The 137413-nt window shown below is 33.7% G+C and overlaps 3 protein-coding genes across 8 annotated transcripts in view; 2 read left to right on the forward strand and 1 right to left on the reverse strand.

The window, feature by feature from the left end:
- The first annotated feature begins 13901 nt into the window (after window positions 1-13901).
- On the forward strand, window positions 13902-84901 carry LOC133173705 (uncharacterized). Of its 6 annotated transcripts, XM_061308718.1 has the most exons (18): window positions 13902-14013; window positions 43030-43095; window positions 55247-55582; window positions 68998-69273; window positions 70153-70434; window positions 70635-70922; window positions 71654-71769; window positions 72763-72922; window positions 73115-73226; window positions 73386-73564; window positions 74026-74058; window positions 76771-76851; window positions 76943-77236; window positions 77558-77632; window positions 79015-79146; window positions 80478-80535; window positions 81040-81078; window positions 81671-84901. In XM_061308718.1, exons 1-18 carry the CDS (start codon window positions 13953-13955, stop codon window positions 83628-83630), a joined length of 4548 nt encoding a protein of 1515 aa, XP_061164702.1. In that variant the 5' UTR covers window positions 13902-13952; the 3' UTR covers window positions 83631-84901. The 6 variants fall into 6 exon arrangements, with proteins under 6 accessions (XP_061164702.1, XP_061164704.1, XP_061164705.1 ...); XM_061308720.1 differs by lacking the exon at window positions 81040-81078; XM_061308721.1 differs by lacking the exon at window positions 77558-77632.
- Window positions 84902-88165: 3264 nt separating this feature from the next.
- On the reverse strand, window positions 88166-108482 carry LOC133172926 (inositol-trisphosphate 3-kinase homolog). Its single transcript, XM_061307777.1, has 8 exons — window positions 107841-108482; window positions 103185-103269; window positions 99866-100018; window positions 99398-99470; window positions 98155-98347; window positions 94450-94623; window positions 92129-92305; window positions 88166-91720 (listed from the first exon to the last, which is right to left on the reverse strand). Exons 1-8 carry the CDS (start codon window positions 108258-108260, stop codon window positions 91652-91654), a joined length of 1344 nt encoding a protein of 447 aa, XP_061163761.1. The 5' UTR covers window positions 108261-108482; the 3' UTR covers window positions 88166-91651.
- A 23329-nt stretch (window positions 108483-131811) lies between these two features.
- LOC133173965 (DNA primase small subunit-like) overlaps window positions 131812-137413 on the forward strand; it is a 21161-nt gene continuing 15559 nt past the window's right edge. Inside the window, exons 1-4 of the mRNA XM_061309024.1 lie at window positions 131812-131948; window positions 134204-134361; window positions 134598-134704; window positions 135147-135220. Of these exons, the coding sequence (XP_061165008.1) occupies window positions 131837-131948; window positions 134204-134361; window positions 134598-134704; window positions 135147-135220 (451 nt within the window). The 5' untranslated portion in view covers window positions 131812-131836. The remainder of the gene's footprint in view (window positions 131949-134203; window positions 134362-134597; window positions 134705-135146; window positions 135221-137413) is intronic.

Here is a 137413-nt window from a genome sequence, read left to right on the forward strand (position 1 = left end):
ATTCTTTAAAATCCATAGTTATGATGATGAGGGTAACTCTTCCAAATTTGTAAATTTCTTGACCCTTGGTCTTGGGTTCTCGTGTTGGGTAAGGCTTTGCTGAATCTGTAGTGAAAATGCATTGTACCTGTGAAATTCTATTCTGCTTCTGGGCATATCGGAAGCAAACTGAGTAAAAGTTTAAATGATATAAGTAAGCATATTTCTACCAGATTTTTGAACATCTGGACCATTTGTCTAAGCATTCTGGTCCTGGGCAGGGCTCTATTAATTTGTATTCTACTGAGAGAAGTTATTCCCCTTTTCTTTTCACCTTTGATAATTAATCACTGTAAATAATGTATTTGAAAGGTTAATAGAATAAGATAATTATGCAAGAATGTTTATTGTATAATTCAAAAAGTACTTTCTTAGTTTTAATAATCAGGTAGACCTGTAAGTAATAGATAAATAAAAATGAGACAAAAATAACTTATCTTATTAAAAGTTCTTCAAAGACCATAAGAGAGGTCAATGCTAGAGGTTTTAATATGGGTTTAAAAATAGTACAGAAGCACTAATAGTTTGTTAATAGTCTGCATGGTGATAGTATTAAGTGGGGGACAGATTAGAACTTAATTTATGAGTTGATACTGAATACTAGACTAATTATTTTGTTGATCCTGATCTTCCTACTTCTCTTGCTTTAGGGCAACAAAGCTTCATCTATCAGTGTATTTAACTTCTAAATTGTTGTATTATACTCAGGTGAACGTTCAGGCCCTTGGGCCTCTTGTTTTTTTTAGAAAGAGAGTTAGGAACAGCTGTTCGATCTGTTCTAGTGGCCTCAGTATCAAACTTTTCCTTTTCATCATATCTTTATTAGAAATAAAATTGTAGAAATGATATTGACTTATGATGTTATTTATTGCCACAGATTGATGAGTTTTCTATTTTAATCTCTCTATTCCTTCATTTTGAAAGAGAAATGGACAATGAGTATACCTTTTTTGTTAATTTCTAAATTTCATTTCTCTGTGTATTTCATATCTACAGTAATTATTCTAGCTATTGAAAAAAAAAACTGCTTTTTTATGACAGCAATGCTGATGACATTGAAGATAAAATCAAGAATTACATAAATCCCTGAAGAGCATTTCATTATCTGGTTCCTGACAAAACTGTGTGAAGACATATTAAAGGGCTGTACTTTGAATAAGTCATAATTAAAAGTATTTTGAAGAATGGTACACCCAGCACCTATTTTTCTCTGCTCAGAAGTAAATGACTGGAGGGTTGAATCCATATAGAACACAATTTACATGAATCCATATAGAACACAATTTTCATGAACCAAAACAAAAAGTATAGGCAAAGGATTTTTTTAAAATTCCTGACTTTGATATAAATGTATTGTTAATTCACCTGTACAGATAACAAGAGACTATATAATGCGATAAATTCAGTGGCATTCATGAGCAGTTGATAACATTACGGAATATATAATTTGGGCTGGGGAAGGAGGTTTGGATGCAGGGGACCACCCTCCCCATCCCCGCAACATTTTTTCTGAACGTAAATTTTTACTTTTAATGTTTATTTAACCCAGCTTTTCTCACTGCATTTAGCTAGGACTTCAGCAAATGTAAATAAGTAAGATGACATGAACTGCTTAATGAATAATGAGTTTGTATCTTTTATAATTATTGAATCATATAATAAAATAATTATTGCTGTTTTTTTCAGCCAGTACGATGATTTAGCCACCTTCGAAGTACAATATCCACCTCGCCCTTCGGGCTCGTGAATATTGTACTCCTCAGGTGGCTAAATCATCGTATTGACTGAAAAAAACAGCAATAATTGTGTAATATCTATTAAGTATGTTTTGTGGGTACCTGAAAAGATTCGAGGTATGTTTTGTTAGAGCCACCTTACCTGGAATGATTTTCATATTTGCCCTGTTGTCCATTACATTTACCTCGTGAAAAGGTCAAATTAATCCACAGGAAACTAACTGAACAAACTGAAAGTGGGGGGGGGGGCATTTATTCAGGTATGTCTATTTGTGCGTAACATTTTCATTATCCAGATGATATCTCCAAAAGCCTTTGGGCTTTTTCATTGAAATTTTATGTCATTACTCGAAGACCCTTTTGATTTTGAGGTCAAAAGGTCGATGTCAAAAATTCTTACCTTGCATAAAATGGTTTCCTGATGATAACTTTTGTTCTCTTTGAGTTTTTGCAACGATTTTTTTACTCTTAGTCTGTACAATCTTAAGAAAGCCCATATTTATTTTGAGGTCAAGGGCCAAGGTCAGAAATTCATATATTGCATACATAGTTTCAGAATATAATTTTAGTTCTCCATAAGCTTTTGCAATGAAACTTAAGGTCATTAAGTTTTTCAACTTTTATAAAGATGACTTTAACTTTATTCTCCTTAGACCTTTCCATCCTTTCCCCCTTAATGCCATGATTTGACGCCTAGCCCTGAACCCTTTATGACGACTTTTGATGCACGTGTTCTGTTGTTGATTTGGCTTGGAATTACCAATGGAACTACATTGTGCAACTAAAAGCTGAAAGATCAAGGCTGATCTTTTTTTATTTATTTTTTTCTTAATCTGCATTTTTAAGTTTTCTACCCTCTTCTTTTTTTCCTGAAGGGGGAGACAAATTCCCTGAATTAGCTTGTTTGGTTTTCATTTTTTAAATTTTCGAACAAGGCTTTCATATATGAAAGGCACCTTTGTTTAGGAATACATGTACCTTTTATATTCAGCACCGAAGTGCATCAGTTGAATAAGGATAAGGTAAATTTACACCTGGAAAACTTTAACTGTTTGGTTGAAGTTTTCTTATGTTTTCTAAATATTTTTGTTTCATGTTCTTCATATTTGGTTTTAATTTCCTTGGTGGAATGCCGTTAAAAAATAGTGAATAGAAAACTGCAGTTTTTGGTTCAAACTATTTAAATGTAGTGAAAGTCTTGATAACTGCAAAATATAATACAATGAACTTCAAGAGAAATGAAAATGACATGAGTTGCTTACTATAAAAAAAATCGGTAACGGTATTTCCATTTCTTTTGATAATGAGAGAAATTTTCTGTGATGAAGACAGCCGTTTTTAAACTTTTCGGTAATGTAATGCAGGCCTTTTTATATTGTCTGAATTGTCTTCATATTGACATAAAAAATAAACGCTCTCACTTCCAAAGGTACATGAGTACAAAATAAATTTAGTTATTGATCTGTTATTTATGTATTTATTACATTTTTATTTTGAAATTCTTTTTTCTCGATTATTTTTGTTTTTAATTGATACAATTTTTTAAGCAAAAATCGTATTTGTTGAAAATTTAATTGTATTTTGATTGATAGGTTTTGTGTAAAGTATGGGCTCTTACTGTATGAACAACACCCCCACCCCCAACTACTACCGCCTAGGCGTGGAAACTGCAAAACATCAATGTTTAGGGTAGGGTTGATCGTTATAACAATGTATCCCCTAAATTTTTCATATATTTTAACTCATACACCTTTTTATAGATTGTGACGAAGAATCCTCTCTTATATTACATGTAACAGGTTTATTTATGTGTCCACATTTCCTTTACTAACATTAATGTTTAAAAACAAAACCAAAAAAATATATATATATATATGAATTAATATAATTAAACAACAGCAAAGTCCTTGACTTTATTTCTAATTTGGAAAGATTGGTAACATCATAAATTTCAGCCAGATTTCGTAGCTTAACGGGAAAATGGTCAGAACTTGAACTTAGAAACCGATCTTTTTTGAAATTGAGAAGAAATGAAAAATTATTTTAAAATTTCCATTGACAAACCATGAGGAATGAACAAAAATAAGTTAAACACACACAACGTTAATCAAAAGAGATCGCATGTTTAAGTAGAACTATAATGAAGTCGAAAACTGTTCCTATACTAGGCTCACAGTCCTATAGGAGTCTGAAGTCTTATAAATCCTGGTGGGGGGGGGGGGGGAACTAGGGAAAATATTGAGCATCCTTGCCTTTAGTAGAGAATCTTATTTTTCCCTTCCCCCCACCTGATTGATTAAACTGCAGAATCCTTTCTAATATATGGTGCAATTAGCCTTAAGGACTCTCTCTATACAATGAATTTTATACTTTTAGAGTTATCTACCTTGGGTATACAGGGACGTAGCATCGTTTTGGGGAAAAAAAGGGGGGGGGGGTCAGCCACAGAAAAAAAACTTCAACTTACCTGAAAAAAAAAAACCAAGTGAAATAAAAAAAGGAAAATTGTCCAAACTCGAAAATCCTATTTCGTGAGGGTGGGTGGGGGTAGATGGGGGAATAAGGTTCCAACTTCTTTCAATACCAAATTTTATTCATACACTACAGTGCAACAAAAAGTGGGGTATAGAGATACACTATTACAGGCAAGTACTATCCCCCATTTTTCTCGAAAGTAATCTTTCTTCTTTTTATTTTGCATGAACATTTTCATTTACAGGCTATTTTTCTGCATTATATCAATTCCTCCCACAAAAGTGAAACTGATACTAGTAAAAAAATTTTCTCTCTCTATTTTTATTTTTTAATCAATCAATTCATTTATTCATTAATTTATTTATTTTGATTGTCAACATTTTCTTATTTATTTTATCAATTACCCCCACCCTTTTAATAACTTTGAAAAACAAGAGGCCCATTGACCATATCGCTCACCTGAGCACTGTGGCTAGGAAAAAAAGCAAAAACCAGTTCAGTATTGAAAAGCTTTAATGCATAAGTTGTCCTGACCTACCCCTAAAAGGGCGGGGGGGGGGGGGGTTATGATTTGAACAAAATTGAATTTACACTAACTAAAGATGCTTGCATATTTCTTTGGCTAACTGTGACTTTTTTCCCTGCAAGTTTGAACTTTCATTATGGTCCCATCCTACTCCCAGGGGTCATGATTTGAACAAGTCTGAATCTACACTATCTGAGGAAGCTTCCATATAAATATGACTGATCATAGCTTTGGTGTTATTGAGAAGATTTTTTAAAAAATTTCCTATGTATTCCTATGCATAATTTTTTTCATCAATTGTGGCCCCACCTTATCCCCAGGGGGTCATGATTTTTATCAAACATGAATCTACACTACCTTTGGAAACTTCCAAATAGTTAATAACCAATCATGCTTTGCTGTTCTTGAGAAGATTTTACCTATATATTCCTATGTAAAACTTTGATTGTCCATTGTGGCCCCACCCTACCCTCGGGGTTCATGTTTTAACAAACTTGAATCTACACTACTTGAGGATGATTCCACATGAGTTTCATTTTTCCTGGCCCGGTGTTTCTTGAGAAGATTTTTAAAGATTTTTCCTATATATTCCTATGTTAAACTTTGACGTCCAATGTGGCCCCGCCCTACCCCTGGGGGGTCATATTTTTAACATACTTGAATCTACACTACTTGAGGATGATATCCACATGCGTTTCATTTTTCCTGGCCCAGTGTTTCTTGAGAAGAAGATTTTTAAAGATTTTTCCTATATATTCCTATGTAAAACTTTGAACGCCCATTGTGGCCCCACGCTACCCCCGGGGCTCATGTTTTTAAGAAACTTGAATCTACACTACTTGAGGAAGATACCACATGAGTTTCATCTTTCGGGCCCAATGATTTTTGAGAAGAAGATTTTTTTAAAGATTTTTCCCTATATATTCCTTTGTAAAACTTTGATCGTCCATTGTTGCCCCAACCTACCCTCGGGGGTTATGATTTGAACAAATCTGAATTTACACTACATGAAGATGCTTCCATATAAATATGACCAATCATGGCATTGCTGTTCTTGAAAAGAACATTTTTAAAGATTTTTCCTATATATCCTTATGTAAAACTTTGATCGTCCTTTGTGGCCCCACCCTATCCCCGGTGGTCATGATTTGAACAAATTTGAATCTAAACTACCTAAGGATGATTCCACATGATTCTGATCTTTCCTGGCCCAGTGGTTCTTGAGAAGAAGATTTTTAAAAGTTGCCATTAATTTTTCACTTATTTGTAATTATCTCCCCTTTGAAGAGGTCATGGCCCTTCATTTGAACAAACTTGAATCCCCTTTACCCAAGGATACTCTGTGCCAGGTTTAGTTGAAATTGGCCCAGTAGTTCTGGAGGAGACGATGAAATTGTGAAAAGTTTACAACGACAACAACGACGACGACAGACAACGGACAAATTTCGATCAGAAAAGCTCACTTGAGCCTTCGGAGCAGGTGAGCTACAAAACGGTGCTACGTGCCGCCTGTATTAAGTGAAATACTAGTAAAATTGTTGTTTTCGAAAGTTTTTAAAGCCCCCCCCCCCGGCCCATGATAGAGATTTTGAGAAAGATTAACTATTTTTTCCCTCTCTTTTTATTTTTTAATTGATTGATTAATTAATCAATTTATTTATTTGTTTGTTTGTTTTGATCGTCAACATTTTCTCATGTATTTAATCAATTACCCCCACCCTTTTAATAATTTGGGAAAAAAACGTTGCTACGTGTCGCCTGTATTGAAACTATCCTACAGCGTGATTTTCGATAGAGCTAGGAATTCCAAAAAGACTTTGTATTTTATTACATTGCATGGTGTAGTGGTATATAACAGCATTAAAGTATTGGCCGAGAACTCGGGGGACAACTGTAAGTTCTATGCTTTACGAGTCTGAGACACGGCGAGAACTATTTGAAATCCTGCGAGGGATCCTAGTTTTCTAACGATTACTTTATCGACACAATGTACTCCACAGACCTTGGATTGATTCTCGGTGGTTACTTTAAGCATACGCACATTTTGACATTCTTGCCTACAAGCGATAACTTGTGTTGACAAATTAATGAAAACAGAAAGAAAACAATATATGAAAAAAACTCATTTTTATACATCTACTTTGACACGTGCGGGGGAGAGTCGGAGCGAATCCTGAAAACCTGTAAAGAAGCCAGGAAAGCCGCGATAGAAGCTGAGTGCGGGAAATTCAAGGTTTTCAGTATTTAGGGGTCCGCTCTGTCTCCTTCTCCAACCTTCCCGGCTTAAAACCCGAGATTTAGAGTCAGAGGAATCTGGGATTACGTCATCCTCACAATGTCAAGGTTTTGTGATTTCGGAACTCCACACAAGCGTTTGTGTAGAGTTCCGAACTCACAAAACCTTGACATTGTGAGGATGGAGGTCGAATTACTAAAATAGTAGTCTAAAGAGGGAGTTTCTATGCACGGATATGCTAACATGGCTAAGGCAATAGTATCGCAGAAAGGGGGAAAAAAGACAAAATTACAAAATAAAATATAAGCAAACAAGAAGAAAAAAATCAAGGATAGTTCATCATCTATGAGTAAAACCTCATTCTGAGTGTTTTTCTGTATGATAGACTGAGTAATTTCAACATGTATCGTTACGTCAATGTGTAGCTACATACCCTGTCGCCCGCAGTGGCGCTGTGGTTAGAGCGTCTGCTCTAGAGTTGCGGAGTAAGGAGATGATCCTCACGTTGCGGGTTCGAATCCCACTGCGGGACGTGGAGACCTGTCTTTCGGATGAGACCGTAAAAACTGAAGTGCTGGCACGAAAAAGATCTCTCTATGCTCAAAGGCCGCAAGTGTCGAATACAGGTCTAAATTTGCAGCCCTCCACCGGTAAGTGGTGGCTTCTGAATATGAGTGAAAAATTCTCGAAGGGACGTTAAACAAATAGACAAACAAACAGAAGTTATATACTCGAAAAACATAGTATCACGACTAGTAGGCTGTTTCACAACATGCAAATAGATCAAATTAAAGTGGCTTTAGCAAAGACCTTGAGTCGAAAAAATAGGTCAGTTGAAGCATACAAAGCATTTCAGGTATGGGGGACGGGGGGTCCTAGATGCCTCATCTGACCAAGCTCGATGCAGCTAGGTTACTTGGGAATTAACGTTAACCTGAGATGCAACGCAAACGACGTGAATGTTCATTTAAATCTCAACTACGTGAACGTTGAGGTAAGCTAATGAAGCTAATTAGCTTGAAGATTAAATCTTTTTATACATTTATAAAAACACATTTAACTCAGCCACAAAAAAAATCTTCATCCTTGGATAAGCTAATGTATTGTTTTCCTCTGTTTAACAACATGAAACACTGGCTTGTTAAAATAAACCACATTTAATTCATTGAGATTGACTACAAAGTATCACATAATTTAGACAACTTTAGATAAGATGGCTTCAAAGATCGGTTTGCCTTAGATCTGGGGAGTACCGCTAGGTGTCACGTTTTCAGTTTAGTTTGGTTGGACTAAAAAAAAAACCGACTTCCTTGTTTTTCAAGCAATGCGTGAAGCACAATGTCCCTGTGCTTGACATTCTGGTAAAGGGAAAATTCGACGGGACGGTTATTAAAGTAATTTGATTCAATGTTACAATACATTCTCTAAATTGTAAAAATCTAACTTTTCAATTTAAAGATGTTGAACTAGAAAGGTTATGTACGTTCGAATCCCTTTGACCTTACTTTGTCCAAACGACCTTGGAACAATTCACAATATATTGTTTACCTTTAACCTACCTTTGTTCAAAATGTGAAGAATTTTTTTTTCTTTACAATGTTATGGTCTGAACAAAATAATTCCAATCTCTTTGATCTTGACCTTGTCTTTAATAAACTTGGAAATGAAGGGACTCATCACATATATGAGCTTGTAACAGTTCTTCAGTACAAAGTTGGGGACGATAAGAATCTACGCTTCAATTCCTACAACCTTAACTCTATCTAAATGACCTATGGTCAAAGTCGAGACACCCCCTCTAATAACATAAAACCATCTTTTTGGTTTGATGCCTCCTTTACGTCAATAGTAGGGTTAAGTTAAGGATAGATGTGCAAAATCGAAATAGTTCAAAGATGAAGAGTCCTGACTGCATACCAAAAAAAAAAAAACATATGCATCCTGAACTTCGAACTCGGGCTCATACTAGTAGTGAAATATGGAGATAACAAACAGTATTCAAGCTCAAAGTCCATTAAAACATTACATATCGGGAGCAGAACAAACATGGACCTCCAAAAACATCAGATGTGGGATCAGGAGCTATGGAGAAGTGAGCATCCCCTGCCGACCGGTCACACCCGCCGTGTGCTCCTTGTCATGATCGGGAAAAACGGAAAAATCCGTCGACAAGTCAGTGTGTAAATAATGACCTAACAATTAGTATGAAAAACGTCATTCAGCATATGACAGGCGCGGATCCAGGAATTTTTTCCAGGGGGGGGGGGTGTTCCACCCCAGTCAAAAAAAGATTTGATTTTCCACCCAAAAAATTCATTACAAGCAGAAAAAAAACTAAATTCCCTTCCTTATCCAGAAAATTACTTGACAAGCAAAAAAAAAAAAAACAAAAAAAAAAACAAAAAAAAAAACAAAAAAAACAAAAAAAAACAAAAAAACAAAACAAAACAAAACAAAACGTAAAATCCAGTTCCCAAAGTAAAAAAACACCTATTTCGTGGTGGTGATGGTGGGGTCAACGTTTACGGGGGGGGGGTGTTCCAAAGTCATTTTTTATTTTCTTCAGTATATAATTTAAATCCTCTGTAAATTCCGGGGGGGGGGGGGTCCGGCCCCCCAACCCTCCTCTAGATCCGCGCATGTATGACTTAACGATAGATTGTATTTGCTGACAAGGTCATTGTATCGACCATAGAACTTACGAAATGATGACTTTTGTCAATACGTTGCCTCGTTTTAGAAATTACAGCATGCTCTTGCGTATCGAATCAACTGAGAGGTATACATCCCATATGTTGGTGATAAGGGTATATTGCTGCATAAGTAAGGGAAGTTGACGATTGAAAAGTTAAAGTCATCACGTTTATCATAAAGCTTTATTGTAAGATTACCATTAACGTCTTTTTCTAGTAAAATATGAAACAGATGGTATCTTTTATTTCAAGCTCATTGGAGTATGTATAATGTCGACATATGAATGGAAATAACTATTGTTAATTGATAATACGTCGTCGATATATCTAAATGTCGAGATGAAGGCCACAGAAAGAGATTTTTTTCTCATGTATAAGTCTGCTTACAACGGGGCGCAATTGGTACCCATGGGCATTCCATCAGATTGTTGGAAGACCTGGTCTCCAAAAACTACATAGGAACTCAAGCATCTTTTTAATGTCAACTCCACAGTACTTGTGTATACAACCCAATTTTTTTTTTTAACAAAAATAATTTTGCAAATGACCAATCATGACAAGGTAAGTGAATTTAAGAGTTCCATTTTAATTGAAGAAGCAGCTGTCAATGATGTCAAAAAGCCTGGAGTTTAATTTATAGTGGGAAATGGTTGTATACAGAGTTGGAAAGTAGGCATATAGGTATCATGTATCGGGTTCTGTGTATGCTATACCGTATATTCTATAGGGTACACAAAAGTGTTAATTTCGTGGAAATAAAATATCAACCTCTTTACAACGGATAATCTATTTCCGGCAAAGATGTTGTAACTACATCGCACAAGATGTCGGTACGAGATACAAGATGTTGTCCCTATCGCTAGCAGGTAACTTGATCGGAGGACAACAGCTGGTGCCATTAAAGCAACCCTAGACAATTCCTGCCAATACTCAATACTTATTTATTCGCTTGATAAAACAAATTATGACATGTTCAAATATAAATTATCAGATTTATGTGCATATACATAAAATAGTATGTCGAGATTGATGAATATTCGTTCAATAGTTGGCTATAGAATATCTGCTTGTCTCGGCTGGGTTTGTTTTAACAGTTGGATCCATCCCCGTATTTATAACACGTTATCAGATGGGGATGGGGGATACCAAAATATACTAACAAACAAGAACAAAATAATAACTAAAAAAAAAACGAACGACATCCATCTACATGCAGTACCCAGTTAATCTATGGATAAGTTTGAACGATGATCTGGTGACATTTTTTTCGATTAGAGGAGAGAAGTCCTGACCTAAACTCTGACACTTGGATCACTTTTATGGATGATTAATTAGTTCTTTTCAAAGTTTCGCATTCGTATATACAGAAAACTCACGAGGAGAAATGTTTTGATCTATTTTATATTTGATTGACATCAGATAATGATATCGTCTCCTGTTGTCTCTGAGGTGTTGTGTTACAAATTGTTTGTACGGACTTACTGGTAGCATCATACTGTCTCCTGCCGGGGACGTGCTAAATTACAGGAATCTTTATCCTTAGACTGGTCTAGGGTACATCCTTACGTCATAGTCGGACAAAGCCGGGGAAAATAAATCAACAAGATTAATTTTGTTTAAAACGGTTGTATTCAGGTGTATCCCGAGATGTCATACTTTTCTACATTTTTTTTAACCTGGTTGATATTTTCATTGCTGTTTTTGTACAGTATTTTGGTATAAATATACTGACTTCTAGGATTCATAAAATTCATATTTTAAAGTGCACTTAACAACACAAGTAACATAACAAGTAACAAAATGCGGATATTCGGACAAACAATGAAAACAGTAATTTTCTGCTGAAATGTAGATACTAGTAGTAAAATCTAAACCACCTTAATTTACGTACCGAATTATACAGGGAGACTTTCCGACAATTTTCTGCAAATTCGGAAATTACATAGCGTTGATAGTCACACGTTTCTCTGGGTAGATAAATTGTTAAGTGATGCTGAGTATGTCAGAATACCTTTTTTTCAATTGTACAAATATTTAAAATAGTCAGATCGTGTTGGTTGATGCAGTAATGACTTTTCGCAAATTCTATCCAATTTGTGTGGTATATGATACATGTATCATATAGAATATATTCCTCTGATTATTATGTTTTTCCTGTGCTTATTCATTTTGAACTATGACCCATACGTTTAAATATATTTAATATAATTCACATGTAGAGGAAAGGCGTGTTAAGATTCTAAGAATTTTGCCTGATCCCATTTGTAAAATTTAAAGGCAATAAGCTACATATATATTCAAACCAAACCAACTGGGTTTTTTTTTCTCTCTCTCCTTTGGTGGGCGTAGCGTACCGAAAAACCATGGCTTGCAATGGACCTCCCCTTAAAAACTGTAGTATTAATAACTTAAGAGTTTACAATCTGCCCCCGGATCGAAAGATTCCGGAGGTATATTGTTTTTGCCCTGTCTGTCTGTTGTCAACTTTAACCTAACCCATAACCATTGCGCTGTCAAGGGTAAGGCTTTAATATTTGACATGACTGTTCATTACGACAAGACCTTTTCATTGGTACAGAAATTTTTGATCATGTGACCTCAACTGTGACCTTTGACCTACATTTGAAAAACTTTAACATTGGCCGTAACTATTGCACTGTAGTCTACGTCCCACTCCAGAATTGTGTTACCATCGGGGGCATAGTGTTTCACAAACACATCTTGTTTCTCACTGTAAATCAGTTTCAACGATTTACTATTTTAAAATGTATGAAAAAGGCGTACAAACGCAAATAAGGCGTAATTACGTCTTTTCAAAAGGCGTTATAACGCCTTTTAATTTTTTTAAAGTTTGATCCTAATAGGTTTTCGTATGTATTTACGTATTATCATATCTACGAAAGAGTTAATCCTATTTTAGCAAGTAAGTATAGTTTGTTTTGGGCTAATGGAGCTTGATTTATTTAGATATTGTGAGTTAACCACTGTGCGTATATTGACAAGCTCTCTTAAATCTACAAGTGATTGTACTCGGAGTGTTGAGGAATTTCTTCTGTTTGGAAATAATTACAAGTTACTGTTAATTTGAATAAACGTAGTCGTGCGTGGGTGCTTTGGTCCAACACTTTTTATGATCAGACGTTTGTTAATCTTGTTAATCTTTTCCACAGATAAAGTCATGTTAAGGTAGTCCGATCCTCAGGTTCTAACAATCAGCTTTTAAGTGCTCAAAAAAATGTCTCTGATTTCACTTAGTAACCTATGCATTTTCTACTTAAAAAATTGATCAACAAATACAATTTAGGATAGAAAAATATAGGTATCCAGGCATTTGAAGAAAATTGCATTTTTTATGCTTGTACAGTATTTTAGTTCTTTTTTTTTTTTTAATTCAGTTGTCATATAATGCATAGTGTAAAAAGCTTGTGAGGTAATTGCTAGACATCACATATCACATCTAATTTCATATCATGCTAATGAGCAGTAGTATCTAATGTTAGACTAAAGGAAATTCGATTTCTGTAAAATTGAATTATTCCCCCCCCCCTTTTTGGGGTACAAAAGTCAACTTTTTACAAGACCTTTTCTAAGACTTCAAAGAACCTTAAATCATATTAAGCATTTCTTTATTTTTAGACTGACAATAAGACATGGTTGTACGTTGTTTAATTGAGGACCCCCACCCTGAAACATTCCATCATATTATCATCATATTCAACTCACTCCAGTGACATAGATATCCCATGCGTATTCTCTATTGAGAAGTTGATGGCTCGTTTTAATACTCCCCCTCAAGGAGAGGGGGGGGTATTAAAACGAGCCATTAACTTCTCAATAAAGAATAATCCTATGCGATGAAAATACAAACATAACACACAGCAAATGATTTCCTTCGATTCAGTGTAATGAAATTGAATAAAGTTGTACTGAAACCTGGACATCTGGTCGGACTTATAGTAATCTCATTGAGCAATGCCTGAGAACTAGGGCACACGCGGAGACGGGTATGAGCGCGACTCTCATTGGCGGAACGACAATTTCATTCCGAATAACGAGTATTGATTGGACAGTGGAGATGCGGGCATTTATTCGCACACCTTGCTTGCGCGGTGACTCTCAGATGTTCGATTCGAAGTGTCTATTGGTCCCACACGCTATGCACAGTGTACACAGATTTTTTCAAACAGCTATTTGACACAAAGTAGTTATTCCATGGATTTTCATTGTGATGTGATGAAGGGTTTGCCATGGTTTCAGTAGCATCATGCTTGCTCCTGATGCATTTCTTGGGGTTCGGAGTCAAACGAGGTAAGCTTAAAAAAATCCCTCACCCCCCATCGAGGAAACACACTAACGATCGGATTTTAAACTGTGGAGTTGATTGTCAAGGCATTCCTTAAGAAAGAGTTAGAAATATTTTAGCAGTAAACTGTCAAGTCGTTGAACTTTTGACATTAAAAGAAAAAAAAGTCGGGCTTATGTGATTTTAACTTTGCTACTACAATGTTATCTCAATACCTGTGTTAATTTCGTTAACAGGTCATTACTTCATCTCATGTACTAATGAAAAGTGATAATAAATTTACAACTTAATTCCGCTGAAAAAGGTTTTAAGGTGAAAATCTACATCCACCTATCATTAATTAGTTAGAACTAACTTGAGAATTGCATTATAACATGAAAAATTAATAGAGTCCGTCTTTCACTTCAATGAAATTTTCATTGATTTTGAATTGACTGTTCAGTGTATACATATTAAAGGAAAAGTGCAGAGTTTCGGAGGTCAATACTTGTAGGCAAACAGTTTACTGAATTTGCTCCTACTGATATCAATTATCATTGAACAGGGCCGAGGCATTTGTTTTGTCAAAATGGGTTTTATGCAAAAATCTTTTTTCCTGGGATTTTCATCAAGATCATACAAAATGATGAGGGGAAAATTGATTAAATATAAGCACAAAAGTATTATAAAGACAATCAGTAAATTTTTTTGACTTTCAAACTTAAATTTTGAATAGAAGGCTAGTATTCCTCTAAGACACCTGAGAGTGGTCCACTAGATATAGTAGCATTGTCTAATGTACTGTGCAATGCACTTGATTTATGTTAGTATTGCCAGTTACAACACATACAAGGGCATAAATGCATTTGTTCAACCAGATGACAGAGTAAGATAGAGACACAGAGCTTATAGTAGTGGGATATTGAAAAATGTCATAAAGCATGATGAACAAGTATATTCACAGGGGGAAAACAAGAGAACCCTCTGAACAAATAAATGAATTACTGGTTGACATAATTTTGAGGTGTAGAAAATTGTGTCACAGTATTTAATTATTAAAAGTCAAAATATGATTATATGAAAGAGGAGAGTTTAATGAATCATATTGATGTCTGGACTAGCCCATTCATCATAATCTCAAAAGGTGTTGAAATGTAGTCCAGTTTGTAACAGGTGTACTAGATGATACCTGTGATTTAGAATTAATTATCACACATCTTCGCAAACTGTTAATAAAGTCAATTCTTACAAACTGTGACCTCCTGCTTGTTACTTTTGATATTTCTATTAGTAGTCTTCATTATTCTTACTTTTAAGTCAAGGCCCTTTCTAACTCTCACCATTTGAGTGTCTTTCTCTACATCCAGGAACTGTCCATAAATATGTTATGCTCCTCAAATATTGACACATCCAAACTTATCTAAGTTTGAAATGTTTGCAGATTTGTATATCTTATGCCTAAAAAGGATGCCAGACTGCAAGGCAGTTTTTGTGAGGGTTATATTTTTGGTGATATTATTATATTATTCAACCTTGGACACATTCTAATCTTCGAACGAAACCTCATACGTACCATAGAAATATTAAAATCAAAATCATACGTAAGGATCAGTCAGGTCAAATGCTGTGTTCATTTGGTTCTCTCTTTGCTTTGACAAACTGTCCTTTAGAAACTTGTACATGTATATGTATTTAAGAAGTTAAGGAAGAAAAAAAATCTATATTAGACAGAGATAAACAAGATAAAGCATTACTTTGCACATTTCCTTGCATTCAGTTTTTATTTAATTCTTTGAGAAAAAGAAATGAAAGAGATACAAGTTTCAACTGGAACAGTAAAGATGTGGGTGAGATATTGCTAACGTGGCACTAGAAGTTGCCTGTAAAAACTTTACAAAGAAGTTATACTTATTCCCACGTGGTGAATAAGTGTGAAATACCTATAAAAAATGAATGGTAAGCGGAAAAGATCAAAATTAGTGTTATGCAGGTAATTGATCAACAGTGGTTCTTGGACTCATTTGCAATCAATTATGAATCATCATTATCTTCATTGTTTCTGGGATATGATGGTACCTTGCTCAACAAAAGATTACATCACTAGATAACCTTGACACGTTGTCCTCATGCATCAAAACATGAATGAAAGAGTTTTTTTTTCTGGTAGGATGGAGAAGCTGCAAACTTTTAATTAATTAAGAAGCTCCTGGGTTCTGCTGTATGACCCACTGACCTGTAAAAGATAACTCAGGCAGTGTTCAATTTAATTTTCTTGTTTCTTTCATTCTCTAGGTGTTTTTGATTCAGTTTACATCCATTTGCATCACTCATAGACAATTTTGTGTCATAAAAAATAAGGAAAATTGTATGTAATTGCATGAAAACCAAGAAAGAGAAAAGCAATTGATGTCTTTTCATTATCACATGGAAGTTACAAAATTTCTTGCTGTTTCAGTGGTCATGCAATTAAGTTTATAGGAATAATTTGGTAATGAAAATAACAATGTTATACAGTTGTTAGTTGTGTATGGTTAATTTGATAACTCTGATATGTTTCTCTTTCTGGTGTTGTGGGCCATTAGAGGGCTCTTCAAGCACGGTTTTGCCATTGTTTTGTTCATTATCGGATGTAGCCATCTTTTGCCATTTCTCTGTCATCATTGAGAAATCTTCTTCTAGTTTCATGGTTGTCAGCAGCATTTTTATTTTGTCAGCAGCCATTTTTTTAGCATGTATTCTGTTTCAATGCTGTCAAGATAATTATTTTGCCTTACTCTAACTATGATTTATATTGCAGTCATTTTAAAATTATTGAATGAAGTCTCAGCAGAAATTTAGCATAACATTTAATATCTTAAATTCTCTCAATTAAGATGCTTAAAAAAGTTGAGAATTCATGGAGATATTGATACAATCAATATTAAGACACTAAGTTAGGAGTCTTGATTATTGTTGGTAGTAGAAGTGATTTAATTTCAAAATATAATTGATGTAGAAAACAATGGTCCCACAAAAACAAAACTTACCAAATAATAAAGCATTTAATGAAAAGTAGCCAGTGAAAATTAACCAACAGGTGCCAAATTTGACTGAAATTGCAAGTTGGCTCATCTTGAGGACCACAGCTATATGGATGTTTTATCTTGGATTCATTGCAAAATTAGATGAGCATTGTTGGTCATTTGTAAAAATTAGTTCCAAAGACAGGGTGGTGTTTTGTATCTTTGGAGTTTGGTACTGAATGGATCAGATATCTTATAACTTAATTTTCTTCCCATCATACCATTGCTCTGGGATAGGTTATTGAAATGTTTATTTGATCATTGATGACCAGGGTGTTGATTGATTGGATTTTGCAATCAAATAGTGTAGGATTAATGTGAAAAGCAATTTCAAAAGAAATCTTTCCTTACTGGGATTAATCCCAAATTTAATGTGGATTAGTCCATCCCAACCAATAAAAAACTCATTTGTCTTAATTGACAAACTGTCTCTTATGAAATATTCATTATGAATTAAAAAAAAGATTAAATTCCACAAAATTTCTGAACATTGGCATTTAGATTAAGTGATACTGGAAAAATTAAAATCATCTTTCACTTGCATGAAAACTAAAAATCTCTTCATATAGGGAGTGTCAGTCCAAAGAAAGATAATGTATGTCACAGATTTATTGAAAGGGTAGAAGAAAAACTCTATAATTATGGCAATATTGCTTTCTATATCAGAAGATCTGTTTTGCTTCGGTGCAAATATTGACAGTTGCGTTAAAGTGATACAGTTCATCAATATCCAGTAAAAGGGACCATTGTGCTCTATAATGATGACGCTGAGCGCTATCTGAAGAAGCTTAAAGACCCCAGATTCTGGCTGTGTATGATATGGGTAGGTGATTAGCATAGACTGCCACATTAGCAGTTGGTCGAAATCAAATTTACAACCAACTTAATCACAGGCTTGCTGCAATGAAGCATTTCTAAATTAATTACACAAATACATTTGCTGTAGCAGACCAGGTTTTATTTCTAAATCCTTGTTAATCCCTTGGTGTTTTATAGAACAATTTCAGTGATATGAAGATTGATTTTTGTCATGTTACAACTGGGTGACATTAAGTGTACAAAAGCTTGCACCTAATCATACCATGGAAAAGTCATCAAAATATGGAGCTTCCAGAACAGGATCCCTATAACCATAAAATGACCAGAACCCCGTTATGTCAGGAAAATGCTCATCTGTATACAATTCAAAGCCAAAACAAGATCATAATCGCTGTACCATGATCAGAATTTCTATGTACTTGTACAATGCTTATTTCCATGTAATTCAAAAGTTTCGAGTCAATTCATTTTCCATGTTCTTTAATTATTTAAGCAGGAAAAGGACACATTCTCTGGAATTTAGATTTCTAGGGAAAGATTACACTGCCTTTAAATTCATACAAATATTGAAAAGAAGTCAATTTCAAAAAACAGAGCAAAGGTCACTACTTTTAGTATGGTAAGCTCTGTAAAGCCACCTTAGAGATTTTGGTTCTCTATGAGGTACACATAATATCTTTTTTTGTTAAAAAAAAAATAACCTTTCAGTATGAACAAAATTGGAAATTTGTATGTGAACAACCAAGAAATGAAGTATTTATTGTAAGTATGCATGCATGCCCATGTTTATCCATGAATAGAATGGCGACAGGAACTAGCTCTAACCCTCTATTTTACAAACTGATCCCAGAGGAAATTAATTTTCACACAGATGCTCAACTGCCACATAGATCACCATCTCTGTTGCATTGTTTTCAGTCTAGGAGAAACTACTAGAGTGGTCCAGCTATCTTTGTTGTGGTATGTGTGATAAAAAGGTTGAAACATTACCAAAAAAAAAGACATAACCCGTATCAGCAGGTTACTGTAAAATCTCTTATTTTCCATGGGGTCAAATTTTCATGGTTTAAGAAAAAAATGTAGGTTTAAGGAGAATTGATTTTATAATTTTTCAAATATGTAGTATTGTCTTCATTTGAAATTTAAACATATAAGCATTTCAAATTCATGGTGGACAGGAATTCATGGGTCTTCATACCATTGTGAAACAATGATAATTACCCCCACACAAAAATAAGTGGTTTCACATTTTTTTTTTTATGCCTTATCATAAATAGTTGCCTGCATGTGCAGTGGTTAGAGTGTTTGCTCTAGAGTCGCGGAGTAAGGAGTTGATCCTTACATTGTGGAGACTGGTGCTTTGGATGAGACCGTATAAACAGAGGTCCCATGTCGCAGTAGGTGCTGGCACAAAAAAGATCCCTCACTGCTCATTGGTCCTGAGTGCCGAGTATATGTCAAAATTTGCAGCTCTCCACCGACAAGTGGTGGCATCTCCATATGAGTGAAAAATTCTCGAGAGGGATGTTAAACAACAAACAAACAAAATTGACAAGGGCATGTAGACAATCACTTTTGACCAGTTAACAATCACTCTCTGAAAGGTTAATTATATGTTGATAGGTACGCATGAGACTTTCACTTCTTGAACATGTACCTGATATGTATTGGTTAAGAAAACAATTTATGTATCAGTGATTTTTTTTTTAGCTCTTCTGAGCCAAAGGCTCAAAGAGCTAATGCTATGGCCAATTGTGCGGTGTGCGTAAACTTTTTAGAATATGGGCCATAACTCAAGAACCCCTTGGCCAATTATTGTCAAATTTTTCACAGGGTATCCTTGGCCCAAGGGCTCTCTTTTGTACTAAAACTAGGGTTGTGACCCTTTAACAAGGGGAGATAATTAGGAAAATAGAAACAAAAGTACTGGTTGCTAAAAAATCTTCTTCTCAAGAACCATAGGGCAGATTATCACCAAACTTACACAAAAGGATGAGGATATGTTGTAGATTAAAATTTGCACGGGAATTTACCCTGGGGCAAAGGGCTTGGTCTCAAGGTCACTTCAAAGTTGACCAAAAATTACATTTTATTAAAATGTTGATATTTTGCTTACTATAAGGATTAGGATCATCAAATCTTGTCAGTTGATGCATCTAAGGACCTCATATCATGTTGACTCAAAGTAGGTCACGGTGACCTACTTTTTAAATTTTGCGGCCATTCTTTTTTAAAATGATTTAGAGGCATATTTTGAACAATTTAAGGCCTATGATCATCAAACTTTGTCAGTTGATGCATCTTGGGTCCTCAAAGTACGTCAACTAAAAAGTAGGTCACCTTGACCTACTTTTTGAATTTTATGGCTTATCTTTTTCAAAACAATTAAGGTCATTAATTCGAATACCGAGAGGTTTAGAATCAAATCTTGTAAGATGATGCATCTTGGGGCCATAAAACATATTTATTAAAAAGTAGGTCACAGTGACCTACTTTTTGAACTTTGCAGGCATTCGATTTCAAAGCGTTTTAGAGGCATAATTTGGACATTTTAAAGCCTATGATCATAAAACTTTGTAAGTTGATGCATCTTGGGTCCTCAAAAAAAGTTAACTAAAAGTAGGTCACCGTGACCTACTTTTGAAAATTTATGACTTTAATTAAATATTTCAGGTACTAATTGGCTTAGAATCATCAAAGTTTGTCAGTTGATGCATCTTGGGTCTTTGGAGTAGGTTGACTGAAAAGTAGGTCACCGTGACCTACTTTTGAAAACTTATGGCTTTAATTAAATATTTCGGGTACTAATTGGCTTAGAATCATCAAACTTTGTCAGTTGATGCATCTTGGGTCTTTGGAGTAGGTTGACTGAAAAGTAGGTCACCATGACTACTTTTGAAAATTTATGGCTTTAATTAAATATTTCAGGTACTAATTGGCTTAGAATCATCAAAGTTTGTCAGTTGATGCATCGTGGGTCTTCGGAGTAGGTCGACTGAAAAGTAGGTCACCGTGAGCTACTTTTGAAAATTTATGGCTTTAATTAAATATTTCGGGTACTAATTGGCTTAGAATCATCAAAGTTTGTCAGTTGATGCATCTTGGGTCCTTGGAGTAGGTTGAATGAAAAGTAGGTCACCATAACCTACTTTTGAAAATTTATGGCATTAATGAAATATTTTTGGTACTAATTGGCTTAGAATCATCAAATTTTGTCAGTTGATGCATCTTGGGTATTTGGATTACAACAACTGAAAAGTAGGTCACTTTGACCTACTTAATAAATTTTATGGTTATAATTTTAAAAAATATTTTAGGTACTAATTGGCTTAGAATCATCAAACTTAGTGATGGGTCCTCAGAGAATGACAAGTGAGTAGGTCACCTGACCAACTCTCAGGTACTAATTGGCTAAGAATCATCTTGGGTTCTCAGAATGTGAATTGGAATTTCAAGGGTTTATCTAAATATACAGGATACTTAGAGGCTTCAGATAGAAGTGATAGGTTGTACAGTTTATCAGAAGAGCGATTCAAGGCCCTTGGGCCTCTTGTTATTTAGTATATAAATTATTTTACTGTCGGAAAACAGTAGTAACATTGGTTTTATTTAGTGCTATTTTATATATATATATATATATATATATATATATATATATATATATATATATATATATATATATATATATATATATATATATATATGACTCTGGAGTTTTAGAATGTTTTTTATGAACAGTATTTTTTATACAAATCAGATTCTAGAAATTGATTACATTTATAAATTACACAATCAGTAATGTCATCTTGCTTTGGATGATTAGCAGCAATTTTCAATCTTTCCAATGGTATGAAAGACCATATAGCTAAAATTAAAGCAATCCAGATATCTGGATGCTTCACCTATCCAGATTTTGACGGAGAACTGAAGCAGCCGGATAAGCAAGGCTCCACAGTGTATTTGAAATTGTAACTTGATAATCTTAAACTAAATATAAATCTTAAACTTAACTATGTAAAATTTGTACCACATCATATTCTCCTTGACTGAAGGTTTTTCCTCTTTTCCTCAATAGAGCAGAAATACACAGAAATGACCCTTACATATTAATTAACTGACAAAGTAGGGCTATAATTACTGCCTTGTCAGTACATCATCAGTGTGTCAGACATCTGAGATAGTACACATGCTGGGGGATGCATTATTAATTGTAGTTTTATAGATTTGTTTACTTTGTGTTGCATGTTGGGAGGCTGTTGATATAAATGTAAAGAAATAAAGTGTATGGGTTATGGACCAAAGTGAAGGAGATGATATAAGAACTTTTTTGTACTTTATTGATGGGACAATGAAGTCAGGGTTTGTTGATGTAATATAGATTGCTAGAACCAGATCAAAAGCATGATTTTATGATCAATTTACAGATGTGAACCTTTTCTGTATATTTGTAACTTTTTCAAACAGAAGGAAACCAAAGAGACTCAGTGGATGGGGCATGTGACATGAAAAGGTTCCCAAAATAAAACAAGATTTCAATTAACAATTTTGTTTCTTCACTCTTATCATAGTCTTGTAGCATATATAATAGCCCTCCCTCCCCTCCCCTCCCCCCCCCCCCCCCAAAAAAAAAGATTATAAATATTGACAGCAGGCTTGTAGATTACCTGTACACAGAGCAATAAAATATCAGTTTTACCTTGAATTTATTACATGTATACTTTATTATCTTCAAAAATTGAAAAAAAATTAATTTAATCAATCAATCTATGTCCATCGTTGGAAACCAAAGGTCAGTCTCATGAAATTGACTGGGGGTTTATGATGATGTCTTATGTCTGGCCTTTATATAAATTTTATTATCTAAAATACATATGTTTAAATGCTTTGTTTGTTACATTTTAACATTTTTATCTTGTCAAAAGTAAATCATTATTTTTTTAAATAAACCACATTTAAGCATAATTTGCAGCATTGATGGAAATATTGTTTAGAACAGAAAGAAGGGGGAAGGAGAGTATTCTCATGTGTCTGATCTATTGCATACAGTAGGTTTTGTTCTGATGAAATATTGACATGTGTGCAATATGAAGATAAAATAACTCATTTTCTTCCTTGTGGTAGATGCAGGTCTATATTAAATAAATTAATATTTCATGTGTTCTTTTTCTAGCTGCTGGCAAATCATGTTTACAATGGTATTGTAAGTACAAACTTAATAGCTATAGTTAGTCATTAATCATTCATAATATAGTGTGAATGGACCTAGGCTGAACCAGCAGATGAATAATGCAGAGAAGTCAGGAAGTAGTGAGCCACTTGGTATCTGTACCTGCAAAATCATCATCTGAAATGTGCCTGCAGTCCATCTTGTCTGATAAATGACCAGGTCACAGCAAGGATTTTCTAGCCCTATTGCTTTTGTCTCCATGACATAATGATTATGTAAAATTTCTGCAACTTCTAACATTTGAACCAGAACCAGGAAGTAAAATTCTTGGCCCTATAGTGAGAAATGTCTCCTGAGCCAAAGACACAAGTGAACTTTATTTGCTCAGTGATTGAAGGGTGTCCAGTGTCTGTCACATTCATCTGTAATCTTTTTATATTTTCTTCTTCTCCAGAACCACTGGACCAATTTCAACCAAGCATCCTTTGATGTAGGCATACATGTTAACCTACTGTGATGAAAAAAGAGAGATTGAGACCTCAAAAAGAGGTAGCTTTGTGCGTGGTACTGGCACTTTATACTTCGATTTTAAGAAGATATGCAAAATGGCCTCAAATGACCACTGCAACAGTTAAAAATATCAACTGCAATGAAGTCGTCAAAAACACCATTTACATAAATTATGCAAATAAATATTTTTCATGCTCACCACAATAGCTTTGAGTAGCTGCTTTAGCCTTTTGAAAAGTGATAATTATTGATATAGCCTGGAAATAATACTTGTCAATGTTCATTTTAATAGTTGTCAACTATAGCAAATGATATCTCATTATATAGTCCAGATCTAAAACTATTTTGTATTCCTTAAAAAAAAAAAGGCCACGGTGACATAAAGAAGATACAAGATACATTTACGGATTATATTATGAATAATGATTCCCTTTCTAACTTTTATCCAGGTTCTAGAATACTGTTTCTCCCTTTTTTGGCAGGGACGATGATGAAATTTATTGTAACTAATGTAATCTTTGAGATGTATGCACCTGTTACGGTCAAACATCTGCTTGAAGTCCGTGTAAATATCAAAACGAAAAAAAGCATTTATATGTTCCAAGTTCAAATCACGCAATGTCTTACAAACCACATCTTCCCATGTCAAGGGTTTTTGATCCACTCTGCTGCACATAAACCCTTGACTGAATCTAGTGAGATTATACATTTTGAACTCTACTGACCTCTGTATTGACCAATCAGAAAGCAAATTAAACAGAGAATGCGATACAATATTGGAAGATGGTAATAAATTCAACATAATAACATAAATTTAACATAACTAAGACCTGAGAAAAGCCTTTAACTGGGTTATTTAATGGTAAAGATGTTTTTGTTGGGACTAAAACTTGTGTGTTTTCTGTTTACGATTTACTTTCAGGTTAAATACAACGTCTTTGATTGGCTCATGCAAACTTGTATGAGACCAGTCAGAGAACGCATTTCTTACCATGTCAAACTTGGCCTATTCGGTCAAAGGTTTTTGTGGAGCGAAGTGGATCAGAAACTGTTGACTTGGGAAGATGTAGAAACCAATGAGATTTTATGAACAAGTGGTTTCAAAAATGGCTACCCTGAAGCAAGCTGTTTACTATTATGAAAATTCCATTTTTGTCCCCAGATTCTGTTTTCTTATTTTTTTGATATGAAAATTAAGGAGATTGACATTTACATTAAGTTGTACAGAAATAAAATGTTTTAACACAGCCAGCAGACAGGCATCAATTGTCACAAATCCCTGAAGCCAAATCTTGCTCTTTTTCCTGTAAAATTCAATGCATTAAATCTTCTTTATTGTTCTTTGTTGAATATTTTTTTCCTGTAAACTGTTTTGAGGACCTTGAAGATATTGTTGTGTTTCCTCTCTAATGGGTTTCGGAGATTGCTGACGGTCTGTAGATACATGGCTTACGTTGACCAATTAATATCATTTAAGTTCTTGTCTGGCTTGCGATATACAAGTCCAGCTCAGATGGTCGGGCAATCACAAGAAATGGTCCAGAGATTAAGTGGTATGTCAATGACGACTGAAGGTTTCTTTTGGCAGGAATTGATCTCCATTGCAGCCTGAGATGATCCTTGTGATCAGCTATTCATGAAATATCAGGCAGTGGCGCGGAATCAATGTGTCATACAATGAGATGGTCATCTGATATCTTACAGTTTATATGTGATGGAACTCAACAAAATCATACAAACTTGTCAGAAATTAGGATTGGTTATCTAAAGTGAATTTCAGAGTGAGGTACAATTTTTGTCATAGGAGTGAACAGACAGATAGTGTTGGAATATTCATGGGACTTTTCCTACACAGATCAATATAAAATATCTGATTGAATATTTAGAAAGCAATATACCTAAATTATGGTTTTGCATTGCTCTACAAAGTAAACTAAGAAGGGACTGAAAAAGTTTTCTAGAATTTTGTATGACTGCCTATAGTTGAACAGAATCTGTGTTACATTTGAATATTTGGGTATAGTTTTGTTACCTTTCTTAAGGTTAACCAAAGTACCATTATATGTACACTTTATTTGATGTTCGTAGATCTTGGGAATGTTTTGGATATTCTCCTAGGTGAATTCATTAAGGCAATTTATAGTTTTGTCTTGTCAAATTAAAAATTCTTGAATTTGTTTTTTTTTTTTTTTTTTTTTTTTTAGTTTACTATGCATCCATTATATATGAAGCAAAACACTGGAGAATAATCTGCAGATAAATGACAATTTCATCAACAATTTGAATAGAAGGGAATTTCATTTTGAATTAATTGATCTGAATTATTTAGGATCAATGCTAGTCATAGAGATAATACATCAATATTCTTGAAATAAAATATGCACTATTCTGGTTTCAGTATTAGTTTATATGGATGTGAAATGGTCTGTGACACATTTATTTTTATTTGGATAATGTGTTTTGATACAAAATGACTGCTAACAAACTGTTTAACTGCATGGATATTGAGATAGTCCACTGTTATTTTGAAAAATAGGTTTTTAGTAGCAGGTAAAAATAAATTACATAACAAAGTGCTTTAAATTGATATTGGTCTTAATGTGTGGCATTTTAATGTGTGACATTTTCACTTTTTAGCTCACCTGAGTAAGCTATTCTGATCACCTGCTGTCTGGCATCCGTCAGTCTGTCTGTCTGTCTACTGTCTGTCTGTCAGTTCTGGCATCCTACCCTCTGTCTACTGTCCGTCTGTCTACTGTGTATTGTCTGTCTGTCCGCCAGTAAACTTTTCACATTTTCAACTTCTCAAAAACCAATGGGCCAATTTTAACCAAGTTGGCACATTTAAGTATCCTTCTGTGAAGAGGATTCTAAATTGTTCAAATGAATTACAGGGCCAAGCACTATTCCAAGGGGAGATAATCAAGATAAAGCAAAAATAGGGTTGGGTCATTAAAAAATCTTGTCAGAAAGAGGTTAAACTTGTGTGAAAACTTCATGAGTTAGTGTAGATTCTAAAATGTTCAGATCATGGCCTCTGGGGGAAGGGTGGGGCTGCAATAGGGAATAGAATTTTTATATTGAAATATATAGTAAAAATTCTTTAAAATTCTTCTCAAGAACCCTGGACCAGAGGAGATGAAACTTACATGAAGGGTTGAAGACCAGAGGTAATGTATATTCTTAATTGTTCAAATCATGGCCCCTGGGGATTGGGTCGGACCACAATAGGGGATCAAAGTTTTACATTAAAATATGTAGGAAAAACTCTTTAAATATCTTCTCAAGAATCACTGGGCTAGAAGATTTGAAACTTAAATGAAAGCTTCCTGAGGTAGTGTAGATTTTAAATTGTTCAAATCATGGCCCTAGGGGACACAATAGGGGATCAAAGTTTTGCATGGGACATTATAGGAAATACATTTTTGAAAATCTTTTCTAGAACCACAATTGCACCATTCATATGCAAACATTTCCAAATTGTGTGGATTAAGTCTTTTTTTTTTTTTTAAATAATGCACCGCATAATGCATTCATACAGGAAAAAGAATTTTCTTCACCATTATTGCATTTGGGCCATGATAGTCTAATTTGATATTGAAGCATCCCCATGTGTGAATTCAGAGAACTTTAGAGTAAGAGTGGGGCTATAATTTTGGGTCACAATTTTTCATTGGAATATAGGAATCTTTTTTGAAATCATCTTATTAAAAGTATATCACTTGTGAAATAAGTTATATCAAGGATTTTTTGAGAAAAATATTTTAGATAAGTACTTGTATAGCATGATCAAAATCGCAAAGAAAATGGGGGGTCAGTGTGCATCTTACTGAGCTACAGTTCAATTAAGTTGATCTTTTTGCACTTAAATTGTAACTCTTTGGTTAATCACTTTAATCTTTATCATATTTTATCAGGTGTAATTATGGCAATAAATATAATCTTATTTTATCTAAAATATAGTTTTAATAATATTTATCATTGAACAAATCTAGCTTCAGGTCTGTAGCTCACTGGTCTGTAAATGTTGGGATGGACGACCAGAGAGCTTAAAGGTGCCACCCATTGAAAAAAGCTTATATTTATTGTGCACAAGAAAAAAAGAGCTGTTTCTTAATTCATTTCTAAGAATTATAACTTACATCATATCGCTTTCCAAATGACACCATATTATGTCTCAAACTAGGATTAGTTTGAATATTTGAGTGCAGCGTAAAATATACCCTGATGTAAACGAAGGACCTGTGTTATAGTCAGTATGTACCTATGTAGAGGATTTTCTGCCATTTCCAGACTTCCCTAAAGATAAAGGACCAGACTGATTTTTTAGGAGAACACATGACTTCAATTAAGGGAAAAATGTACAAACAGCTTGAATAATTGGATCTTTTTATCAGTTGGTGCTGATGCAGGTTTGATTGATGACTTAATGTGTTTATCAGTAGAAAAGCAATTAAAGTCATAAAGATGGCAGTATACACCCTTTTTTGAATTTTATGGACAACAGGAAAGTAGGGACCATAAAATGATTTTTATTTTTATTTTTTTACACAAATAAATTGTGGGAGGATCTTGCTACAGAGAGAGAGAGAGAAAGAGAACAGGACTAAACAAGGATGGATTTTTTTAAATAGTATTTGAAGATTAAGAAATGTAGTAACCAAATAAAGTTTGTAACAAAATTGAAAAATGCTAATTATTCAGACAAAACTTTTTCTTAAATCAGCAGGGAGTTTGCAGCAATTTTTAATTTGTTTGCTTAAATGGTACCAGTATTTTCATAGGAGATAAAATAATATGAATATTATAATAGTATTTACAGAATCAGCTATTTATAACATTAGGATACGATTAGCAGATAAAGGTTCAAGTATCTTAGTTAATTTATGGTGTGTGACACCTTATGAAGAATAAGTCAAGACAAATCATCTCTGATATTTTTTATTGATTGATGAGAATGCCATCATTATCATCGGGTGAATGATAAAATTCTACCTGAATTGGACACAGATTTATTATAGAAACTCTCATTGCTGTACCCTGCAGCCCTCTCCAGGGATCTGAAAGTGTGAACTCTCATAATATTCTCATTTTTTTTTGTAGTCTGAACGGTGGTAGATTCACATTAACTTCTTTGTGCACGATTAATTTTCATAGATTTTGTGTATTCCCAATGTAGCTGCGTTATTTAGGTGTTGGATATGTCGTACTTCTTGTTTACATATCAGGTGTGTTAATGAGAGAACAGAGCATCACTGATTGTTATGAAGCAGGGGGCGAGGCAAAAAACAAATATCATTATCTGATTGGTGATATGTTCTGCATTGTGTATCACGGTTATTGTGGATATAAGTTAAACCACCTATTCTTATTGTATACATGTCTGTTATCTAATAAACTGGTATTATTTTCTGACAGAGATAGAGTATATCACAAGTTTCTTTTTATAAATGTATAATTGCAGTATTATAGGGTTATTGAACTTGTATTGGTGAATATTGGCATGGGTTGGCTGCACAAATGCACAAAGTTGATGGTTTGATACCATGTATGTACATATACTTTCTTACAGAATATAGTTATACTTGGGTTCTTCTTACAGAAGCTCAAAGAAACTGTAGACACACAGGATTATAATGAATGGGTCTTGGAAATACATTTGCTTTGAATTTTCATTGATGAATATATTCTAATGGAAATATATTATTGCAAACAAGTTAAAATTGAAATTTAATGTTATTTAAAGTGTAAAAGGGAATGGGGAAAATGCAGTGAGACAGCTGTTGTTGATTATACTGGTCCTCGAAATACTGGTATCTCTTTAAATGCAGTATTTATGTAACAGTGTTGATAGAGAGTATAGTAGTCTTAAATAAAATAGCCTTCGGTTCTGTCCGATAGTTAGTCAGTAGTATGCATAAATGTTTAAAATTCTAATCGTTAAGGATTTTTAAAAAAAGATTTTTTTTCAGTTTGCTGTGTCTGTTTATTAGATAACACAACCAGGTTTCCTCCAGAACCATTGATTTTCTCATGTACAAGAGCACGCTCTTTTGTCTTGTTTTTTTTCCCTACTTCCAAATTGTTTTTGTTTGAATTGTGTGTTTCAAAAGAATTTTTCATTTAATTCCAGGTATTGATCTGTTAAAAAGAAGGAAAAGCAATTTCTCAGAGACAATTGACAAAACTGCAAGCTTATTAAGAATTTTGTTCCTTAAAAATCTGTAAACAGAAGTTTGTGAGGTTTTACACATAGCCTGAGTGAAGCTCATCTATCATCATAACAATAGGCAGTGTGCTTTATTTTTTTTAGACCAGTCATTTAACAGAAAGATTTGCTGGAGTTTGGGGTATTCTTAACCAAGCTAACAAACTATCTGTTTCACTGCCCTAATAAGTAACACTTTCCTAGATTTATAGAGAGAGTAGCTGCAGGAAATGTCAGTTAATTTTCCCTGGATCTACAGTTTAATGGATCCTGCTTTGGCTTATTGATCAACAGTATATAGTCAGACATTGGATAATTTCTTTGTTAAGAAAATCTAACAGATGTCTCAATTAAAAATCTTCTGTAAAAGTCACAAAATCCTTTAAATAATTTATCATAGAAGTGGGACTGCTATTCTATAGATAGACTTGTGATTAAATATTTAATGCATTTTTTTTTTATATACCGGTAGGTCACCTCATTCAGAGAGATGGCTGTTACTACAGTACTAGGGATTTAACAATAGTTTGATGTGCGTAGTATTCACCTTAATACATTGATGTATTGTGGGAGGGGGTATTTTCTGTGGCAATTAATTTACCCCCCCCCCCCCCTCCTTTTGATTGGCAATAGATGTGGACCATTTCGATCTATAGATATTCTCAATTGCTCTTTAACATTTCTGGATCCTCAAATGGGATGTTGGGAATACACATGATTGGATGTTGTGTCTTTTGAGGAGTGCTTGATGCTGCAGCTTTGAAAACAACTTGTATTTCATTAGTTCTTCTTTACTTGTTCACATATATACATGTTTTACTTGATAGACTTTAGCTAATATGTCATTGTAGACTTGATTTAAAAAAATGCTGTAGTATTTTTTAAATCAAAAGTATTTTGCTTTTGTAATTTAATTCTGGATGGATAACACATTGTCAATTGAAGACCAGTCACCTCTTTCAGTACTTCGATTATGGATGCCTGTTAAGCAGGAATGAAGAGGAAGGCTATGCTAATACATTGACTTGACAGTGATTTACCTATCAAGTTGATGTAGATAGATTGTACATCTTATAACTTTAGGACCCCGTTATATCAACAGGCTGATCATAATTGACCATTTGATGCCTATCTATACAGATGTTTTCCCCAGTGTTCAGACTTTCTTTTGGTCAGATAAAGAGTCTGATATCAGGGTCCCATCTATTGACTGATGGTGGCTAATGTCCCCACAAAGGCATCCTATGGATCAGAAAAACCAGTAAACAGTGGGGGCAGACTAATAGAAGATACCAGTAGTAGATTCCACTGATACTAACAGCAGCTCATTTACTCCATAAATTGGTCATTAAGTTCTGTTTAATTATGATGGCCAAGATAACAGCACACAAAAATAAAATTGTAACTGTCTATTCTGAGGGTATTGAATAATTCATCACTAATTTACTCACAGGCTTGTGTGCAGTTGGGGGATAGAAAATAAGTCACTTTGTTATAGACCCAGGAAAATTCCCCCAGGTGTCTATTGCACTGACAGCAGTAACATTTGGTACAATAAATGGTAAAAACTTGCAGACAAAGTGCAGTGGTCCTCTAATTTGATGGCTGTCGTGTAGTTATTGTATTTAGATGAGGTCCCTTTTCATTAGTAGTACATGTAATGGATTAAAACATTTGCCACAGATCATTGTTTTATCATTCAATGTAAGGGTAACTATTAATGATTTGAAATTTTGTCCTTTCAAGTTCTCGATCTTGAATCTTTGGAGTATGCTGCAATCTCTGTGTCAATCTGACTTTCTGTCTGCTGAGTTTCTGCCAATAGAAGCACATTGTTTAGTTCACTTTCTGGGTTAATTCAAGGGATATAGATGTAACAAATTGACAGATATAGTGTGTCTATTGCTATTTATTATGCTTCCTGTCAGTTTATCTCTATATAGTCAATACCCAACTATTTTTGCATAGTGGTCTAAGGATTTATATAGCGTAAGCATACTATGCCGAAATAGAGCACAGCTTCTTTTTCTGAAGAAAATCCGACAGCGCCCACACCGGGGATCGAACTCACGACCCCGAAATTGTCAGTCCGACACGCTACTGATTATCTATAGCACTGTATTATAATATATATAAACTTAGTTTCAAATATTTTACACTAAAAGAAAAAAAATAAACAAAATAATTTTTATAAAATAGTATCTTGCAATTTTTTTCCCTTCACACAACTAAAATTCTCTGAAACTATCTGTACATGAAAGATTCAAAATTAAAGAAAAAAGATTATGACGTACATGTAGCACAACGTGACATCATAATAGGGGTGTACTAACATGAATGTAAGAGGTGATGAAACATTGGAAATGGAGAAAATATTGTCGTTTTTATACAACAGTCAGCATAATAATAACTATAGTGTTATACTTTGCATGCATTATGCCTAAATAGTAAATAGTAGTCAGGGTTTGACACATAGTGCACTTGCCTCCGGTTCGTGCACCATGTGTCAAACCCTGACTACTATTTAGGCATAGTGCATGCAAAGTACAACACTATTTAATATATAAATATTCTGATGCATGCTCCATGCCCTATATTGTAAGGTCCAGTGACTCTGCTCAAGTTAAGGTGTGTTGAGGCATATTACTAATTCAAACAAACTTGTGGACATACTTCAGATGATGTATCTTACATGCCTTTTAAGAACTATAAACTCTTGTTAGTTTCTATGCCCCCCCCCCCCCCCCCATGAATATGGCAGAGGCATATATTGTTTTTCATGCCCATCTTCTCTGTCCTTCCATCACACTTTCATTTAGCCCAATTTTAAAGAAACTATTCAAGATCTTTTTATCAAACTTCATATGCTGATACATATTGGTGAGAGCTATTCAACTTATTCAACATTTTTTGACTTTCACCTTTTCTTTGTCCTTGACTTCACTTAAAAAGAAATTATCTTTAGCTCAGTTTCAATGAAACTATTCAAGGTTTTTATCAAACCTATTTTGCTGATATACATAGATAAGATCTATTTAACTCCATCAACGTTTTTTGACCTTGACCTTTGTCTTTGACTCTGACCTCACTTTTAAAAAAATTGTGTTTAGCTCAGTTTCAAAGAAACTATTCAAGATATTTTTATCAAACCTTATCTGATGATACATATTGATTAGAGCTATTCAACTCCATCAACAATTTTTGACCTTGACCTTTTTCTTTGACCCTGACTTCACTTTTCAAAAATTTGTGTTTAACTCAGTTTCGAAACTATTCAAGATATTTTTATCAAACTTAATATGCTTATATATATTAATTAGAGCTATTCAATTGCATCAACATTTCTGACCTTGACCTTTCCTTTGACTATGACCTCACTTTTCTCAATTTTGTGATTACCTCAGTTCTAAAGAAACAAATCAAAATATTTTATCAAACTTCATAATCTGATACATTTTGGTGCGTGCTAACGACCTGCATCAAATTGTTTTGACCTTGACCTTCCCTTTGACCTTTTTTAAATTTGCATTCAGTTTAGTTTCAAAGAAACTATTCAAGATATTTTATGTAAGCTTATGCACTGATACATAATTTGATGATAAATTATCAACTGTGTTCAATTTTTTTTAACCTTGACCTTCCCATTGACTTTACTATTTATTTGGTCTAAAACTCAGCTTTAAAGAAACTATTCAAAATATTTTCATCAAACTTCATACACTAAATACCAATTTTAATGTTGTATGAACCCTGGCATTTGTGTCCTATGAACATTTGTATCCTTAACAATCTTGTATAGTGCAGCTTTAGGTGTTCCTTAGTTGCTGAACTGTAGCTCTCTGGTGGAGAATATTGGACAGACAAACCAGAGAGCTACCGATCCATGCATTAAAAAATCCTTCAAATTATGGTGATGCTTTTTTGTCGCACACTTTGGTTGCTGTTTCTTATATGTGTTTCACAGTTTAAAGGATGATAATATTTAATTAACCATATTTTACTTCTAATTACCAACAGCCCTACAAGGCCTTCAAGTGAGCTTTAAGAATTCGCATTCCAACCTCCATATGGTTGGGTATTGCTAAAATAATGTGCCCTAAAGATGAATAAAGTATCAGGAATAGGAGTAAAATATATGGTAAATTAACAGATAACATACTTTTAGCGGGGGAACGCATATAATACAAGAAACAATACCTGATACGAGCGACAAAAAAGTGTCGCTGTAAACCAAAGGATTTTACAATGCTTGGATTTATAGCTCTGGTTTGCCTGTCTGAATTTTCTCAACGAGAGCTACAGTTCTGCAGCTAGGTGTCCCTGTGACCTACATTTGTGTTTCACTGACTCCTCATAGGGTCAGGATTTAGGTCAGTTCCATGCTTGTGGTGTGGCAAATAAAACTTCCACCTATGATTTAAGGATGCTTTGTCTGCTGCCTATATTTAATGCTGTAAACCTGTGGTGAGCTTAATATAGCATTTAGGCCTGTTTTAGCATGTAAAAATGATGTTAGTTAGATACAGTGTTGGGGTATGTTTCTACCTTATCATAAAATATATTACTAAACAATTTTGCACACAGTTCAGCTTTAACCATGTTTGAGATGCTGCATCTGCATCGGTCCAATTTGGAATCTGTAGTAGTGTTTAATTGTCTCTTTGTAGTTATTTTTAAGATGTGTGTTAATAATGACACTGATGCAGATGATAATAAAAATAGAGAGTGGATTATGTAACATTATGGTTTATAACCAATTGCCGCTCTAGAATGCTTGATTTCAATTGAGAATACATGATGGTTCAATTGATTTTTAATTGTTTTCTTTTATAGTTTTGAACAGCAGATGGAAGTTTTGCAGTTAAATATTTATGCTTTTTTTTTAAATGAAGTGAAGAAGGTCTCTATTTGCAGTCAGAAAACATTGCAGAAAAAAGAATTCTGCAGTATTTGATCGGACATTGGTTTGTTAGAGAACAATAAATTGCTTTTCAGTTATTTTTGGTTCTAAAGTCTAGAATGAATAATTCATTGAAATTGGCATTACTTAAAATGGGGTAAAAAACTATTTAAAATCGGAAATGACTAGTTGTTTGGCTAGGATGGGTCCACTTCTGGCAGTCAAAATTTTACCCATGGCTATAGTTGTACACTTTTTCATTTACAAGAAAATACAGTAAAACTTGTTTAGTATGAACACAGATATAATGATTTACGGATATAATCAAGTTTTTTGCAATCCCTGGCAAAATTCTTAACAATTCCTTGAAAAAATTATGGCTTTAATGAACTCAGATATAGCAAATTTATGGTTATAGCGAACTGATTTTGTCCCCTAGAAATTAAAATTAATGAAATATACCGGTATATCTTTTGTGGTGAATTTTCAAAAATCTTGATTTTTATAATATTGAACTGACATTAATTTTGTAAGCATTTACATTTGAAACTCAATTCATCCAAAAACTTTTGAACTCCAAAAGTAAATTTTGTATTTTATACTTCCCAAAATACATCTGATAGTCATTCTTGAAAGAAAAAATCTAAATTGCGAATTTGCTATGTATACTTCAACAAATTCGTTATACATATACAACAAATTACAGATATAGCATAGTAAACTCGCATGTCACCAGAACTTCTCTGCAACCTATTTTTACTGTAAAGGTTTGTGAATTATTAAATATCAATCAAAAACTAAAGTATAGGATAAATTTCTTTAAAACTTTCATTAGGTCACAAGAAAGGTATATTTAGGGTGTCACAAGGAAATTATGCAATTGAGTGTTAATTGGAGTATGTTGGTACTAGTGGGTAATCTTTTTAGATTCTGAGTCCATTTCTTGTGTTGAGCTTTCGTCCTGTTCTGAAGCATTGTCATTTTTAAAACATTAATAGTACCAAATATACAATGGTTGACTGATTGTCTGTTGTCGAGTTACATATATGATTATTGTAATATGTAATAGCAATTAAGAGCAATTAAGGTATTGTAATTGTAATATGTAATATTTTCCAGCAAATGATCTTCCTCTAGGTGGTGTCATTCATTTTAGGTTTTTATAGGTGATGTACTACTCTTGAAGAAACTAATTCTGAAACACAGGGAAATCAATGAATGATCAAAGCAGTCATTAGAACTCTCATGTTTGTTCTTCTCTGATGTCAAGTGGGGACTGAAACAGTTTTGCAGGATCAAAATCCTTAAGACAAATGAATTGGTAGCAGGAATAAATCTCCAAACCTTTTTTTGTGCCAAGTTGGATGATCAATTGAGATGATTATGAATATCATAGATGCTTACAGTAATCGTTGTTCTACCAACAAGGCTTCATTAAGAGGTGAAATCGGGAGCTAATTTAGGTTCCTCGTCAGAGTTTCCCCCTGTTATTACCCTACTGCTTCCTATTAGATTGATGACAATTTGTCAAGCTTGCCTGTGTTTTAATGTGTTGATGATAGATTATGACTGAATGTCCATTCATTTTTATGGAATTAAAGTTTCCATCAAAACCATTTCTGTATTCATCTTGATCAAAGATGGCAGCAGTGGGTGGCTGAATGCTTGAAGTGGGAGTTCTTTTATGTGGGATGTGTGATTCAATAGAAATGGTTATAGTCAAAGACATAAACTTTTGAAAATGCCATACAGTTGTTCTGTATCTCATTCTGGATAAGAAATTCCCAGTTGTTCAAATTAAACATGTATCTAGCTTTCAATCTTTATGGATTGTAATTTGAAATGTTAATTACTAAAAATATTAATTCTGTCCTACGTAAAATACTCAAAATAAAGAAGTATAGCACATCATATATCACATGAAAGTCTGCAAGCAGAGATAATATACCTGGAATTAAATGCTTTATCTTCTAGAAAATTTAAAGTCGATAAAACATGCAGCCAAAAAGTATAAACTATAATACAAAACTGGAGGTCAAAATAAAATTTGTTTCCCCTGCTGTGTGAACCCTGAATTATTGGTTTAGCTGCTGTGGGCATGGTATTGTATGGTTCTTGTATAGATTTGCTTCCATTCTGATGGATTTCCTTACATGTAGGGAGGCCATTATCACAAGCCTGTTCTTAATGACTTGCAAAGTCATATTTAAAGATCCGTAATAATCGGCAGAAATTTAAGGGGGAGATTTTCACATTTTGAAAAATAACTATTTGATTGTGTAATCTGAATAAATCTTTCATTGGAATCTAAAATTAATTTAGTGTTTTGTTTGTTCTTTTAAAATAATAATCATGATGATGATTAAAAAACCAAAAGAAACAACAAAGGAAGAAAAAAAAACAACTAAAAACACCAACAACAAAGTATTACTAATTTATTTGAACTGATCGACAAATATTAATTGCATGTCCATCAAGAGAATTAACAGTTGCAAATTATGATCACAGTTTATTAAAAAAACATTATATACATGTACATTTATTGACTGAGTTCAACAGAAATATGCATTTCGTTGGTCCCTAGAATCAAACTTAATTTGCTTGCATCAATTAAGCTCATTAGATCAAAGGCAACAGTTTGGTTAGAGGTTTGGCAAAACGTATTCTGCTCGTGAACCCAGTCAGTAAATGTTTTCTTATAACTTTAACTTTTTAGTATGACATATCTTGTGTGGGCTTTCATGTTTACAATAAAGATGACCAAATTTTGATGTAAATTTTCTTTATTAAACTGCAGTGCAGAATTATAATTTGGTCAATGCTTGATATTGCAATAACTTAACAGAACTCTTTTGTAGGGGTGAAACGGTTGACCGCAATTTTTTACACAGTACAAAATCTCCATTTTCGGTTTGGTCATTTTTTTGTCGGGATCATTATTCAGTCCGACAGGTTTGGTATAAGTAAAAACACACTACTCGGCATAATTTAATTTTAAAAACGTAATTGTTTTAGGACTGGTAGTTTGTAAAATAATCTTTAACAGTCAAATCATTATAGTCAATTTTCATGTAGATTTAATGACAGGATTTAGTGAAACAAAACATAAAACATTGAATTTGTTTCCTTCTATCAAAATGTAACATATCAAAAATACCCGTACTGAGACAAAATGATACGTATCGTATCGTGAAGGATACTACTCTTTTGCGATGAAGGTAGGAAATGTCTGTTAGCTGTGGATAATGTGCTGTTGAATTTGATGTGAGAGATTTTAAGGGGAGATAAGATAGAAGTCCTGCTGAAATATTTTACTGAACATTCGATTGTCACTAGTGTAAACGATATAAGAAGTCCTGCTGAAATATTTTACTGAACATTCGATTGTCACTAGTGTAAACAATATTATGCCCGAAAATCTTGTGAGATTTAGAGCTTCTTAGACTTCACTGCAAAAGAGCAGCAGTAAGTTAGATAACTATAATGAGCTGAACGTAATACAAAGAATTCCATAATTGTGGAACACCATCTTATGCAAATTAGTTGTAATTGATCCCATCTATGCTGAAGAATAAAGTATGTCGTAAAAAAAAACTGACATAGCGATCCAACATCTCATCAAGAGGTCTTTTTTTTTTTTCTTTTTTTTTGGACTGCACAGTAAAACATTGGATATATATTAGATTTTTTTAGTATAGATTTATGGAGGAAACAATTTTTAATGGCTAAACAATAATAAATGTTGGCACCAGATATAGTACAGAAAAATTAATTAGCAATACCTACTTAGTTTTCAAGCTTTAAATCAAAAAAAGTTTCTTATAAGAATTGGTCAGCATAGAGCAGTACCCATGCTAACAGCATGAGGCCCTATGAAATAAATAGTGAAAAGGATAGAAATTCACTTCCAGTTTAATTACCTGATTAAGATTTTAGCAAACTGTGAAGCTCTTGTACCAATGCACTACATAAAGAGAATGGAGGCATGTTGAGGATGAAGAAAGAAAAACAGTTGGAAAGTATGTTAGAAGAGGTCTATTTGTCTAGAAGCCTTGTAAAATTGTACCATGCATTAATTGAAGCTATACAAATTTAATGAGTCTAGTATTACTGCAGTGTTAATTAAAATTCAATTGTGCACTAAGAGTTTAATTTTGGTGAAGCACCTATTTCATTAGGATAGATTTCTTTGGATGTCAATGATTTGACAATTAAGCACAATAAAGTTAGAATAAAAGCTTTGCTATGAGCTCAGTTTATTTGCATATGCTCGAGGGGTTTTCTTTGAAATTCAGATAATATTTTAATTCTAGGTGAGGCGATGTATTGATCTTGGGGAAGGGTAAATTAATAAGTATAGAAGGTTCATTTAGGACTTGAGGCCATTCTGATGATTTGCAGAAGGTAATCCATATCTGTTTTTATGTATTTTCTTGGACTATACAGATCCTAACATGGATGGTTAATTAAAACTGGCTTAGCTTTTACTAAACTAGGACTCCATTTTTCTTCTAATTACTTCGCTAATCACATCAAGTTTCAGCCCCCCATTAAAGTCAAATCATAATGAACATCAAAGCTAGGATTGATTAATTTAGGTCTTTTAAGTTTGCTTGTATTTTTTTCTCTAGTAGATTTCTATTTCATTTCCTGATGTAAAGGGATTGATTATGAGGGTTGATCTCTAATTTATGATGTTTGAGTTCTCATGATATTTGGAAAGAATATTTATTGCACATTTTATCCTGTATTGTAAGCATGGTAAAAGATGGAATATTTGTTCAACACACACTTATGCATGCCCTTTTATCTGCTGAATTTTATTTAGAAAAGAAGCCCTCTTTCCATGTAACATACTTAATTGTTTAGTTTCACAGCACATGGTACTACAGTATTATACTATTTAAGAAGTCTTACATTTCTAATGTTATACTGAGAAATCCAATAGTATTATATACATATATAAAATGCAGATAGATGTTTAAAAATGTGACAAACCTGCATTATTAATGATTTTTTTTTTTACTGGGATTTCCTGAAAACCTACCCTCCCAGGGATGTAAAACAAAGAATTAATTTATTGTGGCCTTATGTGATCTCTTTTGATCAGCATGATTCATAAATGATGATTGAAGGTTGAGGTATTGACACTTGGTTGTGATGTCATGACATTCGAGCCCTAAGTCAATATATGCAGATGGACTTTTGATAATTTCTTCAAAAATTTCCCCAAAAATAATTTGATATATTGAATAGTTTTTAGGCGATAAATATCAAAACAGACTATAGTATTTTGAGAATCATCAATATGTGTATTTATAAACTTGTTCATTATTTCTAAAGTTCTTATTCTCCTGCTGAGTTTGAAATATTTTATTCCTGTTTCTAATACTATTGGGAAAAATATAGTATTTCCATTCATAAATTAAGCTCTTTTAGAAAATATGGATCATAGTTGATCAAAGAAACTGACAAAATAAATGAAAATTGAAAATAAAAATTGGTAAATACAGCTGAACTTTGAGTGATTTGGAATCTCAAGTACTTTTTAGCTCACCTAGGCCAAAGGCTCAGCTTTTGTGATCCAAGTTGATTGTTACGAGAGGTACACTGTGAGGTAAAATTTTTGTATTTTTCAGCATTTTGGGGTAATTTTTGCATTTTTGGGTTTCGAACTCCACAATAACAAGGTTATTTATGTTGATATGACTGTGCAAGGTTAAAAACCTAAAATGCCTTAACCCCAATAGAATTTCAGACATGATATGGGACTTGTCTGTAGTAGCTATGGACATGAGGAACCCATATTTCTCATATATCTCTCATTTGTATGTTTCTTGTTTGTCTGTCTGTGTAGCTGATTGTCTGTTATTATTTCACATTTTTGACTTCTTCTCTAGGACCACAAAACCAAGTTTCCTTGAGTGATTGGGATTCAAGTTTACTTAAATGAAGGACCTTCTTGAAAAGGAAGATGATGAAAAAAATGAATGGGTGGTTGTCTTTAAAAATCTTCTCAAGAACCACAGGGCCAGAAAAGATGAAATTTAAGTGAAAGCTTTTTGACATAGTGAAGATTCAGTTTTTTTTTTGTTTTTTTTTTTTTTTCAAATCATGTCCTCCCCCCTCCCTGGGGTTAGGGTGGGGCCACAATAGGAGGTGAAAGTTTGAATCTTCTCAAGAACAGCAGGAAAGTGATGAGTGATATTACTGTGCAAGCATCCTAAGATAGTTTAGATACAAATTTTTTACAATACCATATATATTGTTTAAGAAATACTAGAATTCAATAAAAAATGAATTTTATTCTCATTAAACATATAGACCTCACCTTACTGTTTACTAGTATTAGTGAGCTGAGGTCTATTTTTAAACATGGGAACAAGGGAGCTAATCCTGAGGATTGAACCATTAGAATTTATACATTTTGATTATCCAAATGGGTTCTAGGAAATAAATTACCCTCATCAAGATTACATTTCTCTAGAATAAAGATGACCTTGCTGGAGCAAGACCTTCAGTGCACTGAGTGAAGGACCATTGCACAAAGGCCACTGAAGTTTCTCTTTGCATCAGACAGTTAATTGTCTAAATGATTGGCTTCAGGGCATCCAATTATCTTTTGATTGAAATCCTTTAAGCCTGTGCTGAAATTACAGTCATATGTCATATGGTATCTTTCAGAAAATGTTTTTTCATAACTGCAGTATTAAGGTTTCATGGCAATGACAAGTGCTGCATATCTGTTTAAGTGAGTTGACAGCCCGAGATGATAGTGATGCTGAAGGAAATATGTGGGGGATCATGCCTAATTAACTACTGATCCATATTCATCTGTTTCTGGGCCAATAATTGACTGGAGATTAGGGGTTTTATCTGTTCTTTTATGCCTGTTTGTAGAAGTCCAACATCCATTTCAGCTGTAGAAAAGCATCAACAGTACGTCATAAATCGACAGTAATGATATTTGGCTTGTCTACAGATAATGGCTTCTGTTGGGTTCCACTGTACAATGTGCATTTGTCTCTTCTTTCTGGAGACGAAATCAGTAAAGGACTTTTCATGTTATGATATTGTTCATAACACCGATGACAGAGATTTGTAATAAATAATCCGAGAAGTCTGACTGATACAGGGGAATCTTTTTCCCTATGATTTAGACATTTATGGGCATCAGATATGTAGTTTAGAGGTACTCGGTACATTTAACACTTGTCACATTAGCAGAAATTCTGATTCCATGGTTGATTTTTTTCAGTGCATTATCAGTGCACTGTGTACTTTAAGCATTGTGGAATGTTTGTTATAACAGGCAGAGTTAATGATTTTGTGTTTCTGAAGCTCTCATTTTTCTATGAAGACAAATACATGTATTGTCACTCATCAGTTGATTTATTGATTTTATTTGGATTTTTGAATGCATGCTTGTACTAGACTACTTCTCTTGACATCAACCACAGAGCCAATATAAGACCAGCGTTATATTATCAAAACATTATTAATTATGTAGACACTTTAATGCAAAAATTATATGGGGTCCTGCATATTTGGGCGATGTGTATAAGCTAAGCCTAGTATGCATTTTTTCAAGGACCTCATATTTTTCTGTATTACACCTCTCTTAGTGTCTACAAAGATTTTTCAATATTAAAAGTTCATTTTCTCAGAGCGAAGCAAACCATTCCATAACAATTGTTTACATTGTGATGTCATCTGGTGCTTATGTGACCTCCTAGCTAGGTCAAGTGAAAACAGTATATGAAATTTGATGTTTGGTCTGTATGTCACTTTGAAAGGGGGGGGGGGGTGGATTTGATATCTGGTCAGTGGGTGTAACATGAAGGGGGTATATTAACAATATCATGTCAGTATAGGCAGCAATTGATACTGTTGGTTTTTATACAGTGTTCTTCTCGACCAATGAAATGTAAGATTTTGATAAGGGGCTATTGATAAAGTAAAATATGTCCAGCCAAGGCACTGGAGATATCATCCATTGTTTCTGTAGCTCTCGCTTTTCTCCCAACCAGTGTGGTTAATGATTGCATTGTGAACTGTTTTGAAAATAAAATCTTTTGAAATATATTTGTATCTAATCTCGCAATACCAGCCTTGTGCATTGCATGCATAACTCATATTGTGTATATCATGTCCATGAAGTAAAATTGAATACAAATTGCCCTTTCCACTTGACAACTTGATGTAATAGTCAGTATGGTTTGGAATTGGATTTAGGTAGAGTTTATTAAATACTTGAAAAATCAATTGCTAGCTTGCTAAACTTTATTAGACAACAGACAGAAAGTACATGAAATTGTTTTTTTTTTTCATTTATTTTTAATTTGGAAACTGAAAAATACTTATTCTTTTTTTCAGATGATGGTTCTCTTCTATGGATTTTAATCGCTTCTCTTTCTTTCTGGTGGTGTCCAATTACAAAAGGTAAAATTCACATAATCAGCTGTACTGCAAACAGACGTTTGTGCAGGGGATAGGGTAATTTACACTGAATATATAGAAAGAAATGTGTTTAAATGTAATTTTACTGGATTGATATCATCATAAAATTCCAGTAGAAGTGGACAGGCATGGTTTACATGGTGTAATATAGATTTAGACTATATGGCTTCCACTTTTTGAAAGAAAATGCAAATAAGCTATGTATTCACTAGAAATTTCACAATTCATTTGGAAATCAGTACTGGGTAAGAAAATTTGTTGTACCTTTAAAAATTAGTTCCTACATACACTATCCTAAAAAAGACTAACATTTCTAATGTTTTACTGAACGGTCATAAAAAAATCGGTGTTTGACCTTAGAGTGAGATATTGAACCTGTGAGATATTATGTCACAGTAGGTGGGATCATCTAAATCTTATTTGCATTCGTTGGTATGGAAGCCAACAAAAGATACATGTTTAGCCAGAAAACAAAAAAAAAGGTAAAACATTAAAACATTTATTGACCGTGTTCTTTGGCAAAATGCGTTTTGTTTGTTTGGCCTAATGGCCTCAGGCAAACAGGGTCTGACAAAACACATGTTGCCGTTGAACCCAGTCAATAAATGTTTATATTATACTTTCATGTAAATTAGTTGAATCTGATTCGTTGAGAAACATTTGTTAAAAAAAATAATACCCGCCGAATGATGAAGCCACGCCCTAAAGCATAGCAACAGTCAACTTTTCTTGACGATGGGTGTTATTAAAAAAAATAGTGACTGCACAGAATTTATGCGTGCAAGGTTCACTGTTATCTGTTATTGTATAAAACATTCAGTATAATATAATAAATATTGCATGTAGTTGAGTGTAACATTGAAAACTCACCCCTCAAAACCAAGGTTGACAATGATTTTCTTGGGGTGAAAATTTTCAATGTTACACTCAGCTACATGCAATATTTATATAATTGTTACATGCTAGTTTTCAAGGAAAACTAATCTTTTTGCACTGCAGCAGTATCAGCAGACGTAGGTTGACACAACTTTAAATATATTTGCTGTTTATAGCACAATCCATCTTACATCAAGCTGAAGTCTATACAATCTTCTCTCTGTTTTCATTTATGTGTCTCCCTTGGATCATATGAAACACTGAAAGAAAATCACCAGTCAGACTACAGCTTAACATATTGTTTCTTAAGTAGAGACCAGGACTTATAGATACAGGACCCTACAGTCAGAAATCTAATGGTCTGAAAGTATACATGATACTGTTATAGTAAAGTCCATGACTGTCAGATGTATCCTGATCATTTCTGGATAAGCTGATTTATGGAGCATTGTTGATATTTATGGTTTTAATGCAGTGATTTATATTATAGTAACTAAGTGTATAGTGTAGAGTTTGACTTTCATAGTTTTCTTCTTCCTGTTGGTGAGCATTAATAAAAACATCTCGAGTCGAGTGAGATATGTAGAATCTGGAATCACTGGCTGTAAGATCTTACTGCAGTTACTAGAATGTTTATTGCAAATCTGTCGATATTTCATCAGTAATTGTTCAATAAAAGACACCATTTATTACTATTCATCATCCTTTAATCAAGTCTCATCTGTTTTTTCTTAATAAAACCAGACTTGTGTCCCCGCTATTCCGCGTGTTTTATTTCCTTCTTTTCTTTGAGCCTCTTATATCACTGGTGAAGACTTGGGTATTGCTCTCAGAAGGTGTGTGATGTCCGGAGAGGATTATACAGGCCAATCACCTGCCTGTGTTCCCTTTCAGTTACATCTTCTTTGTGATTTTGATTTTTTTTCCAAATTGGGATTCTGAAGAATGATTTGTAAACATGCAGATGCACTGATGCTGATGTAACTGACCAGGAAGTTTTGAACCTCGTTACGGTTTTAACAATATTGCTTTCAATAGCAGGTTTAGTCTGAGTCGATATAACCATCATGTTTCTGTCTTGTGCTTCTTTTCTTAGTTTCCATCAGTCCTCATGTTTGATAATATTCATTGTGTAAAGTAGGTTAATAATAATAAGGGCCCGGTCTGCAGGTGCCCTGTAGTGATCAGTCTCTCTGTCTGTCTGTCTCTCTGTTTGTCCATCCTCCTCCATCCGATCTCAATTGTCTGGAGCATATTTTTCTCTCTTCTTGGCCCAGTAAGGCTCAAACTTTACCCATAGAGTGCCCAAGGGTAAATGTATACATTTGTGGTATCTCTCTATTATATAAACATACAGAGAGCAAATATCTTCATACCTGTATGAAGTTTTTTGAAGGTCATAGGTCATTACGTGACCTAATCACACAGCGCAGTAATATCTACATAAAAAGACTTACTCTACTTAGCAATATAGCATGTTTTTCATGCATAAAAATGTACAAAATACGCAAGTAAAATAATAATCATTTTATTTACAGTATAAACGAGTATTTAATACAGTTCTTGATCGATTTTACATAGAGAATAGAAAACTATGTGTTATAAGTTTCATGTCTGAGCTCCATAGTCTCAACATTTAACGTTATTTTTCTTGTAGACCTATGAATGCTATAAGTTTTTTTCATCAAACTGTACTCACAATAAATCTGAAAATCTGTCGGAAAATATCTATGTAATGCAATCACGCCACAAACAGCTGACAAACACTTCGGAAGTTCGGTAGGCACACCTCCATCATTGAGATCGTTGTCTTACATGTAACAATTTAAGCTGTCGCCAGTGTCTCCGTGTCAACATCATAATAAATATGCCTTACTGAAATCGTAGATTTTATGTTTCTGATCAAATTTTAAACTTGATATCAAGTTAACCTGGTCCGGACAAGTGTCTCCATCCATCCCTTTCCGACCGAAATTCCTCCAATTTTTTATTATCAAACATCGGACATGTTTCTTGTGTTTTTTAAACATTGAATATGGGTTCTCATGAATACAAAAATTCCCAGACGCCAATATGCTCACTATAATTGATCACAAGTAGCCTTTCACAGAATATTCCTTTCAAAACAGAATCCTTTGCCAAGTGAATTTGAAGCGTAACCGCTTTTCAAGCCGATTTACACTTTGCGTAATTTGTCAAAATCTACAATGTACAGTTAGTGCAATATTTATATTTGATTATATTCGATCATCCGTCTCAAATGTATATATAAGTAATAAATAACAAGTTTAAAAACTTCACTGGGAAATGAAGTGGTCGGTTCATGATCAAATCTTCTGAGAAGGCCTTCGGCCTTCACAGGATTTATCACGTGACCGACCCACTTCATTTCCCAGAGAAGTTTTTAAACTTATTTATTTCTTAAAAAGAGTGCAGCGATCTTGAACCAACTTACTTGATCAGAGGTCAAGGTCGTAAAACCTCTCTGTGTAAAATCCTTGATCAGAGCATATTTTCTCTCCCTTGGCCTAGCTAGGTTCAAACTTCTCTCAAAGACTACCTGTGGGTAGAGGTTGACAGTGTTCTTGAGCCAAGTTTCTTTTAAAGTTTTAATTATTTTTCAGCTGCCTAATTCTGGTAGTCAGTTATTAAATCAATAAAATTCTGTAATGAATCAATATTTAAAAAAATCTGTTTTCCTTTTATTTAGCCAAAAGAGAGAGAGAGAGAGAGAGAGAGAGAGAAACAGAAAAAAATGCAAACAGAATTTTTCCCTTAACACTGAGATTAAACTCATCACATTTCCTTGACCTTGACTGTTACATAAAGTCAATAAATAAAGGAATGTCATTGACCTTGACTGTTACATAAAGTCAATAAATAAAGGAATGTCATGGTGCCATTAATTGTAACACTTTCTAAGGAATGGAACAGGAGGGGTCCAATTCCCACAAATTTCATTGAAATGCTATGCATGCAGCTGGAACATCATCAGCAAAAATGGTGTATTATGTAATGGCAAAGCACTTGATCTGTGCTAATGAATGTCCTTGATAATGGTTCCTGTGTTGTATGGCTTTGTTTTTTGGAGAGAAAAAAAAACTTCTTTGCATTTCGTCATGCAGAGCAATGTAAATGGTGATGGATCATACAAAGGAGTGTTCACAAACACAATTACAAGTAAAACATCCATGGAAAACTTCATTAAGACAGAACTGCAAATGACTAAGTGATATTATGTAACACATTGCAATTAATTCAAATAATCATGTGACACCGATGACCAGGAACTTGTTTGATGATGAGTGTGTTACTGTGGGGAACTCAACATTTGATGATTAGTGTTACTGTGGGATGAAAGTGACTCTAGGGTTGTTTTTTTAATTTTAAAAAAGAGCTCTGGAAGAAATTTATTTTAATTAAAAATACTTTTATTAGTAATGACCATGCATTCTTGTTTACAATAACAGAGAAACGAACCCTTTTAATGATCTTGGAATCACTATTTTCCTGCATTAGGTTTTACTCATGATTATTCTACTTTGAACCAGTGAGTCTGGATAAAAGAGAATATTTGAATGTAATTTGGGAAGAAAAAAAACAAGACAATTACAGACAGTATAATCTCTCGACATCAATTTCTCAGTTAAGGAGACCATCAGAGGAATCCATGGGGACCCGGTATGGAAAACAGTGTCTCTCTAGCAATGACAGTGGACTTGATTGGAAAACCACAAACTTGGAATGTAAAACCTCTCACAGTTATGCAATATCTTCCCATACACTTCTGACCTATACAAGAATTAAATTTTGAAGCCATATGATTATGAAATACATTTTCTTCAGTGTTAGATGATACATGAAGAATTTAGCCTGGTGTCTGAGTGAGTAGGTTTAGGTGTAAATTTATCATTTAGAGATTGCTTATTTGACCTTCACCTTAATCTCTTACTAGTCCTCCAGTTATAATCTTGCTACACAAATTCAGCCTATTTTTGTATGACCCAAGTTAAAGGATTTCTCACTAATAGAGTGCAAGCTGGCGACAATGTAAGTGTGCTGCCCAACAGTCCGGATTGACACCCTAGAAAATAATAAATTTTCAAATTCATTTCAACTGTACATAATTGCCAGTGGCCTTGAAAAGTGCAAATGAATCCATTCTTGTGATCCATGAATTCACAGAGACATTGGTCTGCCATGCCCAAAGGTTCCTCATGTACATTTGATTATAGAGGATTATAATGCTGTTAGATGCACCCACACGCCCATTTACCCTCACAATGAATATATTTCACAGTGACCAGCAATAAGCCTGTAATGGACATCCTACATGGTGCTGAATCAACTTGGGGAAATCAACAGTCTGTAGCTGCTGTCTCATCAACTGGCGGGGTAAATTAGTTTAACACTTGCTTCAAGACACCATAAATCTACCTACATCACTGGATCTAGATCATTGTGGGTTAACCAACCTCTGATATCAAGAAAGAGGACTGTGTGGGATAAGTGAAGTAACTCTACACTTTTGGGACTTCTCATAGATCTCCAATCTCACAGTGGCTTTTTTCTTTTGCATAATCAATTGTGTAGCTCTTAGAGTCATTTTAATGAATTTTCACTAAGATATTGTGTCAAATTCTAAATGATCTTCTTTTCTTTAGATTTACATCTTACTGTGTTTTAAAACATTTATATAATAAATAGAGAATATTACAAACTAAAATCCATATCATATGTCATATCAGCTCAAAGTGGCCCCATATCAGCCCGAGGGCTGATATGGGGCCCGAGGGCTGATATGACATATGATATGGATTTCAGTATGTAGTATTCTATTTATCATATATTTAAAATACTTAATATGCGAGTTCACATAAAATCATTGAAGAATGTTTTGTGCATGTTTATTAACTTTTTTCTTTAAAATCTAATAAAGGAAATTTTAGGTCTTTGAAAACAAATTAAGTCCACAGATGTTAGTAAAGAATTCTTTTACATGTATATTTAAATAAAATCAAGTTAATTGACTTTTAAACTTTAAACAAACGTTACTTCCGGTTTGATATGGATTTTTGCCCGCTGGTCCGATACGTGATATGGATTTTCGGACCGGTCCTTGATATGGGGTATTGTGACGTCATCCATATCGCACAGTGCAGAATCAGTGTATTTACTACTAAGTATATGATAATAAACATTCATTTTATACAACTAGTCTATTTTGCTGGCCAAATTCTTCAACACTGGAAAACAATACTTTTATCTGTTTTGTTAATATTTTATTATGCCCCAAAATGAATACGACTTGGGCATGCAGTGTTTGTGATGTCCATCATCCATCCTTCAAACCACCCATCTAATAATCATAATCCTTCCATCTGCCCATCCGTCACACTTTAGCCCAGTTTAAAAGAGACTGTTCAAGATATCTTAACCAAAATTCATACACTGATTCATATTGGTGAAACCTTTTTATCTATGGCATAATTTTCTGACCTTAACTTTCCCTAAAATTGACCTTTATATTCCTTATTTTGTGTTTAGCCCAATTTCAAAGGAACTCTTCAAGATATTTTCATCAAAACTCATACACTAATACATATATGTGGGATTTTTTTTTAACTGTGTCTTAATTTTTTTTTACCTTGACATTCCCTGTGACCTCTACCACACTTCCCTATTTTTGTGTTTAGCTCACTTTCAATTACTGTTCAAGACATTTTCATTAAACTTCATTCAAAGATACAAATTGTTGAGAGCTATTTAACTATGTCAAAATTTTCTGACTTTGACATTCCATATGACCTTGACCCAACTGTTCCTCATTTTGCATTTTTAACTAAGTTTTAATGAAAGTGTTCAAGACATTTTCAGTAAATTTCATACAAAGATAGAAGATTGGAGAGAGTTATACATGTTTTTGTGTATAATACATGTATGTATACCATGAAAGCCAAGGCTTCCTTGACCTTGACCCCACTAATTCCTCATTTTGATTTATCTTTAACTTAATTTCAAAGAAAGTTAAGATATTTCCTTCAAACTTCATACAAAGATACATACTGAGAAGAGCTGTGTCAAAATTTTCTGACCTTGACCTTGCATATGACCCTAACCTCAATATTAATTGTTTTGCATTTAGTACAGTTTAGAATTAATTCTTCACAATATTTTCACCAAACTTCATTAACACATAAAGTTGGTGAGAGCTATTCAACTTTGTCATAACTTTCTGGCTTTGACCTTCTGTATGACAATTTCACTTTAGAAGATATTTTAATAAAACTTCATACAAAGCTACATATTTGAGCAATTAAAATCTCATAATATTTTGACCTTGACCTTCCTTAAGACTTTGGCCTTCCCAAATCCTTTTCTTCACTTTTGAAGATTTTAAAATAAAATTCATATACCAAGATATATTTTGGTAAGAGCAATTCAACTGTGTCATTATTTTCTTGACCTTTCCAATGACCTTGACCTGACTATTTTTTCATTCTGTTAAGTTACCTTAATTTAAAAAAAAGTGTTCAAGATAATTAATGAGAACAAATAAAGTACATCATATGCTGCAATCAAACTATTTTTCCCTTGACCTACCCCATGACATTGGATTAAACTTTTTTTCCTCATTTTCATTTTCATAAAGTCTATATACTGATAAATCACATTTAGCTGTTAACTTAGAAGATAGATGGAATGAACCATCCCTAAATACTATGCTATAAAGGACAACAGATGTGACTAAGGGTATCAGTTCTGTATATATGTTTAAAATATATATATATATATATATATATATATATATATATATATATATATATATATATATATATATACCAACTTTCAGTTTGTTTTACTGATATCTCAGACCAAAGAAGGAGACTATTTAAACAATAAAATGCTTTCTTTGGTTGTTAGTACGGGAATTAATGTGGCAGCTATTGCAGAAAAAATACATAACCCGCGTAAGTGGGTTATGTAAATTTTTTCTGCAATAGCTGCGACGTTAATTCTCATGCTAACAACCAAAGAAAGACATTTTATTGTTTATATTTATATCTGTATAAATAATCATTTGAAATAGGATTAAAAAGATTAATTATTGTATTATTGATATGTACATCATTGTACGTTTATTTGATGGAAGAGCCACTGATCAAGAAATCTGTACAGGTGATATGCCTAGTGTTGTTCACGAACTGATAAACAGCAATTGTTTTCTTTAGAAAATAAAGGAGAAAATATTCAATGGATGTAAATATATTTCTATGTAGTGCAGTAGTGCAATACAATTGAACCTTGGGAGGGGCATTCATGTCCTATGGACATATAATTTCTGGTTAATCATAAATGTAATGTTTATTTAAAAGTTGGTTATGACTTAATTTACAAGTATGTAATAATATAGATATATCATTATAAGGTATTTGCTTTTCATTTTGATGCCCCTACTCTAAGCAGGAAAGGAGACTAAATTACTGTTTTAGGTTTTTTTTTTTGTCTGCAGCTTTAAGCCTTAAAACACTGTGGACTCAGCATTATAGACTGATTCAGTGAGATGTGCATTTTCATCATTTCAGGTTAAGATCGTACAAACCATGAGTTAATGATAGATTCATACACACCCTTTGGTTCTTTATTTCATGATGTTCTGGTGAAGCAGTATCTAAGATTTTAAAGTGTTTTAAGGTTTGCTTGCTACCATTGATGTCTGCAGGCATGATGTGGAAGTATGGCACAGGATAAGCCAGAGAGCGTGCTGTGTCTGTCCACACTCGATTAATGTGGATATAATGAAATCAAGAATATTTTTGTTTTCAGATACAAACACATGATATCATCTACAAACCATATTATTTTATGTTTGTAATTTGATCAGTTCTTTAAATTAAGAGACAACAGAGAGATATGGAGTTCATCACCAAGTTAAAAAATTGACTTTTTCTGGAGACGAGACAGACAAGAAAACAATTTCAATCAATCAGACTACTCATAAAACATTCACAGACACTTTTATCGACAACTATAGATGCAATGATTAAAGAATTTCAATAAGCAACTAGATATTGGTGAAGATGACATTTTCGGTGTAAGAAGCATGCTTCAATTTTGTCTCAAATTATCTCCAACAATGCCCTGATATTGACCGAAATTAGAACAAAAATTGCATAAAAGCTGCTTTAGAATATTTTTTCTGTGTCATTAAATATGAGTTTTTTGTGATTCATTTAATCAGTATGACGGAGGCCTGATAACGTGCTGTTTTATGTAATTAAACTATATTGAATTGTAGAGATATTACCCTACTTCCAGTACTGTAGAGCAAGAAAAAGACCTATAATGTTGAGATTTCTTAGCTTATGCACAAACCTATACATTATAAAGAGTTGACCTTTCCTCGGCAAATCAGAGCTGTCATTTAATGTATTTTTTTTTATGTTTTATTCACTATGTGGTTATATATTTTTGAACTGATTTTTTCAATCATCTTGAATTTGAAAAAAGAGGATAATATACTGATATTGGTACTTGAAATGGTATTTCGGGGTTAATTTAGATATAACTATTTGGTATGGTATGGATACCGAGTACCAATGCCTAACCCTAACAAAAAGGTCTGTCATTAGTCTTGGTTGTCAAGTCACCGTTGTTTGTATGAGGTCAAGGTCCAATGACTTGAAAGTTAAATGTTCTTTGGGTCATGACTTTTAAACTCTAGGACTGTAGATGGTGACAAAAGCATCAATACAGATGATGTCTACCAATCAACCATTTATGGGGGGGGGGGATATTAGTTCTATATGCACAGTAAAATGTGAGAGGTTATAGAGAACATGCTTACAATGAATTTATGTTTACAACAGAGTGATTTTCATTCTCTGTAGTTATAAAACATATTACAAACTTAATGGATATAACTAAATACATTTAAATATTGAATAAAATTTGTGCGTAGGGGCGCTTTGCTTTTAAGCATGTTTTACTGAATTGGGACAGTTGTAAATTTAAGTAGAGTATGAAGAAAATTGTAAAAGTTAAATACCTGAACAAGCATTCATAATTTCCTTAAAGGTATTTGAATTTTGATAGCTTTAATATTTATTCTGAATGTTTGCTTTTATATTAGTTTGGTTAAATATGCTTATATATAAAAATTCAGTAAATGTTAATAACAGGAAAGAGTCTAAAGATATGGGCAATTTTTGTTTTATTGTGTTACTATATTTAGTGATAACTGTTTCCAGGAGAGAGCGTTTACAAGCACAGGAAAGAAAGTAGGATATTGGCAATTTTCTAACATTGGAACTCTATACAGATCTCATTGAATGCATTCAATGCAGCACATCATCTAATTACTGTGTAGGATAAGTCTCAATATCTTTTTTCTTGTTCTCATCTAATGACATCCAATTTTAGGAATGAAATTAATGTGAATACTATATTTGTAATTATATTGGGTACACTTACAGCAGAATGTAAGCATGATTATTTAGAAATAGGACACACAGTTATCTTATGGAGCATTCTGAGAGTAAATCTTGTGCTTTTGCACTGTTACTATAATTTGAAATGATTTCATGTCAGAAAGATTTTATATAGCATTAGACATTGCTACTACAGGTTCTAGACAGTTCAGATATATTAGTGTTAGTTTCCATATGTCCATCACTGAAGAGACATAATTTGTCGAAATGCACATCCGGTGGATCAAAATTGGTAAAGTATGAGATTTACATTATGACCCCTGTGTCGACGCCTCTGCTGGTGGACTGTTAGTCCCAAAGCGCAGTACAGTTAAGGTGCGCATTGGAAATATCGACAATTTTTTGTGATTAAAAATGTATTCATAATCTGGATAACGATTATTTTTAGTACATTATATTTATATCGGACAAATGTAATTATGGTTAATAACTACATATGGAGGATGATCAGATTTTATATTTAGACTTGTCACGTGATGCAGCAGTCATGTGATTTTAGCACATTTACTTGCAGTATTGAGCAAGTCCTATATAGATTCTGCTATTTCATTGTTAAAATCATATTTGTATGACCAATGCTGTATTTTTTGCTGGTCAACAGCATTAAATATAGATATAATTATTATTTTCAAGATTTCATCAGGATCGCAGCACTTTTCAGATACCTTAATACTTCTAAAGTTGATTTGTAAAAGCTTACTATGATCGATCCATTGAGTGTATGCCCTTGCACTAGATCGATTTATTAAGACCTTTATATTACCCTCCAATATACTTGCGTACAAATATACGGCAGTATCAATTAAATAGGAAATGTACAGAAAATATAGTAATAAAGTCTTAAAGAAGACATTGAATCCAAGTTAATGGCCTAAGAAATATCTGTAAGTAATATTTTATTTAGCTATAGAATACATTTTTCGTTGAGAAAATATTACTTGATCCGCCTCTCACTGCCTACAAACTGCGTCAAGTTTTACGAAATGACGTCACATTGACAAGTGCGTTGCGATCAGTTACTTGTTTATACCTTGTTATTTGGGATTTAACTAATGACAAAACAGAATGTTGTAGTAAATTTTGATGTAGTTTGATGGTATCTTGCAGTTTAAAATAGCAAATCATTTCATTTTGAGGTATTTTTTAGAATTGTTGGTTTTGTATGATGTCATAGTTAATTTTTCCCGTGCAAATTAGGCTCCGCCCCCTTTTTGTAGCCTTAACTGTGCTGTGAGGGTCTTTACAGCCCAGTAGCTAAGTACTTTGGTACAAGCTTGAAAATCTGGATATATAGTTAATTGCTGTGGTAAAATTTAGAAATATATTTCAAAATTAAGGATTATGTCCCTCATACATAGCTCTGATCCTTCGACGTATTTGGCTCCAGTCTTTGACACCTCCCTTTTTACAGCTCTTCAAAGTTTAAAAAAAAAATTAAAAAAAAAAAAGTTCGGATTTCCAATGTTTTGGCATGAGCATCACTGAAGAGACATAACTTGTCGAAATGTGCATCTGATGCATCAAAATTGGTACCATCTGACCTACATTCTCTGCTTGATTGACTAGGTACATGCAAGACTACACTCAAGTCTGTTCAAAACGTATCATAATTATGTGATTTCCAAATCATAATTCACATCTGATGCATTTATGGATGCTTTGTTCTATTCTTGCTGGAAATCATGAAATTGGAGCATTTTCATATTGTTATTATGATTATGCATGTATTTAGCATATTTATTTTGACAATCTTGACTCTTTTACAGGTATCGTAAAAGCTGAGGGAGTTACAGTTAAATTTGTGGATGCAGGTTCAAAGGAAGTTTTGGAGTGTTTCATGAAAAGTAATACGTCACATGCAACATTAATTCGATGGGTGAAGTATAGTGACAATTCATTTACAAAAATCCTGGTCTTTCAACAAATGCAGCATTACCCAGAATTCATAAGGGAAGGTTACAGAGGTCGTGTTCGTTTAGTGAACCAGTCATCTTTAGAACTGTCCAATATAAAGAGTAGTGATGAAGGATTATATGAGTGCAGTCTGACTTACACAGATGGAGGTGGAGAAGATCTTACTCATGTTCATCTAAAGGTCAAAGGTAAGGGTCAAAGAGTCAAAGGTAAATAGTAAGGGTCAAAGGAAAACAGTAATGCTACATTGAAGGGAATACTCAATTGACTGGAATATCTATCCATCTGTTATCATTTGTCACCTGTAACTATCATTTTTAGCCAAAGGCTTAAGTAGAGCTTTTCTTATCCATCTGTTGTCTGTTGTTATTGGCCCAGCGTTTTTTTTCCGTATATAACTGGTACCGATAAACGGTACCATTCCCAATGCCAAAAACGTTAATTTTTCCCAATATGAGACTAAAAATTCACAATTCAACTGCCAAGCAACAGACTACAATGACATCGTATTTCTTTTTATATGAAACATTGTACAAGTTGACTAATTGTTTCACTTCCGCTTAAATCGAAAGTAGAAATTAGTCGTAATATGGCGGGACCTATGGTGTAGACAGCGTAGTGTCATACATTTTGACAAATTGAAAGCATGAAAATGCGAAAACGGGACATTAATGTGAAAAACAATGAATACTTGTTGTTTATTCTTTAAAACACAGAGTAATACAGGGGTAGACAAATAGAACTTTTCAGTACTTGCCCTCGGACAGGTTACCCTCCTAAAGTTACTTGTCCTACCAAAAAATATGCTTGTCCCACCTTTTTCTTAAAAAAAACACAAATTTAAAACATTATCATTAACATTTAGGACCAACTTTGACCCCAAATCACTTAACTCTCCCACGGAGAAATTAAGGGGGAAATTTCTAATTCTAGGGAGACTTGTGAGCATCTGAGCTGTGCAATGATTTAACTTAAAAATTTACACACATGTACATGTCAATGTATATACATGAACATGTACTCATACATTTCTCTCTAATTTGAAAATGAAAACTATACACTTGTATCTACATTATTTAATTGTGAAAAACACTCCTGAATGTCGAGTAAGGGTATATTTTATCAAGACAAGTCACATGAATGGGTAATTCTAGAGGAGTTCCTACCAAGTATTCGATGTAGTGGTCAACTGCATGCATCGAAAACAGATGTTCTCTGCTGCGATTCATTATATTTTAACAGCGATAAAACAAAACAATATTTGAGTACAGGATTTTTTGTTAACTGGAAAACACTTGTTCGCGAGCAGGTACCAGTTATCAAATATCTTGCCCGCCAAACAAAATTGGTTGTCCCGGGCGTCGGGCAATGCTATTTGTCTAGCCCTGAGTAATAGGTAATGAGGTTGGAATAGACACAAAATATGTTTCATTTGTTTTAACGACAGAAAATTTTCCTTTGTTCTACTTCGATGCTATTTTTCCCAATTGAACCGGTACCGGACCCTTTCCCCATGGGTAGAAAAAAATCATTGTGCCCTGTTGTTCATCATAATTTTTTCACAATTTCATCTTCTTCTTGCAAACCATTGGGCCATTTTGAAGCAAACTTGCCACAAAGCATCCTTGGGTAAAGGGGATTCAATTCTGTTCAAATGAAGCCCTTTTTTAAGGGGAGAAAATTAAGAATTAGTGAAAATATGGCATCTTTTAAAAATCTTCTCAAGTACAGCAAAGTCATGATTAGTCATACTAAGATATCTGCAGGTAGTGCAGACTCAAATTTGCTCAAATCATGACCCCCAGGGGTAGGGTGGGTCACATTAAGTAATCAACATTTCTCATAGGAATATAATGGAAAAATTCTTTAAAAATCTTCTCAAGAACAGCGAAGCCATGATTAGTGGATGCTTCCATATTTAAGGATGTATAGATACCTGAGGATGTGTAGAATCAAGTTTGTCCAAATTATGACCCCAGGGGATAGGATGGGTCCACAATAGGAGATGAATCATTAACATGTTTAACATAGGAATAAATATAGGCAAAAAAAAAATTAAAAATCTTCTCAATAACAGCACAGTTATGGTTAGTGATATTAATAAGCAAGCATCCTCAGCAAGTGTAGATTCAAGTTTGTTCAAATCATGGCCCTGAAGGATAGGGTGGGGCCACTGTTCTGAAGAAGAGCAGGGCCAAGGTGATGAAGGTGAGTGCTGTGGCCCATAGGCCTCTTGTTTGTTTAAAAAATTGAAGAAAGATAAGAAAAAGAGGCTAAGGGAGGAGTTATTTGGATCTCTCATGAGCCTTGAGTATTAATAGCACATCTGAAGCCTTTGCATATACAGTGGGGTCTCGTTATTATAGTAACAGTTTTATAAGATAGAACACTTAACATATTTGGCTTCAAATATAATATGCATTGTAAAATATGCACCCCCCTTTTTTGGCTTGAAAATTTGGGAAAAAACGCAGTTTGGTTGTATTATATACTGTCAAAAAATTGACCAAGCAGTAATGTTGTCTTTTTTACATCGCAGTAATTTTAACTTATTAATAAAATCTTTGTGGAAATAATGTATTGAAAATTTAAGCACGGTAATTTTTTATGTGCTGACTTTGTTTTTTGAGCTTGCAGTACTCCTGATTTTAAGCATGGCGGTATTATTCATAGAAATAATTAAATTTTGCATTATAAATCATTTTTTAAACTAACGGCAATGTTGTCTTTAAAAATCCCTGTATAATTTTATTAATTTTAACAAAGCAGAAAATGTTGTCCCATTAAATTTACATCAGGCTAAATATATCAATCTTGCACTTAAATCTTCGTGTGGTAAGATTTTATTCAAGCGTGTGGTAAGATTTTATTCAAGAAGGCATGAAATATTATTGCATTTTATTTTATTTTTAAGTTTGAACAGATCGACACGGTATAAATACATCAAGGTAATCTTCGCAGATATCTTATTTTCTTTAGAGTAATTATAATACGTAAGTTTTAACAGATTTCATATTTCCCTTTTAAACTCTTAATTAATTTAACAAGTGGCCGATAAATATAAGATAATTAAAGTAAAATTACATTTAACAAGCGTTTAACTATTTAATGTGTCGTAATCAACACAAATTTTAACAAAGAAAACGATCAAAGCCATTAATAAGGGCAGTAAACAATCAGTGTTCTAAATGTAAAAGCAATGCTTAGGAGTTGGTAGACAATTTATTTGCCTGGAGGGGTGTTGAGATCAAGTGATAAGCGCATGTGTTCACAACATGGGCTTCAGTTGGAACATATAGTATACAGTGGTATAGCGGGTGTTAATTTGAAATGAATTTTCACCGTGTTATTTGAAACCCCAAATAAATGTTGATTTATTGTATTTCATTATAAAATTGCTCAATTATTTTTTTTTTCCAACCGAGTGTCTGATTAGGTACATGTGTACTATGATTACGCAAGCACGTGGCAAAGGAATGCGTGAACGTCTATAAATAACATTGTCAGTGGCGGCCTACATGGAGACGATGAATATGCAGCTCAAATTAATTGTATCTTGTTTTTAGTATCATTTAACAACAGATTATGATTATCAACAGATTATAATTATAACATTTTCAAAAAGCCAATGTTCCAACAATAATTCTCCGAAGTTTTAAATACAGCAATAAACAACAAGAAATTGCCCATGTCTCTAGGTAATACTACGATATGTCTGTATGATAGCCGTGTTTCACCTGAAAGAAAAAACTATCAAAATCCTATTGTGTAAAATACGCACCCCTTTCTCACGAAAACATTTTCTAGGAAAAAAGTGCGTATTCAGCCAAATATGGTATTGCAATGTAAATTCAAAGCACAAAACCATTCCTTAACAAATCTATACAAAATAGGAAGGTTAATTATTATGATGTCTAAAATGCTGGGACTTGGTATTTGTAAAAGTTTTGGCTAAAATAATTTCACTCTGTGTTTATCATTACTGATCGATAATAGACACTAAAAAGAAGCCACTAAATAAACACTGTGGTCGGACAGGGTGTCCGTGTGCAAACTTCGATATTAGGTTATTAGATGCTTGACTGATCACACTTTGACAAGTCACTTAAGCGGGGTCCATAAAAGTGAAGCCAATATCATGTCAAAGTCCTTGATAAACAATTAAACTGTGCATATTTATAGATTCTAGTTTATTATCTCTGTAAATTTGTATTTTTTTCATACATCAGTTAATACCAATTTATACAATTAATTTAGAAAATAAAATGTTGCATTTAATAATTACTTTTTCTGTTAAACTGCGTCGATGGACAGCATGGGTATCAAACATAAAGCAAGTATTCTCAAAGATGTGTAGATTCCATCGTCTCAAGCCACGGTTCGGAGTCTGCAAAAAGCTCTATCCTACCCGTGGCTGCTTGATCACAAAAAATGTTGTAATCTTGAATATTTATGCCTTTGTATTGTGATGTCATGTTCAGCCAATGACAATATTTGTTTCCATCGCAATTGAAATCAACAATTGACATCAACAGTATACAAGAAATGTTTAGTATACTGCGATTGGGTATTGAAAGGTCGCATCAAAGTTCATCATCTGACTATACTTTACTTGCATTGGTCAATATTTTAATGAGCTACGAAATATTCTCTTCTTATTCAACCACGACCAGAATGGGAGAGGATCGTACATTTTGGCTGTTGTTTGCGATGATGTGTAGATTCAAGTATGATCAGATCATTGCCCACAGGGATAGGGTTGGGCTATGATAGGGGATCAAAGTTTAACTTGGAAATATATATGGTAAAAAAAAATTATCCCAAGATTGATAGGGCAATGATATGTTAACATCTCAGGTTGTGTAGATTCAAGTTTTTTCCCCCAAAAAACATGACCCACTGGGTAGGGTAGGGCCACAATAGATCATCAAAGAATAAAATCATTTAAAAAGTTTTTATAAAGAACAACTTGGCCATGATTAGTCATATTACAATGCTAGCATCCTCTGGTAGTGTAGAATCAAGTTTGTTCTGAAGAACAGCAGGGCCAAGGTGAATCAGGTGACTGTTGTGGCTCATGGGCCTCTTAATAATCCAATTTTTTGTTTTCTTTGCGAGCATTTTTAGATAACAAAAAAATATTTGCGTAAAATTGTCACAATGATATAACATATAGATTACATAATTAACTCTAATAAACCACAGGAAGAATGGCAAATCTTGGACTATGCACATCAAAAATATTAGTGTTTTGGTATATTCTTGCAAAAATTGTGACAGGCCAGATTTTAATAAAATATTTTAAAGCTCAGCTAATCCAGAAGCTCAAGTAATCTTTTCCAATTCAATTAGGTGGACATGTATATAGGATGCAAAAATTATTCTATATTTTAGCTCACCTGAGCAAGTAAACTTTCTTGATCGCCAAAATCAATATCAATTGATTTCTATGTTTGAACTGAATTCCTGTGTTTGAACTGAATTTCATGGTTTTGAATCCTTTCAGTTTATGAGATATGTCAAGGATTTTGTTTGAATTTGAAACTTCATATGATGGATATTACTTGGAATATTGTATTCTTTTGTTTCAGAAACTGCTGTATATCAGATTTTATCAATGGAAATTGAGAAACATGAATTTTCAGGAAAATTTATAAGGTACATCTATCAGAAACAGACCAGAGGCAGTTTGTCTGCAGTTGAATGATCTGGAATAAAAATACAGAGAAATTTCAGTGTGATTTGCATAGGAAAGCTGGTAGATGATGAGAGGTTTACTAAGTTTTTGACATCTCTTGGATGTTTTACATTACTGATGAATTACTGTCATCAGGAAACATGCAAGAGAATCTGATTTTGATATAAACCAAACTTTTGATCCTAATGACAGTGGTCTGTACAACGCAGGTTTCAAATTCTTTGACAGCTTCATGCTTCAATTTGAATTCTCATTAATTCCACTTGCTCTGTCATCATTGCGCCATCGACAGCAGATTAAATTTTACTTACACACCAATGACTAAACACACGTTAGGCAATCACAGAGTGTAAGACTGTTTGACTGGAATCAGTTTTCATCAGGTCTCTAAGATGCGTCTGTCCATTATTAAGTAAATCATTTATCTAATTTGCTTGATTTTCCAAGTGAATTTGTACAGTAAATCAGGCAAAGATTCTCTTCATTTCAATTGGCTTGCAGACATTGTGAAGTGTCCTAGGGATGTAACTGGATGAAAATGCAAATTCCAGCGAGGTCTCTTATTCCATCATTCTTCTGTCTTTGATACAATTAAGTTGTGATAGAATATTGATTCTCATTTCCTTGATTTAGTTTGTATGCGCTCCAACCCACTATATTTTGATTTAGCTTTAAGTCTTCTTGATAAATAAAGTGCAACTACTAGAGCACAAACCCGATGCAATTAACTGCAACTCTGGTATTGGATTATTACTACTTATACCTTATCCTGGGTCACAGCTCTGGTATTGGAGTATTACAACTTATACTTTATCCTGAGTCACAGCTCTGGTATTGGAGTATTACAACTTATACTTTATCCTGGGTCACAACTCTCAGACTGGTATTGGAATATTACTATACTTATACCTTATCCTGGGTCACAGCTCTGGTGTTGGAGTATTACAGCTTATACTTTATCCTGGGTCACAACTCTGGCATTGGCATATTACTACTTATACATCTACTGTATTCTGGGTCACAGCTCTGGTATTGGAATATTACTATACTTACACTTTATCCTGGTTCACAGCTCTGGTATTGGAATATTAATATACTTATACCTTATCCTGGGTCTCAACTCTGGTATTGGATTATTTCTACTTATACCTTATCCTGGGTCACAGCTCTGGTATTGGATTATTACTACATATACCTTATCCTGGGTCACAGCTCTGGTATTGGATTATTTCTACTTATACCTTATCCTGGGTCACAACTCTGGCATTGGAGTATTACAACTTATACTTTATCCTGGGTCACAACTCTGGCATTGGAGTATTACAACTTATACTTTATCCTGAGTCACAGCTCTGGTATCTGAATATTACAACTTATACTTTATCTTGGGTCACAGTTCTGGTATTGGAATATTACAACTTATACTTTATCCTGAGTCACAGCTCTGGTATTGGAATATTACAACTTATACTTTATCCTGAGTCACAGTTCTGGTATTGGAGTATTACAACTTATACTTTATCCTGGGCCACAGCTCTGGTATTGGAATATTACAACTTATACTTTATCCTGAGTCACAGTTCTGGTATTGGAGTATTACAACTTATACTTTATCCTGAGTCACAGCTCTGGTATTGGAATATTACAACTTACACTTTATCCTGGGTCACAGTTCTGGTATTGGAATATTACAACTTATACTTTATCCTGAGTCACAGCTCTGGTATTGGAATATTACAACTTATACTTTATCCTGAGTCACAGTTCTTGTATTGGAGTATTACAACTTATACTTTATCCTGGGTCACAACTCTGGCATTGGAGTATTACAACTTATACTTTATCCTGGGTCACAACTCTGGCATTGGAGTATTACAACTTATACTTTATCCTGAGTCACAGTTCTGGTATTGGAGCGTTACTATACTTAAACTTTATTAAACTTAGGTCAAGGGCATTATGGCTTTTGATTTTAAAATTTTGTCAAGTCCATTTCTTTTTACTCTTTGACCTACTCCTAGGGTGACTTCACCATGCATGGACACATACCCTGGATAGGAAAACTTTATCAGAATTGGAAGTCTGTTTACATTAGTGTAATTTTCGAAGGCAAAATATTGCACATGTAGCCCATAAAGCAGATTAATAATTTTTGTGAATCTAACGGAACGGAATCCCTATGGACATGTTTTGTTGAAGTCATAGATGTAATATACTTTTCAAAAGAAATACTTTGAGAAATAAAAAGAACTTAGGGCACTTCATTTAATATCTTTTCTCTCAAAATCTACCAGACCAGAAGAAGCAAAAACTTAAGTGGGAAGCTCCCTTTTATAGTAAACATTCAGATTTATTCAGACTATGGTTTCCAGAGCAACAAGAGTACTTGACTTTACTTTGTCATATGTCATAGAAAGTACGAGGAAACATACATGATACCGAGTAACAATTCATTCTGTAGACCTTTTGTTACATAAAGGACTGTGTATTTATATCAGATTGAAAATGAATGAAAGGATTTGTATAGAAGCATGGGGCTCCATTGAGATGAATGTGTTTAATGAGGACTGTCCGACATGTTGTAATGGACCAAAGGTAGATTGAGAAAGGAACAGAGCAGAATCACCAGACTGGCTCCATACTGAGTACTGTAAACTCAAGTGTCTTCATTGTGTGGGAAATGCAGAATCTGGCAGAATTAAGGACTAATATTTTAGAATATTACATTATCAGGAATTGATTACAATCAGAGAAAATGAATTGGGGTGTTGTACTTTAGGCTTCCAAAGTTAATTCTACATTTAACATCACCTATAAAATTCAAAACCTAAGAGGGAGGGAGGAAAAAAATTAACAAGCAAATATTTTGAAAAAAATGTTTATTTTTTCAAAATAACCTATTCAGTACATAAAAAATACTGAGTAAATAGAGTAATACTGTGGAATCATTAGATTTCGTGGTGGCTCAATTTTCGTGGAATTCGTGGGTACCTCTCATCCACAAATTAAAATCCTTCACAAATTAATAAACTAGGGTTTCAATTTCAGATTTCCTTTTGTAGGTCAACTTTTCCTTTTTATTTTTAGGCCAAATTTAAAATAATGTTTGTTTGCCCTCTCCCTACTCAGGATGAAAAAATTGGGTTGGTAGTTAGGTGTGAAATTTTTTTCTCAGAAAATTTCAATATCAATGCTAATTTTTTAAAATCTATTGACCAGAATACATAATACAAAATAATTTCTTCATGGAGGTTAAAAAAATTTTTGAGTCAGGCCATTTTTAGCCAGCAGTCGGGAGAGGGCAACCAAACATTTTTTTAAGATGGCCTTATAGAAATATTTTAAGTTATATGACACTATTAAATAAAATCAAAATTATATACAGTTAAACTTCGTTATCTCGAAGTTGACTGGACCGTTGATGAACTTCGAGATATCCGGGGGTTCGACATATCGAGGGTTATAATTCAAATGAACTAAAATAACTAAGTGCCGTGAACGTGTACTTAATAGTATTCTATTCTGTATACGATTTCTTTAATATACATGTACATGTATTTAGCAATCAAAAAAAAAAATTACATCCTCTTTATAATTCACAAAATAAAAGGCTTGTATAATATGCACAGAAGTATAATCCTTCTACCAACGTGGCAAGTCAACCGCTGGCATCGTTTCCGATGTGTACATAACCAGATATCGTCTATGCATTGTAAATTTAAAACCGGTCGCTGTCAGAATAACGAAAACGAAATATACATTTTCTTTTATTGGAAAAACATGTTCAGACATGTAAAATCAGTTAAAAGAAAATTATTTTACCATAATAAAATCAAATGCAAAAGAAAAATCACACACTTTTGTCTAACAACAGAACAACACTGAATCACAGGACACTATAGCACAAGATTTTACTGTGGCACACGCTCACATGTTGGTGTGTACGGACGATTATAAATTCTGCACGCTCATTTAGGGAAAATAAATTCTAATTGCATCAAATTACAGAATTTTATTTTACTTCGATGTTTATGATTTTCACTTTCATATCCATAAACTTTGTATGCGCGCATATTTCACATAGCATTAAATAGCAATTATCAAGATAAACGTACCCAAGCCACAAAACAATTAACATGTCATCCACGCGTGTGCATTAGACTAATACACACAACCTTTGGCTTGCATAATTACAATCAAGGTAAGCCATACATACACTTCGTATAATTATCGCGCTATTATCTGTTGATCACAGGAACACAGGTAACCCGAGCGTGACAGACAGGTGGGTGTTACCAAAAGAGCATTCAGTTTACCTAACGGACTTGATCATCAGAGCGGAAAATTATCCTGACTTCGAGATAACGCATGTGATTTTAATGAATGGGTACACAATTTTACTTCGAGATAACCGGGGTATTCGACATTACCGTGTTCGACATAGAGGGGTTTATTTTAATCATTTATAAAGCAAATTTCGTCGGGACCGCGGTCTTACTTCGACATATCCGGGGTATTCAAGATATCCGTGTTCGAGATTTCGAAGTTTAGCTGTATCTCACTGTCTTATAAAACACCGACTGCGATTTCACACCACATTTTCTTTTACTACTGGAGGCAGAATTGTGCATGTCACTAAATGTAAAACTGAACGGGAACAGATACTATAAATTCTGAATTGTTTGTTTTTTCCAAAAACAGATTTCTCTTAAACCTATGTGCGGTTGTCTTTAAACTTATAATTAACTTTAGACAGCCTTATATTAAATTTTTATAAAAATCATTCATAGTGAGATGGGCCTACTGTCTGCCTGATTTTTGTAAATAAATAATTATACATGTATATAGAATAATCAAATTGTAATGCAACAAATACTGCAGCCACAATTGATTTTGCCTGTTGTACTGTTTCAGAGAAACTGCATGCTACTAGGGACTATACTACTAAAAAAAAAACCATTATACTAAGAGGGTACCATAATAAAGAAATTACACAAAGCAGAGACATAAATAACAATAATGTTTTTTATGTCTCTGCACAAAGTAATTCTCCAGTTACATGCCACGCATACTCAAAGAGAGATAAGCCATGCAGTTGGACTTATATTTTATACACACTGAATATAAACTTGTAGTAAAGAGACAAGGACCATCAATTTTGATTTAATTGTTATAAATGTAGTTCACTATATCAAATAAGTTTATTTTATGTTTTAAAAGCTACAAGGATTGACAATCACTTGTTGTAAGAGTGAATTCATTATAAGCGTGTTAGCTGTGTGTTTTTCTGTATACACTTTATTTATTTTTTTATTCTGCAGATGTCCCCTCCCCAGCATTTTTTTCTAATAAAAGAAAGAAATCCTTAAATTATACATACACATATTTTACTGTGTGTATATTTACAAACAGATTTATGACTATATGGATCAATCTCTTGCAAGTAAAAAAAAATGCTTTTAAAAAATTTCAGATAAAAAATAATTGGGTTGAATTTGTTTATTTTAGGATTCTTTTTAAGTATGTCAAGAGTGCATGTCTCTATATAAACAGCTCTGAACATGTTTTTTTTTTTACCTGTTCAGGTGTGAATAACTTAATTATTCTTCCTGCTTAGATAAATTGAGTTAATTAAAAACACTGCCGTAAATATGATAGCCACTGGAGTCAAGGGTTAATAAAAGAACTCTGTGTAAAGCCCTCTGTATTATAACAAGTAGGGGTTTATTTGTTTTGATGATTAGGCATGTTGTACATGAGCCTTACCTGGCCCCACCTGTAGAAATTTAAAAGTGGACTCTTCCTTTAAGTTTGGGGATGAATGGTTTGAATGCACTGTGCCTTGTGGGGGCATGTTAATTTTTTTTCTGTTGAGATGGGGGATTTAAACATTATGTAGGTTACCATGTCAGACCGTGACAGTTAAGAGGAGATAAAAAGTGAGGAGGAGCTGAATATTTTGGGGGGATCATACTATGACTATTGGAGGGAAAGCATGTGGTTCTATTAATAGTTTGATTTCAGTATGAGGGGGCTGCCTTGTCTGGCATACCTTGGGATTGTATTCATCTGTTTTCTCACCAGAGATGTTTGTGGACAAGGTAAAAAAGAAAATTCTCATCTGCCATGTATTTCTTTTTAAATTGACAGTAATTTTTTTTTTTAAAGAGAAAAAAAATATGTCAGCTAGTTCCCATAGCTATCAGCATACTCGGCACATTTATGCTTGCATTAGCTTGTAACCTGGAATCACTACCTTGTAAAATTCTTAGAATTTTAACTTCTAGCTATAGTTCATACAATGCATTAGAATGATATGTAATTTTTGTGATAATTACTGTAACTTTTCAAGTTATTCATGGAATCTAGGCAGCTCTTTATAATTGCCTTCTTCAAATAAATCTTATTTGTTTATCGATTGGTATGCAAACCCTTATCTATCTAAACCAGATATATAGGTCTACTGTTCAGAGCATATAAACTAAATAGCAACAGATAGGTACATGTACATTAAATCTACAGACAGAAGCTAATGAAGTAAAACTTGTCATTACCCAGAATGTCTCTTTCACTCTCTTAATTACTCTGAAGTACATTTTTATTGGGCCATATATTTCAAGTAAGACACCTACCTCTAGGATTTTTAATGTATACCTATAAATCTCTGACTCAAAGGGATTGGGACTATACTAACTTACTTTAATCATGACAAGGAATAGTTTTAACAACAGGTTTTTATTATCATTAGTGAATAAATTTAAGCTGAGGAAAAAGAATCAACTTTCATATTAAACTGCATGATAAATTCTGTATACACATAGCTGTGTTTATGTATTCAAGGTTTTCTTTTATGGCTATCAATATGTGAGAAAATGCTAATACAGTGTGTACATTTTAAGCAGTTAAATGTGCAAAAGGTATTTGAAATATTTGTCTATAATGCATCCACGCATATAAAAGGAAATTACAATGACAAAAATGCTTTGATGCATTTTAAAAATGTTGAATTTATTTAACAATGGCTGAAAGCTCATGTAGATCTTCACAAAAAGTAAATAAAATGTAAACAGGAATATGATATAATTTATAAGGACAGTGTTTAAAGTATGCACGTGCATTTTCTAAGACATGACTGCATGTACATGTATTCCTTCTGAACATGGCAGGTCACAGCTACATAAAGCTCCACATCTACAGGATAGACACTTAATGTTGCCAATTCTCCTTAAGTGCTGTAATTAATGATAACAGACATGCTCTTTACCCCCAGATACAAGTGCATGCATTCTGTTTGACAGAGTTGTTGACAGACATTGCAGATTAAGTGACACTTGAATTGTTGGTTGTTTCCTCTGGTTATTTTGGAATTAGGTGGTCAATGCAGGGTAGGCTTCTTCCATTGCTAGGGACCTTTGTATCAACAAATGCTACAACTGATTGTTAAAAATATAATACTGACATTGAAAAAGTGTCATGGCCTGGAAAATCAGTTACATCTATTGATCTAAGACATTATAGGGGGTATTTGTCCTCTAGATGAAAATCTTTGGAAGATCAGAAGTGAGATTTAATTTGCAATATGAGCTAAGTTCATCAAGAATTTTAAAACTCCATCTAACAATAAAAGGGTTTTAAACCTGAAAGTCTCTTTAAAAAAAATGACATTCCACTTCTATTTAGTTTTTATGATTTATGTATTTCTGCAGAGATAAATTATATGATTATTTACCAAGATGTCTAACTTACCATGCATATCCAAATTTCTCTCTAATTTTTACAATTTTATATATATATATATATTTACCTTTAGGTCAGAAATGTTGAATTAAATATGATGCATTATTTTTATAATGGACTGAGTTTTTGTGTAAGGAAATATATAATTTCTTTTATTGACTATTACAGCTAAGCCATATATAACTTCGAGTTCCCCTACTCAACTTCATCAGCTGCTAGGAGCCACAGTAAATTTATTTTGTCGAGCCAAGGGGACTCCCCCACCAGAGGTGGTGTGGTCGAAAAATGGCATTCCTCTGGTCAACTCCAAGCGTGTTACCATTGCACTAGACAAAGAGTCCGTTGAAATTCGAGATGTCCAGCGGTCAGATGGGGGGATCTACACATGTACTTTTACTAATTCCATGGGAGCGGTGTCTCAACGAATTGATCTCATTGTAGAAGGTAGTATGACTGTTTTACTCAAGTTAGCGTCTTTGACAGAGATTATACAACATGTTTACAACTACAGTCAAACCTTGTTATCTCAGACTCGATGGGACCAATAAAATACTTAAAGATATCCGAGGATTCCAGATATCCAGGGTAAAATACTCAAGGAATAAGCATTTGGGACTTTCAACTCACTTTGACATATCCATGGTATTCGAGACATCAGTGTTCGAGATACCGAAGTTCAACTGTATTTTCTCACTACAAACTATTTATGTTCTAAATTGAATAGACAGTATAAGAAGAATAATTTATAGCCAGTTTGATTCTTGTACATGTTGTATAGTCCAGGTCGTCTAGTTTCAACATATTGATCTCATTATTGGTGAGTCAAGCTTTTAATTCTTTTATAGGGTGTATGCCTTTCCCTGAGGTATAGTGATAATGCTTCAGAAGAGACCCCATACTGACAATATCATAGTTCAATAATAAATGATTTTGTTGTTAGAGAAATGCCACTAATCTCTCCATACAAGCTTTTATGAGATTCTTCTGTAAATCTGAGTATGTGATTTATCTATATAATTGTTAATTAGGCACAGGAAGCTATAAGCACACATTTCCCATTGTTAACTCTAAGACATTCCCACAGGTGCTATATGTTCTGATAGCCATATTGGTTTATTTTCATCTCTTTTAGCATATAAGATCTTTGAATCAAAAAGTGATACATTTCTGTCTTTTTGTAGGCGATGCCTACATTTTAAATGCTCCGTCAAATCGGACAGCTCTTAATACATTTCAGATCTGTCCTTTTTTTTAGGTGCTGCCTACATTTTAAATGCTCTGTCGAATTAGACAACTCTTGATACATTTCTGTCTTTTTTGTAGGTGCTGCCTACATTTTAAATGCTCCATCAAATCGGACAACTCTAGAGGGACAGAAAATTCAGTTTTCTTGTGGTGCTGCAGCATTTCCAAACAACATCACTTACCGGTGGTATTTTAAGAGTCGCAATGTTCTAACGTACAATGACAGTCGCTTGTCAGTGTACCCTGATGGTAAACTGGTTATTTCACCAGTGTACAAAAAGGATATGGGCTGGTACACATGTCGTCCTAGCAATGGTGTGGGGGAAGACCCAGAGGCTTCAGCATTTCTCAATGTCACTTGTAAGAAGCTTGACAAATTTCTAACAATATTGAATTATTTTGAATCTTGAAAATGACATAATAGACCATACCAAAGAGTAGGAGATCTCTTATTTGGAAGTTTTTGTATGATCTTAATTTTTTTTCAAAATTACCTCAGTGGGTTAGTTCAAAAAGGGTTTTGAATTAAATCAAAATTGAAATGCAATTACAATCTGCAGATGCTCCCAAAATTTTGGTGGATTTGATGCCTGCACAGGTAACCTGGGCTTTAGGATATGAGGAGAACCTGGACTGCCCAGTAGATGCCAACCCTCCGGTCAGGGAATTCAGCTGGAAGAAAAACACGTATCTGGTGTCCTTTAGTTCTGATCACATCACCCTCCTACCTAATGGGTCACTACTGGTCAAGAGTGTCCAGCACTCTGATGCTGGCGCTTACAGCTGTATGCCAGTCAGCTCCATTGGAAATGGTCCTTCCTCCCCGCTTGTACAAGTCATTGTGCAAGGTAATGGAGGCTTATCAGACAATGAACAACAGCCTGAAAAACAAAAGTTTATTTTCCCTGTATAGTCAATGTATAATTTTTCAACAATATTATTTGACACATAGACTTTCGATAAACTGCTAGGTGCATGTATATTCTCCTATTTCTTGGATTTTATACCTGTCCATCAATGATTCTAAGAGTAAGAGATCTGTGAAATTATTGCATACTGTTTATATTTAAAGATAAAGTGGAGTGAAGTTTTATGTAATTGCAAATATATATTATTCTAGAGATTAGTGTAACACTTTTTACAGATAGATATACTTAAGGACCCTCTCTACACTGCACCCTATTTTCAGGGTACTTTTGTGTAATTAGACTGACCCACCATTTGACATATAAATAGAATAAATTGTAATATGAACTGTATCACATAATTTAAAATAAATCCAAGTATTCTAAACATTATATTAGACCAAGATAGAGTATTTGAAAACTTTATTTGCATGTATTTTATCCATTTGAGTAAGTGAAGGCAATTTTTCTTTTCTATTACTTCAATGTCTTTGAAGATTTTTCCTGAATAAAAAGGCACGCTCCCTATATTAAAAATGAGTTAGTTAATTTCAAATTATCCTCCTTTATGTTATATAATTTTCTCAAAGTCCAAAAAACATTTTTCATCAGTGTATAGAGGGTCCTTAAGTTTGAACCATGATTTAGAAGTGATTTTCTACTCTGTCTTGCAGACCCCCCGAAGTTTATCTTCCGTCCAGAACCTCAGTACCTCAGAATCCCAGGGCAGGATGTGACCATGATATGTGGAGCCACAGGCAAACCTACTCCAGAAATACAATGGAGAAAGGTAAGTTAAGGCAGGATGTGGCAATGATATGTGAAGCCACAGGCAAACCTACACCAGAAATACAATGGAGGAAGGTAAGTTAAGGCAGGATGTGGCAATGATATGTGAAGCCACAGGCAAACCTACTCCAGAAATACAATGGAGGAAGGTCAGTCCACAGTACACTTACAAGGTAGTTCTCTAATCATTGTAACTAATTTGTCTTAAGTTTGAAAAAAAAATCTCATTCTGGATGAGTTAAGATTTTCACAGGGCTTGTGGATATCACACTGCCTTTATCTAGTGACGAGGAAAATATGTTACTTTCCTGGACTGGATTCATGTCATACTCCTAACAAAAATTCCCCAGTAAAGTAGTAATTATTTGATTCCCCTTAATTTCCAACATTTATTTATGTAGACTTGGCAATGAAAAGAAAAGTAAAAGCAGCATAAAAACAAAATGTTTGTGACTTTTCTGGTTGTTACTTTGGTTGTCTTTGGGGACTTAAAACAAGCCTGCTGTCCTACTGCAACATCACAGAGCATAACTGAGGCCTGTGCATCTGTGTGCATGTCTAAACCTGTAGGCAGCAACAGTAATGCAGACACAATAAAAATCAAATTTCAGTTTGTTTGATCTTCTTATAACTAAAAGAGATGCATTATATCTAAGGGTAAAAGCCTATCGATGGCTAGGTCAAAAGGTCAAGGTCAACAAGAATAGCAAAATTTTTATATTCGTAATGTTGTGAACGCTAATCAATTTACTAAGGGAAAAACTGCATTGCATCTGGGTTTTTTAGATAAAAGCACATGGGTTGTTTCTCTGCTGTGAGATTTCTTAATGAATTCAATTTTAGTTTCAATTACTACTGACAATCAGTTTTTAAATGTGAGAAAACAAAGATTGATTCTCAAAACAATGTTGCCAAAATACTTTTAAAAAAAAAATCAATCAATTTCTCACATTGCTTCAGTTACACCTTCCATTTAATGTTTTTTCACCTCTAGGTGACAGGTGTGTTAGACTTGTCAAAGAGTGGGCATGTCAAGCTAGAAGGTGGAAATTTAACAATCAGATCACTTGAAAAAGAGGACCACGGAAGATACGAGTGTCAGGCAGAAAATGAAGTGAAAACAATCGTAGTCGGCACAGACCTTATCATACAAAGTATGTCCTTACAAAGTGGACAGATTTTATTCTCTTGTATTCATATCATAATTGAAATCTAGGATATAACATATGTATATTCACATAGGTATTCTTTGACAAGCATTTGTAATAAGTGCCACAATGATGATTTTTATAAAAAATAATGTTATGTCAAAAAAACCTACATGTATATTGACTTTGATGTTCCAGTGACCACCCCACATGCTCCGTACAATGTAACAGTCATTCCTGATTGGTTCAGTGCTAGGATTAGTTGGATTCCAGCGTACAATGGAGGAAATGACCAGTTTTTTATGATATGGTAATACTTAAAAAGCATTGATTTGCATGTAATTTAAAAAATGCACAAGGATTTGCTTGAATCGACCATCATTTTTCACTTTTGTAAGTCGGACACTATGTAAAACTATGGTTTTGATTCACATTTACTAGAAACAGAAATTTTGTTGTGTATTTATAGGTATCGTAGTGTGAATGGACAGGTAGCCCAATGGTCAACAATGCAGGTTATCCCCAAGTCAGCCACTGTCTTCACTGTCTATGGACTGACACCCGATACCTTGTACGAGTTTAAGGTCCTCTCCAGAAATAATTTAGGATCTGGAAACTTCAGTGAAATTGTGCAAGCTAAAACAAAAGGTCAGTCTACAGTTCAGCAGCAAATTCCAGCATTCTCCTTTAAATCATTAGGATTTTTAAAGATCAGATGTTCCAAAAAATTCAAAGAAAATTCAGCTCTTCAATTATTTTGAAGTCATTTGGATGCTTTACATATTCTTGGTAATTATGACATCCTTCAGCTCAAGATGTTTTGTTGACATAATAAATATTAAGAAAAAGACTGGAATGTTAACTGCATTATGAATTTATATTGCTTTTATATTTTGGCTTTTTCACCAGATTTGCTAACAATACATAAACCACTGTCAATTTTTCCAGCTTGTATCTATATCACACCAAAAACCATTTTACATGTAAATTGTAATGTGTTTGATGAAATGTAACCAATCAGCTTTAAGCTTATATTTTTTTAATGTGTTTGAGGAAATGTAACCAATCAGCTATAAGCTTGTACTTTTGCTGACTTTACATGCTAACAGGAAACACTACCAAAACCACACCAAGATCACCTGGTACATTTTTATCTGGTCAATCACTTGCACACCTTTTCTAACCCTCACTTTTGTAGTTTTGTTGACAGTTCTTGACCAACACCGTGTATCTTGCGTCCTGTTTGTATAAACTTGTGTTTTTCCATGCCGTTTTCTCTTTGTATATTGGTTATCTAAAACTTGAAGCTAAATTTGATAATGAGCTACAGAGCCACCTTATTGAGCTGAATGTTTTTTTTTTTTAAAGTTGATAATCATCTCATTAAACTTTGATGTAAATTTGATTGTCATGTTGTTCTGTCTTTGTTGTTCTGTCTAACAACATAAATAAAATGTTTGTTGTTTTTTAGCTCACCTCAACGAAGTTGGGGGAGCTTATGTAATACCCTCGGCGTCGGCGTCAGTGTCCCAGGTTAAGGTTTTTGGAGCAGTTTTCTTTTCAAGTACTTCTATGGCCTATATTAGTCAGAGATGCATGGAGGATGCTTCTAGTGTGTTTCATTGTACCAGTCAAGGTTTCAGATGCTGCAATTTCAGCTGAAGAATGACCAGGTTAATGTTTTTGGAGCAGGTTAAAGTTTTTGGAGCAGGTTAAAGTTTTTGGAGCAGGTCTCATTTCCAAGTAACTGTAAGCCCTATATTGACCAAACTTGCATGGATGATACATCTAAGGATGCACACTACTGAACTTGCTTCGGATGCTGGATCTGACCTACATTTTCTGGATGAGTGACTAGGTTAAGGTTTTTGGAGTAGATCTCATTTCCAAGTAACTATAAACCCTATATTGACCAAACTTGCATGGATGATACATCTAAGGATGCACACTACTTGACTTGCTTCGGATGCTGGATCTGACCTATATTTTCCGGATGAGTGACTAGGTTAAAGTTTTTGGAGCAGATCTCATTTCCAAGTAACTAAAAGCCCTATATTGACCAAACTTGCATGGATGAAACATAAAAGGATGTACACTACTGGACTTGCTTCAGATGCTGGATCTGACCTACATTTTCCGGATGAGTAACCAGTTTTAAGTTTTTGGAGCAGATCTCATTTCCAAGTAACTATAAGCCTTATATTGACCAAACTTGCATGGATGATACATCTAAGGATGCACACTACTTGACTTGCTTCAGATGCTGGATCTGACCTATATTTTCCAGATGAGTGACTAGGTTAAAGTTTTTGGAGCAGATCTCATTTCCAAGTAACTAAAAGCCCTATATTGACCAAACTTGCATGGATGATACATTTAAGGATGCACACTACTGGACTTGCTTCGGATGCTGGATCTGACCTATATTTTCCGGATGAGTGACCAGGTTAAAGTTTTTGGAGCAGATCCCATTTCCAAGTAACTAAAAGCCCTATATTGACCAAACTTGCATGGATGATACATCTAAGGATGCACACTACTGAACTTGCTTCAGATGCTGAATCTGACCTATATTTTCCGGATAGTGACCAGGTTAAAGTTTTTGGAGCAGATGTCATTTCCAAGTAACTATAAACCCTATATTGACCAAACTTGCATGGATGAAACATAAAAGGATGTACACTACTGGACTTGCTTCAGATGCTGGATCTGACCTACATTTTCCGCATGAGTAACCAGGTTAAAGTTTTTGGAGCAGATCTCATTTCCAAGTAACTATAAGCCTTATATTGACCAAACTTGCATGGATGATACATCTAAGGATGCACACTACTTGACTTGCTTCAGATGCTGGATCTGACCTATATTTTCCGGATGAGTGACCAGGTAAAAGTTTTTGGAGCAGATCTCATTTCCAAGTAACTATAAACCCTATATTGACCAAACTTGCATGGATGATACATCTTAGGATTCACACTACTGGACTTGCTTCAGATGCTGGATCTGACCTATATTTTCCGGATCTCATTTCCAAGTTACTATAAGGCCTATCTGAAACAAACTTGCATGGATGATGCATCAAGGGACGAACAATCTCAAAACTTGCTTCGGATGCTGGATTTGACTTACATTTTCTGAATGAGTGTCTAGTTTTAAGTTTTCAGATTAGTCCATTCCCAAGTAACTGCAAGCCCTATCAGACCAAAATTGCATAAATGTTGCATCTAGGGATGCACACTCCTAGATTATTAGTTTAGTATGGGACTTTGCCTTACTTAAAGACAACATTCGTTGAGGTGAGCTCTGTAATCTCTGATTACCTATGTTTCTGTGTTGTCCCTGTCTGACAACAGAGGTAAATGCTTTGTTGTTTTTTCTTTTGGTTTAATCTCATGCATGTTAAATTTGTCAATGATCTGGCATAATTTGCTGAAAATATCTTTAATTTGCATACTAAAATTGCCAAAATGTTATAAAGATAAAACTTTTCACTTGTCATTTATCCATATATTTATATATATTATATTATATTATATCCATAGAAATACATCAAACGAAATGTCTTTTATGTAGTTGGTAGTTGTTAAAAAAAAAAAAAAGAAAGTGGGGAAAAAAGATCATCACTTAACAAGTTAATATAAACATCAAAATTATATCCATATCAACAACATTTTGTAAGATGTCAAGTCAATTTTGAGTATGGCTCTAGATGGACCTTGAAGCTTTTGCATGGCTAAGCTTTCTGAATCCTAGAAAGCATTGTAAGCCAAATGTTGTATATGTGTTTAGATACATGTACTGTGATTTGATGTATTGGTTGGGCATCTGCTATATTTTGCACTCTCATGTTGTAGGGGATGAGGCTAAGTTACCCACTGCTCTGCCCACAGATTCCTCAGGGCGGACCTACTATCCTATAATTAATAAAAGTATTGGTGAGTTAACAAGTCACAATGAAATGTCTTATTGCAAAGCTTCCTGAACTGGTTTAAACTATCTCAATGTAAATATTTTTTTCTGGTTTAGGTGCTAGACCTCCACCCCCTAGAAATGTAACAGCGAGAATTGAGGACTCCATTATTCGGATCTTATGGCTGCCTCCTCATACAAACATGACATTATATTACTACATAGCAGAGAGGTCCACAGATGGCCAGAAGTGGGAATCCTTTGACGAGAGAATCAAAGTGCCTTATACATTCTTCATTTGGCGAGATGCTCTCCCAAACGTTGAGTACTATTTCCGAGTGTACTCATACTCTCTGACCGCCTACAGTGTCCCCAGTGAGGTGGTCAGGATCAGGACTCCACCAGCAGAAAGTAGGTTCATTTGGTCGAAAGTGTGTTGATAAATATGGCTTTTTAAATTCAAATTTAGTCTTTGTTTATAACCTAGTTCTGAAAACTGTTTAAAGTTTAGGGGCTGTCTGATTTCTAATAGCAGTAGTGATTCTTATAGCTTCATAAAAAAGACAAAAAAAAAACCTAGCAACTAAGCATGATATGTTGATGTATTATATGTGTTCACTGAGCTGTGAGTAGCTGTGAGTTTATAATCTTCCAGTAGCCTCTGTTACAATTTGTTTCCTTGCGTGAAGCCTCTAACTGTGTGACTGTTATTATCTCCGTTTGCTGTTTTAGTTTTTGGACAGAGTGGACAATATGTCAGCCTATCCACTGAGCGGTTTACCACAATATCTCCCCAATCAAAACACGGTATAGCATTGCTATTTCTCATCGGCCTGCCTTGATAACAAACCTCACATATTCGCTTCATTTGTTTATTTCCAACCAGTATTTTCATAGCAAACATTTCATTTCTGCAACTTTTTCTGCACCCTTAAATGTGTAGAATGAATGTAAAAAAAATTTGATTGTTTTATTTGAGTAATTTACTGTCTTTGTAAGTTAGAGAGTTACAAATTCATTTATTTCCAGCTATCTGCAATATTTATAAAGTCATAATGTCTTTAGGGAAGACTAAAAGTTAAGCATATTAGTTATTTCTTAATCCTTCATAAACAGCTGATTTAAAGCCTCCACTCTACAACTTGTAATTGTGTCAAGATTATAGTCAAGTACTAAGGAAAGGTTGTTTTTATCGCAATCATTCTTTGGAAAAGGGATTGTAGGATTTACTAGGTATTTGGTATTAACTCTTCGTATGTAATTATATCTGTATATAGTGCACTCCTGGTAAGTACATGGTATTTATATAATCTCCATATCACTGCAGCTGTAAGCAGAATAATTCTGATTGTATTTTATGTGAAATAAGATGGAAATAATACTTTAGGAGGTAATCATCATTTAATTAGTTAAACTTCATTTTAATACAATATTACTGACATCAATACTAACTAATAATATAATTTTTCTTCCTAAACAGAATTTGTTGATTTAAATAAAAATGTAATTAAACTCCTTTTTATACTCTGTAATGATTAATGATTTTGTTTTATAACAGAAAGATGTGTATAATTTTTTTTCATCAGAACTAATTTGAAAAGATGCTTATATAATGGGATTATTTATAACTTAAATAATATGGGAATGGTGTGTGTTTCTGATTCAGTGTGTAACTGTCATGGATTCTATTCAGGTGTGCACATTGTGTGGGAAGAATATGGCAGAATTTCTGTTGTTAATTAGATTTAATTGTGTTTTAGTGTACAATTTTTAAATGTGTTGATTAAAGTCTTTAAAATTTATTTGCAAAATTTCCAGTGTAGTAGTTATAACTGTACTTTTCTGTTATTTAAGTTGAACAAAGTTTTTAACAAAAGAAAACATTTGTCTAAATATTTCTATTTTCACAGCCATATTTAATTGGAAAAATGTTCATGGTTGACAGCTTTCAAAGTAGTGGCTAGATATTCTCATTTAGGTGTCAACAAAGTTACATCACTCTTGTTGGTTTGAACACCTATTAAGTAATTAGTGCAGTATGATTTAAATACTTGTAAAGAAAAATTCCTACAGTTATGTCTGAATTGAATTGTGTCATAAAAGAATTGTAATAAAAGTTGTGTAGACTTTGTCTTCACTGGTCAGAACTAACTTGAGAGTAAGAACACTTGTTTGTGACTTTTTTACAGAGTCAGATTTTTTCCTGTCGCAGGCCGAGATAGGAGGAATTGTGGGAGCTCTCTTGTTTCTTCTGATCACCGTTCTCCTAGCGGTGGTAGGGATCATCTGTAACAAGAGGAGACAGAAGCCAGACAAGTTTGGTAAGCGGGTCATACAAATTTTTATGTACTATTGTAACAGTTTAGTAATACATTTCAACACAGCGAGTCAGTGCAATGGCAGTTAAAAATATTCAAGGTTCTTTATGATTTCACTAACTTGAGTCCCAGGACTCACAGTTTTTGAGGTTGAGTCCCAGCCAAATTTGATGTGTCCCAGAAAAATTAAGTTGAGTCCCAATTGAGTATCTTTCTATCCAGACAACAAGAAAAACCCATTTCATGTTCATTTTATGCACAAATTAAAAGTTAAATGGTTAAATGTCCAAGCTTCTTCCCCAAATGTAACGCAACCCATAATTATTTGCTTTTTTGTAGTCAATAGTTAAATAGAAAAGTCAATTTAAGTACTCTATATATATGTAGTTAACCAAATTCACAGATGTCATATGCAATGGAACTTAACTAATCCTATGGTTGGTCTACTGTGGGAGAAATTCAGGAGATAATCAAGCCACATAATGTAAACAAGTATTAATTAGGGTTTCTACATTGAATACAAGACTCCTATTTGTGAAAAACTGCTATGATGTGTTTCCAACAACAGGAGTTGGGGATGCAATTTCATGGACTAGCCTTATAATCTTTAAATAACCAATTACCATATCCTTGTGAAAAAGGCGAATAAATATGGGAAAAAAAGTGCTTGTTCAATGTTGTAGATAAACTAAAACATTCTATTTACAATCAGACAAATCTCAATATTTAAAATAATATATCCTATTTTTTCAAAGTCAAAACTTGCAAATTTCTTGTTAACATGGACACATCCACTGACAAGTCAGCTGATGATGGCTTTTGACATTGTGTCACGATTAATTTTACTGTCACAGTGTACATTACACCAATTTTTGCGATACTGAGAACCCTGAAAAAATTATACTGTATACTTGTAGAATTATCATTATGAGTTTGTATAAAGAATTTGGAAACTTTAAATTAAGCCCTTCACATTCACTGTAAAGCCTGTTTGAATTTTTGTTGTTTAGTAGCTGTACTGTAAATATTCTACATCAGACTCCATGCCAGTCTGTTTTCTTTTGGACTTCCAATACAGAAGATTTTTATTGCAGTTATGTTCTTCCTGGAAATTATTGGAGAATCACTTCTCCTCACTAAAATGGAATTTTATGTAATTCTGACAATCCTCTACCAGGAGAAAGAGACAATGTAAACGGAATTCAAGCAAGTTTAGTAAAATAACATAAAAGGAAAAAATTTAAGACAGTTAAAAATCTGTAAAGTCATCAGAAATCATAGAGTTATTTCTCTTGGCAGAGCATACACATTATTTTTTATATTTTTTTTTTTAGGAAACGTGAAATATATTGGACCTGCAGATGAACTAGACACCCGTCCACATTACAGAGGGTAGGAAATCTTTATTCCACAAGTGTTTTTAAGAAAACATAAAATCTCAATCAGAATAAAAGATCAATGATTAAATTGAATGTTTCAATTAATTAAAACTAAACTGCTTTTCTTCCAAACTAATGTAGAACAAAATTGAAAAATCTAAGGACTTACTGAAAATGTACTTCAGTGACTCTCTACAATAGAAGAGTGTTTAGCATGACATACAACATAAATCATTGTTTGTTGATTGTAATCTAAGATCCACTACGGCAGAGTCTCAGCGCTAAGCAATATATTACTTGATATTGGAAGTTGGGAGAGAGATTTAGCCTGATAAGGCAAAGTCAAATGACAATAAACAATGGTTATGTCATACAGTATTCTTTTTGTAAATCAGAGTTCCTGAGACAAGTGTTTTAGAGTAACCGTAACAAAAACCTACAATAATTCAGTTTGTAAATCAGAGTTCCTTAGACAAGTGTCTTAGAGTAAGTGTAACAAGAACCTGCAATAATTCAGGTTTCCTTTGTTAATGCGACCACAGGAGGGACAAGAAAGGTTTAGTAGATCTTCAGTATCCCTGGGTCCCCTGCTACTTGGACCTGCATGTTACAACATTGTTTTTTTTTTTGTTTTTGTTTTTGTTTTATAATCCTTGAAAATCAATGTGACATCTTGTATTGATTTTGTGTCTGTCTAATTTGTTTCTGGTATAGCTTTCTTGTGTTTCATTTTTTCTTAAAAAAAGAAAACCTGAATTAAATCGAATTATATTTTAATTTTGCAGTTTTATTTGCAAGGATATTTTTTTTGGCTTACATTTGATTGGAAAAAGTGCGAGATGGCAATTAATATCAGTTTGTAAAGAATGAAAAATATTTTACAGTTTTTCTGTTCTTGAAAAGTGCATGGCTTAAAAGTGCATTTCTTTTAATATTTTCACTACCACATTTAATGATTTTTTTGACAGAATAATAACAGATATTTGATTAAAATTTTGTTTTATAAAGCCAATTTCTGTAATGAAAATTAAAATTTCATAATGTATTTATTACATAAACACAAATTGTTTCCACAAATTTTATGAATGAATGAATGAGAAAGGATTGATTTGGTTAGAAGGAATTTCTAACAAATCTTTTTTTTTCAGTGAAAATACATCAGAATGGAGTGGCAGGGGGTCACCACCACCATCGTCATCAGGAGGAGGAGGAGCTAACTCTCTGAGGCGGATCCCCATTGCCAACGGAATTTACATCTTGCCTGACACCCAGGAGATCCATAGAGACCAGGACATGATCGCTCAGGAATACATGGCAGAATCTCAGCTTTACGACCCTCATCAGTACATGTATAACTCCGATAAAGGGTATCTGTTGCCCAATTCTGCAGGTCATGACCCTGGAGACTGGGAGGGGCTTGATGGTGACCTTAACAGGTCAAAGCTTGACTCTAGAAACACTTCACATAGTGTATGGAAAAATCCGGCCAAAGGGAAATACCCACTTTATTCTGGTTATTACAGTGACTATGACTCTAGTTTTCAGTCTCCTACATTTGAAGGAGATGATCATACCTATGTAAATGTGCCATCTCCTCATTCCAGTGAACAGCAAGTTCCCGACACATCATTTCAGTCTCATCCTCACTCATCAGGCTATCATGGAAGTTATGTTGACGATGATGATGAAAATGGCTTTGTACCAAAGAGACCTCCCCTTCCGAAAGAGTACCAGAGAATTGCCTCTGGAAGATCCATTTCTATGTATGATCCACTTTATGAAAATGTGAATTCTTCTTTTGCTGATGATGTGTTCCTACCTCCTACTCAAGACTTTCCAGGTAGACATTCACTGCCTCGACACAGCTCAATGAAGCCCTCCTATCAGACCTACCTGACTGGTGACCCCACAGAGGATGATGGAGGATTCACCCAACCATTTGGTGCTGAGGATATTTCATCTGTGATGCCATCTTTCAATGAATCTTTCAGTGGTACCAGAGACAGATTTGCATACCCTCCTTACAAGGACACAAATTCTAGAACTCTGCTAGAACAACCAAATTGGAGTGGTGCTGAAGTAAATAATTATCCATTATCTACTAGTGAAAGATATTCAAGACCAAAGAGAAGAGAAAGTGATATTAGATTCAGGTCACGCTCCAGTGATCATGCCTATGATGATACAAGACATTCCTTTTTATCTGATTCGTATGACTACCCTGATGATACCACAGTAAGACACATATCCCCAAGCAAAAGATCTCCCAAAAATGACTTCTCCTTTGGTCCTTCACAGTATACTAGGGATCAACTCCAAGGAGCAGTCGAGAAAATTCGGAAAGGTCCAAGAGCTCGAAGATCCAAGTCTGCTGGGCGTCTTCCATCTCAGGAAGCAAATTTCCCATACTCATATTCTCCACAAGTTGTTCCAAATCTTAGTTTTACTCCAATGACAGGGGCAGGGTATAGTCAATATGATGATCACCCGAGACAAAGATACTCACATGAAATAGCTCCCTTTAAAGGTGAGAGGGGTAGTCGATCAAGTGTGAACAGTTCTGGCAGAGGAAGTCTTGGAGCAAGGCATCGTTATCCAACAGAACCTCGATCTTATGCTCCAGATGATCTTACTCCAGATTCTCTCAGTAGTGGAAGGGGAAGTCGAAACACATCACAAGCAACAGGGTCCTCTAAACATTCCCACATCCCTCGAAACTCTCTCAGTTCATACGCTTCTCCACAAGAACATGACCTCAGCCAAGATTCCTCTCCATTCCTTGATGCCACTGGAAGTCTCCAGAAGGATACGTCTGCAGATGATAATTACGAGTTTGACTCATTACAAGCCTTGGAGGCTGATCTCATAAACACTCTCCGCAGCTATCCATTAGCCAATCAAAGTGAAGATCTTAGGATGGCTATTGAAAGTGGCCTGAATACTTCAGACTTTTATGATAATTTGTATCCAAAGCCAAGAGTTGAAAGTCAATATGACGATTCAGAGGCTAGATTTGAGAAGCTTCGTCAAGAATTTCATCAGTTTCGTCGTAAGCAACAAGAAATCTCTCAACAAACACGTCTGGCCATGGATAGTGATATGCTGTAAATTGTATTCATCCCATTCCATTCATGATGTAAATATTTACCTGTTTCTAAAACAAGAAAAATCGTATCTTCAATATGTCTACTTTACTTGAAAGTGTTTTGTGCTTTCAGAAATTGACATTTCTCTGTTTTTAGGTATAGCTTTCAGTGTTCAATGATATTTTGTTAATGATTTGTGAGTGCTTTAAAAAGCCAATTGTGTGCATGAGTAAGTGGATATTTTAAGAAACATTTTTGATCTCGGAAGTGTTAGCCTGTCATGGCCATACAAGATATGGGTATTTATGATCACTTTTTATTCCAAACTGTTTTGTTTTTTATTGCACACCAGTGATGTCCATGACTGATTTTTAAGTGCACCTGTTGGTCTTGTTGTTTTGTCTGTTTTCACAATTAATTGTTATAATCTGGTTCATGGAACCAAGACGGTAAGAATTCCATTGGTATTTGTTGTAACTTGTAACACATATCAGAACAAGGCTTAAGAGATTTGTTTTAAATGTTAAATTTTTTTTTTTTTGAGATTACCTGTAAAATGAGTCAAATTTTTAAAGATGAAGTAATTTAAAATTTGTGATGTTCTACCGGCTTTGAAAATTTCCTTCCTTGATATTTTTGGTTACCTGAAGAAAAAAAAATTTAGTGCAATGTTTTCTAACTATAATTGATTGACATATAAATGTATCACAAATAAATTTTGATTTTTGGGAATACGACACATGCAAGGCATAAGTCAAGGTCAGTCTATGGTCTTGATTTCTGTGTTCTGAATGCAAGTCTCAACTTCGATATCTTGAACCCTTAATATGTAGACATTTTGTCCCTTCATGTTGTAGATATCAAGTTTACCTTAAGCTTTATCAATTGTCTTAAAGTATTTTATCTTTTTTTTCTTTAATGGCAATCTTGTTTTATTTTATACCAAATGAATTGGGCAGCAATTTTAGATATATATATAAATCACTATTTCTTTGTACTTCATGGTAGATTTTTAGCTCAGTCTATGTTTATGTTAACTATGAACACTTTTTCTTTAGATTTTACATGAATTCCTTCAGCATTTTGTCACAATTACCTATTTTTATTACACACTACATATCTATTCAATTGTTGCACATGTGAATATTGCGAGGAAATCTTCATATTTATTTAATGTATGGTTGTATGCATCAATTGTGAGATGTATGATATCTCTCTGCCATTTTTTTTTTAGCTTGAACATGATATAAAACCAAATATTTGAAAAGAAATAAAATTTCTTGAGAAATCAGTCATGATTTGTTGGTTTCTGATGAGTGTCAGAATTCCAATGAAGTCTTGGCATTGCCTTTTTTCATCACGATAAGTACTTCAAAATTTGCTATCTGTTTTCAACCGTCTGTCAGTCGTAAACTTTTGAACATTTATAGCTTCTTTCCTTCTACCACTCAACCAATTTCAACCAATTTTGGCATATAGCATCAATTGGTGAAGGGGTACAAAAATTTTGAATTTCATGGTCCCTGCCCCCCCCCCCCCCCCCCCCCCCCCCGGGTGGGGCTAAAACCATCAAAATTAGTGCTATCTTAAAAAATCTTTTTTACTCCTGGACATCATGCAGTGATTTTAATAAACATTGAGTCCTCTACCAAAACTGTGAAATTCATGACCCCAGGGGTTCTGGGGTTAGGGTGGGGCGCTTATGATATTTAGTGGAAAGAAATAAATCCTTTAAAAATCTTCTTCTTTCTCTGTGTACATTGTATAAAGCAGATAAACAAGGTGTATGGTTATGATGATCAAGGGTGCCTCTTCCAAAATTGTGAAATTTGGGGGAGTGGTTCTGCAGAAAGGTGAGGAAGGGGCTCTTGATTGTATATTGAAAGTGCTTCATTTCTTTGAAACTCATTTCTTCTCCTGGGTATTTAGCAGATAAACCAAGTTTAAATCTATAATGAGGAAGGGTGCTTCTTCCAAAATTATGAATATCTGAGGCTCTGGTGTAAGGGTGGGGCTCTATTGATCAAATAGTGAAAGTGCATAAATTCTTTAAAATCTTCTCTCACCCTATAAAGCAGATTAAGTAGGGGCATGGTTATGATGAAAAGGATGCCTATTTCAAATTTGTGAAATTGTGGCCCCAGGGGAGGGGTTCTGCAGGAGTGAGGGGCTCTATTGATTATATAGTAAAAGTGCATTATTTCTTTGAAAATCTTCTTCTCTGCTACTGGGTATTTAGCAGATAAACTAGGTGCATGATTATCAAGGATGCCTCTTCAAAAATTTTGAAATTTGTGGCTACAGGGTCATGGGGGAGAGGGGGGTCTATTGAATATATAGTAAAAATGCATTTTTATATTTGAAAAATCTTCTCTGCCCCCTGGTTATTTAACAGAAAAACTCATTGCATGGTTGTGATGAGCAAAGATGTCTTTTCAAAAAGATTGAAACTCATAACCGTGGGATTAGGGATTTTGGTGTTAGGGTGAGGCTTTTGAATATATAGTACCAAAAAAAAAAAAAAAAACCTACAAATGCATTATTTCTTTGACAATTTTCTTCTTTGTCCATTGTTATTAAGGAAACTTACTAAGTGCATGGTTATGATGAGCAAGGATGCCTTTTCCAAAATTGGGAATATTTTGTTCCCTGGGTCAGGGGCTCTGATACTAGGATGGGGCTATAATGCATCAATAATGAAAACGGATCATTTCTTTGTAAATCTGCTCCTGGGCATCTAGGAGGCAAACAGAGTATATAAAGTTGTAATAAGCAAGGGTGTTTTACCAGATTTTGAAATTCTGTACCCTTTGGACAATTTATTAATTTCTACTGAAAGAAGTTCTATTCCCCTTTTGCTATTCACCTATGATAGTTAATCACTGTAAATAATGTAACTTAAAAGTACGGTACGGACAAATGCACAGATAAACAGGAAGTTGACATCGGATTCGTACAAAAATAAATCCCACCATATGACTTTCCTAACCAAAGAGTATGTTAAAATTTCAAGAATCTGCGATGAGTTGTTGCTGAGAAAACTGCGACCAAAATTTGTTATGCATGGTACGGACAGACGCACGGTTAAACAGGACGTTGACAACGGATTCATACAAAAATGAATCCCACCATATGGCATGCCTAAACAAAGGGTGTGCTAAAATTTATTTCAAGCATATTTCAAGTATCTGCGATAAGTAGTTGCCGAGAAAACTGCGACGAAAAATTTGTTACGGACAGGCACACAAGGGTAAAAGAGTATACCCCGTCTCCTTCGGAGCGGGGATATAATAATCTTCAAAGACTAAGAGAGGCCAATATGAGGGAGAATGAAATGTGTTAACTAATAGTGCTCTTGAACTATAATTGTTTTGTTTAGTCCACATGGGGATAGTGACAAATGGGGGAAATTACAGGCAAATAATCGATCAACTTTAAGATTTGTTATCGAGTACTAAACTAATATTTTGCTGATCTTTGATCATACTATTTCACTTGCTTTTTGGCAACATAGCTTCATTTATCAGCTTATTTTGTTTTAATCTATGGATTGTTACATTGTAGTCAGGTGACCATTAAGGCCCTTGGGCCTCTTGTTTCATTCTTAGTCCATATTATTTCATCAAATTTAAAAACTTTACTCCATTCACAAATATCCATATGAACGTTTCAATTGTACCTGCTTAAGAGATCATATACCATACAAGTGAAATTTTTTTTGAGACGCAATTTAGCGATTTACCCCAAAACATTGGTATATATTTTTAAGCGAGAAGTAATTTTAGCGATTTTATAATGTCAAGAAAAATAGCTTTAACCACCGATACGGAATACATTTTTAGCAACATTCATTTTTCACGATCTCAAAACCCTCGCTAATATTACCAAATTTGAATCCTCGCTAAAAATTCTGCTTATAGGTATATTTTTGCTTCACATGAGAGCGTGAATTTTAAATAATAGGACTTCATAAGGTGTTTGATTAGATAGGATGAATCAACTCTACATACCATGCTACTAACGACAACCACGCCAAAGGTGTCAGTTCTGTTGAATACGCATAGTGATCAGCTCGTGAAGATTCCATATGTTATTTTGAAAAGACGTCACACGACATTCTTCACAGGATTTCGATGGCAAAACTTACTGGACCAGCTCCTTATGAAACTTGTTTAATAACCCTAATCACACCTGAATGAATTTCTGAGAACAACTAACTGGAAATGGTGCTTGACTTTGAAGTACAGTTTACAATATTGATCATTTTGAGAGAATTTTTCATGAAATAAGAACAACATAATTTTTTTAATGTCAAAGTGTTGTCCTGATGCTCATGCCTGAACTGCTTCCTTCCATGACTAAAACTAACAAAAGCTTTAACTGATTTACAGGAACATGGGGGCGCTGTATTACTGATTAGTATGAAAATATTCATTGAAAGGCCACCCCCCCCCCTCCTTTTGGGAAGTATAGTCAAATCCTCCTGTGTATTCAAAAGAATTTTTGTTGAAAAAGTTGGAACCTAACTTAATTTTCTATTTCAAAACCAACTACTCATAAATTTTTATTCATATTTATTGTAAGTAATGCACAATCAGCACATTTTTTTTTTCATTAAATATGCACTGCAACAATATTTATCATGGTTAAGCATACAATTTATTTAATACGACACTTATGCCAAACCTTAATGTTCAACAATTTCGGAAATGTAACATTTAAAGCTAACGTCATCTTGTTTACTGTAAACCGACTATTATTCGCAACATCTTTTATTCGCAATTGGTCAGTTTGAAATCAATCCACGACTGTTAATTTTTGCAACTAAGGAGACATTTAACATAAATAAACAAGTAAATCATTGGTTTACGACAAGAAATATTCGCAAGTTAAAGAAGATCTCGAAACTCGAGAATATTTCTCACATGTGAATTAAGTTGGTTTACAATACTGGCTAATGACCTGTATATCAAAATAATTACATTGTATATCATCAACAGCTCACTTCTTGAATGCACAAATATCATTTTGGTTTAAAACACTAGTAGAAAAAAAAATAAAAGATGTACTGTGGAACCATTACTGTCATGAAAGTTCGAATTTCAAGAATCTTGCCCATGAATTCATAAACAGTCTCCAGCAATATTGATTTTTTAGGATGCTCTAAACACTAATGACAAATATTTGTTGGAATTTGAGAAAACTGTATCATATAAAGGTGCACACATTTTATTTAGTTTCTCTAGTTCATTTTCAAAACAAAGTACCTGCAATATTTCTCCAAGAAAAATGTTCAAAGACAACAAAGTATTTATGAACAGATATCATATTGTTGTTTACAATGGGAAAATACATGCATATAATGTCTTCAATTACTGTAGATCACTTTTTATTCGAGAGAACTTTATTTTCGCGTAATTTCACGAAACTGTCTGCTCACGAAAATTAAATTCTCGCAAATATTTGTAGTATAAGATTATATAGAACAATAACCAAAGATCATGAAAATTATGTCTCGCTTGTAAATACCAAATGGCCTTTTCGCGAAATTAAAGTGTCGCGAAAATTTGGTGATCTACAGTAATTATCTTGGTCTAATACAAGGTCAGATGACACATTCCTCAATAATATACAATTTCCCAAGAAATTGTCATTGAAGTGATGCTACTTTAACAAGTTTCCTCCCCCAAAAATAAGGTACTTTACCAGGCATTTGTGCAAGATACTATAGGGTGACGTTTTCTGTATAATCCTTTTGGTTATCTTTTGAATTGCCAGTATCACAATTATTAGTGTACTTATTTTTTAAACATTCTGAAAACAATTTAGAAATCACAAGAGAAAGACGATTATGAATAATTTTATATATATATATATATATATATTACGAAGAGATATATATGAAACAGATATTTGAGGAACATATCTTCAGACTACAATGTATAATGTTAAGAATACTTCAATCTATTTCAAATTTCATTAACTGTAGGTTCCCATTTATTTCATTTTACATTAAAGGACAGACCATGATACAAGAACTTTTCAATGAGCAGGAAGTTTATATCGAGTCCTTTATCCACAAAATTATATCCCTAGCAGCTGGTAATTTTTAGCGATCCATTAAAATTTGCCATCAGAAAAAAATGATTCCACAGTACTAAATATAAATATTAATATCATGTAAAACACATGCCATTTGGTGGTCTTTGTTCAATCAAGCTTACAGAGTGCCTTGAAATCCAGAAATCTGTTTTCATTTCCATTACAATTGTTTGAGAAAAAATATCAGAACAAAATTTGTCATTAATCATATTTTCCATTGAAAAAAAAGAAAACTCTGTACCCTGAAAAATTAAATCAATGCTAGAACAGAATTCTGTCCACATATTTCTTTTCTTTTCTTTTCTTTTTTTTTACATATATCTAGACAAATACAAAACCATATTCTTAACATGAAACAATTTCTTTGAGATAATTTATAACATAATTTGACAGAATTATGCTTTCAAATCTAGTATACAATGTATATTTCAGATCCCAATATACAAGAAACCAAGCAGTAACAAATTTGAGTGCTTATCACATGATTCCAGGTTACTTCAGTTTGTTCATATTGTGATGTAAAACACTGATACCTTAACTTCACTACTGAACAAATGTGTGGTAAAACAAACACTTGCACAGTTGCTACCCCTTATTTCAAAGAAAATTGTTACTGACCTATATCTAGTTATAGGTCATTGTCATGGTAGATGAGACAAATAAAAACAGAATCGTACAAATTATAGCTATGCTAAATCACTCATAGAAAAATTTTAAATATACCATAATCACCTGTCTGATATATGTTGTGTATTGAAGACAACAGGTCCATGAGCCACAGTGCTCACCTGTGTCTGTCAAATGAATTTGTAGATATTGTGGCCTTAAGAGAAAGGCCTTGCTTTCTAAAGTCGTATTCAGTATTTTATATTTAATACTTGCATATCAATTGAGCAAAATTATTGTTTAACTATACTTACAAATTCTTTAATTTTTTAATTGAATCTCTGAACCCCATTCTTGGGCCTTTCATGCAATAAATGACTTGTTGAGGATTGAGAATAATTCTTATAAAATGGAATATGAGAATGATTACATTTTTTATTTGACTATTTCATCCTTGCTGTTTGCGAATGAAGATTTCACCATTCTTAAGGTTCACCGATCCTCCAATAAGAAAGATAACTCTCCATGGGAAAAATGACTAGTATTTCCTAGAAAAATTGTCATATTCATTAATGATTTCAGTCAAATTTTGCACCACAAAGTACTCTGATCAAATTTTGCACTACAAAGAATTCTGATATTGTGGGCATTTCAATTATGATTTTGTTTCCTTAATTAAAATAATTATCATTTAAATAAAATTTAATATGAACAGAGGGATAATGAATCTTACTTTATGAGGATTTGTGTTTATTACATGTAATTGACTTATACAGTAGTAGCTTGGGTGTGCTGTTGAATAATTTGATGATTTTTCTGTCTACCTTTGAACCCCTATTGAGGCCCCTCCCTACCCACTGGAGTATGAAGGTGCATTTTTCAATCTGCAAAATTAAAAAAAATAACTTTTGGCAAATATAGAAGAAATCTGCCAAGTGGATCTAGTGAAGTAGTGGAAATTAAGGACACCGTTCAAATATCCAATCAGATTAGCTTCCTTGAGCCTTTGACTAGGGTGAGCTAAAAGTGAAATCTGAGGAGACACTTTTTTTTATATTGAATAACAAGTTCAAGTCAAACCTGACTGCATTTCAATATTGACTGGGATATTTGCAGACAACTGAATCTAAAATCAATATATAAAACTTAAATCTGATCCCCATTTTGGTCAGGATTAAGGATAAACACAAATCTTCACTGGCTTGTCATATATATCCCATCATGAACACTGCAAGCATGCACATCTCTTAGACTTCTGTCCTTTCGTGGTCCCAGATGGGTGTTGAGATTCTTGAGTTGGGGGTTAATTGCAGATTCCCTAGCATCACACCTTCATTACCCATCCTCCTGATTGTGAGGCGTGTTAATGTTCCTACTCTTACAGCAGTCAAGGTTTTCAAAAATCTAACAATAAAGAGAATCCATTTAAAACTATACAAGAAAGCTTTCAAAAAAGAGGATATAAAAGTTCGTATTTTTTACTCCCTCATTTGAACAAATTAAAACCCCTTTTATATAAGAATATGGTTTCTGATAATTCTGTTTAAAACTGGTCAAGTTGTTACTGGAAAGCTCTCTCAATCACTTCACCTCACAGGAGCCTATGGCCTAATTGAGCTAAACGACTGAGAGTTGTTTGTATCACATAGAAATGCTGAAAGGCATCATACATACAAAGGTGCATTCCTTAAACCATCCTCTGAGTAATAAATATGAAATCCTAAAGTAAAAAGGAGTTGAAAGACCAGCTGATGTACTGGTTGTTTACATAAAACAATCCCGTCTAACATATAACAGGCTCTGTAAAATTACCTTTATTAATGAATCCACACCAAACAAGTAGCCATCTTCACAGTTGCCCAGTACCCAATCTTCTCTGTGAGTGAGGGTTTTGCCTTGTGGAATAGGTACAGTCTTTGTAAAATCAATCATCCATGCCCCAGTGTTACCATACTCATCAAACATAAACAGAATAGAACTTCCAATAATCTGTAACAAAGTAGAATAAGTATTACACGTAACTAGAGAATTTACAGATTTTGCCAGGTGATGCGGGTTAACTTCATATATCAGCATTAATGATATGATCAGCAAAGTAATGCTCTCTGTCATCACCACTGTTTCTAATATGTCAAGGCTATTTTATGCAATCAATCAATTTTCCTGATGAAGTTGAAAAGCTTGTAAATGACAGAGGAGACCTACAGGTAATTTATATGTTCAATGTGTAATTTTAGCATTTGTCATGTTTGGTTAAAATGTACAGTAAATGTATTCACAGGTTCTATATACCCACAATATGTGATCAGAAATCTTTTATGTAAACTTTTCCACGTGTTATTGTACCCTTTTTATGCCCTCAAACTGGAGATTCAAGGGCATGTAGTTTTTGCTATCTCTATCTGTTCGTATGCAAAACTTTAACCTAGCCCATAACTTTTGAACAGTTGTGCTAAGGCTTTCATATGCTACATGTGTATTCCTTGTGAAAAGACCTTTCTTTAGGTAAACATGTTTTGTTCTCATGACCTTAAAGTTTGACCTATCTTTGAAAACTTTATCCTTAGCCATAACTTCTGCATGGTTGGTGCGACAACATTTTTACATTTCATATATGCATTCCTTATTACAAGACCTTTCTTTGGGTACCAACATTTTTACCTCATGACCTTGACCCTGGAGTCTGACACACTTTTTGAAAAACTTTCACCTTGGCAATGAATTGTCATATGGGGGCATCAGTGTTTCAGAAACATAACATGTTTTACATACACATGCATTTTATGCCATTACATTTTTCATGAAAAATTCATTAGCCTGGTACAAAAAAAAAAAACCAAAGCCCAAAGGCCACATCACTCACCTGAGCAATAACTTGGGATGCTTCCATATAAATATGACTAATCATGGCTTTAATAAAAGATTTTATAGATTTTTTCTTATATATTCCTACGTAAAACTTTGATCTGTTATTGTGGCCCCATCCTATCCCGGGGATCATGGTTTGCACAAGCTTAAATCTATACTACCCTCTTCCATATAAATATGAATAATCATTGGTTTGTTGTTTTTTTAAAGATTTTTTTTTCTTTTTTATTCCTACATAAAAATTTAATTGCCAACCCCCCCCCCCCCCCCCCCCAGCAGTCATGATCTGAACTTATTTTAATCTTCCATATAAAGAAGATTAATCATGGCTTTGCTTTTCTTCAAAGTAGATTTTGAAATATTTTTCCTATATATTCATATGTAAAAATTTCATTTCCCATTGTGGCCCCACCCTATTCCTGGTCCTCGTGATTTAAATAAATCTGAAACTTTGATCACTCAATGTGGCCCCAACCTACCCCTGGGGATCATGATTTGAACAACTTGAATCTACACTACCTGAAGAGTGAGGAGTGTGGCCCCACCTGCCCTAGCTCCATGGGGTCAAGATTTGAACAAAATTGAATCTACACTATGTAATAAAGCTTTCACATTAGTTTCATCTTTTCAGGCCCAGTGGTTATTGAGAAGAAAATTTTTAAAAGATTAAATTTTCACTAATTCTGAATTATCTTCCTTTGAAAGAGGGTGTGGCCCTCATTTGAATAAACTTGTATCTCCTTCACCTAGGGATGTTTTATGGCAAGTTTAGTTGAAATTGACCCAGTGGTTCTTGAGAAGAAGTCGAAAATGTGAAAAGTTTAAAGACACCACATGACAGACGGATGCTGGACACTATTCATTTTAGCTTTTGGCTCAGGTGAGCTAAAAAAACCCTAACAAGTATGGTTTTGGCAAAATAAACAAATTCAGTTTATGAACAACTTAGCCCTGCACTAGAGACTGAACCCTGCAGTCAGGGATCATGATTTTTAAAGTTAGTAGAGGCATGCCTTGCATGAGGAACTATACTGCTGCATATATTTAATAGCTGTGTCAATCTATAGGTTGACTGTTCATTAGGTCTAAATTATGGAAAGTAAACAGTCAATCTATCTTGAATTGCAAGAACTTACTTGATGAACTCTCTCAGCTGCTCACATAGTTCAGAACATTTTTTAAAAATGGAATTTCTAGATTTCCAAACATTCTCAATATAATGAATATATCAATATATAAATGTACACAAAATTCCAGTTTCTTACCTGGTGTGACATCAGAAATGTGGATGATTCAAATTTCTCTTTGATGTATTTTAGTCTGCTGTGAAACTTTGACCGTACAGAATCTTGACCCTGTATGAATTTACTTAGAACATTTTCTATTTGTGCCACCGTTTTCACTTTCTTTAAATTTGTTGTAGGAGATTCACCTGACACCTACAAGAAACATAATTAACAGCATTGTACATAAAATAAATATTAATGTAGCTGTAAATATTCATTAGATATGAAAACATGTTTGATCTATAAGTTACGAAATTTAGTGTATTCCAACTTGATAAAACCACTTAGCCATGTTGTAATGTGAGGTTCGTCTAGCTGTTTGAGATGGCAATAGTCTCTGTTGAGACTGTAACTCTATTGGTTTAAGCTTGAAATTGTCTAAGAAAAGGTCACCTTAGCTTGCAGACAAAAATATTCAGTCCTCACAATAGCTTTGATTGGTGTCTGACCCCTAAAGTATACTTTCTCAACATATGAAATAAGGCTATTGCTTTGCTTCTTATGAAACACACATTTCCTAATAAAACAAACTTAGTTCAAAATCTGAGAAAAAACAGAAAATATAATTTTTGATTTGTGCCATGATATGCCATATAATCTGTGGCCTTAAAGCTATACATTTTCATCCTTTCTAAATATAACTTGCCACTTTCATCTAATGTGGATCAAATTTTTAAAGGCAAAAATTAAAAGTCCTGAATGTGAGACACAGATGTCTATCCATGTACATGCCTACCATTATTACTTATTAGGCTTGTTATTGTCTATGGAATTATATCGGGTGATTAATCTCAATATATCTATGAGATTACTCAACTATAAAACATTTGTCTGCAAACCTGATAAAAAATTGATTTTTTTCAAGGACAATTATAAGTCATAACAGCGGGCAGTCACTTGTTATGTCTAATCCAATGAAAGCAAGACATTTCAGTCCGAGAGAAAAAACTCTACAGATACATGTATATGTTTGGTTATATCATTACAATAGCCTTTAAAATAATGATATGTTGTTACATTGTTAGTAACCAGATAGTGAGAAGAAGACCATATTAATTAATCATTTACTATAAATACATGTCAAATTTTATTTCCATTTCTAGAATTTACTGTAAGACTCCTTCAAAATAGAGAAATGTCCTTAAACTTAGGGTGTTAATATGGTAAATACATGTACTCAGATCATTATCAACTTGATTGATATTTATACCCGAAAATAGTTACTGCTGACACTCTGTGACTTATTGTCCATTAAGGAAATTACTTAGATCACACCACTGTAACTGAGATCATATTCTCTGATAATATTAACCTGATCCTTGTCAAAGCAATGATACTGCAGCTGTGTAATTTTTGTGCTATTCTCCACATATCCAATTTCTCCTTCCTAATTGTTTGCACAATTTTTTTTGGTATTGTATATATATATATATATATATATATATATATATATATATATATATATATATATATATATATATATATATATATATATATATATATATATATATAGGTAGGGAGAAATCAATACTGGAATAATGAAATATCCATGGCAACAGAATCATCAGAAACAGTAATATATATTCATGTGTGTATAGTGAGAGGGATAGAGAAAGGAAGAGTTCATTTGTAGGTAAATCTTTCAAAAAACTCAGGAATTTCAGCATACAATATTAAATGTCCACTTTATACTGGGTAAAACTATGACACTGCCAACAATAACAAAAGGTCCATGGGCCACAACACTCACCTGAATCACTATTGCCTTGTTGTTCATTCCAATCATATATTGTGGTCAACGTGTACCACTGAGGGTGATGATTTGAACAAATATTTGGATCTACACTACCCTAGAATGTTTTCCAGATAAATATGACAAATCATGGCCTTGCTGTTCATGAGAAGATTTTTTTCTTATGTGTGTTTCAATGTAAAACTTTGATCCATTATTGTGGCCCCACCTTACCCCTGGGGGTTATGATCTGAATAATTTAGAATCTACACTTCCTCAGGAAGCCTTCACACAAGTTTCATCTTTTTTAATCCAATAGTTCTTGAAAAGAAGATTTTGAAAGATTTTTCTTATGTATTTCAAGTAGTTTCCACATAAGTTTCACTTTTTCTGACCCAGTGGTTTTTGAGAAGATTTAAAAAAAAAAATCTTATGAATTTCAATGTAAAACTTTCTTCCTTATTTAGGCCCTGCCTTAACCTCAGAGGTCATGATTTGAACGATTTAAAATCTACACTTTAGACAACTTTCGCATAAGTTTCACCTTTTTCAGGCCTAAGGGTTCTTCATCAGAAGACTTTTTAATGATCCCACACCATTTTTGCTTTTCTTGATTATAACATCTTTGAAGGGTATGATTTGAACTAATTTGAATCTACACTTCCTATGGATGCTTTTGAATTAATATGACACATAATGGCTTTGCTGTTCTTAAGAAGAAAATATTTATTGATATATCCTTTATATCCCTTTGTATAACTATGATCCCCTCTATTCTCCTAAGGGGTCATGATTTGAACAAATTTGAATATACACTACCTGAGGATGCTTGCATATAAATATGACTAATCATGGATTTGCTGTTCTTGAGAAGATTTTTAAATATTTTTTCCTATGTATTCCTATGTTAAACTTTGATCATCCATTGTAGCACCACCCTACCCCTGGGCCCGGGGGTCATGATTTGAACAAACTTGAATCTACACTGCCTGAGGATGCTTGCATATAAATATGACCAATCATGGCTTTGCTGTTCTTGAGAAGAAGATTTTTAAAGATTTTTCCTTTGATTCCTCTCTGAAACTTTGATCACCCATTGTGGCCCTTCCTACCCCCAGGGGTCATGATTTTAACAAACTTAATATACACTAGCTCACAATTATTCCACTTAAGTTTCATATTTTCAAGCACAGTGGTTCTTGAGAAGAAGATTTTTAAGTGATGCCATTAATTTTTCATGAATTCATAATTATCTCTCCTTGGAAGAAGTGAGGCCCTTCATTTGAACAAATTTGAATCCCCTTTACCCAAGGATACTTTGTGGCAAGTTTGGTTGAAATTGGCCCATTGGTTCTTGAGAAGAAGTTGAAAATGTGAAAAATTTATGACAATGCCAACAACAACAAGGACAGACAATGGACAAATTTTGATCAGAAAAGCTCACTTGAGCCTTCGGCTCAGGTGAGCTAAAAAAGCGATCTAAAGAATTGATAAAATTACTGCTTGATGTCCAGGAGTAAAGAAAGAGGTTTTTAAAGATAGTCACTAATTTTGATGGTTTTAGCCCCACTCCTCAGAACCAAGGGGAACAGGGACCATGAAATTCACAATTTCTGTGCCCCTTCACCCATTTATGCTACGAGCCAAAATTGGTTGAAAGTGGTTCAGTGGTTCAAGAGAAAAAGATGAAAATGTTCAAAAATTTACAAATGTTGGACCTGCATGCACAATGCATGGCAATGGACAAAAATGGATAGCAATATGTCACTTGAGTGACTCAGGTGACCCAATAAAATGTGAAATGAATGGATAAACTGGTGTACTTGTTGTGTATTTAAACTTTTTTTTAAAACTTGAAATTTTTTTTTTTACCTCATTTACTTGAGTGAGACTGAGCACTGAGCAACTCCCTACTACCTGGTTTTATATTAGATAGTGGTGTAGTTATCTACCCTTAAAGCCTCTATTCTGAAGCCGTAATCTGCAGTAGAACTCTCCTCTTCCCTGAACTGCATATATCTGAGCTTGGTGATAGCCTGTTGTTTGTGTTCCTCTGGGGTCGGGGCATCGGGACACAGTTTGACCATCTTGTCGTACAAGTCTTTACGGAGCACAGGATTTTTTACTTCAGATTCCATAAATGTCCTAATGTTATCATGTAGATATAAATGGTAATCATGTACATATATATGGTTAAAAGTATATATTTATAAAACCTCAGAATCCATAAAAGTCATGAAGTTACTTAACATACATGCAAATAATCATATGTAGAGGTTCTATAATGTTTCAGTGTCATTTATTCATTATGTATGTACATATATAAACCACTACATTTAAAGTGATATGGCCCTAAGTTTTGCACATTCTATGTGAATTATGTTATATTGTGACTGATGTGTGTTGAAAGATTACTTCTCTGGAAAATTCATATGAAATATTGACATGAACATAAATATCATTTATCACATGATCCTGTTTGAAAAGAAAGACTCCATAAATTTTGAAAATTAGGACCTCCTATGATTGCATTTGCCTGAACATGAGGTGAAACTTGATGAGTGACCATGTATTTGTGTTGTATACAATGCATTTTTAATTTTATATAACTGAATTTATGTCTGTAAAGATTAAAAAGTGTTCTGCTTATGCTCTGAATCATTTTGATTCCAGCTGTCAACAGCACCAAAGTGTATTTTATTTAACCTACCAGAGTTGGTACCCCCCCCCCCCCCCCCTGAAATCTGAGTTTTAATCTTTTGTTTTTAGAATCACAGTAACTTAAGAATGTACACTTCTTTGCAAAATATCTTTTCTCTTTTGAAATATATCAAAGCACATTTTTAGACCACATCATAATAAGTACAAGTATTTGGAAAAACAGTAAAATTTGTCTAATCCCAATGTTGTGTTTTCCAAAATCTTGTCTAATACGATGAAAAATTTTAGTCCCTTTCTGTTAATTCAATGTTAAAAATGTTTGTAATCCATAATGTTGATTAATCCAGCCAATTTCTTTGGATATAGTGGTATCCGGATTAAACAAGTTTTACTCTACATCAATTTCCTATATAATGTAAAACATTTTACTTTTAATTTCTTTTAAACAAACAAACAAAAAATCAATAAAAACATCATAACAAGATTTTCTTTTTCATTTTAAGCCACTTTATATTGAATTAACCATGATCATACCTTTTCCCAATTTTTATATCCATAATATTTGGATTATTAAAATGTTGTAAAAGATCTTCTATTTCTATAAAATCTGTACAAAATTAAGGAAAATAATAGCATTTTCCAAGAGCATAATTTTCTGTGATTAAAGAGTTCCAATAAGTTTGCAACTCTTACAATCTGTATATCTCGTCTGAAAATAATTTTGAGAAAAATTTCAGATAGAACTGTATATCTAGTCATTTTTTTTTTAATCAATAAACTTATAGACTTTCATCATTTGGAAGAAACAATTTCTTCAAAACCCCTGGTTATGTACACTGATGTTTTGTTTCTGTCTAAGATCTGATGGACGTTAATTCTTAAATTTATATTATCCTGAAAAATAACCAATAGATAACTAAATTGCAAGGTACATTGTGTGTGTCCTTAAATCTTGCAACAGAGACACAGAATTACAGTGCAAGATTGATCAGAAAAGGATACATTCCCCATTATATTCCACCTCTCTGAAGAACTCAGGCACGATGTCATGGGCAGGATCCTTCATCAACATTTCGTACGCTTTAGTTTCTGTGCTGTCTTTACTATTTATCCTCCTCTTCCATATCGTACTGGGGCCTGCTGGAGCAAATGCACCTAAAGCAGAATAATTTCATGGTACTTCAAAAAATCTCAAACAGCCAACAGCAATCACATCTAAAACTTGATCCCTTGATTGTAACTTGTACCACACTGTGTCACTCCCTGACCTTTACACAAGATCATGACATACCTTCAAAATCAAAAGTCAAGGGCAGAAACATTGTTATTTAAAAAGTCTAAATTCATTTGTAGCCTTTATTATAAGCTATACTCTCAAAAAATGATATCAAATGTGAACTGCTCCAAGATCAATACAACAAGAGGCCAATGGGCCTTGAATCGCTCTTCTGATAAACTGTACAACCTATCACTTCTATTTGAAGCCTCGAAGTATCCTGTATATTTAGATAAACCCTTGAAATTCCAATTCACACTCTGAGAACCAAGATGATTCTAAGCCAATTAGTACCTGAGAGTTCGTCATGGTGACCTACTTATCACTTGTCATTCTCTGAGGACCCATCAATTAAGTTTGATGATTCTAAGCCAATTAATACCTAAAATATTTTTTTAAAATTATAACCATAAAATTTTATAAGTAGGTCAAAGTGACCTACTTTTCAATTGTTTTACTCCAAGGACCCAAGATGCATCAACTGACAAAGTTTGATGATTCTAAGCCAATCAGTACCTGTAATATTTAATTAAAGCCACAAATTTTCAAAAGTAGGTCACCGTGACCTACTTTTCAGTTGCTGTACTCCGAGGACCAAAGATACATCGACTGACAAAGTTTGATGATTCTAGCCAATAAGTACCAAAAATATTTAATTACAGCCATAAATTTTCAAAAAGTAGGTCACGGTGACCTACTTTTCAGTCAACCTACTCCGAGGACCAAAGATGCATCAACTGACAAATTTTGACGATTCTAAGCCAAATAATTCCTGAAAAATATTAAATACAGCCATAAAATTTCAAAAGTAGGTCACCGTGACCTACTTTTCAGTTGTTGTACTCCGAGGACCCAAGACGCATCAACTGACAAAGTTTAATGATTCTAAGCCAATTAGTACCCGAAATATTTGATTAAAGCCATAAAATTTCAAAAGTAGGTCACCGCGACCTACTTTTGAGTTGTTGTACTCCAAGGACCCATGAGGCATAAACTAACAAAGTTTGATGATTCTAAGCCAATTAGTACCCGAAATATTTAATTAATGCCATAAATTTTCAAAAGTAGGTCACAGTGACCTACTTTTTAGTCGACCTACTCTGAAGACCCAAGATGCATCAACTGACAAAGTTTGATAATTCTAAGCCAATTAGTACCTGAAATATTTAATTATAGTCATATAAATTGAAAAGTAGGTCACGGTGACCTACTTTTCAGTTGACCTTTTTTGAGGACCCAAGATGCATCAATTTACAAAGTTTTATGATTATAGGACTAAAAATGTCCAAATTATGCCTCTAAAACGCTTTGAAATCGAATGCCTGCAAAGTTCAAAAAGTAGGTCACTGTGACCTACTTTTTAATAAATATGTTTTATGGCCCCAAGATGCATCATCTTACAAGATTTAATGATTCTAAGCCTCCCCGTATTCGAATTAATGACCTTAATTGTTTTAAAAAAGATTAGCCATAAAATTCAAAAAGTAGGTCAAGGTGACCTACTTTTTAGTTGACGTACTTTGAGGACCCAAGATGCATCAACTGACAAAGTTTGATGATCATAGGCCTTAAATTGTTCAAAATATGCCTCTAAATCATTTTGAAAAAGAATGGCCGCAAAATTTAAAAATTAGGTCACAGTGACCTACTTTTGAGTCAACATGATATGAGGTCCTTAGATGCACCAACTGACAAGATTTGATGATCCTAGTCCTTATAGTAAGCAAAATATCAACATTTTAATAAAATGTAATTTTTGGTCAACTTTGAAGTGACCTTGAGACCACGCCCTTTGCCCCAGGGTAAATCCCCGTTCAAATTTTAATCTACAACATATCCTCATCCTTCTGTGTAAGTTTGGTGATAATCTGCCCAGTGGTTCTTGAGAAGAAGATTTTTTAGCAACCAGTACTTTTGTTTCTATTTTCCTAATTATCTCTCCTTGTTAAAGGGTCACAACCCCAGTTTTAATACAAAAGGGAGCCCTTGGGCCAAGGATACCCTGTGACAAATTTGACAATAATTGGCCAAGGGGTTCTTGAGTTATGGCCCATATTCTAAAAAGTTTACGCACACCGCACAAATGGCCATAGCATTAGCTCTTTGAGCCTTTGGCTCAGAAGAGCTAAAAATGATATTGATGAAATGACCTTGAATAAGGATATAGAATCAGTTTATATGATACTGATGACATAAAGATCCAAGCAATTTTATAACCCTTATGTCTATTGAAACAAAGAAATTAGAATATGAATTCCTTGAAAACTATAAATTCCTCAAATCTCTGGAACAGCACACTAGGAGTTTGAATTCATTTCAACTCTATGTTATAAAAGATGTGAAAAACAACATGCCTATAACACAATGCCTCAGCTAACCATGGGAAATTCAATATTTGAGAAATATACCAGACAATACCATAACAACAATTCTTATAATGAAACATCAATGAATTGCTCGGGCTGATACAATAAATTGCAGTAAAATTTGATTCAATTTTTAATTCAACTTCTTCAAATCAGGCCTTTCAAAATCTGCCAGTACCCAGTGCTTTTGCCTTGCTGAAATCATGATTGTACCAGCCAAAATATTTGATGGAGAAAAATTTGACAATATATTTAATTAAAATTTAATTAAAATCGCTTCCACAAGGTACCTCCTATTTTTTGTAAAAGTAATGCCTTTTTTAACCTTTTTCAAAGCCCAGTCAAATTATGATTAGATTCCTTTTTACATTTTCTTCTGGAATTAAAAATATAAATGCAATTTTGAATCTTTTCCTTACAATTTAGAGCAAAAGTGGTAAATGCCAATGGTCAAACCTAGGATATTGTGATTAAAAACCCACCACTGAACCTTAGGTTACAGGTGTGGAAACATTTTACCTTTCGTTGTCATCTAAAGCATAAAAAAATGTCAGGGACTCTCTCTCTCTATAAAAATTTTGATGTTGTTTATATAACAGAATTAATAAAATTTGCCCTAATTTTGCATTTAAATGAATAAATTATGTTAAAACTGCACATTGCCATGCATTGCTGTTACCTGGGTGACCTGCTAGCTGTATCCAGGCATTTTTCCTGTTTTTCACTAAAGCATCACTGGCTGGAGCAGAGAGATCTAATGCAGTCTGAAAATACATTAAAACTAACTTAAAAACTTAATCCACACACAAGTCTGCTTTCAGTCACTTATTTTTCAAGTGTATTTCCTTTATTTCTTCCATGGAAACACTAATTTGGAAATGAACAGGACTGGGAGTCCACCCTCGGGCCTGAATATTATGAAGAATAATTGTAATATATACCAATGAACATGTGCCACAAACATGTCAACAAACACTGAAGAAAAATTTACTTTACGTTGGACCATTATTCATTATCATATTGAATAAATTTTCTCAGGAACATTCAACTGTTAGAAAAACAACTTATTCAATCTTTCAATTCTTTGTAAGAAGAAATCCTTTATAATATGTTGTCATTTACATATGAATGAAACAATCTAGCAAGGTGGCTCGAGATATATTAACCCCAAAAATCAAGATCACTTAAAATTTCTGAAGTCATTTAATTTTTGTATTCATATATGCAGAAACCTTCTAGATGAAAGACAGACATACATTTTTGAAGTTTTAGAAAGAGCTTATTTTGAGATACCAGATTGTTTCAATTCTTTGACATTCCATAACTTCATATACAACCTTTTATAGTTACTCTTTAGTACCAGTACACTTTGGTTACAACTTAAAAAGAATTGTTTTAACTCATAGTAGGTAAAATAGATCTAAACAGGATTTCTTAAAAGACAATTGTTGTTTGTAAGTTGTTCGAAAGAATTTGAAACTTTAAATTTTGTGCTGTTTGTAGAGTATGGCTAACATATCACTAAGAATTACTCTGTTCATGCATCCAATACACTTGCATTGGACATATGCTCCCTGATATGAATAAAGATCAACATCAGAATTATCATGCTTTATCAGTATATATAAATTTTTAGGCAACACCCATATGATAACCTATACCATCAAATGAAAGTTACATTGTTGATGAAATATTGCCAACAAGACCTTTTTTTAAGATACATGTACTTTAAAGTTAGTATACCAGGTCTGGGTTTCACAAAACTATCATAAGATTTGTCTTAAGAAAGATCTTACAATCATCTTTAGATCTGACTTAATATGACACTCATAAGAGCTGTCACTGCCGTTTCACAAAACCATCTTAAGTATATGAAATCTTAGGACAAGTTTATATTACAAGGATTTAACAACAACAAAAAATTTGTTCTCACAAGTTTTAGTCGCCTTTCTTTAATGATTTTTAATATTTGAAATAATAGTCTGTCTCGAATTATCTTCTTAAATGCTCAAAAAAGACATTTTAATGCAACAACTACAATATAGGAAAGGGGGGGGGAGGGTCAGAAAAACTGTACAGTATTGAGTTTTCATACACATCTGGCAGATGAAAAGGGGGGGGGGGGGGATGTACCTCAAGTACCAAAACTGTTTCATCAAATTCTCTGAAAAAAGTCATCAAAGTGTAATAAACGGAAACAACTTACAAATGTAGGGGGCTACAAAAGTAGATTTAAAATTAAATAATGTTAAATTAAGTTATAAATGATACCTGGATCTTACATACATGTATACAGGCCCATAGGAAGAATTTCAGTGGGGAATGGGGGGCATGCACATCCAAACAATTTCAGTTGGGGGGGGGGGGGGAGGCAACAACACAAATTCCTTGACAAGCAAAAGAATTATAGGGCACAACCATAAAGTAGCTGTTTTCTATCATAGAGTATTTATTGGTAAAATTATTGGTGGTGTAATGGGGGGGGGGGGGGGGGGGCAAAGATTCCATGGGCCTGATATAGTCTGAATTATTTTTCTATCTCTAAATACCATTTTCTTTTAAAAGTCTTTCAGTTTTGAGCCAAAAGATATACTTTTGCCATATTGTTCACTTTAAACTTAAAAAAACAACAACAGGTATCTAGTTACTTAAGATTAAGATAGATCTCAAGATTTTCATAAGATATGAGAGTTCGGTGAATCAGCTATGGTGCAATCTTATGATAAATTTCGGTCTTGAGACAGATTTAGTCATAAAATAGTTTTGTGAAGCAGGCTCCAAGACAACAGAGATAAAAAAAAATTGTATTATTTGGGGGGGGGGGGAGGGATTTGTTTTATTTCCTTAGAAAAGAACAAAAATAAAAAATCAATGGACAAAGTACATAAATTTCTAAAATGAAAGCATCATCAGACATGAGAGTGAACTAAATTTTCAGATTTTGACTATAATATTGTAAGTAACAGAATAGGACAATATTTCTAATTCCCAAACTTTAATATCCAGTCCTACCTATCATACATGTGTAAATATTTTTATATCCTGCATTCCACTCACATACATATCATCTCTACTGGTGCGACTGCAAAATTTGCATGATCAAAAACCCTTGGTTTAATTGTGAAGATATTAAAACATCAGTGCTTTTATTAATTATCTTAATGCAGACATACATGTTACCAAAAAAGTTTTTTTGGGGGAGGGGGGGGTATTAAACATTTTGAAAAGTAATTTTTTTTACACAGTTGAAAAAAAATAAAAAAAAGATTTATTAAAAATAAATTGGTGCAAAAGGAAAAAAAATTAAGCAATGATTTATCTTCCCATTATTATCAGCAAGTTAATTTCAATTTTATATTCATTTATGCAAGTGGTTTCTCACGTAAAGAAGGGGGAGACATTTCAAATGACAGCTTTTAGTTTGGCTATTTATTTTGGCTATCACAGATTTCATGTTGTGTAACCAGAAAAAAACCACAGGTGTCTGTAAATGTTTAGTACAACTGATAAATTTACCTGTGTACATCAAGGACCACTTATGTGGTAGGTAAGATCTAGTCAGTCTTATACAGGTACTGTCAACAGCCCACACTTACTCCTTTATACTGATAAGAAATGCCAGAATTACTAGTATAAGGGAATGGGTCTTTTTTTTTTAAAGTTAAAACTGCATAAAAACAATTTGAGGTGATTGATCATTCAATTTCTATCTCTCAATTACATTTTTTCCTGCAGCCTCCACATTCATGAAAACTAATTACTATATAAAACAAAATATATCACAAAATCCAATAACAAAATACGTATCAGTAATTAAGCTACGGACAAGGGGGATAGGTACGGTATGATAGAGTAATGTCACCATGCTGTGTGAACCAAAATAAACCATATTTATCTGGTTCCTAATTAATACTTCCTGTTATCACTCCAGATAAAATCTCCATTTTATCTCTGACTAATCCAATTACACAACACAAAGAACTGCCATGAACTTATGAAAATTAAATTTCTCTTGTTGTGAATTACATGTACGTCATTATATTAAGTCCATAACTTAGAAATAGTAAGTGTACTTAATACATGTATTAATAATTCAGTATAAAATAATATTTTTTTTATATATCAGAGCATCACATAATCATATTTCCTCAAGACAAGCCTTCAATCACATACCCATAAGCTTGATTTAAATGCCCCCCCCCCTTCCCCAATTTCTCAAGTTTTTCCAACTGTTGATCAGTAAATGTGTACAGAAATTAAAACAGACTACAAGCATGTTTCATCTTGATTTTGTTTAGAGAATTACTATTTTGAAAATTCTTCTGAAAAATTTTATCAAAAACCTGTATATATACTTTAAAAATGTTTTCCATGTACATGAGCATCCCCAAAGTGCTGGGCCCGCATTTAAAGCTTAAGTTGACATTTAAGTGGCAGGCAATAAGCCTTCCACTTAAATGTCAACATAAGCTTTCTGAGTTCTACTGCCGGAAAGAGCAAGCAATACACAGTTTTTTTTAATTCATGCATGAATGGTTTACATACCTGACAATACAACATAATGTGTTATTAATTTATCTTAAGGCCATAGAGGACCACATACCATCCTGTGGGAAGGCATCACAATGCCCCTGTACTGATCAGTGCAATTGTAGCGTAAATTCCAGCTATCCCTTTCGGCACTAACACCTATTCCCTTGAACCACCTTTGGGGTTAACAAACTTAGGTATTCATTACCTATCTGTCTCTTTGTTGTTTTGTTATTGTAATTTTATCTCACCTTATCAGCCCAAAATGATAACGATTAATGTAAACGAAGCCAACAGTCTCTCCTCATTTTAGGAATACCAAGCCATACATAACACTACAGAAATTTTATTTTGGGTTACATCCTTATTGTTGAAAATTCTGTTGGAATCTACAGCATTAATTTACTTAGAATCAAAATGAAAATCAGCCGTTCTCAAAATTTAATCAGCTTCTAGAAACATTGTCACTTATGAATGAACAATCCAGACCAATCACTCAATATGTCATAAAACAACTCTAGATTTGATAATCTTATTAAAAATAGATGTATATTTGGGTCATATGCCCATTGTCTTACTGCATAAAATTCTTTCAAACCCTAGCATTTGTGATTCCAAGAAAGGATAAAAAGAAAATTTAGCCATTCTCTAAATTAGATCAACCTAGAGAAACATAAACCATCAGATCAAACACTGAAATACGCCATACAAAAAAATAAATCATCTTATTAGAAATAGAGATGTGCATATACGTGAACATATACGTCAATATACGTAACCAATATAAGTAATCATATTACCGTACCAAAGCCAAAAGGTTAGCAAAAGCCGTTGCGCTGACTTTGGATTTAGCACACGATTGCATATTGTTCCTGATTTCTGTGATCATCATGCATCGGTTACATAATTTGTGTTTGGCTGTTTCCATAGTCAACGTAATATCTATCTTTTCGTCCTTGTCACAAACGTTACACATCTTGTAACCCCGCCAGCGGGGAAACTTAAAAAATTCCTTCCCTTCCAAGGGAAAATCTAAAGACAAGACACTTCCACAAGAGTAATTCCTAGCTATGGATGGGTTATTCAGGATTGTAGGTTCGGCCTCGGATTCGTTGGTCTGTCCGCCGGACGTGTGTTTGCGGGACTTCCTCGTTAGTTTACGATGTAGGTACAAGGTTTTCACGGTATTGTCTGCCTGGGATGACGTTGTGTGAACACAACCCATTCTGAATGAGCAAGCGTAATTCCTTGCAATAAATGTTAGATAAAAATCACTGATTATTTCATATTTTTACGACACAAAACCGCTAACTGCACTTTCTTCATTAAGAAATAATATCCGGAAAAAACATCTGTCCATGAACATAGGAGGTGAATGACAGTTTTATACTCCTATTGACAGTTCAATACGCAGTCTACATATAATCTTCCTTCATATACATATTGCCTTTCTCGATGACAACGCTGATCAGGTGTACGTATAGAAAATATACCATCGAACAAACGGCATGCATTATGTTTGTCCACATCAATACCGTATAAACTGTCGCCAGCGATAGAAATAGATTTAAACTGTTAATGAACACAACAGGTACGTGCTGTAGTGGAAGTGACAATACGTCTCAGTATTCTACTGACGTAAGGAAAAAGACAATGTCAAATCAAAGAAAATAAATGAAAAAATACATACATACTGCAAAAATATTTGATAACCACGTGACATAGGCGCTAAATTATCACCTCTGTCTGAGAAGCTTTTCTGTTTTAGGGTTAAACACAAATTTTCTTAAACCCAAAGTCAACATTTTAAATGGAAGAAGGGAAAGAGATTTTCATACATTCTTAGAATTTGATACTAAAATGATTGGTGGGGACTTGACTTAGCTTCATTTTGCTCTTATATGAGCTTTTGGAGGCTTCGTCTGCTAGACAACACTAGGGCTTCAGCCTGGACCTACTGGAGGCATCAAGGCAGACCCCTTTAAAATACGTTTTACACTCCCTCTCCTCCAACAAGAATTTCTTGATTGCAGCTGCTAACAAGAGGCCTAAGGGCCTTTACAGTCACCTTAGTATAATACAACAATTTGGAGGATCCATAGAAGTATAGAATAAACTGATGGATGAAGCTTTATTACTCCGAAGCAACAGAAATACGATGATCAGGATCAACAAAATAATTAGTCTACTCATAAAGTAAGTTCCTCTTGTCCCCATTTATCACTATCACCATGCAGACTATTAACAAAACAATACTTCTTCTGTACTATTTTTAACTCCGTATTGTAACCTCTCACATCATAACTTTGCACTTAGTTGAAGATTTTCAAAGAATAAAAAAAAAAATTAACACATTTTCACTTCATTATCAATAAAGCCCCCCCCCCCCTGAGAAGCACCAGAACCCCTGACCCTGGGACCACAGTTTTAAAATTTTGTAAGAAGCACCCTTGCTCATCATTACCATGCACTTCGTTTATCTGCTCAATACCCAAGAGCAGACAAAATCATTTAATAGAATTAATGCATTTTTACTATATTATCAATAGATTTCACCCCTACACCTGAAAATCTAACCCAGGGGCAATGAAACTGACAATTCTGGAAGAAGCCCCCTAGCTCATCATAACTATACACTTAGTTTCTTTGCTTTATAACCAGGACCAGAAAAGAATATTTTCAAAGAAATTATACATTTTCACTATAAAATCAATAGAGCCCCCCCCCCCAAACTAGAACCCCCAACCCTGGGGTCAGGAATTTCACAATTTTGGAAGAGGCACCTTTGCTTATCATAACCACTACCATACACTTAATTTGTTAACATAATACCCAGGGACAGAGAAGATTTTCAAAGAATTAATGCATTTTCACTATAATATTAATAGATCTTCTCCCGATCTATGATCCTGGGGCCATGAAATTCATAATTTTGGAAGAGGCACCCTTGCTAAGCATAACCATATATTTAGTTTGTTTACATAATACCCTAAGCAGAGAAGAAGATACTCAAAGAAATAATACATTTTCACTATATAATCAATAGAGCCCCCCTCCCCAACACAAGGACCCCTAACCCAGGGGCCATGAAATTCACAACTTCAGAAGAGGCACCCTTATTGATCATAACTATATACCTAGTTTGTTTTCATAATAACCAGGAGCAGAAAAGAATATTTTCAAAGAATTAATGTATTTTCACTATATAATCAATAGAGCCTCACCCTAACACCAGAACCCCAGACCCCGGGGCCATGAATTTCTCAATTTTGGAAGAGGCACCCTTGATGATCATAACCATAAACTTAGTTTGTATACATAATACCCAGAAGCAGAGAAAAAGATGTTCAAAGAATTAATGCAGTTTCACTGTATAATCAATAGGGCCCCCCACCCCACCCCAGCCAACACCAGGGGCCATGAAAGTCATAACTCTGGAAGAGGCACCCTTGCTGATCATAACTATATACTTAGTTTGTTTTCACAATAACCAGAAGCAGAGAAGAAGATTTTCAAATAATAAATGTATTCTCAGTATATAACTAATAAAGCCCCACCCTAACACCAGAGCCCCTGACCCAGAGGCCACGAATTTCACAATTTTTGAAGAGGCACCCTTACTCATCATAACTATATACTTGGTTTGTTTGTTTAATAAATAAGAGCAGAGAAGAAGATTTTCAAATAAATAATGCACTTTATACTATATAATCAATAGAGTCCCCCCTCCTGCAGAACCCTTCACCCTGGGTCCACAAATTTCACAATTTTAGAAGAAGCACCCTTGCTCATCATAGCTATGTACTTCGTTAGTTTGTTTAATATACAGAAGCAAAGAAGAAGATTTCAAAGAAATAATACATTTTCACTATATGATCCCATAGCCCTTTTCTAACGGACCAGAACCTCTGACCCCAGGGCTATGAATTTCACAGTTTTGGTAGAGGACTTAGTGACTTATTACAATCAAGCCAACAGTTTGACTGCTTGATGTCCAGGAGTAAAGAAGAAGATTTTTAAAGACTGCATTAATTTTAATGGTTTTAGCCCTACCCCTCATGCCCCAGGTGGGCAAGGACCATGAAATTCAAAATTTTTGTTCTCCTTCACTCATAGATGCTGTATGCCAAAAATGGTTGAAATTGGTTCAACAGTTCCAGAGAAGAAGCTGAAAATGTTCAAATGTTAACATGCTATGAACATAACAGACAAAAACAGATAGCAACAGCTCATCTGAGTGACTCAGGATACCTAAAAATAGTATTTTTTCTAGCAAGTTAACATCCCCCCCCCTCCTCATAGGCCACAACACCACTCGCCCAAGAGTCACAATTCTATTTCTGATAAGTGAAAATGTAGATAAATGACACCTTTTATTGTATTGTGGTCATAAATTAAAAGATTCCTTCATTTTTTTAAAAAAAAAAAATTGACATATGAAGGTTTATGTTCCGACTTTGAAAAAAAAACATCAACAATTTCCCTTGGCTTCAACAATTTTTATTTACAGTTCTTTGATGTTTTTTGTTCTTTCAAAACTTGTGGTCCCAACCTACTCCAATCAGTATGGAGGGATATCAGTGCCACAATACTTTTTTACTATTTTTATTTTAATTCTAACTTCTTGTTTTCCAATAATTTTTATTTTTACTTTCTATTGAAATTCTAACTTTTGGTTTTTCCAAGTTTATCTTTAATATTTTTAATTATTATGCCCCAATAATCAAAGATTCGGAGACATATAGTTTTTGTCCTGTCTGTCCGTCTGTCTGCAAAAAACATTATCCTTGCCATTAACTTTTAATTGTTTTTAATCTATGGCTTTTATATTTCACAAGTATATTCCTTGTGACAAAACCTTTCTTTGGGTACCAACATTCTTCTTGACCTTGGAGTTAAACCAACTTTTGCAAAATTTTACCAAACTTTAACCTTTGTCGTAACTTTTGAACAGTTGGTGCTAATTATGTCTTTTGTACTTCACATGTATATTCTTTGTGAGAAGACCTTTCCTTGGTTGTAAATATTTTTTACCTCTTGACCTTGGAGATTGATCCAAATTTACAAAAAATTTTAACCTTGGCCATAACTTTTGAGTGGTTAGTACTACAGCTTATTTCATGTGTATTCCTTGTGAGAAGACCTTTCTTTGGGTACCAACAATATTGGCCCATTAACCTTGACCTTGGAGTTTGACCTACTTTGAAAAGCTCCAAACAAGGAATATACACAAAGAGGTTTTTCTGCCTTAACTCTTGATTGGAAGTTTGGTTCAAGGTCATTGCACATAGCTACCCAAGGACACTCTGTGTAAGAACTATGAGCCTAATTTAATCCAACAGGTTAGAAAATATGCTCTGAACAAGGATTTTATACAGAAAGGTTCGAGGTTTTTGACTTTGACTGGAAAATTTATTAGAGATCACTGCACATCCTTACCCACAGACCCTCTATGAGTTAAATTTGAGACTGTCTGTCCAAGTAGAGAGAAAATAAACTCTGGACAAGATTTTTTTTATTCATAGATTTTCTGACTTTGACATTTCATCTAGATATTGGTTCATCTTATAAACTTGGCTCAAGGTCACTGCGCACCCTGAACCCCCAGGAACTCCATGACTGAAGTATAAGCCCAATTGAACCAAGGGGAGAGAAAATATGCTTTGACCTAGTATTTTAAACAGAGATATTTTTTTCTGCCTTGACCTTTGCACACTGCACACCTGCTTCCCATGGGCACTCTATGAGTGAAATTTGAGACTGTCTGGGCCAAGGGAAAAGAAAATGTGCCCTGAACAATGTTTTTTTAATCAAAGATTTTCTGGCCTTGACCTTTCATTTAGAAAATTGATCCAAGGTCACTGCACACCCTTTACCTACAGGCACTTCATGGTTGAAGTATGAGCCAGCCCACCTGGGTCAATTGGAGAGAGAAAACATGCTCCCTACAAATATTTTACACAGACAAGTTTTTTTTTTTTTACCTTGAACTCTGACCTAGAAAACTGGTTCAAAGTCACTGCCCTCCCTTTATATATGGGCAATCTATCGGTGAGCCTGACTAGGACAAGGGGAGAGAAATATGCTCAGGACAAATGAAATCAGACAGAAAGAATGAACACTATGCAGAGCAGGGCCTAATAAGAAGGGACTTAGTTCTTAAAAAAACTTCCTTAACATCAATGACCTTCTGAACCAAGTTTACAATGAGTGAAGGTAAAAAACAATCAGATTTAGGGTTCTTTCGCCAAAATTCAACGTCTTATCATAGGGTTTGACTTTGAAAACTGTAACCTTGAAAATCTGGCACCTTAAAATATCTTTCATATTCAGCAGAATTTCTTATTACATGTATATCAGCTCTGAATAAACCTTTAATACTGTTATACTTTTCATTTGACATTGTATACTATGGACATTCTAATTCACAGTGGTCAAATTTCATGGATTGCAAAAGAATACAGATTTGTAAGAACCTGATATGATGGGAGAACATCTTGTTTTCATAGACATCACTTTTATTTTTCCACATTTGCTTCCTTGGTAAGGAACCCATGAAATCTATATTAATACTAAAACTCTCTAAATTATATCAATTCCACAGATTTCTGAACAATACTTTAATTAATAGAGGATCCCACTACACAGTATTTAAACTTCTTCCTGTCCACCCTTTTGAACTTTCCTTCTTGGTTTGAAACATTTGAAATATTTTTAACTTTATACAAGCGTGCCAGAAAGTTTATTAAAGCATGGAGTTAACAGAGACTGTTTTGCTTGTATAAAAGTTTATTCATCAAATATGCTGTACAATTTTGTAATTTGTTTACCAAAGTTTGTCCAGTGCCAAATCCTTAATTTAAATCTATTTGTAACATAAAACAGATCTTAAATCCCTTACCTGAGAATTCAGTAAGATTTGCAGAGCTGCATGTTACAAATACTTTAACAAGAAAACAAGAACCTCTTGGTTCACAGCCCTCACCCATCAAAAAGCTCTCTTTCAGACAAATGTCAGAATAGTACTCTTGTTCATGACAGCATTTATGGAGAAGAGGAATCTGGAGTGGAGACAAATCATTCAACTGTTTTTAACATATTTTATATCAATCACATGTAATGCCGTATGAGGGCTGTTCATCTGTTTATTCTCCTTTGGTACAATGTATACACATTTCACAAATACTATAAACAATAAAATAAAAGCAAGAAATATTTCAGAAAAAAATAATTTTTCTTTTAAATGGTATATTATTATGTTAATTTTAACAATAATTGGCACAGTCACAAAATCAGATATTGAAAATCTGTAACTACTTTGTACTTAGTCCCTTTAGATTCAGAAAAGGGGAAATTCTCTATATATTATACATATTACATGTATATACGGCATTTTTGACTTAAATTTGTGCAAATTTGATAGAATTTTGATTAGAAATACAGAGATCCTAAAAAGTTTTCATTAGACTGTACAAATCTGATTATGATGGCATGAAATTTGACAATAAGATGGAGCAGCAAGCTTACTGTGTAGAGCTAAGGAGGGGTCCTTACCTGATCAAAGACCTGCTGAAACAGAGTGTAGGGAATTTGAATTATTTTTGTCGAACTTTTTTCTGACAAATTATTCAACCAGATGTGACAGCAAAGGAGCTGGATGATAAACTAATGCCAGTGTCCTACAGTTGATATAGAATGATGCCCGTTTGACTATAGGAGACTAATTCATGACTTATGGTTGTATTTCAACACAAGTTTTGACATAAAGTTTGAGAATGGAGAGAATGTGTGTCCTTTGGTTCCTAGAATGTTTATAAGTTCCTTTAAATGTAAAAAAAAATTTAACACTGAAGTAATGTGACAATGATCTAGCAAAAATCTCTATGGAGCGTTCCTGGTCATTGAACATATGCAAGTTTATAATTTCACTGGGACAAGAAGAAATTTTGACTTGTAATACTTGTTCTTGATAAAACTTTGGTGAGTTTTCATGAATTGATGTCTATCTTCTATGGCGAAAATTTCTCAATAATTTCCTAACAGCCCTCGTTTGACTTTAAGGAGGTTTGATCCTGAGCTTTTGAGCAGAATTTTGTTTGAACCTTTACTTCTAAAATCCTTCATCGTATTTTAAGTTCTTGCATTAAATTTTGGATTCTACAATGCAAATTAAACTATAGTCAATTAAGACAAGCGATTAAATTCCATACAAATAAGATTTAGCCGGGAACCATATTTTGTGATGGAAGGTTTTTTTTTTTTAGAGGAAAATGATCAATTTTTCCCTTTTTAAGTATTTTCAGTACTGTTAAGTTTAGATTCCTATTTTTTCCATGCTGGTTGCACACAGGGCTTATGATTTTGTGCAGTGAAATGTTAGATCTCAGACAATGAGAGAGATAGGAATTATTCAATCATATAATAAATTCAAATATGAACTGAATTTAAAATTTACAAAGCAACTTTCTTATTAAAGACTGCATATATCATATGGATGGAATAAATCATTTTCTTTTCATGATAACTTCAACTACAAAACACTGAATTTCTGATTAGCACATTTTTTGGTTATTCTTTTGCCCCTGTCTTTTCGTAATGAATGATTGTGACTTGTGAAATGTTGAACCTAAGCAATTGCAAGAATGAGAACATGGATTTTAATGATTTCTAGAATTCAAAACTTTGGCAGTTTTAATCTCTGTCAGAAATTGTTTTTCATTTACTCGTTATCTTTCGGGAGTACAGTGGGGTCTTATTAATCTGGACACCTCCATCCCAAACAAAATCGTCAGCATGAATGAATCGTCAGGATGAGTGAATCACTATTTGTATTTTCTTAGTAACTCTCTTTGTGGAGGGAATGAAAATTGAGAGTTTGCCACAATTTTATATTTGGATTGTGAAAATATCACTTGCAAAAACATCACATTTATTCGAGGGATTAACTTTTATTAGAATTTCACAATTGAAAAAAATGTAATAAATAAAAAAAATCGTATGATATGGTCCGTTGAATCCTCATCCTGATCACATGGTTTTTTTTTAACTTACTATATGTCCCCAATATATTCCTCTGTGTTTACTACTTTAAACTCCTATTGTGATCCTAGCCTTACCTCTGGACTCAAAAAAATCAACAAAATTATTCTGTACTATGTACATGATGGCTCTAAATAGGTTTAGTGTTCTGGAGAAGAGGGTTTTGAAGAATTTTCCTATGCATTCCTAAGAAAACTCTCATGATGTAAAACTTAAATTTTTTTTCTATATTTGGTTCCCAACATGTACAGGTATTTTCAAGGGCAATGACTTCATGAACAAACTTGAATTTGCACTAAATAATACATGGAAGGAAGGTTCCCAAACATTCTTGTGTAAAAGTCTGAGCCTTTATAGTGGACCTAAATCAAATACAGTATCACTAATTTGTACATAGACATGATTTTCCTTTAACCATCTACTAGTTAGATAGAACTTTCATTTTCACATTCCTTAAAGTGTTGTTAAATTTCAAATTGCATTGTATTTCTATTATACATACAACAATGTATACTTTATATGAATGAATATACAAACCATGTATTTTAATTACTGTTAACCATACATACTATATGCTATGATTTTTGTTAAACATACAGTTACTATAGATCACCAAATATTCGCGACACCTTATTTTAGTGAGATAGGTATTTGGTATTTATATGGGAGACAAAATTTTCACAAATGCTGGTTTAATATTGCTACATATATCCTATGCCAAAATAAAAATATACACAAGAATAAAATTTTCGTGAGCAGGCCATCTCACATAATTATGCAAAAAAAAGTTCTCGTGAATAAATGTGATTTACAGTCCAAAGTTTGATCACTACTACATATACATGAACTCACAGTATTCCAGAACTATGATAAATGGTACACATAACTATTTACTTTATGTTAAACATGAAAAACTTATATTATATTCTCATAAATGTTACATTACAAACTTTACTCTTTAATATTAAACACTTTCTTGTTTAACAAGCAAATGGTAAACTTTGTTACTGTTATACATACAAATTGAACAGTTTTAGATATATTTGAATGAGATCATTCCCAATTCTCTGATATACCGGTAAACAAGAATCTACCCTATTACAACAATTTTCTGCTAATTCCTGCTTTTGCCACAATTTGTTACCACTGATGGTTTCAATAATTCAATAACTGTAAACTAGTTTTATATAAAGGTACAGGGACAAATACCCTCCCCCCCCCCCCCCCCCCCTACACACACACACACCTTCCCAATATATCTGTAACAAGCAGAAATTGTTTGTGAAATAAAAGATATTGAACAATGATACAAATTCCAAATCTTACCTGGGAATGCCTGCTTTTGAATCGCTTCATCATCCAGTACTACTAGATACAGGGAGTGCTGAGGATTGATGGAGATGAACCACCTTTATCATGTAATATGACCACTATGTTATAGCATACCCAGAACATCAATTCCATTCATGAGCTATTCATTTCATTTCATTAGGAGTCTTTTGCCTTTTCCACAAATTTCTCAAAATATAAAGCTATATATTTCTCTATCTTAAGTCTTGAAGGTCTATTATTGTCTTCAGGTGTCAAGGTGTTGTATTTTTCCTTCACACATGATCTTTCCTAAGCTCAGTCCACCTTTAAGCTCCTCAGATAGTACAAAGCAAAAATGGTATGTATCTTGTATTTCCAGGTAATAAATAAAAAGTACTACGTAGTAAGGATATGTCACAAAATATGAAACCATTGATTTTCCTCTGATTCTTTCTTTGACAGAGTGGATTCTCTTTAGATTTCATCTGCCTATAGATAAATCAGTCAATATCTACCATTAGTAACTACAGGTTCAGGGAAATGAGGCAAATAAAATCCCACTGTCACTATTCTTCTGCAATCTAAGGTTTGTACTATATGATAATGTGCATTCTGACATTTCAAAACATGCAGTTGTTGTCAAATGTAACCCAGTGCAATGTTATGTGCTGTACCTCTGTATGACATGTTACATTCATGTTGCTTTTGTAATAATATAAAACATTGTTATGGAGTATTATCAAAAACAAATGGACTTCATGCCTTTCTTGCACTGTCATGATCTTGCAATTTCTGGCCAAGGGGAAAAAACATGATTTTTTTGGGGTGTACACACATGTATTAAGATTCTAATGGTTCAGAATGTTTCTGTGGTATGTTGCTATTGCAGTAAACATATGCACTGGGGGTGATTTATGCTAACTGGAAAGAACTATCTGCATTAAATCTAAACCTCCTCTGAATTGTAATCACCAGTAAAGCTCTTTGCACTGTATTCATCAGTATATCTCATCTGAATTGCAATCAATAATAAAGCTCCTCTGAATTGTAATCATCATTATAGCTGAATTGTAATCATCAGTAAGGTTTCTGTAAATTGTAATATCAGTAGAGCTCTTCTGAATTGTATTAAAAATCATAGCTTTCTGAATTGTAATCAACAGTATAGCTCATCTGGATTCTGAACATAAGTACAGCTCTTCTGACATACAAGTGTTCTTCTCTACTGTAATCTGCAGTATAGCTTTCCTAAATTGTAAATAACCATAAATTCCTCTAAATTATAATCATCAGTATGCTGATCTTCTGAATTGTAATCAATATAACAGCTACTTTGAATGTAATCATCAGTTTAGCTCCTAAGAATTGTCATGAATACAGTTCCTCTGAATTGTAATAATCAGACTAACCCCTCAGAATTGTAAGTATCAGTTCCTCTAATTGTTACAGTAATAATCAGTATAGCTCCTCTGAATTGTCATCAGAATTAAGCTCCTCTTAACTCTTAACATTTGTATAGCTCCTTTGAAGTGTAATCATCCATACAGCTTATAAGTACATACACTCATCATGACTCAAATATGTTGTATATTATACACCTATTTACTGGCTATGAGGACAATAGCAAGTTTATTGTCCCCCAAGACAGCAACTATTATACGTGTACATAAATTGACGTATTTAAAATTTATCGCAAGCACTAGGCAGAGAAAATTTTCAAAAAAAAAAAAATGCATTTCCACTATATATTAAATAGACCCCCCCCCCCCCAAACTTGAACCCCTGACCCTGGAGCCACAAATTTCACAATTTTGGAAAAGGCATCCTTGATCATCATAACCATGCACTTAGTTTATCTGCTAAATACCCAGGAGCAGAGAGGATTTTCAAAGAATTAATGCAATTTTGCTATATAATCAATAGCGCCCCGCCCTAACACCAGAAAACCTAACTGCGGGGGGCCAAGATATTCACAATTTTAGAAGAGTTGCCCTTGCTCATCATAACTATATATTTGGTTTATCTGCTAAATACCTAGGGGCAGAGAAGAAGATTTTCTAAGAAATAATGCACTTTCACTTCATAATCAATAGAGCCCCCCTCCCCTTCCTGCAGAACCCCTCACCCTGGGGCCACACATTTCACAGTTCATCATAACCATGCACCTAGTTTATCTGCTTTATATACAGGGAAAGAAGATTTTGAAGAATTTATGAATTTTCACTGTATGATCAATAGAGCCCCACCTTAACCCCAGAACCTCTGACCCTGGGGCCATGAATTTCACAATTTTGGTAGAGGGCTCAATGCTTATTACAATCATGCCAACAGTTTGACTGTTTGATGTCCAGAACTAAAGAAGAAGATTTTTAAAGATTGCACTCAATTTGATGGTTTAAGTCCCACCCCTAGGACCCCAGGGGGGCAGGGACCATGAAATTCACAATATTTGTTCCCCTTCACTCATAGGTGTTCTATGCCAAAATTGGTTGAAATTGGTTCAGTTGTTGCAGAGAAAATTTAAAGCTGAAAATGTTCAAATGTTAACACAAGACGCACGATGAGGGACGAAAACAGATAGCAATAGGTCATTTGAGTGATTCAGGTGACATAAAAATAGCAGGTTTATATTCATCATATTTTAATACAGAAAAAAATTCACAGAGGTATAATAAATTCTAATAAAAAAAAACTTAAAATAGCAATTTCAACCAGATTTGATGAGCAATCATAGCAATAACCATACTTGTTTTATGTTAGCAAGAAATTTTACTGTTTGTATACTTGTTTTAAAATCATAAAGTTCAAATTTTTACACTTTTTATGCAATGGTAAGAGTTTTCATTCCTAATCACCAAGTATCAAAATTTTGCAAAGACGACTGATAGCACTGTTTTAGGTTTGTGTAAAATTGGCAAGATCTTATCAAATGTTGATTATTCAGACATGAGTACATGTACAGTATTCATCTCATCAGTGTTCAAAATCACTGTAAATTTCTCAAGTGTCCAATGGATTTACATGGTACTTTACATGTATAACATGCAACATTTCCCAGCCATATCAATATTATTAAATACTTTCATGAGTCAAGATATAAATAAATATAATCAAGACAAATATTAAGGATGCAAGTATCGTAAATCTAAACCATATTCCTTATAAAAGTATCATTATGGTGATTCCAGTTTGTCCTCACAAACCCAATGGAAATTTGTTTTAAAACCCATTGCGTATGTAGGCATCCACATCTTTTTGATAAAGAAATTAGCATGTTTAAAGTATTGTTAAAAGAGACCCATTATATGTATATATTACATTTATATAATTTATTGCATTTCTTAGATTTGACAACTCCTGGATCTTTGTCATAAAGAGATGGATGTCTAGGTGAACCCTAGTCTCAGGCCTCATTTAGGTAACATGAAATTAGCCCCTGGAAAAAGTCTTCATCATGATGCACTATTGAGAACACAGTCACCCAAGAAGCTTCTGTAAGTACCAGGCAACATAACAAACATGAAAACATGTTGAGAGTAGCTTACCAAGACATCCTAGGGTGCTGAACAGATCTGATGTACCAATACATTTAAACTGTTGTCTGTATATCTGTACATAAGTATTGTGAAACACTTCTAATGATTCACTGAGATATATAAGGCAATCATCCTGTATATAAATTCTATTGATGAATATGTCACCAAAGTTTAGAACCATACACACAATGATACTCATCTTTAAGGTTCATCAACCCTTTGACATGAAAGATAACTCTTATTGGAGTAAATGACTATTATTCCTTTACAAAATCGTCAAATTAAAAGTCCCCCCCCCCCTTAAAAAGTTAAAAGACTTTGAGAAAATTATATCATATTAAGGTGTTGATATTGATCAGTTTATCTATTTCATTTTCAACAAAGGGTACCTGCCATATTTCCACGGGAAAAATGTTCAAAGACAATAAAGTATGAGTGTACAGAAATCTCAGTTGTTTACTTACATTTGGAAAAAACATTTAAATACAGTCAAACCTTGTTATCTCAAACCAGATGGGACTGAGAAAAAAACTTCAAGATATCTGATGATTCAAGATATTGAGGTTAAAAATACATTAAGAAAAAGTGGTTGGGACTTAAAACTCACTTCAACATATCCATGGTATTTGAGATATCGAAGTTCGAGATAATGAAGTTCAACTGCATTTAATAATCAAATGTATTGACTCACTTTATGTTATGAATACTTTAATCCATTGCAAATTGTGTCATTTACTTTAGTAAAAGCTAATTATCACTGATTTCTTACAAGAATTGACAAAGACAGGTGTCTAACCCTTCAGAATGACTCTATTTTATACATGTATGAATAGATCCACAAATGAATGTGTCTATGTGGGGTTTGGGGGTTGGGGGGGGTTAGCAAATTTTGCAAAAAGTAAAGTTTTGCAAAGTTTATCACCACACAAATGGTACACCGGTACATTTTGTGAATTCTTTAACTTCCACAAAATCAATCTCATGCAAACTCTTAGTTTCATTGAGATCACAAAATTTTACCCCATAAAACTCTTTATGTTTATAGTAGACAGTGGATTCAGACAAGGCCATGACATTAACTGAGGCAATATCAACTGATACAGTCTCTTTGTACTGCCACTGATAAACATAAGAGTGCACTGCAAGTATATGAGGCACCTGTTGGAAACTGAGTCAACATGTATTCCTTTATAGGTCATGACCTTTGAGTTACATTGTATCATAACCTTTATGCCAATGATTCATGCATCATAGGTCATGGGTCAGTGTTTCACACTGTGTAGGACATTATCCAGTCATGACCTGAATGTGTGGTCACATGATTTTAAAATGAAATCTTTTGAGTTGTGACATAACTTCCCCTCAAAATGCACCAACTGCTAAAGATTTGATAATTCTAAGGTTCAAAGTGTGCAAGACATTGATCTTGACACGGAAAAACTAACAAACTGTTGGACTGTAAGACAAATAGCCATATCATAATACAGCCTGTTAACAAGATAAGCATGAAAACAGTCACAAGGACTACACTATATATGGATATGAGTGACAGTAACCTACATGTAATACTGGAGTCTGATCCTCGCTGTTACCGTATGGAGGGGGAGGAAATCCATTGACAGTACTGTCTGTACTCATGACACCTCCTGGGTCACACTCACTAGTCATGACATCTTTAGGGGGCCAATCTGTGATAAAAATACATACACAGTGGTCATTTCATCTCCAGGGATACATCATAGTCATGTCACCTGTGATTAAAATAACATTCATTAGTGGTCAAGTCATCTGTTGGGGAAATTATGTGATAAAATAATATCATCCCTCAGGCCAAGTTCTGGGATAAACATAGGTAATCAGAGATTACAGAGCTCACCTCAACCAATGTTGTATTTAAGTAAGGCAAAGTCCCACACTAAACTAATAATCTAGTAGTGTGCATCCCTAGATGCAACATTTATGTAATTTTGGTCTGAAAGGGCTTGTAGTTACTTGGGAATGGACTTATCTAAAAACTTTAAACTAGTCACTCATTCAGAAAATGTAAGTCAAATCCAGCATCTTAAGCAAGTTTGAGAGTGTTCATCCCTTGATGCATCATCCATGCAAGTTTGGTCAATATAGGGCTTATAGTTACTTGGAAATGAGATCTGCTCCAAAAACTTTAACCTGGTCACTCATCTGGAAAATATAAGTCAGATCAAGCATCTGAAGCTAGTCCAGTAGTGTGCATCCTTAGATGTATCATCCATGCATGTTGGGTCAACATGAAATCTGCTCCAAAAACTTTAACCTGGTCACTCATCCAGAAAGTATAGTTCTGAAACAAGTCCAATAGTGTGCATCCTTAGGTGTATCATCCATGCAAATTTGGTTAATATAAGGCTTATGGTAACTCCGAAATGAGATCTGCTCCAAAAACTTTAACCTGGTCACTCATCCAGAAAATATAGGTCAGATCCAGCATCCGAAGCCAGTTCAGTAGTGTGCCTCCTTAGATGTATCATCCATGCAAGTTTGGTCAATAAGGGGCTTTATATAGTTACTTGGAAATGAAATCTGCTCCAAAAACTTTAACCTGATCACTCATCTGGAAAATGTAGGTCAGATCCAGCATCCGAAGCAAGTTCAGTAGTGTCCATCCTTAGACGTATCATCCATGCAAGTTTGGTCAATATAGGGCCTATAGTTACTTGGAAACGAGACCTGCTCCAAAAACTTTAACCTGCTCCAAAAACAATAACCTGGTCATTCTTAAGCTGAAATTGCAGCATCTGAAACCTTGACTAGTACAATGAAACACACTAGAAGCATCCTCCATGCATCTCTGATTAATATAGGACATAGAAGTACTTGAGAACTGCTCCAAAAACTTTAACCTGGGATGCTGATGCCAATGCCGACGGTATTACATAAGCTCCCCCAACTTCATTGAGGTGAGCTAAAAATGACATACTAGTCATCTGTGATAAAATAAAGTTTATAGGAGTCAAGTAATACCCAAGGGTCACAATCTGGGATAAAAATAATATACAGTAAAACTTGTCTAATCTGGACACCACTAATTCCATAGAAACTGGTCAGATTAGACAACATTCTGGATTAAACAACATTTTAAACCACCGAATTTAATGAAAGGGACTAAAAGTTTTCATTGTAATAGGGAAGATTTTGGAATACACAACATCTGGATTAGACAAGTTTTACTGTATTCATAGTGTTCCCAGAAATTATTGAGAATTTTTTCATAAAATGTTTCTTCAAAGCATTTTAAAAGTAAAATTTTTATAGTTTGAAATCTTTTTTTGTCAAATGACGATACATGCTAATTTCTTATTTTATATGAAGTTTTCATGAACAACTTACCATTTTCCTTGTATACTTCCAGTCGATTACCCTAACGTTCAAAATGAGTGCTTTTGAAAAAAGAAAGCCTACTGTAGATTTTTATTATTAAAAAATTGCAAAACTAGTGATGCTTTAGAAACACTAAGTATTCCACTGTCTAGTATTGATTCACATAAGAGAAAAAATTGAAAAATGGAAAGGAATTTGACAGAGGGAAAGAGCTGGTTAGGCTAGTAATGAAACCCCATTTTTCTACACTTAGTGGTGTTCTTACTGAGCAAATATCCAAGCCTTCTTTGATAAGTGAATGTTTGTTTACTTGGCCTACAAACTCTCTTCCTTAACTGAATTAAATTCCTCTTCCTTTTGTAATATTTTGTACTACACAATACACAGTTGATGGTGAAATACTCGGGATTTCAGAAATTCACTAGAATTTACAATTCTTTACTTATATATATATACATAGCTTAAACAGGCTTTCTATTTTCAATAGCAGTAATTTTGAACATCAGCACACAACGGGAAGTATATAAAATAAATGGGAGGTTATACATGAAGAATGTATGTATCCTAAGAAAGGCTGGGGTATTATCATTAAATAAAATAGTAACATTAAATTATATTGCATGTTATTAATCCAACATTTTAATAGCGATTCTCTGTAACCACTTAAACTTCTTTGCCACGCATGGTCACCGATTTTGATGAAACTTTGCCCATTATTACAACTTGACACCATATACATATTTCAAATAAAATTCCGTTGCTGTGTGTCTTGGTTGCCATGGTAACAGCCAGAAAAGTTGGAAAAATTGAGATTTTCAGCTACTTTAAATCTTTATTAAGCCTTAATAAAGACTAAGAAAAACAGACAAACCATTCTCACAAAAACCTGACACCTTGTTTCCACTTATGCTCTAAAGAAACTATTTAGAATTTATCTCTAAGTAAGTGGTAACCATGGGTACATTTGGAATACATTTTAGATGCTGAAAAATGCAGAAAAACGCTCAATATTTAAGAAATAAGGTATCATTTTTAAACATCTATCGGGATATAAATACGGGTTGGTCACGAGATCAAATTCCATAAAGCCCGAAGGGCTTTATGGAAAATTTGATCTCGTACCAACCCGTATTTATATCCCGATAGATGTTTTAAAATGATACCTTATTACTTATATTTACATTTGTGACTTATTCATATTATTTATTAGCCTGATTATAACCTTTAACGCATGAAATGTTTTATTTTTTCAAACTCAATGGCACGAGTTTGATCTATTGATTGCGCGTCGACCCTTTATGACGTCACTGAGAAATTACGTCGAACGTTTATGACGCGAGGAACCCGTGTTTATACGGATATAGATACGCGTTGCTTTTAATAGTGTTATATAAAGGAAAACATTTACAAATGTAAATATTCACTAATGATAGGTGTTAAATGATCAAACTCAATCAACAACCTAAGAAAAAACAATAAAAATATTTGACCTTAAGTTATTAGGTATTGGCAATATTATTCTAAAAATAACTTTCATGGTTGCCATGGTAACACAGTGTAACCATGCAAAATATGTTGCTAAGATTGGGTTAATGCTACTATCTTCAGGAAAATCGATAAAATTTATGACTGGCACATATACATCCTTAGGACCTAGCAACACCGACAACATAAGGAGAATTGGGATTAATTGTTACTTTGCAGTGTAACCATGGAAACAATGTACCAGTTGTTTAAAGTGATATTTTTTGCTGCCTTAGGAATTTACTTACATTTTATTCAAGAAACATATTATTTGACTCACCTTGAATAGTACTTAACTGGTAGAACTAAAGTTGAATATCATATATTGATAACGTTTGTTGAAAAATACAACACTGTTGCTATGGTAACCAAGAACGGAAAATGTTCGATTTTGTTAATTTTATATCAATATTAAACCCTATGTGCCAGCTTTTTGCATCCAGTTCGAGATTGGGTGGCAGTCAAAATTGAAAGTCAGGTTAGTTGTTCATAATTATCAATCATAAAAGTTTTGGGAATCTACATACAAGGGTACGTATCCAAGAAAACATAATATTTTTCAGATTTTTATGCATATTTTTTCGGTTTATTTCCATAGCAACACTCTATTTAAAGAATTGAATTTGAATTTTTTGAAATGTGAAAATTAGGGTCACATGAACGTCTTTAAAAATTGATCATTAGTTATATAAAAATATGCTTTTTAAAAAGATGGGATAAGATTTAAACACTAAGAGAGTAAATTCACAATCCCTTCTTGGTATTAAAACCATGGCAACCATTGCCAACCTGTAAGAAATATCATATTTCGTCCTTGGTATATGTTACAAGGATCTCTTGTCTATTATTTGCTTGCATTTCAACCTATAATTTTTTTTTATTCTTAAGTGTATGATTTTATAAAATTAAATGAGCAAAATTATTACTTTTGAATACTTTGTTTCCATAGTAACGAATGTAATAGTTGATTTACCAAACATGTTTATCATGCATTTAATACATCAGGCCTTCAACTTTCAGAAACAATCATTGCCACTTGTTTGGTTTGCTGCAAACGTTAACTGTGGGACTCTGAACATGTTGAAAAATGCCATTTTTTTAACTTAAGGACATGTTACCATGGTAACCATGGTACATAGCAACCAATTTCTGCCTGATTTGAGCTTACAGTATCAAAGACTTTTATCATAGAGAGTTTGGAGAAATTCTAAGACTACGCGTGCCACAGCTCCTATATAAAAGTTCAAGTCGTTACAGAGAATGGCTCTTAAATAAATGTATCATGTAAAAAATTCTCAATAATTTCTGGGAACACTATAGTGGTCTAATCATCTCTATGATAAAAATAATGCTCAATGGTCAAGTCATCTCTACATTCACAATCTATGATAAAAACTAAATAAATAGAATTCATGTCATCTCTTGGGAAATATTCTGTTATTTTAAAATAACCAAACAGTCAAAAGAACAAACAAAACATACATACTGATTCAAACAATATTTGTGTGATTTCATTTTTAAGGAAGTCATATACTGTGGATGACTGCAAGAATAATTTTATAACATGTACATTTGATAAACGTTATTAAAAATATATTACCATAGAATTTCTTGAAATAGCAACCCATAAATCAGAGTTACCCAGACAAATCAAATAAAGTTAGAGAACAATTGAGATTTGTCTACCAACTTTACACTTAGCTGCCACAATAAATTGCTGATACATTATGGGAACTCGTAATAATTGGACTGTTATAGTCATTTAACAACTTCCTGCTTTAAGTTACATAATATGTCAATAAATGTATATATAGGAACCAATAAATATACTTACCAAAAATATTTATTTACTCTGATATGTTCAAGGCTAATGACTTAATTCTAAATCTAAAACCAGGAACATGTGTTTGGCAAGCAGTATATAAATAATATCAGGCCAAATTTGAAATATTTTTCCATGGCATATCCAGTCATGTTCTCCTTGGGTAGGAAAGGAAATTTTCATTTTCTAAGCAAACTAAAATTATTAGTGTAATACTATCATCTTGTCATCTTCCTTTTCAACCAGATTTTTTAAAAATTTTTTTAGAAAAATTACTTTTCTTTGTCCATGATGAAAAAACAACTATAAAATTATTTGATTCAGTTTTCAGTGTCTTTTTTCAATTTTAATTTTAAAATCCTTATTAAATTATGTGCTTTCTGGAATACTGACTTCAAAATCTATCCATTGTAATTCTATTGAGTGTCTAAATTTTCATTTATGAAGTACTCAAACATTTCTTCGTAAATTAACTTTCAGTTACATGGATAATTAACCTACCTTTTAAACATATATTAACACAAAGGTGTAAACATGCTTAAAATCTAATTTAAACACCAGGTAAATAAATATCTAAATGATCAAAGAAATTCCAAAACTGAACAAATATGTCATGGCACATCTTGATTATAAGTTAGGGTGAGATGAGTATCTCCAATTAAGGGGAGACCATTATAGAGTGTAAATGGTTAAGGTAAAACAAATTTAACTTCAGAAAGTAAACAACTTACTGTGATATAGAAGGAGACTAAAAAATTCTACTTAAGAACAGAGGAACTAGCAAAATGTCCATAGGACATGAATGCCCTTCCCACTGGTACATTTGTATTGCAATGTTAAAATAAAAGATCCTAATTTTTTTAGTTGTACATTAAGAGAGCTAGAGGTACTGTGGGTAACACATTTTCATGACATAAGTGATATTTGCTGTGTAAAGTATGAACTTCCAATGTTTCTCCATAAGAAAGTGAATTTTACACTTTTTCTGCCAGTGACCTTGAACCTTGAACTTGCCAAAATGAACTTTGATCAAGATCATTCACATGCCCTTATACAACAATTTTTTTTTCATTAGAGAGTTATACATGTATAACTACCAAATATACACTTTTTTGCATTTGACCTTGAGCTTGCTCAAATGACCTTTGATCAAGGTCATGACATACCCACCAGGTCATAAGCAAAGTTTGTGCTAAGTGTGAGCTTCCAATGTTTTACAATTACACACTAAGGCTAAGACGGGAATTATACATTTTTCTAAGAGTAACTTTGACCTTAGTCATGTTAAAGACACACCTTTAGGTGATATGAAATGTTTCTCCCTTGAGGTATAAACTTCCAATTTTTCTCTATTAGAAAGATATGGACATTTTTCAGAATTTTCATTAATACTATTACTAGTAGGCTTTGCTCTCTATAAATCTGTTTTAAATCTGTAGCGGGTATGAGATTGAAAGATCAAATAAGACTCTTTTCATTCAACACACTGACACAGATAACAAATACATGCCAGTTACCATATTCTTTTGCAAATTTTACTACAAAAGAATACATGAGAGGAATTTAAAACAAAAATATTGGTTTTCATAACTTGCATGCCTCTATTCCCAAAGCTTACACTTACCCAACTTTTAAGCAGTTTTTGTTATTATATAGTTGCATATTAACTTCTATGGTATATTGGTATATACCTGTATGTCAAAAAATGGTTTATTTTTCGAAAATGCAACATATATGTACCAAAACGAATATTCTTTATCATCCTACCATTATTTCAGCTAACTTCTATGAACTTCAACCCTTGGACTAAAAAATGACATTGTTTGGTGTCAGCCCAGGAACACTTTCATCGCAAACATCCTACAAATATTATGTATATATCATAAAGCACAATGAACAAAAATCATCACTGCTGTTTTATCATTCTCAGTCGCTAATATATTAATTGTCAAACAATTTGGTCCAATGGGTCAAACTGCTGAACTGAGTCAGATTCCTCTACCAAAATCTAGGCTTTCAAAAATTACCAATTACATGTGGCATTTGTCAAGGTGAGTTTTAGTATTTACATGTAGGTAGGCCTGAGAGTATCCATCCATAGATAGATGCAACATTCTGCAAATTTTGGTACATCAAAGAAGCTTGTTACATGTATTGATATAATTACCATGATTACACAGTGTTGGCTAAAAATAAAATTTGCTATTACACAGAAAAGATTATGTTACTATTACATTGAATAGAATATATTTCCCTATATCCGTTCCACAGCCATATCATAAAAATACGTATTGGCCAAAAATAGAGATTCTGGCCCCCTGTGCTGGGCCCCTTTTTGGAGGAAACCACACCAGGTAGATGTCGAATTCTGGATGGCATCGTTGATTCAATTTTGATTCAAGACACCAAGGTATCATTTTTTAACAAATGTTCCACCTAATATAATCATGCAAATGTATTTTGGATTCACTTCAATTACAACTTGGTATACGAATCTCAAAAAGACCCAAAATAGGGCTTTAAGTCCACTCATTCTTTGATAACACTACATTTTCCGGAATTTTTCATATTTAATCCTAACTTCAATGTCATGACATCCCCCCCCCCCCCCAAAAAAATGGAATAGATGGTCAATTGATAGATTTGGTATAAAAAAAAAAGGGTGGTTAAATTTTAAACACATGAAAACATAATTTGTATACAGATTTTTTTAACAGTCATTATATATCATTGATGTAAGCCAATTAATAATAAAAAATATCACTTCATAATGTAACTGGAAAGGAGGAAATGTATGGCTTGACCGGGAATCGAACCCTTGCATCATTAGTCAGGTGTTCTACCAACTGAGCTACCCAGGCTAATATCCATGACTCAAACCATCCTCCTTAAATTGTCTTCCCCCTTGAAGACACAACCCAAGTTCTTATTGCCCCTGGCAGGACTTTCACCTGCAAGTTCAGGGGTGGTCAATGGCACCAAATTATGTAACGGGAAAGGAGAAAATGAATGGCTGGACTGGGAATCAAACCCAGGACCCCTGCATCACTATATAGTCAGGTGCTCTACCAACGGAACTACCCAGGCTGATATCCACAGCCCAAACCATTACAATAACAATTCTCAAGTTCGATTGATTGGTTGCTTGTATGTTGTTTTACGTCCCATTCGAGAATTTTCACTTGTATAGAGACGTCACCATATACTGGTGAAGGGCTTCAAATTTTGACCTTTACTAGGCACTCAGGGCCATTGAGCAGTGAGGGATCTTTATCATGCCTATGCCTGCTGTGACACAGGGCCTCAGTTTTTAAGGTCTCATTCGAAGGACCCACAACTTTCACTTCAATGTGCCAAGTGCATGGCGAAGGAACAGTTGCTACCCATTTTTATCGACATAGGTCAGTCGCAGCCGTCTCAAGTTCGAAGTTGCACTTATTATTTTTTTTAATTATTAAAAATAGCAGGACCAGAGGGGAATGTGCACTTTATAACTGAATTTATATGCTATGGATTGGTTAATCCTTTAAATCTTTTTATTATTATTATAATTTCTCAATAATTGTCCATTTGCAAGGATTTTATTAGTTCAACACAAAAGGTTAACTATTGAGAGATAGGGTTCTTTTAATAATTATTATTTACAATTACTATTTATATATTTAATTTAAATAAATGAAAACAATTGCATCATTAAAAAAACCTTCCCCATCAAAGAAAAATGATGATGTATGTTGGTTGAAGACCATATAGTCTACCAAGTGCATAAATCAAAACACCATTACCAAGTATAAAATATAAGTTATAATGAAAAAATATAAATATTACTTGAAATACTTGAAATGAATTACTTGAAAGCCTAACCTGCTTTGACTTTTACACAACAAGGGTACAATATTCTTAATTATACAAATTAAAACATCAGTAATGATAGAAACCTAGGTGTTACATTTCGTCTGTTTTTCCATGTTTACACTATCCTGGGTTCCCTAACGGACGTTTTTTTTTTGGTTGTCGTGCTTCTGCAAAATTAACATTACAAATGAAATGACTCAAATTCATATCGATTACATAGTGTTTATAAATCACATTAATTATTACATTAATTATATTCATAGGCTCTATTTTTTTTTTTTTAAATCTTTTCCTTTTTACGATACCCGAAAATGAGCTTCAGTACTTCTCAATTTGGCGCCAAATTTCGACAACATAATGACAGATATTTCCAAATACGATGCAGCTTTTCTACCTGATTTACTTCCTATGTACTACAAAAAGTTGTTTCCATATGGTTTATATTATCGATGGTTAAACTATGGAGGAGGTAAACATATTTTTAAGTAAAATACAATACAAACATGCAGTGTTTTTGCTCCGTTGGATCTATTTATAGCCTTGTGTTTGAATGTTGTGGAGTAGAATTTATTTATATTTTATTTATATTTAAACATATTTTAAAGTTATTTCCTGAACTTTTTACTGACTCTTATAAAAAATGAAATTTTTGTTTGAATTGAATATATGAATTAAGGACCTTAATTGCTGTCGGACCTGAGAGAACTTGATTTATTTACAGAGAGAACCTATTACATTCAATATGAAATGTTAGGAGCCAACCCTTCAAGGAATTATACATAGTTACCCAGTCTGAAAGTGTAGCTTGGAAACTTCTTTCTATTTTTTTGTAATTATTTTTTAGGGGGTGTCAAACTCCTCACAGCAAAAGATGGAGCTAATCACGATTTTCATTCTTGACTGTGTCAGTGAGGAAAGTAATTTATGAATATCAGGGTATCAAATGCCAACAATGCAAGCAAAATGTTTACACCAGCCCTTCAGGATAATTTTGTCCATGTGTCATTTGTGGGGGTGTAACGATAAGGTAAAGTGTATCATGGTATATGATACACAGAGATTGCAGAGATGTTGAAATTTTTAAATCTAACCGACAGACATTTGGTCTGACGTATACTGTACAAATAGAATTTTTAGTGAGACACAAATTTAGCGATTTATCCCCAGAAATTGGTACCGTATATATTTTTAGCGAGAAGTAATTTTAGTGATTTTACATTGTCAAGAAAGATAGCTATAACAACCTATACAGAATTAATTGTTAGCGATATTCAATTTTAGCGATCTCAAAAAACCTCGTTAATAATGCCAAAATTGAATCCTTACTAAAAATTCAGCCTATATGGTAGTTAAAAGTTCTGTCAGACTAGACAAAGTTTTGTCAGACCAGATACATGTACGTTGCAAGAAAGCAAGAAAGGAAAATAAATAACTGTACCAAAATGCTTTTTATTTTTTTCAACAGCATTCCATCTCATAATTTTATTTCCTTGGCTTATGGAGAGAGAGCCTTTATTCAGAGACATAAATAACATGATTTATGCCTGTGCTTTAACAATCACCACCATCATCTCACGGCAATCTCTTGTTTTTGTGACCCTTAACTGTTTACCCTAATCCCGATTTTGGAAAACTACGCCTGATTTTTTCAAACAGTCATTTGGACCGATGTTTTGTTGAAAGTTTTCTGTCCAGACAATTTTTTACCAGCCTTGCCGACAGGACCGACAGCTTTGGACAGCTCTGGATTGTATCACAATACGTACTGGATATTTTACCCTTCATAATTTTCATTTAATTTGTTTGTCTTTGTTCTGAAATGAGAAATTCTCTAACACAGTGTGTGAAAGGATTAAAGTTGTAGATTATTTCTTCAGTTTTCAAAAACATCATGCGCTATTAAGCCTGAACACAAAAACAGCATAGTTAAATAAGGCCAAAAAAAATTAATCATCAGTTTCTCTGGCCAAAAATTTTAAAATTTAACGGGGCAGGCAGTTTTTTTTTTTTTTTGGAAGCAGGTCAATTGCACAACTTTTGCTAATTTTGCCAATACTTTAAATAATTCTCCTAAAATCCTTTAATATTACTATACAATTTCTATGTCTTACATTTTTTGTGCAAAGCTTTAGATTTTTGTACAAGAGTTCTAAAGTGAGGTGGGTTAAGGATAAAACAGCTGAAATAAGTTATGATTTGCTGAATATCAGCTTGTAAAATTTTAGAGATAGATTACTTTTACTGCAATGACTCTTTTCTGTTTACTAAATACTCCAAGCATAGCATGAATAAAGCTTTTCAGATATCATTAAATTTAAAATAATGACTAGTATAGTATTGAAAACCTGAATAAGTTATTGAAGAAAAACAAATATATGCAGGGAAAGATAACCCAAGATAACTCAACTTCAACAAATTATTTCAAAAATAACTTGTTTCCATCATGCCCCTGACTGTTAAAGAAACTGCAATAATCTTCAGTTTTAAAGAAACTGTTCATGATCATACACTGATACAGGTTTGTGAGAACAAAAAATAAATTTACATGTATATGAAAATTAATTCATCTGTCATCATATTTTACTTAAAGTCAGACCAAAGAAGCAAGGTACATGGCTTTTTATGTTGCATTACAAATGTGCATGTATCATGGGCAGGGCAGTAATGTCCTATGGATATATTTCTAGTTTTCAAGTGACTATCCTATGACATTACTATTTTCAGTCCCCAAATCCTACTTCACCAATCGAGAGTTTTCTTTCACCCTAAAAGATGATGTATATATAAGATATCAGTCCTTTACTGACCAGCAAGAAATGGAGAAAGAAATTCAGAAGAGATGTCCATATAAAATTGACATTGGTGCAGTGTTTTCACATAAGGTATTTATAAGTAGTTTTGTAAAACCTGGAGGTTTAACTAATATATGAGTCATTGGCTCCTGTCTCCATTACAATGGATAGGCTACGTACGAAAAGAAAAATCACAATATTGCCTTTAAATATATTTGTAGGCATTAAATTGCCACCATTTTGAATGTGTTTAGATTTGCCAATATTGCCTGTGAACTTACTTTACTTCACAATATAAAATCTATGGTACAACTTTCCATTTACAGCCTAAAGAACACAAAACTGTGAAAGCTGCAGCATTTCAGGCCCAAGAGAAGGAACTCGTATTTGACATAGACATGACAGATTATGATGATGTGCGGACATGTTGTTCGTTAGTAGTTTTCAGAAATATTAGTATTACATGTATTTATTTGTGAATTAATATTTACAGAAAATGCTTTTCTGTGATACCTTTATTTAGAATAATTGTTTGTTACTTGAGAGTACATGAACATGTTTTTGCAAGTTTGATGTTGAGCCCAAAACATGACATATTTTTGAAAAATCAGTAAATGGAGGTATTTATACCTAGACATTTTAAACGCAAGAAACTCGCCCTCATGTACAATATTCTTTATATCTTAGACTTTATTTTGAACTATTTGCAGGATATTTAACTGAAACCTTTATTTAACATAATGTTATGATACATTCAGTTATCGTGCACCACATTTAAAATTTCATCAGCAGTCTCTGATTTTGATAATTATTTTTAAAATATATTAAATGGTAGGGGATAAATTTTAATCCCTATTCCTTTTTTCTTTGTTTAGAGGAGCAGATATTTGTGACAAGTGTTGGCCCCTGATGCAGATTGCAGTAAAAATCCTAGACAGAGCATTAGAAGGTAGAATCTATTGTTCCTGTGTAATGTTAACTGATTGATCTATTGTGTAGGCCTTTCAACTGCCGCTAGGGTTCGATGTTAAGAACGATAACTCATTTTCAGAACTTGTTTAGAGCAGTTTCGGGGATCTAATTGTTTTTAAGCAAGTCATTTTTTTGCGTTTTCCAAGTCTTTCTTTGCTGTCAGTAGAATCCAGTGGTTTTAAAATTTAGCACAAATGTGAAACTTATTTACCATGTAGTAACGGACACAGTTTAATTACATATAAGTAAAATTTTAAATTAAAATATAAAGTGAAATCTATCCCCTTCCAAATTTTAACCTGATTAAATTTTTATACTTGGTCGTTCTTCTTCGTGCTTAGTAACACAAGAACGATAATTAATTGTTGCATTTACTTGTAGAAATATATATACAGTGAAACCTGTCTTATCCGACATGCTGCGGGAAATAAAATCAATGTCGGATTAGGCAGTGTGTCGGATTACCCAGTGTTGAATATTTCTGAGCATTATCATATGTGTCAGACGACTTCATACAAAAAAAAAATTTCGTTAGGTTAAGAATACACTTATATTTAATTGTCAAAGTGTTTGCATAATTGTGTGTTTCTTTGCTGTATAAAATAGATCTGATTAGCATTTCTTTGAGAAACAGCGTTTGTGATATAGCATTAGTAAACTCTGTACTTTATAGTAATATACGATGTTTTTCTTTTTTTTTTAATGGCCAAAACATGGAACTGCCGATCGCTTCGAGATGTTGCAATTTAATTTTTACTTAGTGACAGTCGATATTAAAGTAAATATTCCGTCTACCTTCTCTACACAGTGGTATTTTTTTCTACAGATTTTTACCATTGTTTATTTCTCAACATAGACTGTGCTATTAATACCGTCACGCGACTTTTCATACAAACGGGACGTAACTCTAAAACTGTGATTGCGATTGAATTTTAATCAAACAGACGTAATATTTTAAATTTAATGGGCAACTGAAGACGGTATTTTTTGCTTTCGGCGAATCTTTTATGTACACAGCCTCGCTTGATTCAGTGTATATTAATCCGGAAATGAAGCGTTTTCTATACGGCAAGATGCTGCCTTTCAAATTGTGTTACACAGTAGTTCGCCGTACTCATTTTTTTTTCATAACATGGTTTTACGAAGGACCGTGAATGCATATTTGATTTTAATTTCAAGCTGAAAATCTTATTTATTCTGTAAGGTAAAGGCGATCTAAACATCATGTACTCTTTTTATTTTCTGTCGCGTGGATGCTATTTTCAAGTTCAGTGCGAGAATAAAATTGATAACAACAGGGACATATATATAACAACAGAGAAATGATTGCCTAATTTTTAATTCAAAAACTGTTCGTTTATAATTGCTTACATAAACACTTTCAAACTCGTACATGTAATTAACTACTCTCTAAGTAGACCAATCTTGTGACCAAACGGGACATTCACGTTACCTGGCCAGCGGCTAATTATACGGTACACCAGTGTAATTATGTCGGATTACTCAGGTGAAATCATAAAGTAATTATCTAGTTCTGTTGACAAAAAAGTGCCAGAATTCGGAATGTACAGTGGTCGGAATATACAGTGTTTTATTCTATATAAATTATAAAGAAAATTTTGGGAAAAAAATATTACGTCGGAAAGTCCAGTGTGCCGGATTGCACAGTTGTCGGATTGCACAGTGGGCATTGTATTTATACAGGAAGCACAAAAATGCACACACAAAAAACATGACGTAATATTTTCTTCTTCATAACAATCGACAAAGAGAGTTAAAAATCTTAAATATAGTCCGTTCCCCATTTATTTGATCCCGTTATCTCAGGTAGAGTGAGGTCATTCTCCTTCTTTTGGTCAACACTTTTGTCTACAAAACAATGTAAGGAAACCTTTTGTGTACGTAACAATACCAACTGAAGCAGCCTATATGTCATCCCTATAAACGATAACTCATAAATCGGTACTTTGTTGGTCAGTTTCTACACTTGAATTACCTGTCCTTAAAACACACATCGTACAAGTCAATTATTAATAATTAAACCTTTTAATTATTAAATTTAAGGGATGCATAATTAATAATCTTTTTTGATAATTTCTTGTACCTATAAATCTATCTATGAAATGTTTTTTACCATGTACGCAACTCGAAAAATTAGTTGAAAGGCCTA

The sequence above is a fragment of the Saccostrea echinata genome, unplaced genomic scaffold (assembly GCF_033153115.1).
Source record: "Saccostrea echinata isolate AGI-Se365-2 ecotype Australia unplaced genomic scaffold, CSIRO_AGI_Sech_v1 ptg000056l, whole genome shotgun sequence".
NCBI lineage: Eukaryota > Metazoa > Mollusca > Bivalvia > Ostreida > Ostreidae > Saccostrea > Saccostrea echinata.

Excerpts from the sequence above, each read along its gene's own strand:
- LOC133173705 (XM_061308718.1), top strand. The coding sequence starts at position 13,953 with ATGGTTTCAGTAGCATCATGCTTGCTCCTGATGCATTTCTTGGGGTTC. Across the intron at positions 14,014-43,029 it reads GGGGTTCGGAGTCAAACGAG|ATGATGGTTCTCTTCTATGG; the intron begins GTAAGCTTAAAA and ends TCTTTTTTTCAG. Across the intron at positions 73,227-73,385 it reads GACCAGTTTTTTATGATATG|GTATCGTAGTGTGAATGGAC; the intron begins GTAATACTTAAA and ends GTGTATTTATAG.
- LOC133172926 (XM_061307777.1), bottom strand. The coding sequence starts at position 108,260 with ATGGGTTGTGTTCACACAACGTCATCCCAGGCAGACAATACCGTGAAA. Across the intron at positions 94,624-98,154 it reads TCAGAATAGAGGCTTTAAGG|GTGTCAGGTGAATCTCCTAC; the intron begins GTAGATAACTAC and ends TGTTTCTTGTAG. Across the intron at positions 91,721-92,128 it reads GTGTGGATTCATTAATAAAG|ATTTTTGAAAACCTTGACTG; the intron begins GTAATTTTACAG and ends CTTTATTGTTAG.